The sequence below is a fragment of the Lytechinus variegatus genome, chromosome 3, assembly GCF_018143015.1.
Source record: "Lytechinus variegatus isolate NC3 chromosome 3, Lvar_3.0, whole genome shotgun sequence".
In the NCBI taxonomy this organism is placed as follows: domain Eukaryota; kingdom Metazoa; phylum Echinodermata; class Echinoidea; order Temnopleuroida; family Toxopneustidae; genus Lytechinus; species Lytechinus variegatus.
Genome location: NC_054742.1, coordinates 26,709,392 through 26,853,570, shown reverse-complemented (window position 1 = coordinate 26,853,570; position 144,179 = coordinate 26,709,392). Strand labels below are relative to the sequence as shown.

General features: G+C 35.1%; 5 protein-coding genes across 12 annotated transcripts in view; 2 read left to right on the top strand and 3 right to left on the bottom strand.

Moving 5' to 3' along the window:
- Window positions 1-5,800, top strand: part of LOC121410651 (NAD(P)H-hydrate epimerase-like) — a 15,586-nt gene extending 9,786 nt beyond the window's left edge. The window contains exons 2-3 of the mRNA XM_041602880.1: window positions 2,408-2,666; window positions 4,260-5,800. Of these exons, the coding sequence (XP_041458814.1) occupies window positions 2,408-2,666; window positions 4,260-4,462 (462 nt within the window). The 3' untranslated portion in view covers window positions 4,463-5,800. The remainder of the gene's footprint in view (window positions 1-2,407; window positions 2,667-4,259) is intronic.
- A 5,779-nt stretch (window positions 5,801-11,579) lies between these two features.
- LOC121410650 (kelch-like protein 2) lies at window positions 11,580-23,938 on the bottom strand. 3 transcript variants are annotated; one of them, XM_041602877.1, is made up of 3 exons: window positions 23,871-23,938; window positions 15,971-16,066; window positions 11,580-14,712 (listed from the first exon to the last, which is right to left on the bottom strand). In XM_041602877.1, the coding sequence occupies exon 3, from the start codon at window positions 14,682-14,684 to the stop codon at window positions 12,756-12,758; it is 1,929 nt and encodes a 642-aa protein (XP_041458811.1). In that variant the 5' UTR covers window positions 14,685-14,712; window positions 15,971-16,066; window positions 23,871-23,938; the 3' UTR covers window positions 11,580-12,755. The 3 variants fall into 3 exon arrangements, with proteins under 3 accessions (XP_041458811.1, XP_041458812.1, XP_041458813.1); XM_041602878.1 differs by lacking the exon at window positions 23,871-23,938 and adding an exon at window positions 16,617-16,783; XM_041602879.1 differs by lacking the exon at window positions 15,971-16,066 and having other exon boundaries at window positions 23,871-23,932.
- A 5,116-nt stretch (window positions 23,939-29,054) lies between these two features.
- On the bottom strand, window positions 29,055-93,264 carry LOC121410649. Its single transcript, XM_041602876.1, has 12 exons — window positions 92,433-93,264; window positions 87,652-89,276; window positions 85,897-86,964; window positions 76,095-76,431; window positions 75,429-75,553; window positions 70,371-70,453; window positions 47,191-47,365; window positions 41,713-41,818; window positions 40,801-40,847; window positions 32,457-33,213; window positions 31,862-32,032; window positions 29,055-31,019 (listed from the first exon to the last, which is right to left on the bottom strand). Exons 2-12 carry the CDS (start codon window positions 89,189-89,191, stop codon window positions 30,848-30,850), a joined length of 4,581 nt encoding a protein of 1,526 aa, XP_041458810.1. The 5' UTR covers window positions 89,192-89,276; window positions 92,433-93,264; the 3' UTR covers window positions 29,055-30,847.
- A 25,157-nt stretch (window positions 93,265-118,421) lies between these two features.
- Window positions 118,422-126,968, bottom strand: LOC121410647 (flavin-containing monooxygenase FMO GS-OX-like 2). Of its 4 annotated transcripts, none has more exons than XM_041602870.1 (5): window positions 126,812-126,968; window positions 123,703-123,965; window positions 122,387-122,525; window positions 120,165-120,310; window positions 118,422-119,548 (listed from the first exon to the last, which is right to left on the bottom strand). In XM_041602870.1, the coding sequence occupies exons 2-5, from the start codon at window positions 123,906-123,908 to the stop codon at window positions 118,735-118,737; spliced, it is 1,305 nt and encodes a 434-aa protein (XP_041458804.1). In that variant the 5' UTR covers window positions 123,909-123,965; window positions 126,812-126,968; the 3' UTR covers window positions 118,422-118,734. The 4 variants fall into 4 exon arrangements, with proteins under 4 accessions (XP_041458804.1, XP_041458803.1, XP_041458806.1 ...); XM_041602869.1 differs by having other exon boundaries at window positions 123,703-123,962; XM_041602872.1 differs by having other exon boundaries at window positions 126,833-126,968.
- Window positions 126,427-138,524, top strand: LOC121410648 (GATOR complex protein NPRL2-like). Of its 3 annotated transcripts, none has more exons than XM_041602873.1 (12): window positions 126,434-126,776; window positions 128,453-128,546; window positions 129,570-129,661; window positions 130,445-130,613; window positions 131,087-131,195; window positions 134,549-134,685; window positions 135,156-135,253; window positions 135,844-135,880; window positions 136,244-136,337; window positions 136,935-137,052; window positions 137,297-137,407; window positions 138,183-138,524. In XM_041602873.1, exons 2-12 carry the CDS (start codon window positions 128,463-128,465, stop codon window positions 138,295-138,297), a joined length of 1,164 nt encoding a protein of 387 aa, XP_041458807.1. In that variant the 5' UTR covers window positions 126,434-126,776; window positions 128,453-128,462; the 3' UTR covers window positions 138,298-138,524. The 3 variants fall into 3 exon arrangements, with proteins under 3 accessions (XP_041458809.1, XP_041458807.1, XP_041458808.1); XM_041602874.1 differs by lacking the exon at window positions 126,434-126,776 and adding an exon at window positions 127,032-127,120; XM_041602875.1 differs by lacking the exon at window positions 137,297-137,407 and having other exon boundaries at window positions 126,427-126,776.
- Window positions 138,525-144,179: the final 5,655 nt, after the last annotated feature.

Here is a 144,179-nt window from a genome sequence, read left to right as displayed (position 1 = left end):
CAGAAATCTGTTTGCGCAGAAATGCTCGTTTTCATGCTGTGTCAAGGGGAAAAGGCGAAAACAAACTTACACTACGAAAGATTTATCATACATTTCCCTTGCACTTTTAGTTAATTCGAATAAAACGGATAAATTCAAGCATTTTGTGACAATTTTGCCACCCAAATTGAAATTTCAACACTTAATAAGCACAACATTTTCCCTATTTCTGCCAGCTGGATCTGAGGACATAACTGAATCTGAACAAAAGTTTATATCAGACATCTCCAGCATTTTTTTACTCAGTTTTTATCATTGAAAGTTGGTTTACATTTCATTCTTCATTTAATACTTGTTTCTCCACACTTTTCCCAAGCTTAGCAGTGATTAACAAAATGAAAATCAAGCTTAAGCCATTCCATGCAAATCACACCTCAATGTAAAGCAAATATCGTCACGATGGCCTCTGTGTGTGGGGGAGTGGGGTGGGGCGAAATGCACTCTTCGAAGTGTTTTTGGGCAAGGAAACAAGTCAAACAATGTAGAAAAATTCTTCAAATCAATTTTACTAGCTAAATTCCATGTGTTCTTCATGATTAAGGTCTACTTTTATTCGCATAACTATTTCAAAGTTCTGCGCAAATCATTTTTCACTAACTTTTCAAAAGTAAGTGGTGCTCACTCAAGCGGAAATATTTTTCGACATTTATATCGTCATTTGCTTTAATGGACCTGTACCAATGTTAAAATGTGAAACAATCTTCAGGATATTACAAATGTATAATTTTACAGGATTTTTTCAAAGTGTAAACTTTTTTTTGATACGCACTGTAGATTCTATTAGATGTATGTTTGTACATGACTTGAGTAGAATTAGGTTTGTCTATAACTCCAGGGAAACTGTATTAGGCATGATTGTGGAGTGATTATGCCTGTTTTAGTGATTGGTGCATCTCCGTTCATGCTGTTTGCTTTAGAACCTGAATAAATCAAATTAAATGTATTCTACAAATACACTCATGATGATCATCATCATTAGATAATGTACACGAGTATGATGGCATTGGGCTCTTTTCCAGGGTTATCAAATTAAGGCTGAGCACTAGGATAGTGATTAAGTCTCATTTTTCATCCAAATATATTCCTTGTATGGCACTGGTTTGATGTACATATATTTGGGATGAGTAGACATGCTAATATAAAACACAACACATTCCCATCATTAAAACAGTAGGGCATCATTTTTTTTTTACAAATTACAAGCAAATTAGTTTTTGCTACACACTTTTCTGTGGAATTTGCCTAAGCACAATACCCCCATTGACCTCAATTTGAAATAGTTCATAAGCAGAATGAACGATGGAATGTCTTGGATATATTTCCCAACTTGCATGATCTCTCCCTCTAATTAATTTTTTAAATATATATCTGACTCTTCTCTTTCTGTCTTTCTCTCTATCTTTGCTTTATATTTCTCTTTCATTTTTTATGTCTTTTTTTCTTTTGTTCTTGATCTTCCTCTCTATCTTATATCTCTCTCGCTATCTTCTCCATGCCTTTAATGTTAGATGTTGGAGAGATATTGTAGACATCATCACAGGTCTGTTGGTATATGGTTTGGTTTAGTGAAGCAAAGATGACTAGGGGCAGCAAACACAGATATTATTAGGCTCATTTCTCAACAATCACACAGGTTGGATGTCTGTTGCCTATAATGATACACATTAACACGCCTCAATATCCAAGACATATTGTTCTCAGGATTCAGCAATTGGTATTGAAAAGGCAGAGGCAAGCCATAGTGTGCTTGCTGATTTATAATCATACATTAAAATTAAAACCCATTTGTTATTGTTTTTTTAAGCAAACAGCATTTGTTATTAGTTAAATATAGTCAACATATTTCATCAGAAAATGCTGGAATTTCTGTGAATACAAACGTAATGTCAAAGTGATCCTGTTGCCATGTCTTTGTTATTATCCAGCTCTGAAAGAACTTTATATTGTTGGCAAAAATAGTCTTTAACTTCTGATGGTAAAATAGTAATGATTCATCCATGTATCTTGTGGGAGGTTTGACAAAAACTGTATTGATCAGTTGTAAATTTATTTTTTTAGCAGTATAAAGATGTCTTTCCATTTAGGTCTTGTGGGATTGTTAAACATATGCATACAATATTAGATGCAATATTGGCTAGTTCCAAGAACATGAACCAATCAAGTGAATGTAATACAAACATTGTCAGCAGGCACAGACCTTGATTTAACTTAAATCAACAGGAAGGTCTTAGTCTTGCACAACCTGTTTCCAGAGAAACTTTCAATACCCAAATGCCAACCATTCATATACTTGGATTCAAATAGATGTACTACCTTGAAAAGCAAGTGGAATAATTGTCTCTTTATGATTCTTTTTATTTCTTTACAGGGCTATTTTCCAACCATATTCTACCCCAAACAACCTGACAAGAAGCTCTTCAACAATCTCAAGGCACAGTGTGATACTCTCGATATTCCTTTCCTCTCCTACCTCCCGTCATCCCAGCTCATCAATACTTCCTATAATTTTGTTGTCGATGCTCTCTTTGGCTTTAGCTTCAAAGGAGCAGTGAGGGCGCCATTTATTGAAGTTCTTGAGAACCTGAAACACATCAGCATACCGATATGTAGTATTGATGTACCTTCAGGTGAGTTTATTATTTCACCAGGATATTGTGTCACAAAGCCTGAAATCATTCACAATTTCACTTGGTTGAATCCTCAGTTTGGATTGGCTGAGAAGCTTTGTTTATAAATTGATTACCCATGTAACCTACAGTAAAAAACATTAAGCAACAGGAGCATAATGCAATATTTATTTCAGCTTTAAAAAAAAGGGGGATCATTTCTTTTCCTAGGAATAAAGGACAGATAATATTGAATTAACTGTAGGCCTATTTGCTACCTGAAACAATCGCAGGAAGTGTGACATTGTGAGAACTTTCCTCAAATTCGCAAATGGCTTATGCTGATTTCATACATTAATTGTGTTTAAAAGAACATTTCTATTAAGAAAAACTCCATAATTGATGCATGCAATAATCACAGGGTGTTTAATTAACATTTTACCAAAGACTACTGCACTAGCCAAATGTGTACTTAACTTAATCCACATAGGTAATCTGTGGGCTCATTAATTCAAAACAGCTGGCTCACGAATGTTGTTACCATAGTGACAAGTGTGAATTTAGTATCCTGTGGCAATAAAATTATGCATATTTTGGCCATTGTGTTTACTGACTTGAACATAAAAGCTAGACCTGAGCCCTGTTACATAAAGGCTTGTAATGAATTGCATGTATGAGAGAAACACTCTGGTTGATCCCTGGGGGGCGTTTCATGAACATTTTTGTCTGACAAGTTGTCAGATCTGACATCTGTCCTCGATTCTGATTGGCTGAGAGGCACTGTTACTATAGTAACTGTCAGATAAAATGGGACTTGTCGGATAAAACGTCCGACAAGTTCTTTCATGAAATGCTCCCCAGATCATTGTTATGAACAAAGTGTGCAGGAAACAAGGATCTTGATTGGTCATTGGCATTTAGAAATTGATCGCAGACCCCAGTATAAATGTATGATACTGGGTACTTATGTGCTGCTGTTGAGACCCCCATTTCAGCATAAATTTCCGTTCCAGAGCATCACCAATTCAGAGAGCCATAGAAATCCCCATTTTTTCCCCATTCCGGAGATCTTCAATTTGTGATTTCTCGCTCAAGTGAGCACCCATCATGATCTCCTCAGTCAGTCAGAGCAGCGAGCTCAATCAGCGTGGAGTCATTATGCTGGCCCACTGAAGTTCCCCACGCCCGCAGCTAGTGCTGGCTCAATATGAATCTAGCAAGACACGCGTGCATTTTTTTACGTAGCCGCTGCTGATTACGCCTGCAATCTAACCAGTCCCAGAGACCCTAATTTTTGATGTAGTCCGTTCCAGAGCATTGCATTTTTAGCAATCGTTGGTCAAAGAGCCATTCTGGAGACCCTTATTTTAAGACCAATATTTATTTCCATTTTTGAGTTGGCATGGCACATAGGAATCATGTTATAATTCGGGTACCACCCCCCCCCCCTTCCGGTGCAGACCATTATGTTACTGTGCCCTGATTGGTCCTTGTGTTAAAAAAAATAGCCCAGGTTTCACGATGACTCACTAAATTCAAAGGAGGCACCTATTTTTTTATTCATGAGACAACCATAGGATTATAAATTGTCATTTATATCCTTTGTTTGTTTAGGTTGGGATGTAGAGGAGGGAAACCCAGACGGTCTGAAACCAGAGCTTCTGATCTCACTGACAGCACCCAAGAAGTGCGCTAAACTCTTCCAAGGAAAACATCACTTTCTGGGTGGTCGCTTCATTCCACCAGAGATGGCAAGCCGTTATGAACTCTCACTACCAGACTATCCCGGTACTGATTGTATCGTTCAGTTAAAATGAAAGATCCAGGAGACTGGGAGGGAAAAATATGCATACTGGAATTGAGGTATAGCTAGTCTATATAGAGTTTATTTATAGGAATGGTGTTCCTATGTATTGAACAGATAAAGAGAGAAATACTGGAAATAGCTAATGAAGAACAAATTGCAAACAGTATGGTGTAAGAATTCAGCTGCCTAGTATGGGGCATTTTTTTTTAGCCTGATTTTCTAAAAAACATTCTTTTGCATCTATGTTGTAAGATTTTTTTTTATTTGTGTATGTCCTGTAGAATGCTCTGACACCTGTTTAGCATTTGTTTCTACTTGCTATTTTTGTAGTTATTTCCCTTCATCTCAAATTGAAATAGACATTGTGAATAATTATATATAGCCAGGAGGAAAAGGTGTGAACCATGAACATTGTAATTAGATTATATAAAGACAAGATCATTTTTTAACTGGTTACCAGGAAATTTATTTAGCAGATTAATGGCAAAAGTATTTATAGACAAATGTATAAGTGTTTAACATGTTTTGTTTTAAAAATATATGTAATACTTTTGTAGGTGTAATGTAAAACTTTTTTAATGGAGGTAATCTTTCTCATTCGCAAGTAGTCTTCAGTATAGGCCTTTTTATCAAATTGATTTGTATTGATTTTTCCATGTAGGAAATGTATTTCATTATTTATTGTTTTTAAGCAAGAATGACAAAAGTCAAAGGACAATGAAATGTTATTATCCTGATCATCAATTTGTGGAGCCTGTTTAAATGAACTGTAGATGGCGCTATAACATTTTGCAGTGAGAGTTCAATTCACTTTTTACTGTTCAGCTGTACAGTTTGCAACTTTTCCTTCAAGCTGATTAAAGCCTCTCATCTTTTGTCACAAGTTAACATATGGTTATCACATTGATAATAATTTTTTTTTCTTAATGTTTATATTTTAGATGTACAATGTGTATATTGGGGTGTGAATTGCATACCATTTAATTCCAGTAATAAAATGTCTCCATTTAATCTACTTGTTTTTATGCATCAACACAAATATATCATTTGGTTGCTACATTAAGATATTAATTGCATCTTGTAGAAATTCCCATAACACATTCATAAGAGTGTACTCCCGTCTCAGGCCATGCATTATACTTCATGAGGCCGTCTCACAAAGTCTTGGGATCAATGCAGATCACTCACCCTTTTAATGATGATCTTAATTGTGTGCATTAAGTTTAGATCAATTACAAATTTGTAATTGATCTGCATCAGTCACATCCCTTTTTTAAGACAGGCACTAGGGTGTTACATGCACCTTGTCATCAGAACCTAGGTCACACCATTGTATATTGAGCCCCTGCATTATATTTCTTTGTGGAAACAGAAAAAACAATTTGAAAAATATGACTTTGACATGATGTTGACTGGAACTTTGTGATCTCTGTACAAAGCAATAGCCAAATACCAAATTCAGTAGTCAACAGGTTCACGGGAGTTGGAATTTTCTTTGACAGGTATCCAAATTTCTTGCTAGGTTTCCACTTTGTTTCTTGATTATCAATGTGACTTTGTTGGAGTTGCATTAATCTACACAGACTGTCATGAATACAAAGAAATTTTAAGTGACTTGGCCAAGTAGATTCTTGTGCATACATGTACAGTACTTGATACAAGTTGCCAGTCAGATGTTAATATAATTATACATATATTTTTTGTTTTGCCAAAATGGATGCTGTGATTGCGGCTTTGGTTCAAATAAATATTCATGGAATATTCAGTAAATTATTAAGAAATAATCTTAATAATTTGGGTTATTCTTTAAATTCATAAGGCAAACCATTTAAAATTTTGCCTTGTTTTTGTGAAAGATTCCACAGCATTTTATTGAAGAAAAGGTTCCTTCCAAGATTCAACAAACACATTTTTGTGAATTCTAAGTAAAGTAACAAACCTTGTTTCATTTTACTCCTTCATATCGTGATCAATGTTTGTTGTTCTGGATGGCTCAAACATATTTTGTGTATTCAAGCCATCTTGAGTATGAATCTGCCTATTTGCCCAAGGCTGCACACTTGACATTTATAAGATGTACATGTAGTTTGTAGAAAATATTATTTTGGTCTTTCATGATGATACATGTATGTAGCTTGATTCTGTTTCTGAACTTTTGAAGAAAAAAAAGAATTATATGTGTTGATTGATTCAGAATTTTCATTGTAGCGAATATATGTAAACTCATGTACAAATAAGTAAAGAAGGTAATGTATATAATTAAAAGTACAAACATTCAAAGGTGTTTATTTTCTTTCATTTCTTTAATATTGGTGAACAGTGTATCATATATACTTGACAAACTGACAGCTTGAGCTATTGATACATGTATTTCAAGGATCAAATGTAAATTTGTATTGTATGCTTAGAAAGAAAAAGTTATTTGATGGTATACTCATTCAGTATGAACTCAGTCGAGACTGAACAACAAGTTTAGTCCATACTTTTGTGAATTTTGAGTTTCATCTTCCTCATACAATGTGTTTTTACAAAAATAATGTGCAAAAGGTTTACAGAAAATTGAATTCACATCTTATCATTTCACTACGAAATTAGTTTGGACATTTATACGAGAAGTATTAAAATCAACCTACCCGATGTGAGTAGGCAGAGGACTCCATAAAAGTGTTGAATGAATGTTTCTCTCGCTTTCTGTATCCCCCCCTCCCTCAAACTGCCCTTTTCCCTCCCTGCCCCTCTGGTTCCATGATATCTGCTCCAGTGACAATTGCTCTGATGGAAAATCTGCACATTACGCGAAACATAAAACCTAACCTCCAATACTAAATAAACCATTATCATGATCTTTACATTATTCTGAACCAAAAATCCTTACAATCCTATCTCTAATCCTATGCCTTCCGAGACCGAAGCAATTGCCCCAGGCCAGGAGCAAATGTCTTGTCCCCGCCCCTCATCGTGCATTTTTCTCTCTCACCATCTCTCTTGCTCTATGTATCTTGCTGTCTGACCCCCTCTCTTTCATTGTCTTTTACCTTCTATCTCGCCATATTTCTCTTGCTCTTCTCATCCTTCCACTCTGGATGCCTCTCACTCTCTTTCTATACACAACAAAAAAAGTAAGTCCCCCCTACATCAAATTGATGTTACTTTTGAATGGAATTATTTTGAGATATGATTTTTAGTAGGTGATTTTCTACACTCATTAAGCAACTCCTGGTGAAAATGAGATTGATCGGTTGTGTCATGCATGAGTGATTAATGATTGGTGATTGATGATTTTTTTACCCGATTGCTAAGAAAGCATGAATGCTTGTAAGCAAGCAACCAGAGGACCGACGGCTTAAGGTCCCCTCCCAAGGACCTGGTACTGAGGATTATTGCCTTACCAAAGGGCACTAGCGCACCAAGTGGGAATCGAACCCGGGTCACCGGAATACGAATCCCCCGCTCTACCAACTGAGCTTTCGCGCCTCAAATTAATTAACAAGTGGAATGCCTCTGGCCGTCTCACCTGCATCACGCGGTTCAATATAGCAGCAGTGCTGACTTTGAATACTACTCTAACTCGCACAAGATGTTCAGTGATACATGGTTACTCTTATGTCCACTTTTTATGAACTAGACCAATAAAATTACAGAGATATGATGGTTATTCAACAAAAAACCCCAACATGGCCAAAGTTCATTGACCTTACATGACCTTTGACCTTGATCATGTGACCTGAAACTCGAACAGGATGTTCAGTGATACTTGATTACTCTTATGTACAAGTTTCATGAATCAGATCCATAAACTTTCAAAGTTATGATGGTAATTCAACAGATACACCCAATTCGGCCAAAGTTCATTTACCTTTGACCTTGGTCATGTGACCTGAAACGCGCACAGGATGTTCAGTGATACTTGATTACTCTAATGTCCAAGTTTAATGAACTAGACCAATAAACATTCAAAGTTATGATGGTAATTCAACAGATATCCCCGATTCGACCAAAGTTCATTGACCCTAAATGACCTTTGACCTTAATCATGAGACCTGAAACTTGCACAAAATTTTCAGTGATGCTTGATTACTATTATGTCCAAGTTTCATGAATCAGATCCATAAACTTTCAAAGTTAAGATGGGAATTCAACAGATGTCCCCAATTCGGCCAAAGTTCATTGACCCTAAATGACCTTTGACCTTGGTCATGTGATGTGAAACTCATGCAGGATGTTCAGTGATACTTGATTTACCTTATGTCCCAGTTTCATGAACTAGGTCCATATATTTTCTAAGTTATGATGACATTTCAAAAACTTAACCTCAGGTTAAGATTTCGATGTTGAATCCTCCAACATGGTCTAAGTTCATTGACCCTAAATGACCTTTGACCTTGGTCATGTGACATGAAACTCTAATAGGATGTTCAGTAATACTTGATTAACCTTATGGCCAAGTTTTATTAACTAGGTCCATATACTTTCTAATTTATGACATCATTTCAAAAACTTAACCTCAGGTTAAGATTTGATGTTGACGCCGTCGCCGTCGGAAAAGCGGCGCCTATAGTCTCACTTTGCTTCGCAGGTGAGACAAAAATGACCATTTTTGAAAGTCACAAGAGTCGTTTTCCAGATTGTGCAAATACAAAGCTGGGCAAAAGTAGTTTTTAGGTGAATTTTATGGTGTTATGCTGTTTTACTATCCATCATTTAGCCACTCCACACACAATTTTGATATTGTAGGTTCATGGTTGAGTGAGCACAGTGTATTGCAGGGGGGGGGGGGCTTCAGCCCCTCACTTTTTTCCAAAAGCATGTACATAAATGTAAGAATGATCATACGATTGTGATTTGTTGCATGGTCAGCCCCCCCCCCCCTCCCCTTGAAAACCGTTCCCCGGGCCCTGTATTGTGACGTATCATCAGGGGTTTATGGTAGTATCCTCTAAAACTTGTTAGATCATGTTAAAATTTGAAAATGTTGTCTCCCCCGATTATAGGCCCCTCCCCCATTTCAAAATTCTGGATCCACCACAGATTTGCCCATGAATTAAACTGATTATGAGAAATTGTTAGGGAAAGAATGCATTTATGCAGTATAAAGAGTATTCATTCTAGTGACTAATTCATTCCTCAGTTTTCGAATGTGCTCGCTCAACCATGAAAATGTTTAAAGTTCGAAAAGTGTGCAGTGATAGAAATGATGGATGATAAAAACAACAGCAATTAAAGTCACATTTGAAACCGAATTAGCCCCTAATGTTCACTTTATTACCCTTTTAAAATGAGTGTGACATTGAAAATACAAATTTTCCCACTTTGATGCGTTCTCACTCATCCATAAATAAACAAATCGATTTCATTTTTGCACAGAAAGACTGCCCATAGGTTGATAAACATTACTGCCAAAGACATTGCTAAAGACAGCCGTGAAAAAAAGTTCCACCACATTGAATAAGGGGTTACTTATTCTTAATTAAGCATATGCACCTTTAATGTACACAAGTCTATGAGAGAGGAAGTCAAAATTTTAACAAATATGAAATAAGGGTTTGTTTCATGGATGGTTTTTGTTACTTCTGCCAACAGTTATTTCATGAAACTTCGCACGTCTTCAGAGTAACACTATCCAAAAAGCTCGCACACCTAAATAACCATTCGATACGGCACAGAGAGGGGCCAAGGCCTTGAACTTTCTTCTCATTTGCATAATTTTCAATTATTGTGTGATCACTGATGCATTAAACATCAGGATTTTCATAAAAATCAAATCAAATGAACTATGCAAGGTTTGTGACGGATATCCATAGTTACAAATTTCAATTTTTCCAATAACTTAAAAAAGAGCTTATCACATTCCACATGTTCATTCAAGCGTGAATGTTTAATTAAACGCCTTTGAATCATTGAAGCATGTTAATTGGTCATGAACATAACGAAAAAGTTGAGAAAAGATCATTTTCAGTTACCAAAATGAAATACATGCCTATGATATTTGAAAATCGAATTTTTTGTTTTCAATAGATGTTCATTGAACCGTGAAATGATGAATATTGTTGAAGATGCTCTTCCAAAAAATAACTGTCATCATATTCTATCATTTTTATTGATAGAAATGTTTAAAAAATTCAATTATAGCAAATTTGGACTTGTGTTTATTCAACCGTGAAATTTAGCCAAAAAAGTTGAATCATCTTTTAGAAAGTACCTTTTACAAGCCTTCTGACTATTTTTCATGATGAGAATGTGGAATTAGCTCCAATAAAATGGAATCAAAGTAATGATATTTGGCTTGTGACTTTTGAAAAGTGACATTTTTGCCTTCTGACGGTGCTCACTGAAGCATGACGTAAAATACGTCCATAACATTTACTCAGAGGATAGCTTATAAAATTACCTACACGCTCATGTAAAAATATATTAAAATCTCGCATTGGTTCGGAAATTATTGATGTTTGTTTAAGGGGGAACTTACTTTTTTTGTTGTGTATATATCTCTTCCCCTCAAGGATCATTTATGCTTTGCTCTCTCAAACTCTTCCCTTTCACCCTAACTTGTAAATTATGTGCCGTCACTAAACAACACTGAATTTGCAATGAAGAACATAATTGGCAACCCAAAAAAAAAATCAATTTTGATTTTTGATTTGATTTGATTTGAACTTATTTCTGCACTCAGCATAAATATTCAACATATCATTTTGGTGATACAATTAAGTTTTACAAAACAAGTTAAGAAATAGTCATAACAAAGCAATGAAAAATTAATATAAAAAAGCAGCAATATTCAGTGAAAATAAAATAACAGTTTAAACGAATGCAGGAGACCGCCATCGTGAGCGGTTTTTATTAACTCTGGGAGATTAATAACAAACCTGTTTTCTTGTTGGGCAAGAAATTTCAGGGATCAGCCTATCAGTAGGGCAATTTTGCACTACAATGTACAGAGTATTCAAGAGGTCTTTGTCCAATATTGGTGGATCAAAACAGCAGGTTAGTCCATGACTCTATCTGGACAAACAACACATTTACATTTTTTCATCAGATCCCAAAACTTCGGACAAAACTGCTATTCAGGTTAACCAATTTCTGACAAAAACCATTTGGCTGTTTTTTGTCATTTGGTGGGCATTTTCAATACTTTCATTATGTTCTTGAAGCCTCCTTAAGGAGCAAAAACTCCTTCTTTTGTATCAAATTTATTACTTACAAAAAAATTTGTCCAGAATGTTGTGTAACTAAACAATAAAGACCCTGAATGAAGCAAATAGTGAAGCTAGAAAACATACAGTAACTCAATATTTTTACAAATTTTCACTGCTTGTCAGCTAAGAATTTTGCTTGAGAAAAGTATTACATGTAGCTTCAAATGCAGCTTAATTGTGCTTTTCTCCATTTTGAAGTTGGTGACGTCATTTTATGTAAGAATGGTTGTGGTTACATAGTTATGTAAGAAGAACTGGATTTCTATTTTTCCAATAGATTTTTCTTCACTTTTATCACTTGGAGATATTAGGAAATAATTTCCTGCTTAAACATGTACTGTAGTTTGTTTAAACCAACAGCTCTGGGTTTTACTAGATTTTATTACCTGCTTTGTTTGGCCCAGCATTCCTTTTCTACATTATATGCATTCTGATAGTTATCTTGACATACCAGTCTTGGTCAAATAAAAGCAAAGAAATGACCCCAAAACATGGTGGTTAAGAGCTACATTCTTCATCCATTAAGCACAAAATAATGCCAGTGTCATTTTCCTCTGCAAATCTAAATCTTCTTTGCACAAGAATAGATTCATGACATGATTGATGCAAGAGATTTTTCTAATAATTGGACTGTGCTGTTTTTCCCCCCATCATTTGCATCCTTCGCAAATTCTTTGTTGGGTTTTGGATTTTTGCTGACCAAGATCTGAACATCTTTCACTAAACACCTGTATTTCATTACCAAATTGAATCACAGAGAGTTGCAGAGTGAGGAACACTCAAGATTGCTCCAAATGTTTTGAAGGTATCAAGTGTTTGACCCCAACTCCTACAAAAACTTAATAAAATGATGCATTTCAAAACAAAATTGCTAAAGATATTGTACCCCTCAAAATCATAATTTCTGCCAAAACAGATATAATTTTACTCTCTGCAAATAAATGTTAATGAAACAATCTCAGAGGAAAGAGTTATCCTGATTTGACACTTTTCACCTGTATACACATCTACCTTTCAGTTTACCATATCATCTGTGCAAAGAGTACAGGCAATCTTTAGCAATTTTTTTACCAGGCTACCAGGCACTCAGCCAGAATATTGAGAACATCATGGATAATATGGTGGACCTAGATACCTCTTGATCATAGCACATCCATGAAAGCAAACGGCATGTGGCATGGGTTCTAGAGTGTCCCAAAGATCCAGGTCAGGATCATAAGCCTCCACTTTAGCAACATGCTGCCTCAACTCACCACCAGTCACATAGATCTTCCCTCCAACTACTGTGGCACTAGGCGTATTCCTTTTGAATTTCATTGACTCTGCCTTTGTGGATATGAAAGTCTCTGGATCATAGATGGCCACTTCTTTCATGCGATTACCACCCAGGATGAAGATAGAGTCATTGAGGGCAACGGCAGGGAAGAGTTGACGGTTGAGCCCAGAGCTGGGGATGGTGGAGCATTCAGCTGTCTCTAGATCAAAACACTGTACAACACACATCAATCTCACATTCGTCAACCATCCAATGATGTAGAGCTTTTGGCCAATGGCTACAACAGCCATACCACTTCCAGTTGGACTGATGGAGCCTATGATGTCCCATTTGTCCAATGCCGGTGAGTATCTCTCAATCTCAGTTAGTGAGCTATCGGCATCTTCTCCACCTAGCACATAAATATGGTGATCATGTCCAATTGATGTGTGATTGAAACGAGGCAGTATCAGGTCTTGAACCCTCGACCATCTATCATGTACCTCATCATAACGCCATACCTCTGAGATATTTCCTTTGGTGCGATGAAATCCACCAGATACATAGATAGCATCATCAATGCTTGCAGCTGCATAGTCAGAGTGGTCGAATGGAAGGTTAGCCATGGGTGACCATTGGTTAGCCTTTGGGTTGAAGCAAGATACATCGGTAATCCATTCTCTATTGTCTACCATCCCACCAACTACTACCAGTACCTCAGTCCTCATGGAATTTCTTGGTTTCAGGAGGGGATGATCGCGACGACTCCCATTTCTAGCAAGTTCTTTCAGGTTCTGGGCATCTCTGATCAGCGACAGACACTTTCCATTGCCATGCAGGAATTGGTATGAATTCATAGTCTGAGTTAAATATTCATTGCTCACTAGAGGAAGTCTCACTTTTGCAAGAACTGATGGCAAAGACTCGATATGCATTTGATCATTTAAAGCCCACTGTAGTACAGCTGCTAGCACCTCATCCTCTTTCAAAACATTCAATTCATTGCTACTAACGAGGCGTTCTAAGACCAATGCATTTGACTGTAGAAACTCCTTGCAGGATGAAACATTTCTAAAGTTAGTTAGAGCATAATTCCAAGCCTGGGTCCAAAGATCATCACAAAGGTAAGTTTCAGCTAGCTGAATGATTCCTAGGCAATTCTGCGGTGTAAGAGAATCTTCCAAGAACTGACAGCAAGATTGTATGATATGGGGATAGTTCAAGAAGTGTGCTGAAGCGAGAAGGTCTTGTACTAAATCACTGCTGATATTGACTTCACATCTATAAACCGCATGGATGATAGAGTCCAAAGCAGTACCTTTGATGTTGGTCAGTTCAATACGATCACTGCGACTCTCCTGGAGATCATCAGTGAACATTGCACCAAAGTAAGGGCTGCTGGCAGCAAGGACTGCTCTGTGACAAGGGAACGCTCTTTCATCAGAAGACACCAGTGTTACATCCACAAGCTTTCCTGCAAGACGGAAGTCATTCAGTTCTCGTAAGAGTTCACTTGATTTATGTGGATACTGGTACTTCTTTATCTGGATGTCTTCCTCCTTGCATGTTAACTCTTCAGTTCTCAATCCACCTATGTCTTTGGAGCTATTGCATCCATTTTGTTGATGCAAAGTAATGGTATTCTGATGAGTCTCTTCAAGGTCAATAACCTGGATGTCGTTCAAATTACTTTGCTCATTATCAGGCACACTACCATCTCCCATAGCCTCAACATCTGGATCACACTCAAGATTCTTGAATGGTGTTTTTCCTTCTGCCATGGTAGATCACTCAAATGATATCCAAAATCTGAAGAAAATTGAAATGATAAATCATAAGGTGTTCATTACACAGTAAACAATTGCATGGAATTTCAATCCTTTAAGAGGAAGTTCATCCAAAAGATAAAGGAACTTTGATAAATGAAGAAGAATTAGAGAAAGATAGTGGTGGAAGTTTGAAAAAAATCCATCAAAAAAATAGAGAATCATGAATTGTCAAAGTTTTGAATTAGTGACCTATGTGAGCAGCTGGGCCCTGGCCAATATGAATTCTATAATTGCCTTTTAAAAAATATTTTGTGATGACTGAAATGTTTCTAAAGAAGCTTGCATAAAATGACTTGTCTTGCAAATGTAAAGATAATTTCCAAACTTCTGAGAAAATGGCATTAAATAGGAGTTCACCACATTACACATAGAGCTGCTGCTCACATGATCAGGGTCCCATACACAAAGGTTAGCAATTCATTGTACACTTGATTTTTAAGATTAATTGTATATTGTAGCTAATGCAATCAATCGTAGAAAAGTGTTCTACGATCATTGCTAAGCTTTGTGTTACAGGCCCCAGATGTTTCTTATAAAAACCTAAAGAAATCTATAATTTGGTTTATCTTTGTTGGATATTTAGCATATCTTCATAATAATGTTACTTTTCTGACTTCAATAAAATCAACTGTATGTCTGGTTGAACCTCCCCTTCAAAGTACGATATTGACAAACAAAATCAAGTCCTACTCTCTAAAATCAATGTAAATCATACAGACCTTCTGGTGATATAGAGGATGTGCAACATTTGAAAGCTGAATGATACATATCCAATACCACTCAGGGCTGCTGTTTATGTTTTAATGATTACACATCATGCAATTTGGATGTTTTGACATTACACTGAAGAGTGATTATAAGTGAGTTGAGAAATGCACTCTCAACAAGTTTTAAGTAAAAAAGAGATTGAAATGTAAAGATACAGTGGAAAGATTTATTCAATGAGAAAAGTGACTGATGTTTGTCAAAATAAATTACCCTGAGCCAATATTTTTTTAAGGGAGTGAAAAGCAATTACATAACAAAAGTACTTTTTCCTTATTATTAGTGGCTAAGGTGGCTTGAACGCAGTGAGATATTCATAAAATACAGAGGTATAAATCAGCAAAATAATAACCAAATTTGTCACAATGTTTGAATTCTCAATAGATCTACTTTGTCCAACCCTCGCCCTTTCATTAAAAATAATATAATATACTTGGCCTCATACATTAGACTCCGCATTCTTTATTACTTACCTTAATTATCTCCAACAGTCTAATCCATTTTCTTCTACTCTCCTTCTGCCTTTGAGGACAGTCCTCTTTGTAGACTACAGTCGTATTTTACTGAGGCTGCAATCACAAAAACACATGACATATTATATGGCACGATTTCCATACGTACCACCGCTTAAAGTGGGAAAAAAATATGGAGGTTTAAAATACATATCTAGACCTATGGCGCCTGGTAAAGACGTCTGTAAGGATGATGATGTCATCCAAGATGCCAACTCACCATGAGCAACGAAAGGATTGAGGATGACTAGGGTATGTTTTGATCATCATTTGAAAGAAATTAGCAGTAACTGTGGTCTAGGGTACAATATTTCTGAATTCTATATATTTTTTTGTAAAGTTGGATGTAATATCTTTTTTATAATGTGAAATTTCATTTAAAAAAAAGGATCCGAAAATCGGTTTTCCGCCGTATATTAGACCTAACGTTGCTAATGCATTTTCATTACAATAGGCCAACAACTTGAGTCTATGTATTGGGTAACCCAGGGAGACCAGGACTTGTCCGTGTAATACTAGGCAGACATATGCTCTCCAAAATGGGGTAGAATGGGGTCGCAATAGCACTCCAAATAAAAGGGGAAAAAAAAGTAAAGTATGCACTTACCTTATATGGATGAAGGTCTATTGTGAAACAGAATCCTGACATCGAGGCACAAACTGGACCCTCAAAAAGGGAAAAGTACTGTCTCGTTCGTTCTCCTTCTGTCAAAATTGAAAACAAAATGGCCGATCAATACCGAGATCGAAGGAACGCGACAGAGGTCTATCTTTTCCTTTTTTTGAGGGTCCAGTTTGTGCCTCGATGTCAGGATTGTGTCTCGATAGACCTTCATCCATTAGACCAAAAGCTTCAGTCTCTGTATTTTGTAAAATGTCAGAAATTGTTAAATAAATCCCCAGAAATGAGTTATTCCTGTCTATTCATCTATATCAATTGAGTGCATAATTTATTTTCCCCCCTTTTTTGGAGCACTATTGCAACCCTATTCTATCCCATATTGGAGAGTCCGGCTTGCTTCGTGGGCCGGAGCTCCCTGGGTTATGTATTACTTTTGAATAACTATTGGTGAGTTGACTGAGCCGACGTTGGTCGTAGTTCAGCGGAACAATACAGTCACTCAGACTGAAGCTTTTGGTCTACCCGTCCCTGGCTCCATGGAGATTAAGCACGTCTGTGATATGACATTAATCTCCAGGCACTAACACGTATTGCGAGGTTAGTATTAGTATACTCTCCAGGGGCCCGTTGCAGAAAGAGTTGCAATCGATCGCAACTCTAAAAATCATGCGCAACTTGATTTTCAACCAATCAACAGCGCGCATTTTAGACGCAACTCTTTCTGCAAAGGGCCCCAGGGCTAGGCTTTAACTTAAGTATACACCAGGGTGATCAGATTTCACAAAATGAAATACGGGACAATCGACAAACAAAGATCAACAAAGAAGCCCACACACAGTGTTAGACTTGTCAAAAAAAATATGAAGAATTGGAAGGGAGGGTGAACGAAAGAATGAAAGAGAGAAAGAAAAGAGATGAATTGAGAAGGGAGCGAAATGAAGGAAAAAAATAACAGAAAGTTAGAATAAAAGATGGATGAAAGAAAAAATAAAAGAGATAAAAAAGTTTCCATCATTCTTTGAAATGAATATAGAAAGAAAGAAAAAGAAAGGAAGGGAAGATGAATAGATGTGTGAAAGACAAAATAAAGGAGAGAATTAAATGAAAAAAGGGTAAGAAAAAGGAGGAGGAAAGAAAGAATGAAGGAAAGAAATATGTTTCCTTCATTCTTTGAAAGAAAGACAGGAAAGGAAGGAAGGAAGAATAAGGGAAAGAAAGAATAAGGGAAAAAATCAAATAAAGAAAGGAAGAAAGAGAGGGAGGGGAGAATGAAAAAAGGGAAAATAATGGAAGGAGAGAATTAAAGAACGAAAAGAAGCCAAGCAAATTTTTAAGGAGAGAAATAAAAAAAGGAAATTTGATATAGAAGAAAAGTCAGAGAAAGAAGGAAAGAAAGAAAAAGGAACAGAGAGAGAGATACAAAAGATGTTCAGGAAAGAAAGATAGGAAATAAAGATAGATGGAACAAAAAATGGCAAGCAGGAAGGATAAGGGAGAAAAGAAAAAGGAAAACAGTTTCAAACTTCAAGCAAACCAAAAAAAATCAAATCATCTAATAAACAAAAATCATATTATTTTGTGTTTTTAAAAATGTATTTAAACAATTTTAAAAAGTAAAATGTTTTAGAAATGAACAAAATTTCAAAGTGAAACATAACATTGTCAAACTTAAAAAATAGATGAAACATCTCGGCATCGTTTACACCAAGACTCAAAACGAAAGCTGAAACAACTAGATCTATGAAAAGTCAAAACTTGTTCCTCCGATTACATCTCCAAATCATTAATCTGAGAATAAATAATATAAATATAAGAATTTCCAGCCAATTTTGTGATTATTTTGGTGGAAACAGTTTATCATGTGAGATTGTTTGCACCATTGAGAATTTGCTCCGATCCTACATGCCTAGCTAGTAGCCTGCCACACACAGGCAGGAGGCCAGTTCGTTAGCACCGCAGAACTTGCAAAAGTTTACAGTTATCGATTTAATTGTCTCTGCTTCGTCAACTGTTGGTTATTTAAAAAAAATTTGTCACTTTTAAATTTATTAACTACATTTTGTTCAATGTTCTGAAATACGGGACAAATGGGCGTCCCGGGAAGGGTTTGTCGGGATGCCGGGACAAAGGAGCAAAATACGGGACAATCCCGGGAAATATGGGACGTCTGGTCACCCTGGTATACACAGTTGTTGTGTGTCCGGACGATCAATTTTAGAAAGTCATTTGGAAAAAATTACAAGCGAAGTTTTATCAATTTTTAGTACAAAATGTTACGAAATATTATAAACAACATAATAGAAGATGATTACAAGTATTGAATTCATATTTTTAGTGTAATCCAAAGACAAAAAGATAAACTCTCCGGACACCCGACCCCTAATCCTACCAACTTCAGCTGGGCCGGGCGTTAGCACTTGTTCACTGCTACCATCCTGCCTGTCGAGAATCTGTAGATATGGTAAGCCTAAGCAATGCTGTATTGAGCACACACTTTAAAAAATCATTAAAATATCACTTTTGTGACCAAAAATTATCAATTTCCATACAGTTGCAATTCAATTTTCATTAGTAGCTTGGAATAATTTTTGTATTGACCAGAGTGCTCAAAAACTTGAATTTGGGGCATATTTTTGTGTATGCCCTCTATTGGTGGAAAGTAATATGGCAAGAAAATTTTCATTTTTCAAGCTCTATTTTTAATAAAGAAAAAATAATTTAAAAAATAAAATTTAAAGAGCCAAGTTATATAATAAAAAAGCTGGGCATTATCGTGATATAGGGAACCACCGTTCACTTCATACAGCAGCGCTTTATTCAGTCACACGCACGGTTCCCTATTTCCACCTCCATTCACTTTGTACACAAGTGCGCGTACACAAATTTACGAGTGGTTCCCAAAACCACTCCTAGTACCAATGAGGTCCAAACATTAACATGTATGGACCTCATAGGCGACATTACCCAAAAATATGGGTTAGACAATGCTGTTCTGATTTCCAACCCAAGACTTTGGTAAATGTACGCCTTAATACAAATTGGAGTTACGTGATATGACTTTCATTTGTTGGGGAGACATTAAAAGTATTAATTAAGTAGTTCAAATTAAAATATATTATCATTAAACTTACATTTCAGGCCCTTTTTGTTGATTTTCGGTGAGCGTTCCACACAGCTGCGACGAGTGATCAACTCCGAAGTGATACGCGAACTGGTCAGCTGATCGGTCAGGTGATCGGTAGATTATCTTTTTGTCAGACGTTCATAATTTATGTAAAGCGTATCAATCTTCAGTATCTTGATTCCAAAGTATCAGTATTGCAGATAAATGTCATTATTGATTGGAATCAGTGGCGGATCGGGGGGGGGGGGTGGGGGTGGGGGTGAGCATTTCTGCCCGATCCCCCTATTGAGATTTGTAGTAAATATTTTGGAATTAAATACGTTGTTCATACTAGTTATGCGACCCCTCCCTTATGATGATCACAGCATTATTTGTAATGGGGATATTTCGTTCATAATTATTCTTGTCTCTTCTTTCTCCTTTTTAGCCTTTTTTTGCTTTTTAAAACCTTTTTTCCTTTTTTTTTTGGGGGGGGCTCGCCAAATTTTACGTGGGTCAAAATTACCTTCATTTTTTTAGTGACAATCTTTTTTTCATTTGTCCAGTTCTACGCGAGACAAAATTACCTTCGATCATTATTATAGTTAAAAACTTTTTTTTATTTTTTATTTATTTATTTTTTTTTTGGGGGGGAGGTTGCCAAATATCACGCGAACGTTTGTCAGCTTTTACTGTTTTATTCGACTTATAATCAAATATTAAATGGGGCTTACCACAGTTTTTTTTTAAGTCAATTCATAAGAATATTCCTCCTCGGGATTTGAGCTTTCTTTCATGAAATATCAATTTTTTTCATGATTACCAAAAATACTTAAAATTTTTTATCGGTGTATGCCTATAAAGCTTTAGCTCATGCGTTGCGCCTGCCATATTTTAATGCTGATCAACTTTATGCTTTTAATGAATTCCTAAAAACAATAAATTCTCAGATCATCAATTTTGTCGCAATCGAATAATTCGATTGCGTCTCTCTATCAGTTTTGAATATTCATAAAAAATATCAGCTCGTGCTTTTTGCTCATAATATTTTGATTAGTAAATTCTTCTCTTATATAATCGAGTCGGATAGATAGATAGATAGATAACTAGAGAGAGAGAGTTGGGGGGGGGTCCCTCAGCTACTTGTCCTCGCTTATTTGTTATTATTTGTTATTATTTGTTATTATGCTCATGTTGTGAGAGCTTTGTGTTTTCACATTTTTTTCTTTTTCAACCTTTTTATTGTCTCGGAGCTTCCCTCTATTTCTTTACACTATATTATAATGTAGTCCTGTTTCAATCATTGGCGGCGGAAGCCCCAAATTTTAGGAGGGGACAACCTAAAAAATTTTGACAAGCAAAAAAAAAGGCTCTCAACCCAAACATTTTAGGGGGGACGTAGGAAAATAAATTGACAAGCAAAAAAAAAAGGTCAACAACAAATTTAGGGGGGAACGTCCCCGCTTCCGCCGCCTATGGTTTCAATTCTTTTTTTGTTCTCATTTCAATGAAAACATCATTATTAAACTGACGTACATGTAGAAGACTTTATTACGAAATTTTGACATTGTTTTGTTTCATTTGTTTGGCTTTCTTTTTTTCTTCTCCTCATCTTCTTTTTCTTCTTACTTTTTCCCTTTCCTTATTTTCTCTTCAGTATTTCATTCAGGTATCCGCCAATTTATACAACACCAAGCATATAGAGGCGGATAATCAGTGAGGGAGCATGACGGTGTGCCGCTCTAAAAAAAAGGAGGAATATTGGAAGAAAAAAAAGAAGAAGGGATGGGGAAAAAATAAAGAAAAAAAAGATGATGATGGCAATGACGATGATGAAAATTATCTTGGTGATGATGATGGTTGTGGTGACGGTTGTGGTGATGATGATGGTGATGCTAATGATAGTGGTGATGATGATGATGACGAGATGTAATTTTGTTATTTTGTCTGAAAAAATTAAGTAGTGCAAAGTTGAATTCATTTAAAGTTTATTATGAAAATAGCAGAAAAAAAATTGGTATGCGTTCGAGGAAAATCCATCCCCCACCAATCTTTTTCAAAGGTAAGATTTTTTTTTTTTGCCCGGGGGGGGCCACTTCCATTCACGAGTGGATACCATGCGCGACCATGGGGTCTCGAAAAGCACCCTAAACACGTAATTTCCATATTCTGAAAATGCACCCCTTAACAAGTATTGGCGTGTGAAACCCTACCCTTAACAAGTATTGGAAACAAAACGATACTCTTGGCAAATATTCCCTGAAATGAACCCCTAAACAAGTACAGGAATGTTTTATTGTTACGGGTCCTTCGGTCGTCGGCTTTACCTTATTTGGTTTAGTACGACCCCACCTTCTACACCTCGCGCAAATCGGACTCTAAACACGAAGTGTTGGAGCAAAAAGGACATCCTTTATAAAACATTTTGATTTTGTTTTATCATCCCCGCAAATTAGACCCTAAACACGACGGTTTTCCTAGCGAATTAATAGATACCCTTTTTTCGTTATTTTTGTGTTTTTGACACCCTTATCACGTTACGTAGGTAACGTGCCCTATCGTGAAAAGGACATCCTTTTTACGTTTTTTTTTGGTCGCGCATGGTATCCACTCGTCAATGTAAGTGCCCCCCCCCCCGGCCCCCCGGGTTTTTTTGTGACGGCGTAGGCCTTTGCAAGCAGCTATTATTATGGTAAAAAAGTAAATGAAATGTCAAGAAATACATGATAATGATTTTTATGGTACATTTTAGTAGGCCTATATCAATTCATACTTGTTATCAAAAAGAAAAAAGTGGGTCGTTACGGACCATTAAAAATGGGAAATTTGGGCATTTTATATTTAGGATAGAGCAACTGCTCGTTATAGACGTCACAATAAATCAAGCTTCTAAATTCTATCAACTCCATTTTTTGTCAAATAACACCTTCATCGATATTTTGAAATGATTTTTCTCATATTTTCATCATCTTTTTATCAGGGTGAAATTCCCTTTAATTTACAAAACAGATTCGCAAACAATATCAAGAGTAGTGGGAGGCAAGGGTGGAAATCTAAGGTAGGGGACCAGGGGCTGGAAAACAGGCAAAAAAAAAAAAAAAAAAAAAACTAACAAAAAAAAAAGGAAGGTTTATCACCCCCAAAAGAAGGTCGTCTCGTCCAAAATACATGTTTTACTTCGATTTAAATGATGTAGGCCTATTTCTTTCCATCATATATAAAAGAACAAAAATAGTAGGGGGACATTTGATAATGTGCCCCTACTATTTTGGGTTAGGGGGAAGTGTCCCCCTGGGATTTGCGCCCATGTGGGTGGGGGGTGCTGCACCTCCTTTCGGAATCATTATGGAACAGTGTGAATAGTCGCTGTGATTTCGATCTCATACCTATAAAAAAAAATAGAACAAAAGAACGCCTTGACCTCAGGCCAAAATGCCTAACAATTTTTCCGCGGCATTAACAACTCTCGTAAGGGGCGCTCCATTTATAAATAGAGTTGCATGTGTAGCTGTCTATGGCAACAGAATCCATCGCAGAATTGAAGCCAGAAGCGTGGGAATTTGGCAGAAAATTCAAGAAAAGAACCGGTGAGTACCGATTTAAGAGTAATTATATATTCATTAACATTTATTGAATCATAAGAATAAAGATTTTTTACGGAAAGAAAGCTTAGTTCTAAGCTAGGGCTGCCCAAATGCGCGTGAGTGGAGTCTCAGTTTCTTAACACGGGTAAGTATTGCGGTGTCGCCTAGAGTGCCCAAAACCACGATTTGGCCAAAAGCTGTAATGGAAACTGACGGTGTAAAAAAATTAAGCATTTGTCCAAAAGAAAAAGAGAAAACAATCCAAACATTGTCAACCTTATTTTGCCACACATAGAGATGTAACTGAGAACAAGGTTATATCATAACCTTGTTCATTGAATGAGTGGGCGTTAGGTAAGATAGAGTCTGACGCCGATTTCAGTGAGTCGGACTGTAATCAGACTCTACAATTGTTAACCCTCACCAGATCCAAGACTACTGCAATAAATTTCAATTCAAATCGAACAAGGTTGAAAGAGGAAATTCATGCAAATCCATAGACCATCTAAAAACAAACATGACCAACATTTATTTTTTTAGAATTTCATTTACCTTCGAAACCTCCATTATTCCACAGCCTAACCAACTTCAGATCCCTAGCCAGAGAGAAAAAATATGATGAAGAGCGCCACCTGTTTACAGTATCTTGGTAACAATTGGCCTGTGTGACACGCGGTGGGAAGCTCATGCAGTCACTCCCTACATACTAGTAGGCCTAATACATCTCCGGGGGGTGGGGGGGGGGGGCACTCAGTATATAATGCATAGTGGGTATGTGCCGGTACATCTCTATGCTCCCTACTTATATTAGATCAATACATTATAAATAAATCAAGTCAAAATCAAATTATTCCATTAGATTAGATATCAATTTAATCATTTTCAGACTAAATGCCATAAAATTGTTTCCAGATGATAAATGGACCAAATATTCTGGTTCCACTATCAAGAAGGCCTCGGCCCACCGCCCCTCTTTGATTAGGATTATATTGCCCCCTCTCAATTTCTTTCCTCCCATTTAATCTTTCTTTATCCACTTGTTTCGACCTCTCATGCAAATTTTGTTGAACATTCCATTTTTCTTAGCAATCTCATTGTCAATTTTTAACATTCCCTCTCCCTGAAATTACAGACAGACATTAAGAACCATACTGCTTTACTATTATATGTTTCTTGCTGTAGAGATAGATACATGAATGCCTTGGATTCTTAGATAACTATTTTGATGGGTGGATGAACAGATTTATGGGTGTATGGATGTATAGATCGATCTATACTGGAGATAGAAAAAAAAAATGAGGGTTGTATAGAAACAGACAGACGGATGGATAGATAGACAGAAAGACAGACTCACAAATAGATAGATAGATAGATAGAGATGGATAAAAAAATGATTTACTCAAAGCCATGATACGTCCTATACACTTTGGTAATTTTTTTTCTAAAGTTTATAAAAATGAAGGTAATCTCATTTTAATCCACTTAAAAAACTGTCACCTCAAACCGTTCAATAAATGTTTTGTATTCACTCCAAGGTTTACTTTAAATATATACACAAATAAATTGTTTGCTTGACATCATTACTTTCTAAAAAGAAAATATCAATAATAAATATTGAGATACATAAAGAGGATAATTTCATAGAACTAAACTACAATTTTCTTTGAATTGAACTGTATATGATTATGTTTGTGTATTAATGCACATCCCCATCCCTCTCTTTCCCTCCCCCTCACTCTCTCTCTCCCTCTTTCTTTTATTTCGCTCTGAATTTTAATTTTTTTGTCCTTCCTATCCTCATTTTTGTTTTCTTTCTTCCTGGATATTGTTTAATTGAAGTATTGTCTTTGATACCAGTGTTGCCAAAAGTATCTCAACATTGTGAAATTTTATTCATTTTTGTGTTAATCAAAAGAATCATTAAGATTTTTGTTTTGGGTTTGCTATTTTCTTATGGCTGGCATATCATTTAATTCTATTTATTTTGTCAATGTTGTTTTCTTCTCTACCATTGCAATTATATTTTTGAGTTATCTGTCTGGAGCCAAGGGACTTCAGGTAATCAGATTACTCAGAGTATTAGTAACAAATATCAACAGACATTTTTCTGACTCTCAACAGATTTATTTGTTCATGATGATGCTACTTAGCATTATATTTCATGTGTGTTGCTAGATGATTTTCATGACATGTTTTTGTGCGAGGTAATAAATCAATTCAATCTAATATTATAAAAATATGCATGCATCCTATAAAATTGTGCACTCACAATGATTTCATGATTTAAAAAAACAAACAATTATCCCCCTTTTCTCTTGTATCTTGTCCATGTCTCTTCCCCTATTACACCCTTTGTCATCAAACACTTTGTGCGGTTTTACCAAGCTGTTTAAAAAGTTATGCATGAATTTGTAAATGACTGGAATATGAGGACACTGTAACAAAGATGCTTATGCATGAAAAGTGCTATGCTATGCAGTCAACACTGAATTATTTAATATAAATACAACTTAACCTAAAGTAATAATCAGTAATTTGAGAAGACTATTTAGCGTGCTGTAACCCAGTCATTCATAAATTCATGAATAAGTTGATATGAACATTTATATGAAACACCCCCTGATATTAAATAATGAGTCAGTACAAATGCAATGATTCTACTTCACAAGGACAACGTTTTATTACAAACAAACATCTGAAACATAGGTTGAACATAGAATATGCTTGGAAAGCTTTTGGTAAGAAGGATTTGGCATAGATTATTCAAATATGCTAAGTAATTGGGATGGAATGACAGAAAAAAAGAAATAAAAAACAATAAGGATTGAATGATATCATTATAAGGGGCGATTTCCATGGAAAGAATGATTGACTACAATATATCAGTAGTTAAGGAAATGATAAAACACAATTACACAAACTGATAAGTAATTGTAATAAGGTATCCTTTTTTACCCCTCTCTTTTTCTCTCAACATCAAATCTCATTTGAATTTTCCTTTCCTGAGTACAAAAAACACCTTTTTACATGCAAAACATTTACATTCCTCAGACTACCTCACGTATCTACAGGCTTTAGATTCATCTGACTTTTGCATACTCTGCACAGGAATGCCACATATACAGTCTAAAAAGATGCAAACATCGCTCACAAAGGAGTCATTTACAGAACATCACATATACATCATACAAATAACAATTGAGAGAGACCTAGTATTTGCTCCTGCTGCTGCTGATTTATACTCCATATACAGCACCTCAGATCAAATGCAAGGTTTAATACAAGAAATCAGATTTCTCCCCCTAAATACATTTATTATATTTTTAGTACCTCTTTTTTATCTCACAAATTGCAACATCAAATACTGATATTGATACTGACATCAAATTCAATATTGACCTCTCAATCAAAATCTCAAAAGATACTTTGTTTTTTTTCAAAATATCTTTCCAGGTTTAGGGTGAATCTGATATTGCTATCTAACCTATTAAAATAGAGATGGGTGTATATGTTAATTCATGAATTTGATTGGTAAATAATTCTTCTAAACTGCTGCCGAGATAAACTATTTACTCATGATAAACGAATTATAATTTTTAAAGCTAGTATATTGAGCACTGTCACACACTTTTATATCATCATTTGATGTATAACATACAATATATTTCTGTTTGTTTTTCCTTTCTGACACCAAATCCTCATTCTACAAGATTATTTCTTGTAACAAAGTGTGCTCATAAAATACTCATTTGTTTAACTTCTGATACTTAAAACCAGAGTATTAGATATTATGCGAAACCTACATACAAACTTGAACAAGCATTCTTTTACATAATAGATTCAGCATTTGGTATGCAAACCCTTTTTTCCTATTGCACTACATATTTCAGCATGAACAAAACACTTAATACCCCAAACTACACTGTTGGAGTAGCATTTCATTCTGTCAGACGATCTTGTTCCCCCCCCCAAAAAAAAAAAAAACCCACTTATTTCATAGATGACAAAAACACAACCCTGCAAAGATGAAGTGGAGTTATTCAATTTTGAAGGTTTACAAATTTTAGAACATAGTTATTTAAAGCTTAAAGAGTTTCTGTGAATGAGGGTCAAGCATCAAGATCTGGAATTTATGACATTCTTTTCAGAAAATCTATGTAAATATTTGAAGATGAAATGACTCTACGTCACTATAAAACAAGCAACATATGTGGAGACAGGACAATAATTTTTTGTAATTTTGTAATTTTTATAGGTTTTTCATTAAGAATAATGTACAAGGGCTCAGAAGTTCTATTGAGAAACACACCTGTCTGTACACTGCGTGCATATATCCTAAGCTCTAACGGATGATGATTAACTTAAATGAAAATATGGTAATTTTCGTGAAAATGGCCTAAAATATTCACTTGCACATGCATACTGAGTTGGGGAGGAAATATGTTTGTACAGAAGCATAAAAGCTAGGTTGCATAATCATAAACATATTCACTGTAACAAAAATGCAGAAATTCTTATTTTTTAAATACTAATAATGTACACATGATATGGCAGCTCACAATAATGTTTTATGAACTCGGAACAACTCCTGCTTCACACTAACATTTAAATAGACATATTATCAAAGTTGTGTCAATTGTTTTCATCCCATACATCTCTTAAAACGCAAGAATTATTACATAATTATCAAGTTTATATAATATGGTAAAACCCACATGGCATGAGTAACTCCATTATCTGAAGATTGAAAAAAACAAGATCATAATTTAAAACAAAGTGGTTTTAGGCTAAGAAAAGAAAGTCTATTCATTATTTAAATAAGTGTCTCACTAATTTCACGGTACTGGTAATTCAAGTAAACATGTGTAAACTTTAATTAAAAAAGAAAAGTTTCTTTACCATAAAAAGGTGGAATCAAAGAAAAGTTTAATCATGTGCCAAGTTACATTCTCCAGGTTATTGAACCTCGATAAAACACTTGCTGTCTCCAATAAAGGTAATATATTACCAAATTACCATTTGACTTGATTTAAAGTACCGGTATCATTCTATTGTATTGTTCCCCTGACTTCCACAGAAGTGTTTCAATTGATTTAGGAATAATTTCCAATATAAACCTATAAAATTTGATCAAAAAATACAATAAAACATTGAAAATGAATAATGATCTGAAATGCTCATATTATTGTTGTTGAGTTGTGTGATGTAACTTTCTTTATATTGAATAAATGATTAGCACAAGAGCTACTAAGCTTCTGAGCTCTACAAGTTAAGAGACCCCAAGCTACTGAGCTTCTTAGCCAACAAGCGACCGAACCACTGGGCCACAGAGCTAATAAAGCCACAAGGCCAATGAGATACTGAGCTATTATCCTTTGAAGCTACTGAACTAAAATAAACTTGTAAAGCCTCAAAGAAACTTAGCTGCATGAAACTAGTCAGTAGTCACTATGAAAAAAAATTTGATACTATTCAAAAAAAAAAATCAGAAAACATGAAATATCTCATAAAAAAATCCTTCAGTGTATCGACTCAACCCTACTTCAATTCAATGGTCGTGTGGTCCAGTGGTTAAAGCATTGGACTCATAATCGCAAGGTTGTGAGTTCGAATCCCAACTCTGCCATTTTCTCCAGTTTGATAAAAAGGCCCGAGAGTGATATCTGTCGTCTATAACGTCAGCCACTATGACTGATTAACCTAGACGTAAAGCGTTTCATAGGTAATTGGTTATATGCCAGCTTGGCGTTTACCAGCCAAAAATGCTGTCCTGCCGAGTTCCTACGGGAGTTACCACAAACAGAAACAGAAAGGCATGTCGGATGTGAAGATGTCTAGTAACTATGAATTTAAAGCCATCAGAAACTTTATTCATTACCCAATCGGATTGAATATCTTACATAAATGATTATTTCATATCTGAAAGTCATTCATCTTGTCCATGCCTACTGCCATCAGTACAGCTCAAAAAGAAATAACATCCCTTGGATTCACTTCAAAATTTCCTACCCTAACAAGATTATAAAATAAAACTGTACATTACCAATACCAATGTTTAACATTCTAGCTCCCCAAGAGTTTTGAGCAGGAAGTACACCAAGCAAGATAGAAGCAAAACAATCTATTGTGAGCTGCCACTCATTTTTTTTTTTCAAATAAATATTCTGAAACCAATGATAAATGAATATGTACATTAGTGTACAAAACAAAGAAGCATAATTTACAGGTGGGCTAAATCTAAGACCAAAGCAACAATCCCTTTACAGAGAGGTAAATATTTTCATATTTTACAATTTATATATTTTTATTAAATAAATACAGGATTTTTAGATTTTCTAAGACAAATTTGTTTAATGGATAATTCCGCTGAGATGATCATAGTAGGCAAGACTGTAAGAAATAAGGTAGCCATGTGGCAGTAGAAAGCAAATTATGTATTCTTGATTCATTCTTTTGATACATAACATTAAATAGAATATAATTTTTTCAGTAATTTTTGTAGGAATTGGAAGTAGAATTGTTTCATTGAAGCAATCAGTCATTCTTTTTTTTTTAGTCCATTGTAAATACAAAAGATATAAATTCAAAGTTAACTGTCTTAATGGAAAGAAAACATTGAAAGTCTATTAGAATGAATAATCGAAAAAAAAATTACTCAAATATATACTTTCACTCAATATCAATTTGCCAATAAATAGATATTATCTTAGCCAATCAGGCATTTATTCAATTTGGTCACATAATAAAGGTAAATTATATCTAGAACGCTTTGCTTGGTTGTTTGTCAAATATGTTTGATGCTTCAATGAGTATAACTCTGAATTACTTTTTTTGCATAAAAAAAGTCCTTCAGAAACCGTACACCTTGTGTTTTGAGCTTCCTCATATAATTGTACTGCTTAAAAGCAAGTAAGGTATAAGTGTAAATAATTTGACAAAAGCAGCACTTACTTTTTCTTCAGTAAAATTGCACCGAAACGAAGTATTCATGACAAAATGTGCAAATATACATCTGCTTGCATAAGTTGGTATAGTATCTGTCCATATTGTAACTTTATAGTAGGAACTGATATTCATGTGGTATTTGAAAAAAAGTTTTATAAGTATCATTTTGCAATTTTCAGCAATTTCAATAATATTTCTATTTTTCATAAAGCTTGTTTATAGCTATTTTCATATAACATTTACTGCTTTAAAATCAATGCATTTTCAGCATGTCAAATGGCAGATAAATTGATTGCACTAATGTATAATTGTGCATTAAGTACAAATGCAATGTCTCATTTTCAGTATTCTCATTATAACAGAGACAATCAGGCAATATCTGCTGGTCCAGAAGAGCATCGTATAACCTCATTCTGAACTGAAGATGAAGGTGAGTGTATATACACAGCAACTTGTACATCAGTTTCATTCATTATCACATCAAAGGCCTTCAAGGCCTCGGGTATGGATCTTTGTTGTCATGGCTTCAATGCCATGGACATGACTGGTCAGAAGCTTCGGCATGCTGGTCAGGGGCAGGACCTTCATTCCAGACCCTGGACGTACTCGATGTGGACCAAACCTGATTCGTTACCATGGGAACAGAGTAACCAATCTGGATCCACCTGTCTGTCAACGGTGAGGACATCGCCCTTGGAGAAGCACAGTTCACCTTCTGTCATGCTGACATGGTGGCAGAGAGCCTTTACAGGACTCCTGTAAACAGGGGGTGGGGAAACAAAAATTATAATATCTGTAAAAGTGCTTTAGAGATGTAGTTTTGATGTGATAAGTTATATATGAAATATCATATTTTCATTCGTATTACAGAAATGCTGCAAAAATGAAACAATACAAATTGACTCCTTAGAGAAATAGTATGATTTCAATCTTCAAGTCACTTTTAATAACTTATTAACTACATGTACTGAATGTTTAATTGCCAATATGCTCAATTAAAGGGACAATAAGAATCCTGACCAAATACAAGTCTATTTTGGTGATTTGTGTCTTCAAACACCATGTCTTATTTTGCTATATTACAGTTTGATCAAAGTAAATGTAATGATCGATTTCATAATCATGTTTGTATAAATTATAAGCTAATGATGAGAGCCTACCTCAGGAATGTGAATTCTGTTGTTGCTTTGAAAATAGCTTATTATTTCATTTTTTCTCATTACTCTTTAATTTTTTTTTGTATTCATAAGCTTGAGATGAAAAGAAATCAAACAACATGAATTCTTGACAGCATACCATCATCACATCATTTTCCATTCTAATATACCGACATGATGTCCTTTTTAAGTATGCCGAGAATGACAAACACCTTTTATAACTTCCATAATACAATCAATAATCATTTATGCACAGTCCATATATGAAATTTCTAGTTTTTGTTTTCTTCTTTGAAATATAACATGGTCCAACTTCTGGGGGTGTTTTACCAATCTTAAGAGCAATTTTAAAATTAATTTAAGTGTAGAAAAACACCCACTGAACTTGAAATCATTGCCTCTTCCACCCCTTTTAAAAATTATAATAACAAAAGAACTTACCCTGGGCTTGGTTTGGATGATGTAGGTGAATGGTGTTGGCATGGGCTCTGACCATCACCGACCTGTCTTATTTCATCTTCCATTGATGGGGTAGGTGGGGGAGTGGATGGGACTGGTTTGGGCTCAACAGGGGCCTGTGGGGGCATCACTTGATTCCACATCTTGGAGAAGCTGCATCAAGGGCAGAAAATATTCAGTCAAAATTATTACTTGGTATCAACCTTAAATAAGTATCTATTATTTTTTCATTTTAAAAAATGTTAACCACTACAACTGAGGCAACTCGGACTGCTTTACTCTAAAAGGCGAATCAAACAATCACTGCTTCTTGGTTTGAAGAGCATACATGAATTGTTTGCTTGAACGTGCATAACCTTGGGGTGCCTTATCAAACTGAATCCATATTTCTTAACAATAAAGCCAATATGTTCATTTCAATCTGAAAAAAAAAATGCTAAAAATAATAATTACCTATGCTTGCTTTTGTTGCATTCGGTACAAAAAATTCTATTAAACCTTTTTTAACAGGCACTTAAGAGGAAATGATTTGAATTATTGTGATATTCACAGCAACTTATTGAATTGTTTTATTCACCTTGCTCCAATCTTGCCCCATCCAGATGAGACTGAGAAGCCCTGTGATACCATAGATCCTTGTAGGTCCACACTCTTACTCCTCCTCCCTACATCATACTTAGAACTGCTCTGTACAGTTCTTGAAGGTGTTCTCTCTGGTTGTTGTGCAGCCACAGACGATGCAAACTCCTTGATCCATCCAAGTGACCATCTATTTGACTGAGGATTTACAGGGTTTGGTCTCATCAGACCACTCCCTGTCTCCAGTTCATGACCCGATACATTCTCCACAGGGGTGCTATTCACTGTCCTCAACAGCCCTCCTTGCATAGTAGGCTGTTCTGAAGACTCCTGCCGCCCTACTGGAGTTACTCTGCGCATATTGCGCTTGACAGTCATTGAGCTATACATGCCTGTGTTGTTTGGCCTCTGCGAGGGCACTACGTCCCGTCTCGGCGCCCGTCCAAAGAGGTGTACGGTGGGGAATCCACTTGTTGTATTACCTCCCTCCGTGTGTTGTCTTGCGTCCACTAGACTATTAGTATTGAGTCCACCATGTTGTGCACCTTCCATGTGCTGTTCCATAAGCTGCTGTTTCTCCCTCTGCCTCATATTCTCTGCCTGAATGTAACCATACTCAAAACCATGGTCAAGATTGAAGGGGAGCTGAGCAAGAGGCTGAACAGCCACAAGAAGATCACTGAAGAGTTGCTGGAAAGGGGCAGTGTTGATCAGAGAAAGAAATGCGGTGGGCTCATAAAGACGTTTGATGGATTCTGAAAAGAATTAAATGAAATAAAGATTGTATGACTCATTCTGCCATCATGGGAAATAATCACTTTCTCTAAGTACACTGGAAAAAATCCATACAATCATTGATCTCGTCTTTCCATATAATATCTTAATTAAGAACATAAAATTACTTTTGAATAAAATTTAGATATCAATGGTAAATTGCTTGTTTGGATCTGTGCTAAAACATTTAGAATTCCTCTGAAGGCTTGTTAATACAAATGCTTCAAACAAAGAGGAAATTCAGCGATAACATTCATAATATAATAAATATAAACTGAAACAGCACCATCTGTAGGTGGAATTCTGAACAGTCATACAAGATTGGATGACGCATTCTTCTTGCTACCCTTTGATGAGATTCCTGTGCTACTTTGCTGGTTTACCACATCAACACTTATATGGCCACAGAGTGACATTCACTAGGCAACCTCATCTAGAGTATACCAGAACATTCTTGAATATTTATTTTCCATTCCATCAAGTAACAAGAGCAGAGCATTCTGAAGTCTCCATGATCACATGAGTCACCAGCATTTGAATGTTATAAAGTCATGTAATTACTCAGTCTGATCCAAGGCAAAGGCGACAGCAAATGTTAAAAAACTTCAAACACGATGATGATCGAGGCTCCAAGAAATGTTAATAATTTACCAGATGGTAAAGAAAACTGGGCAAAAGTGTGACATTTTAATCACTGCAAATAAGCTCTGCAACCATTTCAAAGTAAAATATGAAAGCCCTTGTAAGATCTATGAATTTTACCTCCTTGCACAGTATTCACTAAAATCTTATGACGTAAAACTCTCCCTTCTTTCCCTTGATGGGATTACAAAATGTTTGCCTCATCAGTTCTTACATATTCTCTATCTTTGATAGCCTCATTAGCCATAAAATAACCTTCACGGTTTATTCAGACAGTCTACTGGTTTTCATTTAAAGGCTATCAAAATTCAGCCATCATGATTATTAAAGGAAACCAAAACCCAAAAAGAGAAGCAATCTTATTGGAAAGAGTAAAATGAGAGGAACAATTTTTAAAAAGTTTCATCAAAATCAGTAATGAGATAAGCTAGTTATGGACGTTAAAATGTCTTCTTGTACTTTCTATGGGGATCCTCAAATTAGCAAACATGCTTCATAATGGCTGATTTTGTGGACAACTCTCCATTTGTTTTGTACACAAATTTTCAGATTTTCCTCATTACCTTTCAAATTGCATCTTGCCTCCTCCTGAGCACAACATACGTCATTGGAAAATATAATTCACACCACATATATATCAAGGTCAGGAGGAGATAATGTGAAATATGTAAAATAAAGGGGAAAATCTGAAAATTTGTGTACAAAACAAATGGAGAGTTGTCCACAAAATCAGCAATTTTGAAGCATGTTTGCCAATTTGAGGATCCCCATAGAAAGTACAACAAGACTTTTTAAACGTCCATAACTTGCTTATTTTATAACCAATTTTGATGAATCTTGTTTTAAATTGTTCCTCTCATTTTTCTCTTTCCAATAAGATTGCTTCTCTTCTTGGGTTTTGGTTTCCTTTAATACAAGTTTGTAGATCATAGTCCTGTTTACAATGAAAACAATGATAAGCATTGATGAAAAATTAACTCTTAGCAAATCAGAAACCATCATTTCAGCATCTCATAAGAGTTGTATTGTATCTTTTACTGATGTTTTTTTTTTCTTTTTAGAAATGATGGGTGGACATGTAAACATGTTCATAAGAAACAAGTTGTGTATATCAGAAGTCTTTTTTATATATATCCCTAAAAACAGATGAATGCTGTTCTTTTAATTATTGATCTTATTGTACCATGCACCCCTCTATCATAATCAATCAACCAATTTATCTATGGTAGGTCAAATTAGTATCAAAAAAATTAGAGAAGAAAACTTGTATCTTTTTCATAATTCAGCCTATACTCATTTCAATATATATTAAAAAACCAGACTCATGATGACTTTGCCTCCACTTTAATGAGAAAGAAAGTTAGATCATCATCATAATGACATGCCTGTGTTATGCTATCAAGTTGAATTTTGAGGCACATGATATTGTCTGCGACCCTGTGCAATGGGCTGGTGATCATGAAGGATGATTAAGGATAATTACATACAGGGAATGATCTAGAAGATGATCCCATAGAAAAGAACAAGGGTCCTGCTTCCTAATCTATTACATTGTCTATCATATTCAAATGAAAAAGCTTGGCATATAGTTGACAAATTCTATTTTATTATAGAAATGTTTATTTTAACAAGTTTCATGAAAAGGGATCCTTCACCTATATTTGTACAAATGGTTGTATAAAACCAATAATAACAATTAAGTAGAAGACCCATCAACAAATATATTCTACAGGATATTTGCACAATATATACTTATACCATAAGAAGGAACTTTTCATTTTGTGAGTATGTTGGTGTTATTCATTTGATTTGGTATTTGAAATATCATTCTGCATACTGTGCTTTCAATAACCTGGCATTTACAGCATACTGCTGTAGGCTTGGTACAAGGATCATCTTGCCCTCAGAGCAAAAGGGTTAAAAGGATATGTGGTTTACCTATGAAACTTAAAATTTGAGGTTTATAGATTTGACCAAGTCTGCTATCAAATTATTTTACTAGTGGAAATAGCAGTCCACTTCAACTAAATGCATTTGTTTTCTCATTTCACTGGCTGAATTCTGTTTGATATCATATTCAAGGTTGCTTCTAAGATTGATGCGTTAGAATTATAGCCTGGGGGAAGAGCATATATTGATGGGGTTGACTGGTGTGGTATAGTGTAGTTGTGAAAATTGACACAGTGAATGAACCAGGGACTCTAAACCCTCCAGGTGTTTCCATCAACACTATATCTCTAATCCTTTGCATGGTTGGATATATCTAATCAAATGATAGACCATCAGAAACGATTGATACAAGTATTGATTTGGATTGGGAATCTTTATTAGATTGCATAGGTGAAGGGGCAATATACCACATGGTCAAGGTTACTTGCTTTTTTAAAAATCAAATCAATACTGGGCTTAATGAGATTTTATCACTTGCACAGGAAACTGCATCATTACAGTAAAATGTAACACAATAATAAGAGAACAAATAAAGTGAATTTGAATTGAACTTTAAAAATAGGTAGAACTTTGGGAGAAAAAAATGATATTGGTCAAAATGATAAGATCTCAAAACTTTTCTCTACTATGATAAACATTTAAAAACAAGATGTTTTATGGGTTCCCAAACCTTACATGATGGATGCCATGAAGAAAGTTTAGCAACCTCAAATGAAAAACCGGGAAATGAAAACCTGAAGAAATTTGTAACCTGATCAAGTCTGAAGGGAGAACCTTTTACCTCCTTCTCCAAAAGAGGGTAAGTGGGAGGGGGGTGTCCACTGCGAAAAGAGGTCATCTTAGAGAAGGGTACAAACTTCAACCTTCTACAGGAAGACTACTCTGGAAAAAGGAGACTGGAACTCCCAACAGTAGAATCAATTACAATGTGGTAGACTTATACACCTCATACTAGGAAGTCACTCTGGGATATGAGACAGACTTTAACAACCTTTACGAGAAGAAAGGGGGGCAGATTTGTACCCTTTACTGAAACAAGTAACTCTGGGAAAAGGAGGGGGCAGACTTGTACCCCTTGCTGAAAAGTTACTCTAAGAAAGCAAACTAAGACTTGCATCCCGCTTTAAGAAGGTTACTCAGGGAGAGGGTGGGTCCAGGGTAAGGTGAGAAGTGAGATGACTTGACAGCCTTGGTTTACCTTTCAAACCAACCAGAAACTCCCCTTGGGTATTACATCACCCTTCTCTAATGGAAAGATGATTGAGTTCTAAAGGTATGGAGACTTGGAGAAAAAAGGTTACTGCTACAAAGAAGAAATTGATTTATTCAATAACTTTAATTTTCAAGCATGTGAATAAATATTGCTGATAAAAATGGTACCAAATTTTGTGCATCATTTTAATTTAGGGGAGAAGATCTCATTATCTAACAACTTCAATCATTTTTCTATTGGAAATCTTGAGACACTCCATTGTATGTAAGTTAAAAAGAACAGTACCATCAAACAGTATTTAGAGTGGTGATATGGTAGAAAATGGTAAGAACTGCCTGTCTCCTAACCTAGTCACAGGAGTTTTCTTCTTCAAAATTAATTTACTCATTCTAAGGATGGGAAAACAACTCAAGTAAGATTAATTGCCTGTAAAGCTTGACAAGGGAGACCCTTGGTGCATTTCTTAGTCCTAAGTCGAGGCCAAAACATCTGATCACCATCAATCAACTCAGCTTCAATTAATCAAACAGCCTCATGAACACAATGCGCAAATCATGAGAACAGAGACACACCAGATCCATTACATAGTAAAAAAGAGGAAAACAAAGGACATTGCAAGGAGTCATGTTATCTAGATTACTAATCTGCATTAAGGAAAGCATTCTCTTCTAGAAGAGTCTTAATTTGTTATTTTAAATTATGAAACTAATTATAAAATTCTATTAAAATGAATATTTTCTCAAATTTTATTTAAACTTTCTTGTGTTAATTCCAAATGAATATTATTTTTTAAAACAAATCAAATTTTGCTAGTGAATAACAAAAAGTTAAATCCATAATATGTTAAGTCAATATTTATGAAAAGGTTCAATCATTAGAACATAGCTTCCTTCATAATTCAGAGACCAAGAGTAACACAACAGCTGTCACATTGCCAAAAAAAATAAAACAATTTACTTGTAAATGAACACAAGCAGTTAATTACTTTAAATAAAAATTTAATGGAGCAGGATGGCAAAATCCTGGGAATAATTAAGAACAGGATGAAAAGGCAACATACGCTAAACTCATGCCTGTTGGGGCAGCTACCAAATAAGGTAAACCTACGTCAGCTAGTGTTTCTGTGATTCCTATCTTTCTGTTTCAATTAGCTCCCTGGATCAGAAGCTATCAAATAAAAATATACTTGCCACCCATAGAGGGCCCAAGGATACAGGGCTGCGAAAGAAAATATGTCAATGGCTTCTGAAGATCAAAGAACAATTTTTGCACTGGTAAGATGAGCATGAAGATACCACCTGCTTTCTACCAGTTCAGACTTTGGAAAGAAATTTTAAAAGGGCCTGGTAATTTACTTTCTACCATACAGTGTCAGAACAAGTGAATTTGCTATTCTTCATGGAGGCCTATAATGCCTTTGCTATATTTTTAACACAGATGATTCTCATCTGTGTTAAGATCCTTGCATTGGTTGCCTGTCAGGTCACGTATTAAGTTCAAGATCTTACTACTCTCTTTTCTGTGTTTTCAACAAATGGCTCCATCTTATTTGTCAGAGTTACTTGTAAAATATGAACCTGTTCGAAATATTAGATCACTTCATAAGGATTTATATAACATACCGATTGTTACGACAAAGTTTTATGGTGAACGGGGGTTTGCGCATGCTGCGCCGGAACTCTGGAATAGCATCCCACACAAGTTAAGGCAAGTTGACACAATTGGGCAATTTAAAACTGCATTGAAAACATATTTATTTAACTGAAAAGAATATTAACAAAGCATTACCAGCAGCTTTCCCCTCAACTTTCTTTTTCTTCTAAAGCGCATTGAGACCTTTGTAAGGTGTAATGCGCTATACAAAAGCTGTTCTATTATTATTATTATTATTTTAGAAAGTAAAGTCACTATAAATATTGCCAAAATCTTCAAACTGGTGAGTAATCAAACTTCAAAAACAAATACCTTGTTCTCTGTTTTAGTTTTTTTCATTAAAGCAATTTAAAAAAATTCAAAAAGGCTATCTATATTTAGATAGTGTATACTCATGTGACTTTGTAAGTAAGAAAATGATTCTTATACAATATAAATCATAGCCAAGTAAATTTCAATGTCGAAAACAAACATCTCAAACAACAGATGCTCCTCTCAATAACAATTGTCATCAAGCACAAAATAACCTAATAATGACAGGCCATTTCAAAGGAGCTGCGAGCAAGACGGGCAAACAATCCTTGGTCATGTCTGGATTTTCTTCCTAATCATCAAAACATGTCAGATTATTCAAACTACATTAAATCTTATATCCCACATCCTCAATTTCATTTCAAACTACAGTATCTATATACCTCATTAGGCGCTGATTTGTAAAGGTGGAAGTTGGACATTATCGTTGAAATCTAGTCTTGTTAAATGTCAAGGAATTCTTTCGTGAATTCTACCAATCATCCATGAAAACATGTGACTACCTCGACTGTAAAACCTGATCAACAGAGCATTGCTATATGAGTTTCACAAGAAATTCATGACAAATCAAAAATATATATAATCTGACGATCAAATTCTTCTTAATAACTAGATGTCCTGTGATGTCTCATGAAACAGTGTCTTTTTAAAGAAAATTCATGCTGTAAAGAAGAAAATCAATACCCCAGTGTACTCAAATACTAATTGTGTAATAATGAATGTAGGTTGTTGTTGCCAAGTAAGCGATAGTTATAAACAGCCGTTTCCAAAAATTAAAACCGATTTGGCCAAGATGAAAGAAATGTCATATGAATAGCTTTTTGTCAACTTTATTCTTCAATCTCTCCAAAATGCATGATATTGTTATTCCTATCATGGCTTCGATATGGTTTGGAAATGTTGCTTCTTTATGAAAAATGATCATGCAACACTAAGCAATCGTGTAAGATTTCATAGTTTCTGTGAGTACACAATTACTTCAAATATCTATTTTCCAAAGCAATTAAAACAGTCAAAGCAACATTAGACTGTTCAAGACCTCCATGAATATACAATATACTGTAATCACCCAAGCAAGTGAAGTGAGAAAAGGAAAATTACAACTGGACTATTTTTATTCACCATGAGTAATCCGTGACTACACATGAAAAATTAGATTTTAACATGAGAATAAATGCACATCACAATCAACAGCTGCTAAAACAGTGGCTACATTTCATCATCTCACCCAAGGCCATGAAAATATTTTTCTTGACATACTGAAAATCTCCGAGTTGATTGAATTTAGCCATTTTGATATCTTAAAATATACTCTAATCCCTAAATATCAGTCACAAACTGTTAGTCAGATGTACAGTGAGACAATATAATGCTTTGGAAATATCATGTGAAATACAGAAATTTGGCAAGAATCTCATGATAAATGCCAATAAATCATTATGCGCATCAAGAACTCTCTTGGGCTTAACACTATTTACCTATGGAGGAAGGGGAGGGGGTCTTATCTTAGAAATGATTTAGCAAAAATATTTTTGAAAAATTGAATATTTTGCTAAAAACAAATAGGAACAGAAAAATAATTGCCATTGAAACTGGGAACCATAATTTTAAGCAAGGATTAACTATAGAAAAGGTGAGGATCAGCTTATAAAGACATTGAAAGTTGGGTAGGGAGAAGATGTAAAAGAGAGGAGAATAAGAAAAAGAAACAGGGCAAAGACTACATACAAAACAACAGAGAAATGAGGGGTGGAGAAAGAAGTAATATTTTGAACAGGGGAAAACTGTATATACCAACCTGGATATGTCCTGATGTGTTCAAGCCAAGTCTCCATACAACGGATGCTGAAATATAATATAAAATAACTCATGAGAAACTAATAAGGATGTTTGATTTCTTGGATACAAATATCCTTACCATTCTAGCAATTCAAACAACACTCATTTTTCCCACCATCCATCTGAAAATACTGTATTGTACATGTAAGTATGAATATGTTCAAGCATTAAGTATGCATGGGGAGTAGATTAATTCAGTATTGACAATTACAGTGTACTTTTAGGAATATCTGCAATACAAAAGAATTTTTTTCATAGAGTGAAGTTTGAATAGAGAGAATGAAAAACATTACACAATATATCATAAACATGCAATAATACTTCTCAAAAGAGTAAAATAAAGCAACAAACAAACACATTGCAAAATCCTACTACTCTGCATCATACTACCATTCCCCAAAACTACACCTATACTATCTGAATTCAACTACATCTTTCAACAATGAAAATATGTATGATTGATATTATCAATCATTAAGCTTTGTGTTATATGGAATGGACCAATTACACAAAGCCATTGATCATTTGATGTCTGTGAATGATTGTTAGCCTCGCATTACTGGGCCTAGATCTATAGAAGATGTTAACCTATTAAATTCTTACAGCTTTCTGGCAGCATTTCACAAAGTTTGATAAATCATTCCTGAACTCCAATAAAAAAATCATGGATATGCACCTCTCATATAGTACTATAATTCTTATCTTATCAGGGAATATCTTCAAAGTTTATGAAACAGATATAGAAGAGAAAGGAAGAAAGAGAGAGGGACACAGAGAATGAGATCAAGATATACAAAGGCAGATAAATGGGGGGGGGGGTAGAGAGGGAGAGTGAAAGGGGGGAGAGAAAGGAAAGGGGGGAATAACTTACTTGAGGAGGCCAAGGAAGAAAGCATGGGTTCTTAACTTGCTGTCTTTGAGACGGATGTCTTTAGACACGGTGGATGCGAGTTCATGAAGTAATCGAGTTCCTGGACCTGCAAAAAGATAAAAACAATAAAAATAAAAGACAATGAGATTTTCACAACATAAAATAGAGAATGTAAATAGATGGGCATCATAAGTTACAATCACAAATAGAATAGAATAAGAGCATAAAACAAATCACATGGTAGCATAAAATCATTCTGTTCATACAAGGCAGAACTATATTTGGTAGTTGGAGTTTATACGCAATAGATGAGGATGTGCTACATTGACAAAGATATTATTTCAGAATGCATTTCACAAGGAAATATAACCTGTATGAATCTACATGTAAATCAAACCTGTAAGTCTGATATATGATAATAGTTCTCCCCTGAGGGATGGGTATAAAATGATGTTTCTATTGTCAAAGAAGAATGGTATCATACACAAGAGACTGTGAAAGCAAACATATGGTAAAAAGAAATGCCATCCTCCAAGCATTGGCCACAAGCTAAGTACATAGGATCGTCCACAAAGACTGTAGACTCGGTGTGATGCATTATGCAGCCTCATGAATTTATTAAAATACGCTTCCATTGCGTCAGCGAAAGACATGACTGAGAGGGAGAGGGAGAGAAAGGGAGGAGATCTAGTCAATAGAGCGTGGATGGGAGAGAAAGAGAGAGGAAGAGGCAAGGAATTAAGTGGGAAGAGAGAGAGGAGAGAAAGGAAATTATACAATAGGAAGGAGAAAGACTTGAAAATGAGAATTCCACAAAGAGATGAAGCAAGAGAATGAAGATGGAAACTGCACAAATGAGAAAGGGATAAAATGAACAAAAACATTGAGTAATCAGAATCACCAAAAAGTAAGTTTGATATGAATGGAATTTCTAAAAAGTTTTTAGATGAAAATAATTCCATAGTGATTAATATACTAAATGAGAAAAAGAACAAGAAACCTGCTATACTTTGATATAAAAATTGTTACCGAACTAGAAAAGTGAATTAAAAAAATAGTTGTTACTTAGAAATCGTATTTCAAACTATTACCAGCATCCTGCATTTACTATCATTTTTTTCATCTTGTCCCTGGTTAAAATTTAATATACAGCAGTGGCATATAAATTATCTTACTTCGTTCATTTAAACAGGTCCCTAAACCCTGCGACTGCCATTTTGAAGGATTTTCAGGTGATCGGGGTCACTGCGCACAAAGCAATAACATCACCAGCTTATTACTCAAGTAATATATGAGGCACCCATACGAAAGAAACATGTGTTTATCAACATGCTTGTGGTTCACTGCTACGTGTAGAGGCATGGTTAAAATGTCATATGGCGCTAAAAATAACTGTGATTAGGTAGAGCAAAGATGGATGCTGAATTGAATGGTATATGCAGATGTGATATTACAGGAATGTTCATTAATATCTCAATTCATCATCTGCATCTTCAATTCACCCTCATTTGCGACATGCTTTCTTCTCATAATTAAATGATTACTTTGCCATGATAATGATATCATCATTTCCCTTGCTGTAGATCTACTTGTAATAAGCCTGCCTTTCCTTTTTATCAATACTCATTGGTGATATTGCTTTGAAATTTATGTCTAGAAAATTCAAAGAGATGGATATTTATATCATTGAGCGTAGTTGTGCTCTATGCTGCCCATCACATTAATTTCATTGTTGTACGTGTTGTATATTTCATGTATTTGTGCGTCTAATATTCAACAACAAAGTTTGTACAGGAGCCTATGGGATATTCGTCGGATTTCGGTCCTTTTTAGGGATACGCTCTGATACTGCACAGGCAATTGATGCAGACAAAGATATGTGTTTTTTTTAATGTATCGCTTAAAACACTCTATATGGATGATAATGAAGTATACAGGCACTCACAAGAAAAAAAAAGATAAATGGACAAATTAAAAGTTTTACTCACTGTAAGAGTATATATGGATGAAACATGAAGTTCGCACCGTTAATGAGAATCTAATATCACATTTATTCAATAAAATAAATATCTACAGTGTATACTACAATTCTGTTCTGGAGGCAAGTTATTCATAAAGGCCACTTTTTCATCATGGATCGGACAGTGACATCAGATGCCTTGCTCTTCATCATATATCACACTCACGCTCAAGGATTTTCTCATTAATCTAAGCAAATTAGTTGTAGCGAAATCTAATTTCAATAAGTACCCATACTTCACGCACGGCATCTCTGTGATATAAAAACAAGCTGTATATCTGTGCCATTGGGTTTAGTGTACTTAGGCTTATTTACCAGGGCATTCACTGTATAAATTGGATACTTCATAATTACAAGGACAACTAAATGGCAGAATTTTGATATCTTGTTTCCATTCTACCTGTTGGCAACTGCAATGTTGTATTCTTGACTGGCTTACAAGGAAGATATAATAGGAGTTGTTGCTTAAGAAATAAAAACAAATGAACATACTGGTAATGAGACCTAAAAATACAGGATTTATAGTTTTAAAATACCTATTTGAGAGTTTCATATGTGAAATATTTTGAATAAAAAATCATGACTAGTATTCACAAACAATATCAGTCTTTCAACACTTGGTTCTTGAAAAGCATGCTCCACTTATGTTAAAGGCCTACTTTGCTTCTTGTCCATTTTATTTATCTTCATAGGGATTAAACTTTACAAATTTGTTTTGCTCTACTAAAATCGTAATTGAGCCTTAAGATGTGGCTCTTGCACAGAAAGCAATTTGGACAGCAGCAAAACCTTGAATGATTTCCTCTAAGTTTCATCCCCAAAGTGCAGAGATAAATAGATACTCTATGGGTTTAAAAGGGGACAATTCACAGAGGAGACCTCCTGAATTCACACAACCCCCTTAAGACAATTAAAACTGGCGGAGAGATCTGATGGCGCAAGCCATGTCGCCAGACAAACACGCGCGCGTCCAGCTGCAAACACGGTCAAGATGAAATCTAAGACGATTAATCTATACCTCCCTCCAAACTACCCAATAAAAAGAAAAAAACGGTTTGTATCTGGGACAGAATTTCAGTAACCCAGGAGACGCTAGGGCAGAGTCGAGAGAGCATCAGGCTTTTTTCCCCCCTTTCATCTTGTCACACCAAAAAGAGTTGATGTCAAGCTAATGTTACAGGTTATGCGACAGGGCGGCGGCGGTCGAATCTAGGGGCTATTTGGACAGGGATGTCGCCATCCTGTCTGTAATGTCCAAGCCAATGGATCAAAATACAACCACTTGAGGGAGACGTGGGAATGGGGAACGCAAAAGCAAAGAGAGAGTGTATTGGAGAAGGCATTTTCATGAGAGAGAGAGAGGGGCCCTATCTCTGGCTCTCCGGAGTATGCTTTTGGTTGAGATGAAGCTCTCAGCTTGGAGCCAGACTGGTTGACCATGGATACATACATAATGGATGAAGAGAATTACCTGCCATGCATTTCATGCTAAAAGTCAGGCATTCGCAAGTACAGGAAAAAAAATAAAAATCACCCAACACATGAACTCTATGATATAAGGTTACAAGAAAAATGAACAGTAGGAAGTGAAGGGCAGAGAATAACAATGATAATGAATGGTGATTAGAATGACATATTTATGTCAATGAAAACTAGATGTTGGGTACCATTCATTGAATTAATAACAATCCTAATGAAACTATCTGCACAGTGGCAGACATGTGTCTCAGGCATTTGTCTCATCTTCTTAAATTTTCATCAAAGATTTATTCCTTTGCTTGGTTCTTAAGTTACTTCGGGCACTGACCTGCCTCCATTGTGTTACGCGGCCTGACTCCTGCATTCGTTCTATATGGAGAGTTATATCCTTGAATGGTATTTACAGTGGGTAGCTTAGGACAAGATAAAATGCTGAGAGGCACTCCATATTGTGAAGAAACAGGCAAAACAACTGTTACCCTGTTCATATACGCCAAACCACAAATCCCGCAGCTTTTTGAAAGATTGTTGGAATTTGGTTTATTTCAAATGAAAATAAAGTTCATTGTCTAGATTATATTCCAATGTGCAGTCAGTCATTGTGTAATTGATGTTGTCATGTACATGACTACTGAAAATAAACTTTTGGTATATATTTTTAGGTTATATGTTTTTCCTTCTTTATTCACAATCAATCGAAAGCATAATCACCAAGGCATTAAATGGTAACATCTTAAATGATCACATTGAAATTAAGAACATTCTTGTGTGTCTTTTGTATGTTAATAAAATATAAGAAGTGCCCTTAACTTCACTTACATCAGGACTATAACACATTTTGATCACAAAAAAGTCAGTTACTGAAATTTGAATATCTGAAGCAATCATTTAATAGCATGGTTGGATTTTGAGCCATGGTAAAGGAAAAGAAGCAATAATCCATCACGTAGACAGGTCCCCATGAATAATATATCACTTGATACGCAGAACTACCACAACTTTAAATTAGAAAAGAGGAAATACAAAAATTCAGTGGATTTGCCTTTTTCGCTACTTTTGTTCTGCAACGCAATGACACAAAGCTCCATGCCGTAATTAGTTTATTCCTGTGTAACGATAACATGATATCATAGTGTCTATTCTTAGCTTACAGTGACCTTTTTCGTAATATGTTTACTTGTGTTTCTGTTGTTGTTATACGATGAGAGACAATTTTCATACTTGAGCCTGTGTTGGCATCCTTTCATCATCGTTAGCCATCAGAGATATCAGCCCCGTTGCCCTTACTCATTTCCCAATTGTATCACTTGGCAAAGTGATGACTTGGTAGAATGTCAAGACATAGGCTCTTTTTCAATACTTTTTGGTATTTCTAACACTTTCAGGATCTAAATAAGGAAACACATCACACAGTAGATGTCTTGATAAGATTTCTTTGATGGAATGTGCGCTTATTAGTCAACACCTAGAAACAAGTCATCATCACTCTCTGCATGAACTGTATCTTCTGCACGTAGGACAACAGGTCCCAATGTAGTGAAAAGTATTAAATCTGCAAATGATAGATGCTATTTTTGAAAGTAAATAGCAAGGAATTACACATACAAGATTTGTTTGATTATGTCGGTAGTATTTCACCAGGTTTATTAATGAAAATGATCTGTGTTAAAGTCACATAAAGATAAAGGGTTCATCTTTAAACTCAGTGGCTTGTACCACATCCATTCTTCAGCTTTCAAAATTGAAAAAAAAGGATTAAAGGAAAGGAAGTTTCTAAAGATTATTTAATATAAATTTACAAAATTACCTTTATAATTTTATGCTTTAAAAACAAAACTAAAAATGTTGTTGTATATTTGATGTTTAATGTTTTTTTTTATTAAATGAACAATATTCATTACACCAAAAGAAGTTGACTTCATCCAAGAGTAAAATACAAATGCAAAGTTGGGAGGATAAGGACCAATGATATCACATACCAAGTTGTGTAGTAGCCTCAACGATGGTCCAAGTTGTGTTCTTGATACGTCCCACCAAGAAACTGGTACTATGGGGGCGGAGTCCATCCTGAAGTATCCTCATCAGGGCAGGGCATAGGTAGTGAAGGGCCAAGTGACCAATGTCAGGGGTCTTCCATGTGTTGCCAAGTTGGGCCTACAAAGATTAAAAAGATTGGAAAGATTAAATATTCAGTCTTGCTTTAAAAAATAGAGAAATTTGTGGTATTCAATAATGTATGAGATTTCATACACTATTAAAAAGAATTAATAATTCATTTAAAAAACGATTGTGGATCAGATTCAATTGAAACTATCGGGGTATACAAACATGCATCAGTATCTCCTGGATCAAGACTACAGAATACAAGAAGGGTGCTGATGTAAAATATAATCGTAATTCCCTCATCTTATGGGTGGCAAATATTTTACAGGTTGCATACAGATTTTTTTTTCTGAATGTAAAAACTCCAGCGAGTCCAGCCCCAATTATAATAACCCAAATTACATAGCATTATCAGTCTCTACATTCTCTAGCTATTAATATAACATGAATGAAAGAGGAACACCTTAATTTCAGAGAAATATAAGAAAATTTCATTATTGGTATTGGTTGTTATTGAATAAGAACGCATCCCAATATCTTTCAGCAATGTGGTTTCAATTATAATATAAACACACTAATCTTGTTTGTGAAAAATTGCATTTCCCACATCCGAAATTGATCATAATCTTTCATCAAAACCTCATTAGAACACCCAAGTTCAGGCCCAGGACAGATGAACAAAGCAACCCCATAATAATAACCTCATTACACAGCAATATTGAGGGTAACTTTCATTTTCAGTGAAGTCAGATTTCATTGTGGTATGAAAGAGATGAAGCTATTGGGATTGTGTAGGGATGATAAATCAATCAAAACAAATGAATGAATTTGATTTCATTCAATTACAATGTAAAGAAAAATGTTGATATAATTCACATATATTTCTGTAAAAGAAATATAAAATGTGGTGTAAGGTAGTGATTAAATGCCCAACATCTTTAGTGAATTAAAGTCTTTAATTAATCAAAAATTGAATTGTCTAGATAGCAAATTTACCCCGCAAAAAAATTTCTTCAATTTTCAATAAACATCAATAATAGCTGATGAGTCTGCTACATAGATAATTTATTCTAAGAAGAAATTGACAATGACTTGATTTGTGATTTCCTGACCTTTGTTCATACTAACTTTATAGAAATTGAAATTTTGCCAGGACTGTTTAAATCTGTAACAAAATATCCAGTGTGAAAAATAAACCATACAAACACAAAGCTGCAGTTTATTTCAAATACATATTCTCACCATGACTACAACAAGGGGAGGGAAGAGGTACAAATTGAATAAAAACAGATGCTGGATATTTCACTTCAAGCCGATATATATATATATATATAGATGAACAGCTTTTGTGTTATAAATTTATTTCTAAATCTAATATAAAATTCCATAACCTAGATACAGAGGATTCATTAACCATTATTGAATTGGAGAGTGACTCTGTATCATTCTGCAGAAGAATTGGTTATGGGTGCAAAATAAGAAAATACAGAAATCCTGTTCTTCTAAAAGCATAAACCCTCACGCCTACTAAAAGCAGGAAGACCTTGTGCAAAAGCACATGGGAATGACAACATTTGAAATAAGTATTCAATGGATTAGAATATCAATGGAAATATGAAATTAATAAACATATAATGGAAATATGAAATTAATAAACATAAAAAATGTGATACTGAGTATTCATCTACATATATTTGATATTGAATGAGGTTTTTTTTCTTTATCACAAGTCTCAACTGCTACTCCATTGGGAAATAAAACCTCATATTTTGCGAAAAAGTTAAACAAATGGTCTAAAATGCAAATGAATTTATTTTTTTTCATTTATCATATAGCAGCATGCAAGAAGAATGGATCAAATCTAAATGAAATATGTTTATCAAAGCTTCAAACCACACACTGTCAGTGTGTATTAAGCTGACCTACATAGCAAGCGGTTCCAAGTTACATCGCAATAATACAGCAACCCAAAATAATTGATATAGAATGGATTTCTATCTCATCTTATTACAGCATTTCCAGCTCAGCAAAAATGGTATGACAGGATACTGGCTTGTAAAAGCAAATAGATTGGGGCAAGGCCATTTTTCAGTGGAAAGATAGGAAATGTGAAATTGTTCATAAATCAATCGAAATGGATGTGCACTTTGCGAGAGGAGATTGCCGAGGGTTCTTTGACGTAAGAGCTCTGTATCTCACTACGATCCTCACAGGGTAATTTGTCCAAATCATAAACTAATAAGAATAACCATAGGAATTTACTGGAAATGGAAAACAATTGCTGGGCAATGGTTGTTGAACTCGTCGTGGATTAACCCTCTCTCTTTCTCCCCAGACCACTAGAATTCACATAAACCACCAAATGAAAAGATGATCTCACCACAGATTTAGTTACATATCTTTGGATTGCATATTCCTGGCTCCAGATTGATTTTTGTTTTAAAATAAAGTATAGTCTAAATAAAGCAATCTAAATGACAGTGTAGGGAGAAAGCATCATTATGCAAATATATTTTATTAATGTCAAGAAAAATTAAAAAGGGAATTTGATCTGATTTCTTTTAACTTAATGGATACCTGCCATCCAAATGGTTTGAAAGATGACATTTACCTATTCATCTTGTGCAGCATTTATTGTAAAGTTCAAATGATTCCTGATGAAACCAAATCTATATATAAACATTTCGATATTGAAACTGAGATTATGAAAAAAGATCAGGAAAAAAGAAGATATTTGTGAGTGGATTTGTCTTGATGATGTAATCACTTGTGATGTCTGAAGAGGAAAGGAAAGATCAAAATAAACACCCCATGGCAAAAAGCAACAGACAATCTGTTCAAAGAGAAAATGAAGTAAGAAATATATAATTATTTCCAATGGAAAGTGGAGCATGAGATCAATAAATGTGGAACTAATTCAAACATCTTTTAAAAAAATCAATTAGAACAAAATCAATGCATCTAGTCTGAGCGGTACATTGCACCAGGAACGGGCGGTTGCAATCATCACATTCAAATCCTATTGCACATTATACATGTAGGGAGGTTCTCATCAAAACCCCAAGTTAAAGATTTTTATTCAAATTTATTTCAACTGGCTGTAAACTACGTATACCTTGGTCACATTTGCTCTACGGCGGCTGTGCGACGAGTCGAAAACAGCCGTTTTAACATTTTTTGTGCCAACTACATATAGATGGTTTGAATTGTAATTAATAAAACGTAAATGTGACCAAGGTATAATAATCAATGTCAAGATTTCAGCAAACTTATGATAGTAATCATAGTACTTTGTATTACTCTTTGGAAACTGGGTCTAATTTAACAAAAGTTATAAAGGCAATGCATAGCATGTAGAGGCTACTCATTGTAGATCAGGGAATTGTTGGTTTAGTTGTACATCCATGGTAGAACATTATTCATACGGCGTCATGTATAATGATAGGTGCAACACAGTCTAGCATCATTGATTGGAAATGCATCATTTCAATTATTAACTCAATTATTCATGGTTGTAAATTAGCAGTTCATTGTTCAAGTTAATTAGTACATTGTTAAGAATACAAATCCTGTAACAAGTCATTAATTTTGAATTTCTTTGAACCCTAAATGACCCAAATACTTCTGAATAAAGTCAATCACATTGGCTAAATCGTGTGACTTATCAGTCCCCTATGTGAAAAAAAAAGTTAACAACATGTGCAGAGTATGTCTACACAAAAAAATATGCATCCTTTTATTTTTTCTAAAATGGGGGAGGGGGTGACAATGAATATTCTCAACATGATCTAGCAGGTACAAATTAACATATTTTCAAGGTGGTATTTCTAAATACAAATTGGCTAATAATTCTCAATGATTTTCATTTTGCCAAGTCAAATTTTTGCATAAAAATATCATGCTCCTTTTTCTCAAGTAAGAGATATGCCATTCTATTTATTTCCATGGCTCTGGATAAAATCATCCTTAATTATCACCATGACAAGATCCTAAGGGCCATGTCCTTCTAGTAATGGTTTCTTCCTGCTATTATTGGGTGTAATACAGCAACATTACTTCATTGGCAAAAATAGCAGGAAGAGAGTTTGGCTGAAAAGACATCATAACACCCGGTAAAGCATTTTTTTCTACATGACCAGTTTGAATAGTACATGGAGTTTGTGAGCTAATTCCCATTATAGAGGAAATTAGTTCCACAAGCACGGCCATATTAAGCAATAAAGAGCACTTTTCAACTTGTCCCTTAATTCTATCAATTGTTATGCAGTAGATTCTAAATGGATCGTTTCTGTTTAATGTCAAATTTTGCAGAAATGACCCAGTTGTGTTCATGAATTTTCTGACTTTGCAATATGAAGGAATCTTAAACTGAAATAAATATGCCTGCAATTTATGACAATAATAAATCATTTTAACAAATAAGAAATAAAAATAAAATCATAGACAACTACTATGCAAAAGAAATTCATGATATGAAGAAAAAAAATAATAAAAAAATCAATGTATCTCCACCAACGCGAGATACAAGGTTTACTAATTCTGCCCCTGTTGGCCCTCAATGATGGCAAATCTCTTCTGCAACATTAAATTGAAATCGTGTTCAAGAGCACGCTCCTGATCAGCCCTGGGGTCCCAGGGCTAGCACATGTTAAGAACATGTTCTTCATCATATCAAGATAGAGAGAGAGCCAAGAGTTTACACAGAGGTGAAGAGGGTAACGTCACATGACTCAAACCTCCCGTTTCGAACATTAATGTCATCACGTCCCTGGGAGCAAAGAGCTTACAGAATGATCTGAAGAGGGGGAAGGGTTTATTTCCCCCAGCTTATAGCTCTTAACAATATGAGAAAATACATTATGATTACCACTCGACATGCAATTGAAAATATAATAGCGCTAATGACCTATTGGCTCTTAAAAATACAGTAAAACATCACCTAGTGCCTAGCATTAATAACAAACAAATAAATGAGCTGTATAGGTAAATGCATATTCTTAATTTCTGATAAAAAAAATAAAAATCAGTCCAGGCAGGATATGGTCTTAAATGCTTGGTATGGCAAATCACATGAAATAAATAACTGGACCATTTTTTTTTTCATTTCTTTCCATTAATACATAGATAGGATTAAAATGATTTCATATCTAGGAGAGATTGCTCACTTGAAAAAGATTTAAATAAAAATGGATAGCGCTTCACTAAATCTCATAGGTCGTACAGAACACATTCTAAAAAGTAGCGATTAAATGACTGCAAAGAATTAAATAGGATTTGAGAGAATTTCACTATGTGATGCCCTACTACCTGCCTAAGCCCTTGTAATTCTGCCAAGCCCTTTCTTTGCTACTGCACAAGACATGGGTGTATGCTCTGCATGAAACATTAGAAGACATGACTTGATGTGATGCTGAAATGTGATGATGTCAAGTCTAATGAGATTTTCCGTTAGCAAACAAACCGCTATGTTGATATGTGTACGGTTCAATGACAGATGTGTATCTGGGGCCCCTGGGGTAGTGACCATACCTTTTTTTTGTACAACAGCAGAGTAATTTTTTTTCTGCAGTACTATACACAGAATAAGAAATATAAAATTTCATAGTGCTAGGAGCATGAAAGAAACGATCACTCATTTCAATTAATCATCACAAACTCGCTGCCCCCCCAAAAAAAAAAAATTCTATACAATTTTTATCAATGTTTTCATATCTTATCCTGATAAAGACTCATGACCCTTTCTAAAAAGATAAAAAGATAAATATAGAACACCCAAAATCAAATTGATCATCTATCCCATGAAGGAATGGCTGGCTACAAGGAAATATATTACTTCAATCAAATAAATCATTTCTATCTAAAACCGTTTGTCTGTAATTGCTGCTGAAAAACAGATTAGAGAAAAAAAAACCTTGGCAAAGGTACAAAGCCCTGCCAACTGACGCATGCTGGAGAATCACTATGGGGATTTACTGCTTAGAGAATAAATTCCTAAACAATGCTGAATGTTTGGCCAAGTATAACAAGCTTTCCTGAAATGTTGTGACTGCCTGTCAACATGAATCAAAGAACATTGATAGTAAATTTACCCATTATGCATTGTAATGTGACTCTCTGATCAGAGAGATTATTCTATGAATAGTGTAATAAACATAAAAATTCAAAAAAGAAAGGAAAAGTGACTAACCTAACAGACAATTTCAAAGAGACAGCTGCCAATTCTCCTGTACAAGACCATATCAGAACTTAACATTTACGATATTGTATAGTTTTTTCTAAAGTACAAGTCTAAAATGAGCACAAAATAATATTTCATAATTATTTGGGTCACATGGTTATTTTATGGCTACTAAACTATACTACAATCATACATGTATATCACTACTTAAAAATGTACATCTATTCACCTCCTTTGAGTTTATCATCAAAGAGCTCAGTGTTTACCATTGGCAAAAAGCAAGAAGATAAGAATTAAATTGAACGAAGGTCACTTCAATGGGAAGAAATTTATATACAACCAAAGCAAGAATAATCATCAATATCACATTTAGTACTGCAATCGGCAAAAAGCAGGAATATCCTAATTAATCTATCCTGCGCTCACGTTCCATTTAACATTAATGCATGAATTGTCAGATGCGACATACTGGCGACATGAAATCCATAAGCATACTTCTCCAATTAACACCTGCCCTGACAATTTCACCTGCTATGTTGAGTATTTCCCCCCTGAAATCCATAATCGGTAAACAGACCCCAACATGGTCCGTCGAGCAATGTCAATTTCAGGGGAATTAAATTTAGGTGATGATGTTATTCAGAGCCCTTTTAATCACAGCAAGACGTCATTTTAAATTCAAAACATGCAGATTGCTGCTTAAACGGTGGGTAAAGCAGATCAGATATTGGGTATGAAGGGCTAAATTTGATTCATTAGATGAAAATCATGGATTGTAGAGACGTTACCTGAGTCATGAATTTATCCTAATAGGTACGTTAGTCCCTGCATGCCAAGCCAGATTAGAATGATTCTGACAAAGCGGGGGAATTTATTACTCAGCATTTGGAAAATATATTGGTTTCAGATTTGTGCTCAAGTTGGGGGATTGAGGTTTTGGCTTCTGGGTGCTGCCAAACATAAGAAGGTATATTTTCTATTAATAAAAATGGATTACAACTAAATCTTCTTGAGAATCAGAAAAAAAGAGTAATGAAAGCAGAGTACAGAAGAAAAAAAATCCAAAGAATCCAAATAACAATCTGCCAATTCATTTTCTGAATTTTTTGAAATATGATATCCAAAAAATTATAACATCTAATAAGTAGTTTGAAACATAGCTAAGCAATGAAACAGGTTATAAAGTTATTGTTAGTTCAATGTATGCTTGGCAGCAAGGGATTAAACATTTATTTTTTTATATCGACTACTCTATTTGATTGGAATAACCCTTCCTTTGTGGTGGTTCAGAGACAGCATCTCTTTTATTTTCAATAAGAAACAACAAAGACTTGACAGGATTTTTAAATTGCTATATGCCTATTTACAACAATATTTTCAAACAAAACACAGTTCTGTTGAATAATTTGTACTTTTTCCCATCCCTTTATATGTTTAACAAAATTTAAGTGAAGCTGCAGATGCATTACTCTATCCCTAGTTAATCATTTTATTTTGAGATGAAAACAAAAACAGAGGCAGATAGTAATCAGATGAAACTTCCTCTTTTTTCCATAAAAGCTTGATTACTTATCCATTTTTCAATTTGATAGTAGTAGCATTGTGCCTTCTACATCAACTGAAAGGTCTCTTTTAAATTTAGCTCTAACTATCCTTCAGATTTTCTCTGTATCAGATCAAGAGAGGAAGTTAGGATAACGTTGAATTCCTGTACTATATGATCATGTCATCTTCCCTCTTATGTCTGGGACATCATTCTTAATAAACTTCAGTAAGTTGAAGAAAGGTTTAGAGTTCAAAGACATTATTGTTATGACTTGAGAGTCAATCCAATACATGGTTCATAAAAGGAGAAATGACAGATATTAAAAAAGGAAATATTTTCAGGATTCTCACTCCACTATAATCTCATCGCATCACTACTGATAAGTCTTTATATAGCCAATGAATGTTTTTAATGAAGAAATAATATAAGATGAAAAAGTGGAAGGACAAACTGACACTGTTTCCCAAATTCTAAAATAAACAAGCCCTTTTTATCTCTGCAAGGATAACAGGCCAATAACAGTTTAGTGTTGTAGTTTCCTGTCTCTGTGTGCAACATATTTTTTGATTGGATGATGATGGCATACACTTTCAATCCTTCTTTATTCCAATAATTTTTTTCACTGAAAATACTATTCCTGTGACAAAGTATTCAATCCCTAATCCATGAGTTCTATTTCCATGACTTTCAATGGTCACATTTCAGATTTCCAAGGATTCAAATTTTTAACTAAACATGTTAAACCAAAAATATAGTTAATTCACACTTTATTACTTAACAAATATAAAAATAAGAACAGTCTAGGGCTCTGTTTATATTTCATCATTACACAGCAGATAAAGTCCACCCAGGGTACCAATGTATTGTATTGATTTAGCAGTGATCTAAGATCTTATCGTTTCATTGTGCTTTCCATTTATGGTTAAGATCCGCCCATCCTCGCTTCCGTAGCATCTCTTGACTTCCTCTTATAGCAAGGATGCCCTGTCTGAAGGCCACATAGGACATTTACCTGGGACACAATCACTTCCTTGGTTTAGAAATGACAAAACATTTCTACTTCATAATATATATTTTAAAGATTTTTCTCTTTCTTCTTTCTTTATTGAGGGAAGTTAAATTCATGTTGAATTATAGAACAAACAGGCACCGACAGCATTTCATCTCTGAAAGCTCAGCGCTCCATGAAAGAAATTTAAAGGAAACTAATTTCCCTGCTAAAGCACAAAATGAAAATGAATATAATTCACCCTGAATAAAGGCAAACAGATTTTCCAAATTAGTATTTCAATCCTCAAAATCCTATTTCCTGTTTTTTGCTATAGAACAATTACATCAAATTTGTCAAAATATTTGTGTTCTCTATCTAATTAAGCATCAATCAAACTTGACTTTCTGTTCTGTGTTTATGGTCTCTTTCCTCCCACTCATTTAAAATTGAATTGATCCAAACTTGGCCATCTCTCCCCACAAACTTTATCCTTCTCTCAATTTCCACCACTCATTCTTGTCAGTCTCCCTTTCTCTCTTACACACATACTTGCTCTCTAACCACTCTCCCCTGCTCTCCTTTTCTTTCTTCTATCATTCTCTCCCTCCCCTTTTCCCTTCTCTCTCCCCAATTCCCCTTCTCTTTTAATACTTTCTCTCCATCCTCATTATTCTCTTCCTTACCTCAATGCTCTTTTTATTTCCCTCACCCTCTGACTTGAAACATCTCTGTACAAGTCTATCTATATATCTCGGCCCCCTTCCTTAAACCTCCTTTTCTCTTTCAATTCATTATTTAACCCTCTTAAGCAAGTTAGCATCTGTTCTGACTCACACAACTATCGCCCTGTCCCATTTCGATGCTCAAATATGGCAACAGAGTCTGGTAGCTAAACACCACCTTTCTCACACAAAATAGCCAACTTTGTCATCAAGGCTCGCTGAGACAGTTTCCTTTCAATAAGTTGAATACAGGGTCACTACCTCACTTGCCTTTTGTTTTAAATGGCAAGATTGATCAATTTGAGGAATAAAACTCAGAACACCCTCCCCCCCCCACATTGTCTCTATAGAGGTCTAGTGTTTAAAACTGATGTGGTGGTGATCTTCTTTGGCTGTCATTTGTCTTTGTCTTGAGAGTGATGATGACATATATCTGGTCAAACTGATAATGATCAAACCACTGACAATGAAAATGATGATGATTAAGATCAAGTGATTATGGTAAAGCAAGAAGTACTACTGATTAGGACAATGTCAATGGGACAATGATTGATGCTAAATATAGTAATATGAAAATAAGGAATATATTGATAATGCCAATGAAGAAGAAGATGATGATGATGAAGAAGAAAAAATTCACAATTTACATAAATCTTCAGTAACTCTTCCATACATCATAAAGCTAATGACAGTAAATAATGATATTTCTTTAACACCAACATTCTCCTAAGTTAGAGAAGCATTAATATGGAATCACTTTGAAGGGACCCTTTTCATAGCCTGGCAACAAACTGTCATCCCTGACAGATACAGTACCATAAGGTGCACTCCTTCATGAAGTATAACCACTAAACATTGTGACATTGAAAAACAGCCCTCCTCACTGGCACAGTTCGAATCATCACCGGCCAAATTGGATTTAAACTGGAGGGGCACCCCCTCCACCACTGCTGTCACTATGTTCAATAAAAATGATTGAATAATAATTATCTACTGTTTATCAGTGTTTGAGGCCCTGGTAAACAACTGTTGTACAGTTTGTATGTCATCTGCTACCGATTGGTTGTCAAGTCACCCGTGGCCTCTGATTTTTATAGTATGGTAATGCTTTGATGTTTTTTTTCCAGTCGAAGTAACTACAAAATGAAACCTGGGGATTTATAGGTTCAGTTTTAATCTGTACTACTTTATTTTCTAGTTTAATTACACATTTCGATATGATGTAAGGATATTTGGTGATTTTTTTATTAAATGTAACCAATTTTCTTATGGGAATCGATAATTATTGATTGCCCTTTGGAATTGGAATAATGACATTTATTTGCCCCTGTATTATGCTTGTAGACATAAATTAGAAAATTCAGAAGTATGGGTTAAGAGTACTTTAATTGCTAAATATACTCATTTTATCACTCCACTCTGAAGAGTATTGGATAATACTCATATAATTTCCACTGGGAAATCTGGTATACATGTATATCAGGTTAATAAAAAAAAAAAACCCTCTGAAAGTGATATGAACAAACAAAAGAGAAATCATCTTTCATGCCTGCTGTGATTTCCATATGTTTTTTAACAAGAAAACTTCTATCCCAGTATTTAACTTGATATGTGAGTTGGTCAAATATCATAATAAATTAGATTTACTGGAGTTTTCCAAATAACTTGGAATATCTCATTTTAAATTTATTAGATTTGTTTTACAGTGGTCAATTGGGATGAATTAAGATGTTGACTGGCTAATTAAAGGAAAAAATCAAATCATGCAAAATCACCAATGAGAGAGAGAGAGAGGGAGAGGAGGGAGAGAAATGGAGTGGGGGAATGCACAAAACTGGTCAAGGCAACAGACTCAGTCTTGACTTTTCTCTTCTTCTGTGGGTATCAAGAAGTCTTCCGTTCTCAGAGACTTCCTCTCCTAATCAACTCTGATGAACTCAGGTTTCGTTGACCCTAATCAATGGCAACATGGTCCGCTTTGGACTTCTTGGATCAGATCAGGAAATTGTGGGAAATATGGAGGAGCAGGCAGCTGCCAAGGATAAAAGGTTTATCAATCAACACTTTCAAAAGAACTTATTTTTTTCATTTCATCTTCTCTCGAGAAATGGAAATAAATCTATCACTATACAATTACTCATATTTTTACAATACTATTAAATGACCAGAGTAGACACAACATTAAAGTGACATCTCGAGGGAATTTTTGTAGAAATCAAATAAGAATGTAAAAAGAACTATACTCTTGATTTTCATGAGGTGGCATCCTATTCCAAAATGGCTATCGTCTTTTGAAACTGGAATAGATGGAATGCATATTCTTTCAAAAAATATCTGACATGATTTCAGTCCCTTGTTTTATGAAATGTAGTTTAATGGAATTATATTCAATACATTCATTTTGATGTTTTAAATGGATTTTTATTATTTTCTAACAGAATTTCCACGACTATTTGACTTACTTTCAAAATGAGTCAGCATTACATGCAAGATATACCTTGACCTTAGAATCCTACTACACCTGACAAAAACACCAAAACAAAACAAGACAATGATGCCGTGACTTACTCATCTTGCCATTTTAAAAGCAAACTATGCCTGTTCAGCAAAAATACCTTCTTTGGAACCAGACGTCAACTTGCCTGGATCCCAAAACAACAGGTTGTTATCTGTCAAGCTTGTCAAAGGAAGCTAGCACTGATCAATATGACCTGTTTTGAGGTAAAACCACACTGTATAAAGATATATTTTCCCTTAGCATTCATAGTAGTCAACATAATAAAAAATAGATGCTGTATGAGGGAAAATATGACAGGTTGAAAGCAGTGATAAGGATTGTGTTTCCGTCTGTGATGATAATCAGTCAATTTTTAGCCCCCTTTTTTGCATGGCATGCAAAAGTACACTCATTCAGATATCCTGCTTAGCTTGGGTCCAACCACATGTATTTTGAACTTCATTACAGCATTAAAAAATGAAATAAATCTCTTCCTCTCTGGAATTATTAAGTTTTGGCTTTGAAAATAACTAAAAAGCATTTTTCACATTTCATATCACACTGCATACTAATATAGCCTTCACATAACTTTATTAATCATTTTCAACAAAATAATGCAGTAAACAAACATCTTACACTCTTGTATTATGCAGTCATTTACTTAAAAAAACATATATATATATTTTGCTATATATTTGGCATCAATATTATACTGTAAAAAACAAATCATTTTAGAGAATTTTAAATTCAGTATCATTTTTAAGTTAAACATTGTATTGCTTGAATACACTATCACTAAATACATCTTCTATGTACCAGGCTCCAATTTTGATTCCAGAAGACAAAGTATGTTAAAGGAGAAATATATTGATTATGAATGTGGTCTTATTATATATCAATGGAAAGGTAATGATGTGGGGATCATCAGTGGGTCATTCAAAAATACCGAAAATAATACAAAACGGTGAAAATCGCCGATTAAAAAACGCTAAAATGCCCCTCCGAAATATGCCTCGCATCGGTCTCTGAATTGACTGGAATTTGATGACGTCACTGTCTGTACGAGAGGCGTGATTGGCTCTCCCACGTAGCTCCACTTGCATGCAAAACCTGTTGCGTGGGTACGTTTTCTCCACACTGTCACTGAATACTTCTATCACGAAATGAAAGAAAACCCAGAATTTTATCTAGATTTGGATTTTCAAATTGATGATTTTAAAGATGAAGAGAATGATGATGAAGTGAACAACACAGTGAGGTAGTTGGAGGTAAATAATGGGGGAACAATGCCGAATAGATGATTATGATGAAAATTCAACTTGCCTGACGATCACAAGTCATGTACATGCCGATTCGCTACCAACTCATGCAGCTGCTGCTACAAGTGGTACTATACGTACACCGCGCGGGCCAAATTAAATAAAATAATGATATAACTGTACTTACAAACAAGTGAATAATCCGAATTAACCTGAAAGCAAATCAACTCAACGAATAGCAGCAGACGATATGCACCGACGATAAACTTCATGTGGCTGGGATAGATTGTCACTCGTTCTGTTGGATGTTTTTTGTAACTCATTAATTTGACAAAATTACGAAACTCGGGGAATTATTTATATATATAAAAATATAGTAACATCTCTTATTATTTTTTGTATTACGATAAAACCTCTTTTGAAGGAAAACGTTGAGATAAACTAAAATTACTTTTAAATCCCCCCCCCCCAACATGCGTAGCTTGTATGTCATTGCAAACAAACCATCGCAAACATGCACGTATTCTTTCCTTGCTGATTGAGAGCTGTGCAACACGTGCATAGATCTATTCTCTCAGTCTCAGCCAAGGCGAGCAAACAATACGGCATGTGTTGTTGTGATGGTTTGTTTACGATCACATAATGCTACGCATGATGGGATGATCTTTTACATCTAATTTTAATTTACCTCAACGTTTTCCTTCAAAACAGGTTTTATCGTAATTCAAAAAATGATAAGAGATGTTACTATATTTTTATATAGAATAATAATTCCCCGAGTTTCGTAATTTTGTCAAATTAATGAGATAAAAGTTACATCTAACAGAACGAGTGACAATCTATCCAGCCACATGAAGTTTATCGTCAGTGCATATGCCATATCGTCTGGTACTATTCGTTGAGTTGATTTGCCTTCAGGTTCGGATTATTCACTTGTTTGTAAGTACAGTTATATCATTTTCCTTCTTATGATAGACTGTCTGAATGTGGTTATTCATGTTCAGCATGAATTCAATTTGGCCCGCGCGGTGTAGCTAGCACTTCCAGCAGCTAAAAATTGGTAATGGTAGCGAATCGGTATGTACATGACTTTACTTGTGATTGTGTTGCAAGTTGAATTTTCATCATCATCATCATCGGCGTAATTCCCCCAATTTACCTCCAACTACGGCACTGTGTTGTTTCACTTCATCATCATTCTCTTCATCTCAAAATCATCAATTTGAAAATCCAAATCTAGATAAAATTCTGGGTTTTCTTTCGATCATTTCGGGATCGAAGTATTCAGTGACAATGTGGAGAAAATGTACCCTTGCAACAGGTTTTGCATGCAAGTGGAGCTTCACGTGGGAGAGCCAATCACGCCTCTCGTACAGACAGTGACGTCATAAAAAATCCCCAATTTCGCGGACGTAATTCTGCGTGTTTGAAGCATTCAGAGAGAGAACTTTAAACTATCAATTAACTGAGTTTCATCCGTCTCCATGATAAATGATGTACACCATCGTGTTCTCCTTATTTTCTCCTTTATTGTGATATATGATTCTCCAGTTTTACGATTTTCAATATATTTCTACTTTAACAGTTCAGTGTCCACATCACTCACATTTGTGTTTTGAACTAATTAGACATAAACTTCTTTCATATAAACAGAGATGTAACACTTTAGGTCAGACGATTTTAATTACTTAGCTAATTGCATGGTATCTACAAACTGGTTTAGTGAAATGAGGTCAGGACTAACAATTTCACAGAAAGCACTCTTTCACGGTTGGCAACCCCCCCCCCCCCCCCACCTGCCATCGCTATGGCTCCAATTCTATCATCAAAAGCTTCCCAATCTTTATTTTGCTGGCACAGATAACTACCAATAGCAGACCTGAAAGATTTATGGTGTTTAGGAAAGGAGAGGAGGATAGCATGTCAGTTTGCCTGGTTCATTATTGCCCTAGAACTGCCATCATCCATCTACCAAACTCAAGCAGCCATTTTGAGCAATTTCTAATTAACCCCTGTGTGACACAGATACATCATCCCAAGATCAATTAATTACCCACCCTGCTCAAGTTGATAGCACTCCTAAAATAACCACACACACACTCATAAATCTCCCTATTGGACATCTTGCAATTAGTACTTTTTGACCCAATACCTGATCCAAGTAATTAGCATCAAGTTTGTCTTCTCAACATATCGATCGGAAATACAGTACGACTTGAGGTGGTATTTGCGGCAAACACCTCTCTTTCCTTACGGCTTTGGGGAAGGGAGACTTAACAAAAGCAATTATCTGTTTTACGTAAATGGCCAAATGGTCAGTGGATGGGATCAGAGGATCGTTGATGGATCGATCTTCTGAACTGGTGGTCTGCTTTTTGTTGACGGAAGGGTTTCATTGATTGCATTGATATTTTCACTCCACACTTGAGCTCTAATGTGTAGGAATAGATTTTTAGAAGTGCAAACTCCAACAGAGCTGATTGCCCTTTTGAAATTAAAAGCAATTAAAACCATTGCAAATTAAAATACAAGTCCTGTTCAGTGTAGTGAATGATTGCGAGCTTATTCTTCCATGATCACAGCAAGATCATTAACTATTGTTCTTTTTAACTGCCAATATTTAATGTCTTAAAACCTGGCAATAATTCTTGAAAGTATATGGTTAAGTTAACATTATACAAAAAATATACATTCATATTGGAAATTCATTATTTCACTTGGAAATGCAGAATTACTGTCATTTGATAGCCTATGAGTACCACAAGTATAACTATACCAGATATTACAACTGCATTCATTGATAAGAACATGTCACCTTGTATTCCAATTAGAATCATTTATTATGGATAATCATCCCCATGGAATTCATTTAAATCTCACAATCACCTTGGTTTTCAATGAATAACAACAGTTCCAATGGTGATACTGCATACATCCAAGCAAATCTAGAAGAGAGATACCAGCTCTTGTAATTATTTCATGCCTTCTATGGCCCCAGACCTTGATTGTGTTCATTTGTTCACCAGTTTTGCAATAACAGGGGCCTACAGAAAAGGGGTAAAGGTCTTCCAAAACATGTGCTCAATACATATGCCTATCCAATGAGATGACATACGTTTCCACTTACTTTCCCTTGAAATATGCATTTCAATTAAGCAGGACATGATAAATAGGGTTGGGCACGAAGATGCAAGTACACATGCACTCAGGGTACTCAGTGGTAACGCACCCATGCATGGTTCATCCTCGGGGTATGCGGGGAAATGTAATTTGTAAGCTGATAATTGCTATCTTGTTGTACGAACAAATGGAGGTATAGTGCCCGGACCAAAGGTCTCCCTGCGCAGTCATCATGGAAATCATCAGTAGATATTGAATAATTGATCTTATTTGAGAATGGTTAACACTTGCAGTGCAACACAACTATCTATGTAATAACAGCTAAATTCCCAGGCACTGCATAATACAGTGTGGTACATGGGGTGTGGCATTCACAGGTTTATGTTGCCAATGGAGGGAACAGGTATTATTACTCGTTTTGCTTCAAGCTTTTCTCATTCTGCTAACCTATGAGTAATTAGATAATGTATCTATTTTGGGTTACTTATTACTATAACCATTAACAGGTGTAATAAACCTTGGTATCTTACACTGCTATGAGTACATCTAAGATTAAAGTGAGAAATTTAACCTATAAAGGGTAACTCATGCTGTTGTCAAGTTTTCTTCATTATTGTTATTTATGAATAATCTAAAGGTCCGTCGCAATGGAGTGCTTTTTAGGAAGAGCTTTGAAAATATGCCCCCCCCCCATGGCTAAGAGACTTGGCCTGACTCTATTATGTGTCTAAAATTATTTTCGTATTCAGTTCATATGAAACAGTGCATAGCAGACTTATCTTGTAAGAACATTTTGGTGATTCCAAAATCTCATATTAATATACACAAACTATTTATCGATGTATTATAATCAATATTCCCATTTTACTTTTAAACAATTTCACACACAATAGGGTGTCAATAACTTGGGTTTATTATTATATTTTTATTTAAGTATTACATCCATTACTAACCATGTAGATAATTTTGTTAGCATCTTACTTTTGTATACAAACACTTCAATTAAATCAACCTCAATTTCCCTAACATTTTGGTTTTCTCTTAACATGACAGTGAAATATAAAATGAACAAAAATAATGCATAAATAGAAAGAAAAAGAAAAAGTCACCTTAAACTAACCTTTCAACATTCGCTTGAGCTGGGGGGGGGAATGCGCATTTTCATTTGTGAGATAGTGAAATTGGCCCCTAATCCTGTTAAAACTGTAGCTGCTACTGGATTTTATTCTTTAAGACCTTGCCATCAAGAATTCAAGTACTGTAGAAAGCAACTTTTCACTACTTCTAAATTACATCAGCTTATGATTCATTAATATAATCATAATAATATAACATCTGAGGTCGCAAGCTTATCTCCAAGGCAATATTCGATTAAATTAAGACCTCGAACGAATACAAACTTCAGCTATTGGATATATTTAGTGCAAGGAGGATATTATAAGTAACCACCTACACTCCAAGCTGTGCCAGAGTAATTAAGTACAATAACTAATCAGACAAGTACAGAATTTCACTTACTCTTAGACAGAAACAGATGACTGAAATTATAAAAAGAATGATCAAAGTAACAAACTACCTTCATGTGAATTACACTTTTAGAGTCTTTTTAGTGTGCATGTGAAATGGATACATGTATGTACCTTATCAAAGACTAATCATCTCAAAGTCTCTATAGCACAACAGGCACCATGGTGGCACCTTTGAAAAAAAATTATATTCAAATCAACAATTTACAAGACTGTGTTTTACAAACATTTAATCAATGCAGAATACTAAATTTGTTCTTTATTTAGGTGTTTTGTATACCATGTGTCTTTGGAGCATGGTGAAAAGTGTCCACAACCCGAATATGGCGGGAATCGCTTCATAAAAGCCCAAGTTATTCTCTGGACCACCATGAACTCATTAATATCAAAATTAATTAATGCATGAAGGTCTTTAATCATGCGCTATGGTAAAATGGTCTTGGAAATGCTGAAACCAAATATTTTCTAGATGATGTGACACTTAACTAGTCTATACAAGCTTCTACTTATAAGCTTTTAAAAATGATACCATTTTACTGACAGAAAGCAAATTCATCAAAGAATTCTTCTCGTTGATTACTGCTGTTGTTAATCATAGCCCTGGTTCTGCTGAGAACATACATTTTCAATGTTCATTAAAAGATCAAACATGTGTAGAGATCAATCTACACATTGACTACTGAATTCTGCCATTTCCATCGATTTTGTGCAAAATACATCGATTCCTAGTGCATCGGGATTAATTTGATTTTTCTTTGGTCATTAAGGCCTGCACAATTTATTGCAGTTGAGTACCTAGTGCCTATTACATTAAAATATTTAAACCTCCTATCCCACAAAACAAACCTACAGTGCAGTTCAGAAGAGGTTGTAAACTTCAAACTTTCAAATTCCATGCTGACATTTTTTTTACAAAATTACAAAATTTGTTTTCTAGATGGGAAGAAATTATTGAGGAGGCATAATAGAGAGAAAGCACTTTTCCAAAACCATCTCAAAATTCAAGCTCTATTAAAGCAAATTCAATCTCTAAATGGAAAACTTGATCTTTAAATTTCTAAATATTTTTCTTATATGGTTTCTCCATATTTTCCTTATAAATTCATTTTCAAGAAATTATTTTAAATGCTTCCCCAAACAAGGTTCATTAAAGGTCAATGAAAATTGTGCATTGGATATTTCAGGCCGATTGCTATCAAACATAATATATATTCAAAATATTAGAAAGTTTAAAAAAAGATATTAAAACATTCATTTGTGGTAAAAGAGAAGTAAATGAATAATTAATTTCATTACGGTACTGAAAAATTTTCTAAATTGGGCATTTGACCCTAATAAATTGGCAATTTTAAAATGCATTATGGAAAAAAGAGCTAAAAGACTGTGAAACCTGTCATCGACCAATCAAAAACCTTCCCGCATCTATCGGTCTAAATTAGCTCCAGAAATCAAGGCATGCAAGGGTCAGGTTCAGCTCCTAAATTTAGTCCTCTTAATACAGTTAGGAAGTGCTTGAGACTGAGAGTATTAAGACTAAGTCTACTTGCACTTAGAACTTAAAATCTTTAAATGAGGAAGTAGCGAAAAGTGTTGAGACTTCTTAAAACTCTCCTTCCGAAAGGAGACTTAGCATGTGGTCAAAGCTGTTTGATGAAAGGAGCTAGGAAGCAGAGACTTAAGAAGGAATGGATAATTCTTTCACTTAGAAGGGGAAAGTGGATCAATTATAAGCTAAGCTACAGGATTATAAAATGCTGCAAAACAAGTGCAACTATTCATGGTCAACATTATAAACCCTCTCTGCGCATGTGAATTTATGAATAAAGTGGTAAAAAAATGTTCAAGTAGGGATAGAAAACGTGGCTATTTACAAACTCAGTAACAAATTTGGGCAGGGGAGGGGGGGTGTTGGTTGTATCAGGTAAAATGCCATACAGAATCACACCAATTTCTACAACCAATTGTGTGTGGTGCTGGGGTAAATGAATTCACTACAATGAGGAAAGAGATTAATTAGAAAAGACTATGTTTGTCTCCTTGTCAACATGAAGAGGAAGAATGTTGTCAGCAACATTGGACTTTGGGGGACAGGTGTGTACAAATGATGTAAAATATCAGTCTTTGGTTGATTGGAAAGTGATCTGCCATGCAGTCATCTATAGAAGACTTTTTTTTTTTGGGGGGGGTTCCGGTTTTATAGTTGATTGTATTTTTTCTATATGCTTTCTATAGGTTGTAATGTTTTATTCTCATTTTTTATATTGTATCATGTTTGTATTTTAAATGTGCAGGGGCCGATTGCACGAAAGGGTCTTTGCAAGGACCGTCTTTCGTGTCGCCCATCTTTTATGATGCGCCATGTGAAGCGCATTTTAAATAAATCATCTGCAAACATATTTCATTCGTCCGTTAAAATAAACAAGATATTTGTTTATAAAATGATGTTATATATCATGAAATTGTATAAAAAATTTGATTTAAAAGCAAGCTAACGAATCTCATTCTTTATCATAAATTTCAGAAACACCCTGCTTATAGCGTATCATAAAAGATGGGCGACACGAAAGACAGTTTTTGTAAAGACCCTTTCGTGCAATCGGAACCTGGGCTCTCTTGTAAAGCAATTTTGTACTTTGGTCTATGGAGATTCTTGTCGGTAGGGCTGGGGTACAAGTTAAATTATTTTTTAGTCCAGAAAAATTTATTTACAATTATATTATGTAACACACTCACAATATCAATGCTCTGATTAACTGAAATGCAACGCATGTTTGATATATTTTGATTATTTTTGTGACATATAAAAAATGTAGAGATAAAATAAGGGGCATGTATGCTTCCCCAATACTGAACATATTTCTTAAAATAGAACATCACTGAAATGAAATATGTATCAATATAAGAAAATAATTAATTGATAGATATGTGGAATGGTTTTAAATACATGTATATCAAATAGTTTGATCTTAGTCTGTTAAACCCAAAGCCATGAGCCCACATATTGATTCCCATGTGTAGTAGGGGGAAAATGAGAAGGGACATAAATAAGGGTATCATCATAAGGATTAAATGTTGATTGCATTCAATGTAATTTTGCTCTCGGCTGATATTGCTAATTGAAAGAGATCCATTATAATCTTTGTTGATCTCATTTCTGAGAAAGAACACTTTTCGCCCATATAAAGATACTTTAAAATATTCTCTATAATTCCAAAAAAATAATTGTATGATTACCATTTTAAGTCAATTTACTAGTATTACCTGTAACTGCCTTTAAAAACATTTTTTACTAAACTATTTCTGAAAGTTTATTTTGTGTCAAGAAACTTAATTTCTTACATTCACAATTTGACACAATTAAAAATATGTTGAGCTCTTTACAAGATAACTAATAGGACATTTGAAATCACACATGAGATGATGGATAAAGCAATTTCTGACTATGAAGTATTATAAAATCTACAGACATTTTTTTAAATCTTTCATTCACCATTCTTCATTAAATCAATATACTTTCTCAGTATTTCACGTGTTTGTCTCTAACATCCACAACATACAGCGCCAAATTCTACAGTGAATAGTTATTTCCTCCAATCTATATATTGGTTTCATTATATGATAATTTTTTTTCCACTTTATCAAAGGTTTGTCTCCACCACCCTTTTTCACAAACATCTTCAAACTTTTAAACTGTGCAAATAATCATCAGCTGGCAAGTTGTCAAACTGCTGAGCAGCAGAAGAATACAGGAAGAACTGATTAAGGCTTCCTCTCTGTCAAGTTCTCCTTGGTCTAGAGTGAGAACAGGTGAACTAAACTGCTTATTTTTCTCTTTTAAATCTCTCTCCAGGGGAAGATGGCCAAAGCAGACGAAAGAAATTTTTATATTTATCCCAACCGCAAAACAGATAAGGAGATCGTCAGAATTTGAGTCTTCAAATACCCTCTGACAATAAATTGATTTTACATCCATTTTTTGTATCAATTTCACAAGCAGCGTCAAATTTATCATTGCAAGCACGTTTAAACACAAACACTGTATGTAATGGGTCTATACTGCAATGCAAAATAATGTTAAAGTAAAAAAGTTAATGGAATTTCTCTTTTTTATTACTGGAAGGGAATGTGCGTATCAATCAATATAGATTATCAAATTCTGCCAACTTTCTTCACGTTTATCCTATTTTTTTATTAAAGTTAACTGTATAAAAAAGCAGTTTTCCCATTATTTCCATATTTTTAACAGTCAGAGGCTCCCATGAGCAAAACAGATGTACTACAGGAAGGCTGGGTGAATAGAATGATCATGTAGATGTATGCCAAGACCTCATGAAATAAATCTGAGAGCACTAAATTGCTTGCAGTTCAATTCCATGTCTTACAGGAAAGAGTTTATTTGACAGACCATGGGAGCAAGGAGAAGCTGAGAGCTCTGCCGAATGATTCAGATTAGAGTTGCTATGCCGACAATATCAATAAGACTTTCTTCGTTCTAAACTTAGATTTCAAAGCTTGATTCGAACACAGTCGCTGAAAACAGGCCGGGTTCAGTCTTCAAACTATAAGGATATGGGAGAATTACGAACTGATTTCTCACGCATATAAACATTCCTTACTGAAGCAAAGAAGTTTTTTTTTCTTTATTCCCAGTTCTATAACATCTCTTCCACAATGTGAAATTATTACTCTTTCAGCATTAGAAAAGTAAAATGATATCTAATGATCCCCTAAAACATTGCATCCATTATAAAAAAAAAATTGCTAAGGTAAATTTGGAAGTTGATTAAAAATTTTTGGCAATGATGTAAACTTAATGTGTAATTTGAAAACTGCATCAATTTCTTGAAACTTTTATTTAATACGAGAAATCATAAATATTGTTGGAGATACCCCTGCCACAAAGAAAAATAAATATTTTTAAATAAGTGTAAATTGACAATTAACCTGAATAATATTGTACAAAATGAAATGAGAATATATTGAATACAAAGTAAATAATTCATAAATAGAACAATGACTTCCTCTATTAAACAACCCATCAAGGAACAGCTTGTCGTTCTCTCTCCATTTTCAATCTGAACGGAAATTAGATAAGGAATACCCAGCTTTCCTTTTAACATGGATGTTTTCCCCTTTCACATGATGTACCCCTATTTGCCCCCATGGGTAGGGGAGCAAGAGAGAGAGGGAGAAATAGGGAGAAAGAGGAAGACCCACCTTTTCCTCTGGGTGTCCTGTCTTGGCCTGAGAAAAGTGAGCCAAAAGCTGGGCAACTGCTGCGTTCACTTCAGCTACAAGGGCTGTTGGAAATAAAATATATATACATCCTAAAATATCATGTGCACATAACTGAATGCATAGAGTGAGTTAAAAATAGTTGTTTATTAATTCTTTAACATAATCAAAATCTTACAAAGTAGATGAATAAACTTCAGAGTGAAGCAGATAACACATTGAAGAATACTACTGACTTCTTTTAAAAGAATCTTTCATGAATTCATAAAGTACATAATTTTGTTTTATTTGAAATGATGATTTGATTCAAAATCAAATGTTTAGAATTTTCATTACATTGAACACATGCAATACTATTGAATTTATCTAAGGACACATGATAAAAATCCAATATTATACATGTATTTGGCAAAAAAAGTTCTATAGAACTTTAAAGTCTGAAATGAAAGAAACAAAGCATAAGATATAAAGCTAGTAACAAAATAAATTATAGTTGTAAGGAATTATATTGCTAATTAAAACTTTAAAGCATTATATAGCATTTTACCAATAATTAAGTTTGTGTAATATTGTATGTTATGACAGACGATATGGACATGAAAAATGACAATAAATTAATAGTATTGACAAATTGTATTATTTTCATTTCAACCCATGAATTTTTCATTTGGTAAACTATAATGAAAGCATGTTCATTATAATGTAATACAAAAAATTCATGGCTATGTCTCATGTTGCTTTATAAATGAATTTATATATGTGTTAATTGTTGAATATCTTTAAATAAATACAAATTTATGATACATCAGCATGCCGAAAGTGATATTTCAATTCATGATGGACAATCTAATGAGCTTTACCCAGCAAACCACACCCAAAACATAGGGCAAATACCGTAAAATAAATCATGAAAATCAAAGAGAAATCTCAGTATGGAGGATTAAAGACACATTTTCATTTCCACATACATAAACAAGTGACCTAATCATGTCTCTTAACCCTAAGAATATGAAGTTGGTATGTTCCATGCGTAGTTCAGTGAGAATAGAGGGACATAGCATGGTAAGGGGTAAGTTTAAGTGAACTTTGAACATCCTCCTAACATTGACACACCTCCTTATGAGATCTCAATTTTAGATCAAGATATTTTGATCCCTGATGATCCGTCAATCTTCAAGACACATCTTCACGGGGCAACACTTCCAACGTCATTGACTTAGAGGAACGCTTAGCCGGAGGGGAGACTTTTGGGTGTGATGTGATTAAAAAAGGGGTGCCGAACCCACAATAGCTCTGCTTGGGTTCATACGATATGCTTAACAGCTGCCATTACTGGTATACTATATAATATTCATAATTTTTACATGCTACAAAACATAAATATGAATATTTTATAGAATATTTACTGTGATTTCTATTCCTAAAATATAAACATATAAAGCTATCAGTGATAGAAAATGTAAGGACCCCTGTATTTTTCTTAAATATATATATCAAACTTCATCTGGACAACCTTTGAATAATAAAATCATACATGTACAACTTCAATTATTGAACCCTAAACCCGGGATCAATATAGATTTGTTTGTCAATATTCCTTACACGTCACTTATCATTGCACATGGAGATCTTATTCAATTATATTTTTTCCAACCCGTTTCAAGGCTAACTTTTAGCATCAAAACTGATACATCAGATGTGTGAGTTAAAAAAACATCGCTAGAGGATGTTCAATTCCGTTACACTGTATATATTGAAGAGAAATGCTGAGATAAATTACTTGGCCTTGACAAAAATTGAATTATAGATTCACGGCATGGCAATTGATTATCAGTCAAACATGAAAAGTATATAAATGAACAGACCACTAATCTTGTAATCGTATTAAATTTTGGTTCTTGTAAAATAACAGTAAATTTAGACATGAACAACAAGCATAATAAATGCAAAAAAAAAAGAATGGAAGTAATAGGAGGATGCATTCATTAAATCAAATATCAAGCTACACTTGGTTATAAGTACCAAGTTTTACAATGTCCAATAAAAATTAAATGTTTTTTGGTGTGGTTTTAAGCTTTACCAACCAAATAATTTGTATATCTCAATTCAGATGAGTTTTATGTTTCATTTCTATCTAAGGAGTTTTTAAACAGGAATTTTGAGTATATTTCAAATTTCTCAACAATTTATTACTTGTAAACAAGGCAATTTTTTTTAATGGACAATAAACTACAATATTTCACAGACAGGTTATAAAAAAAGAACAATTACAGCTAGCATTATTTCATGAAACAGTAATAACTGTTTGAAGCACATCCTAATCACATCATCCTCCCAGACAATGATAATATTGTTACCATAGAAACCAAGTGAGTGGTGAATGTATTTCCTATATTCCATGTTATAATTGGATAATCTAACATCTCAAAGTTTAACAGGTGATGTATATGATGATGGAGGACTAACAGATGACTCTTCATCATATATATATATTTTTTTGCATTCATTTGATAGAGCTAAAATTCTGACGTACACAGAATCTATTATTATATGACCACCTAAATTTAATTCAACAGTTCATGACGCTGAAATAGAAAATTTTCACATGAATTTAATTTGACAAAAACACATTTCTTGGCTTTACAATTGAGGAAATTGAAAAAGGGAAAACACCTTCAAAACAGAGGGAAATATTTTTATGTTAAAAAAAATCAGAAACAAGGAAATTCCTATTTCAGTAAAAAGTGCAGTTAGGTACTTCATGAACGCTTTATGCTTTCATCTTATCTTTCAGAATTTTTTTTAGGTTGAATTATGTGGGGGGTGGGAGAGTAAGGAAACGGATCAGAAGCAAACTGAATTAACCATTTGAATGAGGTATTAGTCGCAAAACAATATAATGAAATTACAATGAACCATACTGCATGGTTAATATTAATAATCTAATGACATTACACTGTTGTGTGGATGTTATTTTCCCACTCATTATCCTATCTCATTTAATGTCTCATCGGTGATCTACCATAGAACAAAAATAAGGAAAACCAGATAATCCATGAAACATATTTGTTACAATTTCTACAAAAACAGGAGATTTTTTTTCATCTTGGAACATGTCAAGTTTGCTCTAAAACTATTTCACATTACTGGATGCATAGCTTCCACAAAATAAAGTGTCAGGGCGCTATTACATTAAAAAAAAGATGTATGAATATATTAAACCTGATAGTAATTTATGGTACATGGAGTACCATAGACTTTGTTACACTTAATTGTAAAATTGATTGTATAATAAACAGAAATAAAAGCAGGTGAATGTTCCTGATATCAACTTAAATTGATGATACTGAGTGGAGCAATAACAGCACTAACAAGAAAGAAACTTCATGTCGCAATTTAAAATCGCTTTAAGCCAGAATAAAAAGCACTTGTGGACAAACATACTTGTGGGCTGGAAATCAAATTTGTGTTGGCGCCAGCATGCGTGCCCTCTAGATCTAAGCAGTCTACCAACCTCATTTCATTGGCATGATGGCAGGTGTCGACATTTAAGGAGGAGAATTACCAGCGTGCTAAATGAGGCAAACCCCTCATGGGTATACTCTCCCATCACAAGATACCGATATATCTAGTCTAGATGTGTAAACCGTAGTAGAGAGAGTCTTGGGCAATGTGTATGAAGCCCTTTCCGTTTATTTTTCTGAGCTAATGATGAGGGCCAAGAGGGGAGAATCTATGAAGCAATAAGGAACATCATGCCCTATTTCTCAAGGAAACTGGGTGAAATTATCTTCTCATGACACTTGGTTTAAGATTCGCGAAAGAAAAAAAAATTATGCTTTTCTTTTTAAAAATTTAATTCTTACACTATCTCCAAGTAAACACGTTCACTGATTTTTCTGTCTCTTTTGATTGCTTATACATTTTAATGTCTTTTGGGAGTCTTGCAAATAATTCTCAAATAATTTATCTGAATTCATCTGACTTTGTCCAGTTCACAAAGTTCCAAAAGATCCTTCTACATGCAAGTTAAAAAAGAAATATATGTGTCTCTACTAGGCTGTGAAGATCTATCAATTAAGAAATAATACATTCACGGTACTCTCTATTGTTTTAATTAGCAGCATGTGTTTGTCTACGGGTGTGGTGCAATTGTATGATCAAGGGGCTTAATCCTGTCTTCTTTTGATTCTACACCTGCTCTGCTCTACTAAACAAAGGTTGCATCATTATGAACGCTGGGTGGTTCTAAGTGTCAACACCATCTATTCCTCTCCTTAATTAGCATTTCTGATCACTAATTAAACATTCATTCACACATGGTACAGAGCTCCATTAACCTATCCTCCATACTGCTTTCAGGGGAAGTGAATATGTCTTGCATGCATGAGGCTATTGCCCTTAGATCATATGATGTTAACAAGATTAGCGAGAAAAGGGATGGATTAAATTCATATATTTTCAATTATTTTCCTCAATCAAAAGAATATCCATAATCCAATATTACTCAATTCAAAGACTAAGGGAGTTAATGAATTAATGCTACACCCAAGCTTAAGTTGTGTCATCATTGGATTAGTACTAGACCAAAAGAGGGACTATTTGGTGAGTGATAGATCCTCCAAAACACAGATAAGGAAGTTTCTTATGTGTTCTTAAGAATATGAATCATGTGATGAACTCGAATGACTTGTCTTTCAATTGAATATCAGCTATGACATCGCTATCTGAACAGGCATGGAGGCCCTTGTATCCACCCAATGACCACTCGCTGCTGATCGAGATTATGATTACTAAGCAAAATTACACGTACAAAAAAATCATATTACTTGGCCTACATGTATGTGTCACATTACATATTCATTTTTAAAAATCCTATTGCTATTCAAAACCTTAATTGATAATCTCAATATTTAGAAGAAAAAAAAATTGAAACAAGATAGCTCATAGAGAGAAAAAAAAATAGAGTGTGAGGGAGCTGATCATAAAATCTATTTTTTCTTAATCTTTTTGGATATTAATGTCTACTATATCTCTCACCTCTCTTCTGGATGATGTCAATTGTGGAGTTATGCCCTTCTTCTCTTGGTGAAACCTTCATAACCTGAGGAGGCATGGACTCTAAGGTATCCCAGTCATCATGGGCCACAGAGAGAGAAAGAGGTCTGAAGACAGAACAATCCAAAACAAGAGAATAATCATTCAGCCAAAAGGAAAAAAAAATCCTGTGACACAAAATAGTCATTACAAGATAAACAAAAGACTACTTGAAAAACACAAGAAAAGCTCATATTGTAAGGAATGCCAATTCAATTAACTTGAAGACTGAAAAATCATTTTCTTTTAACTCATATGTTGTATAATTTATACTATCTTTAATAATGCAAATGAGATGAAATTAAGTATATGTCCTAATAGTCAGGTTTTATAGCACTGACTGGTTTTCCAGTGACAAAGGACTTTGTGAATAATGCACCTGCATCTCTTGAGGCAGTGAGTATGGATCTATTCTTCTACGCAGGTAACTGATGGTGAAAAGATTGAATGCATTTGCAATTGCTAGCAGAATGACTCAAGAATTTCTCTTCTGCTATATTATCCTTTGGTATCTACGTCAATAAACAATGAATATATTATTACACAGGAGCCTTGCATATGCTCCTATCATATAAAAAGAGCACATCCAACAGATCATTAAACATTCACCTTATTTGATTCCTCAAGCCTCTAGAGGCACCACCCTGGTGGGTGGATGCTGTCCCTGAACTTTCCATGCTGCTCATTATCTTTGCCCTGACAGGTTGCCTGCCAGTCGCCCATGCCCAAAAGCCTTCCCTTCTAATCAAAGACTGGCTTCTACTGGAAGTGGTAGAGATGGTAGAGGTGGTATTGGCAGTGGCATCAGATCTCTGTCTGCGATGTCCTCTAGTTGATGGGTTTTTGGTGGCAGCGGTGGGATGTGTAAAGGACTGCCAATCCTGTGGTAGGACTCCCGTTGCAGGGGCACTTGATGGAGGCTGCAAGACCGATAGTCTCTCAAGAACTAAAGAGAAATGAAAAATTGAAAACAGTAAGGTTAGATTTTAAATCAGAGAAAATATTGTCTTTTTGGCTGTAAATGCACCTCTTACATATCTTATATAAAGATATTAGATGGACAACTTTGATTAATTTCTGCTCATTTAGGATGGTTCCATGCAACAACAGCTACAAACACTGGAAAATATTGAATGAAACATTCAAATAGGAAGAAAATAATCAAGCAAAACAGAAACAAAACAAAAATTGAACAAGCTAATATGATTAAATGCAAAGAAATATTAATAAGAAATAATCTTTACAATGTTCCATGTACATTACCAGTCTTGAGAACAAAACATAAATTTGAATACCTTGCTGAAAGATCTTTTGTTAATTGTAAAATTTGCATGTAATGGGTGAACTGGAGTGCCCCACACAGCCAACTTTCCCTCAAAATAACTATTATTCATCGTTCATATTGACCACACCCAGCCAATTACTGTATCAATTACGCAAAATGGCTAGCCCCTGGATTAGGGTTTCCACACAAGAGAAAAGAGCATGCTTAAGGGAGAGTTGTCTCATTATCTTATTCAAAAGATTTTTTGTTAAGAAAAAATTACTGCCTTGTATTTACCATATGATAAAAAATATGCTTTTTATTAGCAAAAAAACAAACAATAAAACCACCAGGATGTCTCCTTTTCATTCAAATTAGTTTAAACCTGTATATTTTCACCCCACCCTCTTCTCTCTTCTCTGTCTCTCACAAGTACACAATTTTTGCTGACTATTTTTTCTGTTAACTGTCTGATTCTTTATACACATATGAATTTTAATATGCTTTCATACTTGTATTCAAAACAAATGAGCAACTGAAACAAATGATTTTCAATGAACTGTCTATGTGACTCATAAAATTCAAGAGTCAAAATGAGCTCATTTTTCTAGCTCTAAACAAAAATTACATAAGTTTGAGACTGAATTGTGCCACCTCATTGAAAATTAGAACAATGACCCCCTGGCTATTGGTTTATATTGCAATTTCCAATCTGATATATCTCTTTGTAAATATGATCTCAACAAGTGCATTTGTAGGAAACAAATCACCAAGAGTAGACTTTTGCCCACGGCGGAGGCCCCCAGAGTATTCCTTTGATGGCAGATGCTAGGAGACTTCATCTGGCCAAACACAAAGTAGTGATCAAGTGAGTCACAATACATCATCCCACACTCTGCTTTGCAAACATTTTCACTTTATTAGATAGCAAATAGTCTGAATATTCATAAACTGCTATGTTATATTGTTATTGGGGGGCACAGGGAGGGAAACTTTGCAGCCAATTCATTGATGTTGTTGGACTGCATATATACATCCGTAAAGAGTTAAATCGCCAGGAAAATTCTGTAGTACTTGGCTAATAGACCCAAGATAGCAATAAAATGATTTCCAAGAAGCAATATGGCATCTCTTCATTTCCTAAATGACATTGTATAAATATTTCCTGCTGCATCAGAAATTGCACTAAATAGAACAACAAGTACATTTGAAAAAAAATTCTTGTAAATGACTGATGATTTCAACTGGGCAAACAAGGTGCAAACATAGAGAGATTAAAAGGTCTTTTTTAGCTGTTTTTGTCATTTATGTATTCTCATCACGTTTATTCACCAATCTAATATCAATAATTCTTGTGTATTTAGATTATTTACTTACTTTATTTATGCATTCATATCTTAATTTCTTTCCTTAATTGTTTATTCATTGATCTACATGATTATTCATCTATTCATCTATGTATATGCAATTATCAATTATTTCCTCAAACTATTCATACATATGTATATGTAAGTTTCATTTAAATCTGTTTTATATATTTAAACCTTTTGGGAAGGGGTGAGGAACCAATATTTACGCATGTCTGTAATATTTTGTACCCACTCCTAAGTAAAACAAAAATGCCATCCATAAATGCGCATGATAGTGACTCATGAATGAGAAACTACATTCACGTTATCCTTAGGTCTTTGTTTCCAAACTTGTTTTTTTACTGCTGTGCTATTTGTGGGAATCACAAGCCAGTGACCCTTTCTATCAGCGGCAAATCTTGCCCTTAAAATAGACGCCATTTCCTATCTGAAAATGGATAGAGGCTGCAGCATGATGGGAAGGAATTTAAATTATCCCATTACAACTGAATCCTTATCAAGGATACCATGACGGAAAATATGAGCTCAGAAAATGTAAGTCTATCAAAAAATGTTGCAGTCCAAAAGAGACTATGTTCATTGTAATGAATTAGTGCAAAACGTTTTTTTTAATTCTACATACCTAACAATGTATCATTGTCTTTGAACTTCATGTTTCATTTATCTTTATCTTACTCTTATCTCTGAAGTATAAAATCACGTTTCAGCTTGATCATGAACTGAATTACCAATATTGATCTGAATGTTTTCTCCAATATTTTTCTAACTATCAAGGAAAAATAAATGGGAAGACGTACAGATAGTGCTTCCAAAGCATATTGGTCTGTACTAGTTCACCAAAGCCCGAGTTGGATTCTCGGGATTCCTTTAACAAGGAAATTGCTGTTTGATGGAGAAATGATGCTCCTCACTTCCCCAGAAATGTGGCACTGCTGAACAAACAGTGGCAGAAAACTCCATGAAATTGGAGGCCAGTTTACTATGCAATGTAAAGATGAGTCATTCTCAACATACAAAGCTTTTATTTACTACCTGTCAAGCTGAGTACCAAAATGTCTGAAATCAGAGTACACCGTACATCTTTAGGAATAATGACAATGAAAAATACGGAAAGCGGAGATGTTATTAGTAACTTGATAAGACGATTTGTTCCCAGTATGCAAGCATATTGCTGGAGATGACGAGGGGGAAAATGTGATAAACCATGCTCCATTCATGCTGCATCAAATTTTGTAACAGATCAATAATCTTATAATAATGAAAAGAGCTTGAAACGAAGAATAATGGATTGCGGTATTATCTCAATATCTAATTACATAGCAACCATGTTCACACTTGAAGGCGTGTTCCTGAACTTTCTTCACAGCCATGATTGAATATGACATTACCTGGAGAAATATGAATTATTTATACATTAAGTAGCGAGTCATGCCTAAAGAGCAGCACTGCTCCAAATTAGATACCTAATGTTACTCCAACCCTGTTTGGACGTCCATGTAACATCCAAACACTACTGTACATATGAGGAAAATTTGTGATGAATAAAAAATGCTATTTTTAAGAATCAACAATGCTTAATATAAACAAAATTTAAATTGAAAATATATTAAGTAATACAGAAAGGAGAAAAATTTACAAAATATAAGAAAAATGAAATAATAGTAATCAGATTTGTTTCTTTCTGCTTCTCATCACCCTTCCTTGATTATGTTTGTGACAGTAGCATTTAAAACTGAGCAGGTAGCCTGCAATATAAAATAAATAAATAGTAATGAACAAAATGCAGAAAACTTCTTTACCTACGTACTTCTAATAAATTAATATTTTATGTAAACATACTCAGACATCACTAATTTATCATCTAATGAAGATAACAAATTCCACAAATCTCCATGTATTCACCCACACACACTATTTTTTTTAATTGGCAGCTTCTTCATCATCAAATATGCATCTTTCTTTTATACGATCATTTGCGTATGAAATAAATCTACGTTTTACATCTTAATATTCTATATTTCATATGTAGAAATTTTTTTTAATCTCCACCTGTTTTTCCCTTTAGTCTCTCTTTATCTATTTTCCTGTTTCACTGTAATAATTAATTTAGAATATAGGGCACTTTACAATTAAAAATAAAATGAATCTCCAAACCACCCCTTGTCTTCTGTTACCTACTTTTTTATTTCCCGCAGTCATTATCAATCGATAAACTAAAATCAAAGCCTATACACGGAACAGGGCCAGCTTGCCGCCAACTCCCAAAATAAGGCACCCAGCTTGAGTCATATCCTTTGACAAAGGGGGTCAAATTGGCAACATCAATTAAGTTTTCCTGTTGGAAGACTGCAGTCTGTTCAGAGGGAATGAAGAAGGGAATGAAGTAGCGACAGGAACATCCTAATATAGCCCTTACATCCTGCAAGTAAACTTGGAATAGACCCCAGACAAGTCTGCATGAAGGGGTATACTGTTCCTCCACCTTTCCTGCGTCACAAAAATTCACCTCCCTTCTAACCCACCCCATGACCTTTCATTAATATTCTTCAATCACCAAAGGTTAATGTTTACAAAAACACACACAGAATTAGAATGTCTATCCACATATTTAGATTTCAAATTTTCAAATTTTAAAATTTAAAAAGCAGATTGTCCTAATATTCTTCCACTGTATTAATCTGTTGCTTATATACTGAATTCTGAGATTCCCATAAAATTACTTGTACAGCGATAACCTGGCAATTCAAAGTGATCATACATGATATGGACAGGAATAATACACAACTGATAGAAGTAATCATATAAATTTATGAATGCCCAAATAACGAAACCTTGAAACAAATACGTCAGTTATTAAAATAACTAGGACTGATTTTTCTATCAAACCTCAACACACATCAGCTTTATATAGCTAGATGCTTTGACAGTGCCATTCTTGAACTTTATGAGTAATTTTGATACTGTCAAAATCACAAGAGGGGGATCCCTTTAATCTTTATGACAAGGTGACTCTATATAACCATACCCAAATATGAGCCATCATTTCCTCACATCAATGACAATACTACCAACTTCTTCCTTCCTTCCTCATCAGACTTCATGTTTCTTCCTCCATTTCTGGGCAATGGTTACCATTGAACATGTTGAATCTGTGCAGGTTTGATACCTTCTCAGAATTAAGGATACTGACAAATAGCGACTCTCATGGGTTCCCGGACAATTTTCTTCCCCTTCCTTACCACAGATTGAAATGATGCCAATTATGACAAAATGCAACCACATTCAACACATGTACCTGTATTTCACAAGACTGTGGTGAATGCTAAGAGACACGTGTGGTATTTTCAAATTCCTTTGTCTTTGAAGGATTATAGTTACAAGGACAAGAATAATGAAGACCAGATTTTATTCTAATTTTGAAATTCCCACTATAATAGATAGAAAGTTCTGCAAATTTACTGAATGATACTACAGATTTAAAATAAAAAAAATGTTCAATGGACATACTGTATGGAGTATGGTCTCAAATAACAATACAACTTATAAGGCATCTGGAGATTATACCCATACATATAAATGTATATATGCTCATGTATTATGCTGGATGTTTATATCAACACAGAGCGGAAACAGATCTATAAAAAGAATTGCAATATATTCTGGATTAAAATATAACTTTCTGAGAAAGAACCAAGTTAAACCAGGGAAGATGAAGGAAATAATTGAAATTCATGACAGGAAAATACTCCGTTCCTACATGGGATTTTTTTGAGTGACAGGATTATGAAGAGTAAAGGGTGATAAGATGGAGGAGTACACCTACGCTATGTCCACCATACGGAGGACTGACGTCAAAGATACGCACAATCTACCTCTCTATGCATTGGAATGGGACATATGTGTGAAACAGAATGCATTAGGGATCATGTAAATGTGCATATTGTATTTGGAGATAGTTATCTTGATACACCGAGTGCCTTCAGTCCATGCCAATTATCAGTGAGGCATTCCATATGTATGCTATCTCACATTTGTCAGACATCTATACCTGAATAAAAAATATATTAAAAACTGAATTCAATAAAAATAAAATAATAAAAAATTTGCTGGGTAGCAACATACAGAAGAAAAATGTCTACAATGAGTCAATGGTAGGCAAAAATACAACTTTCATTTGATCTTTTCTCTCATTTAGTTGCACAATTTTGTCTATCAAACTATGGATAACATTTTATAATGCATATAACAACCTCATTTCTTAGCCAAAAGCACTTCTAAAACTAGAGTTTCTTCTAATTGGATATAATAGAAGAGACTGATGTAAAGAGGATATCTTAGCCGATATACAGATATAACTGTACAAAACAAGTGTCAAATAATACATCTGTTATATTTATAATAAGGTAACAGTGACATTCCCAGCTCTTAGCAGATGATAACTGGTGACTAATTTTGTTTTTAAACTGAGAGCCTGTATTCACAAAGATTTCCAGTTGGTCAACCTTGGTATGATGTGAATATGGAAAAAAGGGATACTACTTCCCCATTTTGAAACACATACAAATCAATTAAAAATTGTATTATAACTTAACTAGATCTAAGAACCAAAGCATAATTTCCAGCATATTCATACTTTAAAGTGATTGGTTAACATTGGTTTGACTTTGAAAAAATCTGAGCTAGAAGATCACACTTGTCACCTGTGTCTGTGATATGTTACAAAAATGAAGCCCAGAAAAAATTGTGTTCGAAAATATTTAGTGCTTCAAAAATTGAAATATAAAGTGACTGGAAACACCATCTTAATTTCATCCCATACACTTATGTGTAGTATTTAGGCGTCTATAAGACACCTATTTACAAACTCGGGGTTTGCCTTGTAGTTTTAGCTTTTCATTCTCAATAATGGTTGTTTTCAGGGTTTATTAGTTCTAATACATGCACTTGAACACATGTCTCATCTTGGTTTGAGAATTTTTTAAATCGGCTGCTCACAAAGTTAAACAATACCTTTAAGTAACTGAATTTATGAAAAAAAAAATCTTTTGGCTTATGAGTATTTGCTGCACTTTATGTTTATTTTTATCAGCTTGACCTCCTATCTTTGTTTTCCAATTACTATATCTATAGTATTGTGAGGTAGTCTAAAGAAGAATGGCCTTGTTTGTCATTCTCAATGATAATCTGATAATTAGCTGACGTAAAGGTCAAAGCCTGATAATCGAAAATCAAAACTCGCTTTCACTACTAAGATAATCTGTGAGTAATATCTACTTTTTGTTTACACTGAATTACTTTATCCATTTAGTATATAAATTATCATAACCTACATGTATCATGTCTCTTCTTATTAAGTTACCACAAGTCAAATCAATATTGGTCACTTTAAATGTGTTATTAGTATAGCAAACTATGATGCTACAATAGGTATCACACACAATGAAATCTTTATTTTTTTGCCCCTTGTGTAGGCCTCACTCACTATCGTATGAGTAAGCAGCCGAATGTCCCACTCTTTCCTGCCACAAAGCCATAGGAAGAACAGAGTAGTGTAGCTTCTTCTTCCTCCCCTCTTACTTTTGACTGATCACAACAGAGACATACCCTAATGTTCAGAATTACAAGCGAACCAATCAGGCACAAGCCTCTCCCGCTGAGCTAACTTTCCTTTTTTAGATCAGCTTCTGGCTTCAAGTCAAGCATTTTGCAATGGTATTTTAGTGCAGCAAGTGGAATCCTTAAGAAAAATAAGGCCCATCCTTTGCTTATGCACAGAGTTAAATGATGAGGTCATTCTATATGCAATTAGCCTTAGAATAAGTTATCTGACATAGCAATCAGCTTGGACAAAGGGTTCAAATGACCTGACAGAGAACTGGTAAATCTCTACTTCCTTTGTCCAAACTGCAGTATTTCATTTGGTGAATTACTTCTTCAGTTCTCCCATTACACTGCGGTTGCATTTTCAGCAACAATTTTAACAAAAATGTATCTGTTTTCATAGATGTTATCTAAAATACCCTGACTCATGCTCTCTGTCTGCATATAAAGATATTTTCTGTAGAAAGTGATCAACTAAAAATTCATTAACAAAGGAAACAAGTATTCTCTTTTTCACAAGTCCCTCTACTTTTTTTCTATGCTTTCTACAACCTATCTGTTTCTGCAAAAAATTAGCCAATGAAATACATAACACATATCTTATCACAAAGAATGGCAAGTTAGAATAGATAATACAGTGCGTCCCTATAAAAAAGAAACCGAGATTAACAATAACTTAATCACAAATACAATAGACAAATGGCCTACCATTTTAAAGGTTAGAATCTCTTCTTTCATCTGAAATTACTTAGGTTATTTCTCATTCACGCATGAGTGAGCCAAAACGATTTGACGAGGGGATACCAAAACGCCACTTAGCGGGCTGTATCTGGGTTTCAAAAAGAAAACCACATTTTTAAACAGTTCAATATCTGCTCTTTGATTTGATACCTCAATTACAGAAATAATCAAGAAATAAGAAAGCTCTGGTTATTTGAAATAAGGCTTAAATTTTAATAATTTCATTAAATGAAGAGGTTTTACAGGCTAGTATTCAGACTCACTCGACACTCCGTTTTGTTGACGATCAGCCATGCATTCAGGCTTTTGTTAACCCTGCAATAGCTTTTTGGGAAACCGGTGAAAAAACGTTTATTCAATGAAATTATGGAAATACAAGCATTGTTTTGAGGGAACATAACTTTTGTACTTCTTGACAATTTTCTGTGATTAAGGTATCAAATAAAAGAGCAGATGTTGAACTTTTTAGGCATGTGATTTTCTTTTTTAAATTCAGACCCCCCCCCACCAAATGAGTTTTAGGTATCCTTTCTTCAAATTGTCTTTGCACAGTCAAGTGTGACTGAGGAATAATCTAACTAATTTCAGATGAAAGAGGAGATTCTAAGCTTTACATTGGTAGGTCATTTGTCTATTTTATTTATGATTAAGTTATGCTAAATCATCGTTAAATCTCAGTTTTGTTTTTTATGGGATGCACTGTTTTGTTGTAAGAATCTCAACTTAAGATGTCGCTGGCATGTACATAGAAGTAAAGACATTGAATTATACAGGAAAGTGATTACGATATTGCATACAAAATTGCTGTATCATGTGATGTATTCCGAAAATAATTCTAAACATCAAAACTACATATAGATGATGTAACCTTGCCCGTGTCATCAGCACAGGTAAAAAGGGAAGCCAATTAATTTTCAAAGATGGTGTGTGTTAAAGCGTTTCCTTGATGTGTACAACTATTCATACAAAATGAATGACATTGTTGTTATAATTTAATAGCACTAATACACAGCAAATAAAGACACTAATGTCATACATGTACATGCTATATAAATGATGTGACCAACACTACTTACTTCTCTGTAATGATGGGAACTTTATTTTCATGCACTGACTAAAATCATACAAATCATACACTAAATGACTAAAAATACAATTTACACATGAAAATGAAGTTACATCAACATAAGATGACTCATCACAATGTTCTACTTTGATATTAAATTGACATTCAAAATGGAAATTTATAAATATAGGAATAAAAAAAAAGAATACACGAAATGACTACACACTCGGGGAATGCATGAACTCAACATACAGTATATTTTTTTTTATTATTTTATGATATAGAAAAGAATAAAACACAAATTTGAATTAAGCAAGCAAAATAGATGCACAAGAAAAGCATGCCAAATAGACAAAGCATGACTCCAACCTTTCTTTCGATGATGCTCTGCATCTACCACATGGATGGGCTTGAGAGGGCGGTGTTTGATGTACTTCACTTCTGCATCCTTAGCAACATTATCAATCCTGATGATGCGTCTCGAGGATGAGAAGGTCTCACTTTCATCCTTGCTGGTTTGAACTTCTTCACATGTCACCTTGGTCTGCTGGTCTGGAGCTTTGTCCAGAAGGGAAGATTTCAGAGAAGCATAGTCTGCTTCATCTGATTCATTCCATTCTTGCTGCACTGCAGATACTCCAGGAGCAGCAGGTTTGTCCAATTCAGCTTGAGGATTAATCCAGCTGTTGCTCAACTTTTCTTCCTGGGACTTGGATTTGTTGAGTGTTGCGAATTCCTGCGTCCAAGAAGCAAGCTTCTCATCATCCAGACCCAGAGAGAATGATGGAAGTCCTTCCATGCTCTTGGGACGGCTTTTACCGGCATTGTTGCCACCAGAGCGTCTCCTGGTGACCCCAAGATTCCTGGGCAGACTGCGTGTCTTAGAGGCAGCTGAAGCTGCTCCAGTTTTGCTACTAGAGTCAATCTCTTGAAGCAAGAATGGTTTGTTTTCAGTTCCACTGATGAACACACCACCATGCTGTAACATACGCTCTGCATAGGTATCTTTACAATAGTGTCTCTTACGCGAGCGTTGCACATTATCACGATTTGATAAGAAGTTTTTCCTGCACAGAGATGTATTCAGGGGCATGCTCCTTGCATTATATAGCGCGGAAACACCATCATTGCTTTGTTCACTGGGGGATCGTCCATTGGAAGCAACATTAGCATTGATATCAGTAGACTGGGGAGGCTGCCACGAGTCTAGGCTATCTGTATCTGATAAATGCTCCCTGCTGCTAAGTAAAGGTCTCCTAATGGCCCCAATGGATCCACACCATGTGGCAGTTCTTTGTCTTCTTTGTGGGACTAAACCTCCAAACTCTATTCGCTCAGGGTGTAGGAGATGTTGAGTTGGTGGGTCAGCTGAGGTGGGCTCATTCACTGGATCAGGGGAGAGATCTTCAACCTCAGACTCCGAGAGTTCCCCAATCCCTAAGACATGAAAGGAGGATAAATAAATAATAAAATGTAAATATCTGTCTACATTAAATTATTAAAATTCAAAGGCCTACAGATATTGCCCTAGCTATTCAATCATAGGAAAATCTAAGATAATCTGCAAGTCAAAAATATAAGACCAGGAAAAATATTTCATTATGACTTTAATCCATATCTTCGTCAAATAAAATATGTCATGACATAACAAGCCATGGTTGCTTTTTAAACAGGATTTTCATGATTTATATTGGCCAGGTCAATTCACCGAGGAAGTAAACAAAGGACACACTGAAAGGAAGAACAACAGCAGATGTCACTCACTAATTTCCTGTTAACCTCCAAAATAAAAATATTACCTTCCCTGGTTCTGACATGTCATTGTGTTGGGAACAGCCAAAACAAACATATCTATCCACACAAAATTAACAGGGGATAGAATTCAGAGTACAGTACACATGAGCTCAGAAAATAGTGGGCAAGTACCAGTAGTAAATAAACAAAAGCCTTTCAGGTCTCTAATCACAATTTCTTTCATCTTCCATCAGTAATTCTGTATTCTTTAATTTCTTATTACTTCAACGATTCTATTTGGGGTTAATATTGAAAATGTGTTAGATAACATCAATAAACATTTCAATAAGATAATAAATTGTGTACTCAATAATTCTAGAGGAAACATACCCTCATCATGGTCTCCCCAAGACCTACATGTCCTTTGTGTTGTGTTGATACCCTCAGGTGCACTCAGAGTCCTCATCACTCCATTGGGTAGATGCGGAGGTGTGGCATGAGGGCGTATGGTGGGTTTCTGTAGATGCCTCAGCTGGATGGGCAGTGATTGTGGTCTCCTGGGGGCATCAGAGAGTTGTTCATGGCTGTCACATGGAGCTCCTGCCCCAGGAATATCCTGAGCACAGGAAGATGCTCCCTTGATGGAAAGTAACTCAGTCCAGTGCAACAAGCTTTCTTGAGCATTGTTCTTTTCTTTTCTGATTTCCTTGGGTTCTGGCTTCCTTCTCTGTTGAGCAATTTGAGCAAAGGTAATTACACCTGAGGAACTGAGGTTTTCTGCTGAATGAGCTTTATTATTTGTAAAATCCAGGGTAAGTGACAGAAGGTCATGATCACTTCTCTCACTTTGATGTACACAAATATTTGGGTCTCCAGGTGATCCTGAAGTTATGGAAGAAGGACTTGACTCTTCAGAATTGCTATTTTCACTGCCACCCTTTTCTGCTCTATGATAGTTCATCCTTTGTAGTTTAGGCGAGGCCTTATTAAGAATATCCAGCAGAGATTCCTCTGGTGGGTCGCTTATATCCACACCATTCTTTTTTCGTTCTTTGTCGAGCATTGAGGCCACCTCAAAGCTTCGATACAGCATCTCATAACTCTCTGGACTGGATGACAAGGCAGGTGTCTGCAAGGAATAAGCAGATCTGAGACTTTCTGATGAGGCAGAGCTTGTTGCTTCATGGGATGAACAGCTCTTCACTCCATCATCAAATTCTTCTCCCAGTTCATTGTTGAATTCATAATCATCTGTTACAACGCCAATATTTCTTATTTCCTTTTCAATGTCCTGATCACATGGTTGGATGTAGGTGTTAAGATTTGTAGGTGTCTCTAATACTGAGCCAGTGATGGTGGATACCTGATGGTAGTTATTTCCTTCAGCATCTGCATAGTAGAAGGAATCCTCACCTTCCACCACTGGACTGTCATCATCAGACTCTGACCAAAAGCTCTTATCCACAGTGGGTGTTTTGTCACTGTCATAGTCAATCCTACATCTATCCTGAGAGATCCTGCAGGACATGTCCACATTGTTCTCATTAAGGCTGTCTAGGCTGATAGAATACGCATTCTTGAGTTGCTCGATGGAAGCATGGCTCGTATACTCTTCAGATGGGGATTCTTCATCCTCGCTGAGTTGCCTCTTCCTCTCCAACAGCCTTGCTGGCGATGGAATAAGACTCCCCTCATCCTCCACCTCTTTCAAAACCTGTGACAGGTCCATAAAGTGGTGAGAATCCAGAGAGAATCCATTGCTACTCTGCTGTTGTTTCTGCTGCTGCTGCTGTTGCTGCTGCAGATGGAGGTTTTCTTGATGGGTTGCCTTGACAACAGGCTGGTAGAGGGACTGATAGGCATATCCCGCATCAGTGAAGTCAGAGCTTTGGATGCTGACACCCTTGTTGTTCCATGATCCAGATGGCATCTCGCTGGATGAGGGAGCCCCTTGTGAAGGTGGCTCAGCTACCGACCACAGCACAAAGACACAGATGAGGATGACAATAAAAAAGCTGCATTGAAAACAAAGAGAAAGCAAACAATCTTTAAGAGTAAAATGCTTTTATATATTAGCAAATTCAATGTGTTTATTTTATCTAGGTCACAACACATCTAGTAATGATACCTCCTAAATAGCACTATTTTGTTCTAAATATCATTACCCTCTTTCTAAAAAAATTAAGAAAGCAAATAGAGACACCAATTTTTAGTAAATGTTATGACATGAAATGAGTTAAAATCTCTTCAATAATCATTTTGTTACTGTTATCAAAAAGAATAATATTAATTCATTAAGACACATCACACATTTAATTTTGTTATCAAAAGCTATACTTGGAACAGGTACATGTAAATACAAACATTGTGACACTGATACATCATACGAATCACATTTTCTAGAATTTATCATGAAATAGCATGAAGAGTTCAATTCTGTAAATGTCATTTGGACTGATGACATCATACATGTATAACATATTACTCGGGCTCCCCTTCCCTTTGACATCCATCTTATAACAGATGCATCATACTTGAAGTCTTCAAGCTTTAAAATGAAGACATGTTTAAAGGCGGTAAGACAGGATGTTCAAATTAAGTTGAGCTAGAAGTAGGGTGCTCTTCCTTCTACGTGGCAACATCACATAGGGATTCTACATGTATGCAGGGTAATGGTGCCCTATATATTCACAGGAAGAGGACAGAATAAGGCCAATATGACATTCCATTTACATTCTTGTATTGAGCATATGACAATTTCTGCATCATTTATGTCAGTAATGCTTTCCTTTCCTATTCAAGAGTAGCAATCAATTATTCTGATTTTACAACTTACTCTGAGCATTATTTTTCTTTATTTTTTTTTCAAATCTAATTGAGCTATTTCATTCATTCAGGATGTTTTCTCAATGCACATGTATTCAAGTTCTAACTTTGCAATGCACATGTATTCATACTTCTTATTTTTGGTAAAATAAATGGTCTTTTAAAAGTGAATTAAACCTAAAGTAAATCAAAAGATTTTTAACTAATTTTTGTCATAATTGCTATTACCATGGCAACACAATTTCACACACGGAAAAAATGTGTCTTGCACATCTTTACCCCAAGACCAATGTGCATTCAGAATTTCATGAGAATTTGTTAAACAATGAGGAAGTATTTTGACCTGCTTAAAGGACAAGTCCACCCCAACAAAAACTTGATTTGAATAAAAAGAGAAATATTGAACAAGCACAACACTGAAAATTTCATCAAAATCGGATGTAAAATAAGAAAGTTATGGCATTTTAAAGTTTCGCTTATTTTCAACAAAATAGTTATATGAACGAGCCAGTTACATCCAAATGAGAGAGTTGATGACATCACTCACTCACTATTTCTTTTGTATTTTATTATATGAAATATTTTTATTTTCTCATCATTGTCATGTAAAATGAAGTTTCATTCCTCCCTAAACACGTGGAATTCAATTTTTTTAACATTTTGTGCTTCAGGCAAGGAGGTCCTAATTGTCAAATTCGTAAAAATTGAAATATTGTTTAATTCAAACAATAAAAAACAAAAGAAGTAGTGAGTGAGTGACATCATCGACTCTCTCATTTGGATGTAACTGGCTCGTTCATATAACTATTTTGTTGAAAATAAGCGAAACTTTGAAATGTCATAACTTTCTTATTTTACATCCGATTTTGATGAAAGTTTCAGCATTGTACTTGTCTGATTTTTCTCTATAGATTCAAATCAACATTTTTCTGAGGTGGACTTGACCTTTAATCTCCAACAGACAAACCAACCGCCCACCCACCCACCTGACAACTTTGGCCTTACACTGCTTCCTATATACCCCCTTTAAACTTTGTTTGGCGGGGTATAATGAGGCGCAGCTTCAACAAAAAAGTGAATTAAAGAAAAGGTTTTTAGATTTTAGGGGGCAACTGGCTGCACTTAGGAGGATAAAAAGAGATGAATAATGACAAGGAGGGAGAATAACTAAGGAGAACATGGAAAATAAAAGGGAGATGAAAAGGAAGAATGAGACTGAGAAAGAAAAAATGGAAAGACAAACAAGAAACGGATGAAGAGGTAGTAGCAGTAACAGGGGTAGAAGCAGTGGTAGCAGGGATATAGTTGTCTAGAAGAAGTGATATTCAGGGGTCGCGGAATGGTTTTCAAAGTGGGGGGGGGGCTGACCATGCAAAAAATCACTATCACATGGTAATTTTTACGTTTTTATACACGGTTTTGGAAAAATATGGGGGGTGAAGCCCCCAGCCAACCCCCCCTAGTTGGTAGTAGGGAGCAATAATGCTGATAGACAACAGTAATTCTACATGTTACTGATGTTTTGTATTATGATATCTATCTCTACAGTATTTTACCATCTAATCAAGATAAAATATACGTCAATTCAAAATGAAATCAATATATTCAGAAACAGATTGAATAAAAATGCAGAAATTATGATTCAGTATCACAATATACATCACATATAATTGTCTGAAAACCAATATGATAAAAGTACATGTACATAGATTTTAAATACCGAATACCCTCTCTGGAGCCCCAATTATGACGCTTACAGTCTGTCTCGAGCATTGTGAGTATACAGTTGTGATATTGACATACTTCACATACCAAACATGTCTGCCCCATCAAATTACCTTCATGTAGTGTGCTTCTGTGCATGTCACTTCAAACAGAAGCCTTATGTACATGTATGATACTACTCTAATATCCATAGTAGATATAAAACAACTCTAACATGTTCAATGCAGTTGTCAAATCCATAGTTATCAAGAATCACAAGAAAGTTCATAATTCACAGTAAAGTTCTATTTAGAATCATATAGTCCATGCAGTTTCCATGTACAGTATTTTAATTGTTCAAAAAGGGTTACCAAGACTTCTTTATTTAATGAATCCCCATGCATCCAAAATACATATACACAGATGATATTAACGTGTAAGAAATAACAGTTTATTTTATCATATATACTCTATTAAGTGTATTTTTAAACATTAAAGCAAATTGAGTAAAGAAGCAATAATATTATATTTGTTTACATACATTTCCATTTCAAGAATAAATTTCTCACTTGTAATTCTACAAAATGACGACACTACAAGTAAGAATAATAGCATATTAATTTGTAAAATTGTATACTTACACAGATATAAACACAATGACGATGAAAGGACTCGACCAAACAAAACACGGCTCTCCCACTCCGGCGACATCTGTACTTCACTCTAAAAAGTGATCATTTCACTAAAATAATGATTATTAATCCACATCATCTTCTGAGCCCTGTCTCCAACACTGCTTAGAGAATCCAAATTAAACAAATTAAGTGATTACAGTGTTCTAAAAACGCAAAACAACAGCAAACGATGATGATTATGTATAGTTAATATACATTTATATACAAACCATCATTCGCTTTGTGTGTGCCTACATAGGTTCGGCACGCACACAATATGGCGGCGAATGAGGATTTAGAAGACAAAATTGGCTTGCGATCAAGACAGCGAAATCGCAAGCTCCTCTGTCTGTGTATCAGAGAGAGTAAAAGGGATGAAGGGTAGTGTGCTATGTACACACAGCGTTGACAAGGCTATTTCCCTTGCATTGCTAATGCAGTTACCCAGAATGCACTGTTGCACCTCTTCCCGAGCCCGGTAATTGATTGCTCATGGGGTAGCTGGGTTTGTGCGCAGCGCAGTGAGCTCAGCTCATTAGCATAATTGTCACTCGGTAGCAGGAGCCCTGAGGAGGCACAGGAAGTAGGGATCGTCTAAACAAATTTCCTTTCAGAGGAAATGCGTAGCTGGTGCAGCCCATTTACACAATGCAGTGTGAGGACTTCCATCTCCATGGTGTAAATTAATGCAGTGTAAGGGCACCTTATCTTGTCATCAGTAATTTCAAAATTTTTAATCTTAAATTTTCACATTGAAAATAACATGATTTTAACAGATAAACTAAAATCAGACAATCAAAACACTGAAAATTTTTTCAAAATCAAACAAGCAATAATAAAGTTAAGACATTTTACAGTTTGGGATCATTTTGTAAGAGTTCTATGCATGTATTCATAGAAAAAGCAGGGACAAAGCTGATGTCGTATCGCATATCCCCACTTATTCTTTTGTATTTTATTATATTAAATCAAATTTATTCAAATTTTGTCCAACCAGAATGAAAAGATTAGAATGCCAACTAATTTAATGTGTAAGATAATCATTGCTGCAACTTATTTTGTAACATATATATAGACACAGATGGCCATGAGAATATATGAAATAATTAAGAATTCATGTAGTAACATGTAAGAAAAAGTGGAAAAGGGGTGGGGAACATGACACCATCAGTCTATCTATTACATATTCATAATGGTCTGTCTATAACTGTTTTTTAACAAAACATTGCTACATGTAAACTTTATATTCAGTAACTTTGTTATTTAATCAGATCGACCTCGCCGTATGACGACGTATACCAGCGTGTTTTAGCGTACACTTAACGTATGCAAAACTTGCCCGTAGCGTATTCGACGTACGCCAGCGTATTCGACGTACGCCAGCGTATTCGCCAAATTCCTCATACGTTGGGCATACGCTGTCTAAAACGCCAAGGTGTGACAGCGCCATTACATCAAATGTACTTTTACAATGCAAACATTTGTATTCATTATTATATATCTTTTATACTGTTACTCATTATTTTTAATATGTTCATTTTATACGGATATTCATTATTGCAAATTATATGTTCATTTTTATACGCAAATCCATTATTGTAAATATGTTCATTTTTATACGCAAATCCATTATTGTAAATATGTTCACCTTTATACGCAAATCCATTATTGTAAATATGTTCATTTTTATACGCAAATCCATTATTGTAAATATGTTCACCTTTATACGCAAATCCATTATTGTAAATATGTTCTTGTTGAGACTGCCATAATCCTGATTTGGGGTCTATAGAATTTAATAAAATCTTATCTTATCAATTTGCACATTTAAACTATTCTTCTTAGCCCACTAAAGCTGTTTTTTTTTTGAAAAAGTGACTGGCCCCTAGCTGGCCCTGTAATAGTAGGGCCAAGAGAGCTTAAAAGTACAGATAAAAGTACAGTTGTCAGTGGTTAAGTGAACAAGACCAAAACAAAAGAAAAAGAATTATTTCCCCCTCCCCCCAAAAAAAGAGAAAAAAACTTTAATGTCTTCTTTTTTTTTATGAACTTTTGTGGAAAATAGAAGAGTAACCAAAGAAATAACTGGCTTGCTGATTCTTGGGTTAATTTTGTGATGGGTTTCACCATATAGATCTATATTCATGAAGATCTAGGATGTGTTTCTGTTTTTCAGAGGCGAAATCACGATCTGCAGCTGGCTCTCCATTGTAATCTAAGCAGGAAAGCAAGGTCAAATTAGACACGCTCTTTTTCAAAAGTTTTTTTCTGAGTGGTGTATGGTCGACTATTATTTAAACTTTGTATTTCAACTACTTGACATACATGTAGCCATATAATTTCCACAATGGTAAGGAGAGCAGTAAGGTAAGACAAAATAAAGAATAATCATCAAAATAAATAAGAAAACTACAACATCTTTAATGCTACTCGGGCTTCTGGCTGAGTGATTTCTTATTCATAACTCATGTTCTGGGCTTTTTGTAAATCCCACAACATTCATCATGATGACAAATTAGAGGAGTCATGCAAATGTACATTGGTCATTATTAGAACCAGGAAGATGAGAGGTAATTCCATGAAGGTCCTGTTAGAACCATACGACTGTATTTGCCCGCGGTTTCTCATCTCACCAGAAGCATGTCCCAAATGATGTCATTTAAACATGTTTACGATTGTGGTTCTGTTTATACTTCCCCAGAAACCCTGATTCTGGTCAAACGACATTTTGAAATGCAACTTTTTGTAAGTTAATGATTGGCATTCTGAAATGTCGTTTAAATAAAAGTAAGCATGGATGCAACCGTGTTTTAGACTAATCACGTATGAAAACGCAGATTTTGGCCAAAAAAGTGGACATATAAACACAACCTTAGAGACTTCTGATAAAGCTAAATCATATCAAGCCCTTTATAAGAAAGCGTAATTATTATTATTTATCAACGTATCCACAAATTCATACAGCCTTGTTGAAGTTATGAAACTTTTACAGTATTCTTTCTCAGCACTTTGATACATGCATACTTATTAAGAATAATGGGAAGAAATAAGTTTCAATAGACTAGTAGGCCATCAATAGGCCTACAATGAAGTAAATATTTTTTTTCACAAATTTTTATGTACACAATCAAACTACATGTACAAAGAGATAAAAATTGGAATAAAGAACAACTATAGGCCTATTAAAGCTAAAAAGCATCAAATCTACAAGTATTATTCAAGTGAATAAAGGACAGTGCAAAATGTCAATTCTATAATTTCTTCCAGTTTCATACTGTCATCACTCAGAACAGATATTGTTCAATATTCACATCACAATGCAATAAATAGAATACAGCTCATTATGTTTCAATAGTTACCAGAAAATTACAGCATGTTTGTTGACTGTGGATACCATACTGGTACACACTACACAGGAACTTCAAAAATGGATTGATCATCCCTCAATCTCAAAAATGATTGTAACAAATATTCAAACTGTTGAAGATTACACCCTTTTCTGAATTTTGCAAGTTTAATACAAGTATATCGTGCATCCATGAAAAGAAGTAACCCTTTTTACACATTTTTGTGTAAAAGCATGATGTCCACCTTGTAACAGCAGTGGTCCCCTAGGCAATTTTGTTTGTACAGAACTTTTTAGATGAAATGTTTGATTTGTGTGCATCAAATCAATGCAGACTGAAAAATTGTGCAAAATAAAAAATGTATGCTACATCGTACATGTAGATAAATTTTATCAAAATATTGTACAATCAACTATTCCCAAGCTTGCTTATACCATTTGGTTATTAAAAACTTTAAGAAGGCAACTTTAAATAGTGGACAAAGAAATTTTATAGAATAAATTACAGAGTTTTTCTTACTTTCATTTCAAAACAAATGACAAATTAGAAAGTGTTTTCAATTTCATATCTGGCATGAACTACACGTAAACAAGCAGTCATCCCTACCCTGAGATGCATTAATATGATTCTATTGATCATTGACACAGCATTAAAGGCAAGAGAATCTGAGGGTATCCCTTTCCATGACGTCCGAGCAAGATTGCCAAATTGCATCTGTACATGGCCCTCTACGCTTCAGGTCACTCAGTGAATCATGAATATTTAATATTGCATAGTGAAGCTATCAAATGGCACAAAGGAACTGTCCCATACATTTGCAAATATCAATGTAAATAATAAAGGTAGTATCATAGATCCTTGGGGCATTACAAAAACTTATAATCTTTGAATAAAAGTATAATAATTACAAAAAAAGACAGTCAGTTACCAAGGGTTGTTGCAGGAAGGTTTTTTGTATTCTCAACACATAAGAGAGAAGAGCATGGTTTCTCTCATAATTATTCAAACCACATCCCACAAGTTTCGATAAGAATCTGATATTTGACCACAATAATCAATTTACATTCTCAAGACAAGGAGATTTTTAAAGGCAGATTTTAACTGAGGACTGAAAAAAAATTAGTTGTGAGCTTTTTTCTTAAACATGACAAAAAAATGTTAATCAAATTTGGTAATCAAAATTATTCCCCAGAATAGGTTAAGTTTTACAGGTATGATTTTAATTATCATTTGATCCTAGAACTCTAAAATATGGCAAGACTATAGTCAATCCTATACATATGAGCTATGTTTGCAGCTTATTCCTTTTTGAATAAAAATTATCTTGAGGATGTTCCATTCTTTTAATTTATTGACTGCTAGAACCTGTGATCTTTCGATCCTATAAAAGCTAAAAATGAGATAAACATCACAAATACTTAAGTTTGAAGTGAATCAATTAAACACAAAATCTAATCAGTTGTCACCCCAATCCAAAATGATCCAAAAATAGTTAAGTTATTGCAAGGTCATCTTCTTTCACACCTTTGACCATTTTATTCCCAAATCATCATCATAGATCTGTCCTTCATATGAGCCAAGCTTGAAGTTGATGCCTCAAGATGTTTTTGAAGGTACAGTCACAGTTCTTTGACTCACTATTACCTGTTAAAACCAGAGAACAATAGATTAGGTCCACTGAATCTATTGTTCTCTGGTTTTAACAGGTAATAATGAGTCAAATAATTGTGACTGGTAGTGGGGCAAGAACAAAACATGGGAAAGACCAACCTACTGACTGACAGACAACCCACATACTGCCTGCAGTGCTTACTTTTTTTAATCTTAAAGGTCAAGTCCACCTCAGAAAAATGTTGATTTGAATCAATAGAGAAAAATCAGACGAGCACAATGCTGAAAATTTCATCATAATTGGTCGTAAAATAAGAAAGTTATGACATTTCAAATTTTCGCTTTTTAACAAAATAGTAAATATGAACGAGCCAGTTTCATCCAAATGAGAGAGTCGATGATGTCACTCACTCACTTATTCTTTTGTTTTTTATTGTTTGTACTATACAATATTTCAATTTTTTCGAATTTGACAATTAGGACCTCCTTGCCTGAACCACAAAATATTAAAACAATGGAGTTCCACGTGTTCAGGGATATATGAAACTTCATTTCACATGACAATGACGAGAAAATCAAAATATTTCATATTTCATATAATAAAATACAAAAGAAAAAGTGAGTGAGTGATGTCATCAGTTCCCTCATTTGCATACTGACCGAGATGTGCATGTAATTGTTTTGTGAAATGAAGCGAAACTTCAAAATGTCATAAATTTCTTATTTTATTATTTTACATCCGATTTTGATGAATTTTTCAGTGTTATGCTTGTTGAATTAATCTCTTTTTATTCAAATCAAGTTTTTGTTGGGGTGGACTTGTCCTTTAAGGACATTTATAATCATATTTGAACACTCAGCCTTTTGCTCTGAGCAGATATAGGCCTAATCATTTCAAAAGTAAAAAAAAATGTTATATCATTCAATAAACATTTTAGCTACATGCTTGCCGATTTTGATACTAAAAAAATCAAATGCAAATTTGTATATTTTATATTTATTTGAAAAAAGACCTTACATGTACCCTGTTTGTTCTTTGGAGCTTTACAAGACCTTCACTTCATTTTAATGACAATGCACCAGACTTTATTAGAGCATACATAACCTGTCGTGTGCAGGATTCATTATAAAAATCAAATACCTAGTTACTGAAAAATGAAAAAGATGATCAATTCAATATCTAGTCAGCCTTAAGTATAGGCCTACACCATACCCCCCCCCCCACAAAAAAAGGTTTTAAAGCCTTGGTTTATGGTTCATTTTATTGTCATAGATTTAATTGAACATTTTTAACACAAATGTTGTACATACACAAGTCTATCACTTTTCATTTTAAATCATCATTTCCAAGAGCATTCGTTGTGGCAATGTTGCTCGCATCTCCAGGGAAATAGTACTTTTACATGTTAATTACAGTACAAAAAATTGCTGTGCTGTTATGCTCAAAAGCGACCAAAAATGTCAATATATATGTTTATTGTTGCAAAATAAATGGTGAAATATCCTTTGTGAGTAAACAAATCATTGAGGGGGAGTCAGATGTGGGCTTAAAATATGAGAGAACAACTGACCAATACTACTATTTTATGCTTTTTACACTTGTAAAAATTTCCTTAACCCCACATTATATTGCCATTTTAGCCCAACCAATTCGGCAAAGTGGGCTGAACCCACCTACATGTATATAGGCCTACAGGATTATTTGAATCTGAAAAATAGCAGGGGTAGCCGAGCAATTGTGGCTTGTGCTTAGAGTATACAGTTAATTGTTTAGAGTTGCTGGTGTAAAAACTAAAAAGAAACCTGGCCAAGCCAAGGATGTTGCTCAATGTATGCATTTCCTTGCATGGGGTTTAGTGCCTTAACGCTAATAAGGGGTTAAGAAAACAATATAAAAAGCCTAATAGTAAGAGAAGGAGCACTTCTAGAATTAGATCAAAAGAATCTAGGAATACTTTTAAAGTGTTTACAATTTAAAAAATCCTTAAGTATGCAAGCATTTCATTTTAAAGGGAAATTCACCCTGACATTGTAAAGTGTTTACAATTTAAAAAATCCTAAAGTATGCAAGCATTTCATTTTAAAGGGAAATTCACCCTGACAGAAAGTTTATTGTAAAAATAGCAGAAAAAAATGATAAAAAATATTGGCATAGTAGATTTGAGGAAAATCCTTCAAAGAATAAAAGTTATCAGAATTTCAATTCTTTGATCAGTGACATCATATGCAAGCAGTTTTCCTACATTTCGTACCATAAAAAATCAATGAAATTCTTTTATTTGAACTTTTGTTTAAGAAAATTGAAAATGTTTTTTACTATACCATACTTTCAGTATAAATGTATCAATACACACATGATTTCACACAACAGTTATCTAACTTAGATCACCATTCTAAGACTAATAGTAACAGTTAGATATAATTGTTACCGTACGGTATGGTGAGACTACCACATATCGACCACCTCTTTTGAAAACGACCACCTTGCGTGCATTAAAATTATTGCGTATTACAAACGATACACGCGGGAGAGTAGGCGCAGTGTCCATAGAAACGGCAAGAATCGATTTTACGAGAAAAAAAGAAGCAACAAAAAGTAGAAATTTAGTAAAATTAATCAAAATTGTATTGACCAAACCCCGCTGAAAAACCAAGAAATCCGATAGGAAACGGCTTTAGAACAAATATCCGTCGTCAACCGTCGAATCATGCGCCAGAGCTCGCAGTGGAAGTAGTGAGGCCATCATTTAGCATGTTGACGTCATAGAACTGATTTGAAAGAGTAAAAATATTTCGCCACCAAGACAAGAATCCGCCGTAAACTTAGTGTACCGCAGGTGGTCGGTTTCAAAAGACGGGTGCAAATGAGCAAATGGAAAATCGTTGCATTCGTTGTTCGTCGATACATACGCGGATTAAATCGGAGTCGCCTAGCGAAACATGGGAATCTGATCTGCTCAATTTTCTGCACAAATGAGACGAAAACTGGGTAAAATTGATATTTTCGCAGATGCTTAGAAGATTAGGTGGTCGATAAGGGGTAGTTCCAACCATACTTGTTAGATCTAGCCTCAGCCATCACGAAATATCAAAAAATGAAATCTAGCTCGTAACATTAGTTCTTCATGTAGATGATGTCATGATCACAAAGTGAAATTAAATTGCTGTCTTGTCCAAAGTTCAGACACACAACCCATCTGGACATAGAACAAATTGTGGCATTGATAATTCATGAGAAATGAGATACAAATTTTGGTCCATGGCATGCCTTAGGCCTGGGGTTAACATTAAAAAATATCAATGCAAAATCCCCCCGACGGAGCTCATTGATTTTTGTCTTTATTTTATAAAAATATATAAAACGAACTGTAGTGTACCAAAACGGGGAAAAATAAACTTATGAGGAAAAACAGTGATTTACTTAGACTGTCGTGCAACTTCACTTCCCTGTTTAGTGTTTTATTCAAATACATAAACATACCGTACGGCCATTGAGTCCCCTGTACAGATCGAGCTAAAACTTTGGTCTCTGTATTTTGGTGAGTGGAGCCAACAGAGTTCAGCAGAACAACCAACTTAACAGAGACCGAAACTTTTGGTCTAACACGTTAGACTAGCCCGCACACGACTCTACGACCGGACGCCACGCGAGTCTGCCAGTGTCCCCAGTAGAGCCTAGAGGCGCACGGCCAATATTGGAGACTGTCTCCAATGTGGAAAATTATCTCCAGAGTCCAGTCCAATATCAGAGACTTTTGTAAAGAATTTGGGTATCCAATTTCAGAGACAGTCTCCAGTTTAGGAGACTAATTTCCTTTGTTTACATTTGCGGCAAAAGGATTACCTTGCGCCATTATGATTTATAGTTTAATTGTGCCACCACAAGTGGCTTCCCATATATGTATGCGGCGACTCTGCCACGATCAATAAATGTCTCACAACCTATTCAAATCGTCTGTAGTTTCCTTTTATCTTATTGCGTGGTGGCTTACGGTGTGATCAGAATTCCGCGGCTAACTTTCGCTACCAGGATCAAAGAATCCGGATTGGGGGAAATCTCGCTCAGAAACTTGGGGACAGGCGCTCACCAGGTCTAAATGTGGTGTGATAGTTTGGGTAGGCATACAGAGTTGAGTATTTATAAAGCGTACGTAGTCCCATATATATTATGTACTGTACTGCAATGCGCGCCGCATCGACGAAGCGATGCACGGTCGTGGCGGAGCCCACCCGCGTCGGGCTCGCATCTATACAGAGATGTGTAGCCGTCGCTGAGGCACCTCAGCGTAGGTGTCCTCCTGCTGTAGAGCATAAGTCTATCGTGACTAAATCTAAGAATGACACCCCATTTTTCCCTGCCAGTGTTAGGGGAACCCCCGAACAGTTGACAGTGGAATTGCATAGTGGTTCTCCTTTGAATTTGATAAGTGAGTCTACTGCTGATTTCTTTGGCCTTGAAGTTGTAATCGATATGTTTGGTTACAGTGACTATGTTGACCCTGAAGTGTCGTTTGCCTTACCATCTGGTATTGTTGGCATTACATCTTTTTCTCTTTTCTATGATGGATGTGAGTTGTATTATGATGGTTTCGTGGTTGAAGACAGTGTGGTGAACTTTGATGTGATGGCTGGGGCTCCCTTTATGGAGAAGAATGATGTTTCGATTCGACCTTCTAAATGCCAAATCATGTTTGGGGACTACCATACTTTTTCTTACATGTCATCATCTAATCAATTCCAATCTAATCCCACTAGTATGAATGAGTTAGATGAGCTGGATCGTGCAGTGGGTATGATAATGCAAGGATCTGAGAGTGAGTGCAAACACACTAATCCTGGATTTGACAGTGAGTGTAAACACACTCTTCCACTAAATGACTGTTCTCAAGTGCACAGAGAGATCATGGATGTTGGGTGTAATATAGAGGTGAATGAGACTGAAGCTGAGCGTCCACACATTCACCAGTCCAATGACAATGATAACATACACAATGAGGTCGAGTGTAGTGTTGGAGAGAATGAGACTGAAGCTGACCGTTTACATACTCGCAAGTCCAATGACATTAATAACATACACAATGAGGTCATGGATGTTGAGTGTAATGTAGAGGTGAATGAGACTGAAGCTGAGCATTCACACATTCACCAGTCCAATGACAATGATAACATACACAATGAGGTCGAGTGTAGTGTTGGAGAGAATGAGACTGAAGCTGACCATTTACACAATCGCAAATCCAATGACATTAATAACATACACAATGAGGTCATGGATGTTGAGTGTAATGTAGAGGTGAATGAGACTGAAGCTGACCATCCGCACATTCACAAGTCCTATGACAATAACATGCACAGTGAGTTCGGACTGATGACCAGTGTGGAGACTGAAAGTGTTATGACTGAGTATGATGTTGGAAACCCAGACTTGGGATTTACGTCACCACTACGTGAGTCGAAGATGGATGGTGAGATTGGTGAGACGTTGAGTGAAAGCGTTGAGATAGTGACAGTCACAGAATCCAAAAGCTCTAAGCCTGCTGTGAGTACTGAGGATAATTGCTGTGATCGTGCTAAGCTATGCGTAAAGACAGTAGGTGCAGTTGGGTCACATTACAATTGTCAGGTACAACATCAACATGAACATATTAGTTGCAGCGGTGACCTATCGTGTGTAAAGGTCGTAGGTGAATTTAGGCCACAAAACAACAATCAGGAAAATTACCAACAATTTTACAGTGTTCCTGATACTGAGCCTAGCTCTGCATCTGGTGTTCCTGGTACTGAGCCTAGCTCTGGCATTCCTGATACTGAGCCTAGCTCTGGTGTTCCTGATACTAAGCTTAGCTCTGTTCCCGACACTGAGCCTACATGTAGCTATGGCGTTCTTGATACTGAGCCTAGCTCTGGTGTTCCCGGTACTGAGCATAGCTCTGGCATTCCCGGTAACGAGCCAAGCTTTGACATTCCTGATACTGAGCTTAGCTCTAATACTAAGCCTTCCTGTAGTGTCATGGTAATGAGCCTTACATTAGCTCTTTTGTGTCTTTTCTTGAACATAGCTCTAGTGGTAGTATGCTCTTGTTTCATCGTTACTCATGTTTCGGAAGCGGAGCCTAGCCTTGCTGTTGCAGGTTATGTACACAGTGCTGACATCACTTCAATAGAGAATTGTGCCATCATTCGATCGCTTTCGCATGACCTTTATTCTCCTTTCACTACAGTAGAGAACCGTATTCGCGAAATCCATGATCGGCTTGAAAACCGAACCGCTGACTACCCGTCAGACATAGAGTACGTCAATGAGAGTATCCGCAGTACAAATCGTTATTTCGGTTTCGTTCGTTGTACACGTGATCATGATATGCCCAGACATGTTTGTGGTGTCTGCAACGCAGATCGTTTTCGGCATTTCGTCTTCGTTCATTGTACACGCGATCATGATATGCCCCGGCATGTCTGTGGTGAGCCGTGTCACCGCACAGACGCTTACCTTGATATTGCGCTGTGTTCCTCTCTCATCAATAGTAACCATCACTATACGAGTCTCTTACCTTATGAGGTGTTCTATGGATGCACAGCTTACATGCATTCTGTAGCTAGTATCATCTGGTCGCCCTACATGGACTGTATAGCTTATAGTACAATAGACAAGGATTTGGCACCTTGCCTTAGTCCCAAGACGCCTACTCTCCTACAGAATCCTGCTGATCGATTGATATTGCCTGTTGTCCATCACGCTACTGATCCTGAGGTGATTTTGCTGCTATCTTACCTGTGTGACTACATCTGTTCTGGTAACCAGTCCTCTGCATATGATGTCATGACTAGTCGTCCCACCTCACCGCTCTTTGAGGACGGAAAAGCGGCCCACAGTAGCACACCCTTACTCCATGTTCATGGAAGTTTGTCACGCACCGTATTACCGGTTTCCGACCCAGTCCGTACCCCTGCTGTTGTTGATCAGCCCTTGAGGATCCAACCCCCCGTTGGATCTTGGCCTAGATGCGTCGCGACCATTGGACACCAGGATTGGCTTCTATGGACTTGTGGACCTCGCCCACCGTCGCCCTTTTCTGATGGAACTCGCATGATCCCCATATCCATGATGTACCTCGCATGATTCCCTACCCCTGATGGAACTCACTTATCTGGTCGGAGTGTGGTTGTAATGCGACCTTGGCTTTCTGGACTCTTTCAGGCTCATATGATGACTTCGCACACAATGATTTTCGCCGTGTTTGGTGACTGCCCCGTGGGCTTTCAGTTTTTTTTCCCACTTCAGCATGCACGGTGGCCCAAAGCCCCCCCCCCCCCCCCGCCGTGTCCCTTGGTAATATCTGCAGGAGTGACAATAATGTTTAAAGTGTCTACATTTTACCAGTGGTGTATTATGTTTTTTATTATTCATTCCCTGTATTGTTACTCATGTTTTGCTTGGGGATACGGGTATGGTTTCGCTATTTTTGTGCTTATTTTTTATTTATAGATATATACAAGTATAGAGTTGCAGTTGGTTTTAAGTTTGTCATGGTTTTACCACACAACGAATATCATTGTGTTACTACACTGATTGGATGCAGGAAGTTGGTTAAATTTGTATTACGGCATACTATAGTCTTTGTTTCGTTTTTGAGTATTTTTTTTTATGCCGTGTGTGCATACTTTCGGCCGTTTAAGATTATTAGTAGTGTACTGACCATATTTGGAAACAAGCCTTATTTTTTTTTGTTTTTTATATTCAGTAGTGAATCCACATGACTTGTTTCATTTGGTCACATTTTTTTTGTGTTTTCGTATATGGTCGTGATTAAAGAGTGCTTTTGTGGTATTATTTATGCCTTTGATTTGTTAGAAGTAGCATGTATGCGTGCTGTTGTACATTATGTACGCAATTTGACCAGGCAGTCAATTTCTTTTTTATTGTTTAAAACAAAGCGAAGGTAGTTGGGATTAGTGTATTGTTTTAATATATTTTGAGGTTTTATATTAATGACCTGTATAGTGGAATTGTTATATGTCCTTTATCCATACTATACGTATATGGCTATTATTTGAGGTTTGTTATATTACTCGTATAGGGGAATGGATTTGATCCTTATCATTTGCACAGATCATATTTAGACTGAAACAGTTATGGCCATTTTTGATATACCTACTGTTTAAGTGTAACCCTACTTATGTTATTCTGTTACTTGAATATTGAATATTTTTATTGGTGTTCATACGTTTTGAATATGATTTCATACAGTCAAATTGAAGCTTGATTTTGGATCTGTTTAAAGGAAAAAAAAGAGAGAAAAGAATGAAACGTAATCACGCCATTATGATTTATAGTTTAATTGTGCCACCACAAGTGGCTTCCCATACATGTATGCGGCGACTCTGCCACGATCAATAAATGTCTCACAACCTATTCAAATCGTCTGTAGTTTCCTTTTATCTTATTGCGTTGGCGGCAAATAAAAATGTGATAAGCAGATTCCTGATGACAAATTACCCCTTTTCACCGTCTACTTTAATTAAAAGTTCACCGTCTACTTTTGTTTTGATATTTTGTTGTCAATCACACACAAAACAAATGGGCTTCTGACCTCAGTGAGACAAAATTTTGGGTGGACAAAATCATGCTTTTGTTGGTGTTGTTTCTTTTTTCCTTTGCAAAGCAAGTCTCCAATGTGGGAGATTGTCTCCCCTATTGGAGAGAGTTTCCCATATTGGCCGTGCGCCTCTCCCGGGGAGCCTCTACTGGTCCCCTTGGCTTTGAAATCCCTTCCCCGTCTTGCCCGTGTCCGTGGGTGTGTCGTACCGTACGGTACCGGTGTCGATGGACCAGATCCGACGTTTTGATTTCTAGAAAATAGAATCTATTTCATTTTGATTTTTCTAACCACAAACCACTGCAACAAAAATCATTACAGGCATGCCATCATTACATTTCATTTAAAATGAATAGGAAATTGTTAAACATACATTTGATCAGGTCGTTTTCATGGTTTTATATCCTCGGACTTGTCTGTCAGGGCCAGGGTCATGTTCCCCACGTCCACAGAATTCAGCAGACGGCAAAATAAAATAAAACAACACAATTAATTCCGTTCAATATTTTCAATTTGCTCGACAGAGGGCGGATGTCAAATAAAGATTGGAAGGCATTGATCACAATTATCTTCGAAAGTTCTCAAGATAAAGGCTGGCGTATAAATCCCGGGGGGATGGGGGGATATAATATCCCACCACTTTTCGAGGAGGGGGGATGTCCTGTACAAACATCCCCCCACTTTTTACGGAAGACATGAAAAAAAAATCACAAGAGATAATTGTTTTATTGGTGAAAATTCTTCCTAAAATACCGCTTAACAAATAAAACAATATATCATTGAATCATAAAATGCAAATAAAGAGCCAGTTCACCATTTCCAAACGGTATTGATTGATTGATTGATTTTATTTGGCAAGTCACCATAACATATATACAGTAGCATTAAAACAACAGGCTTGCACAGGATGACCCACGAAAGCTCGAAAGCTTATTTCCAGTGGGGTCCTGAATTAAGATAATAAAATGGTTCAATTATACTATTTACATATTAAAAATGAAGGAAAAAAAATCAGAATTCAGTATTACCAATAAATAAGATATATAGACAATAAATTAGATATATACAAGAATATAACGAAGAAGAAGAAGAAAAGAAGGAGAAGGAAGAGGAGCAACAGAAGAATAGTGGGGACGAGGAGTAGAAGGAGACGGAAGAAACTGATAACGAAGGAAAATAAATAAGGAGAAGAACAACAGCAAAAACGGTGACGACAATAACAACACGAAGAGGAGAATAGGAAGAGATAAAAGAAATAGAAAGAATAGAAGAAAGAACATATCGAAGCTTCAATCACACTATGTAAAATACATAATAATACCTGGTAGAGAAGAGAAAAGACCTAGGTCAGTATTCAGGCTAAATCAACCGTATAACATATCATTTGCATCTTCTTTTTGACTCTCAAGTGAAAGATATTCTTTCAATTTCCTCTTAAAATGCAAAAAGTTTCCTATTTCCTTTATATAATTGGGAAGGGAATTCCAATGTTTTATAGCATTGTAATAAAAGGAGTTACCAATACTCCCTATCCTTTCTGGTAAGCAAAAGTTGTAATGGCTGTTTTTTGTATTATAGTTATGTATTTCGGTAACGAGATTAAAGTTTGATCCAATGTAATGGTTCGATCTATTGTGATAGATTTTATGCACGTGGTGCAAAATAAGCTGCTTTGATCTTTTGTTGACTTCAAGAAAACATATGGAAAACTAGCGGACAGAAGGTCCTCGCTGCACGCGCGCACCCTTATAACACGCAGAATTCCCTTGCATCATACCCCTTTTTCACAAACAAATGTGTATCAAGGACAAGCGTTGATTCAGATAGAATTTCCGCCCTCCTGAAATGAATGTTAATAACTTTTTCTATTAGATGACTATATTTTTTTTTACATTCAATTGGTGGGAAATATGGCACTTTATTACATTAAAATCACTAAAAACCATCCATAGTCAGGAATATGTATTGGGATAATGGGTTAGTGGGACATTTTTATAGTACCCGGGTGGATTACATCCGTCGTCACATCGTTGGGTGATGGTATCAAGAATTTCCGCCCAGATTATAATAAAGGGCACATTATAAGGCAAATACTCATGAAAGAACCATGGAGATTGGTTGATAAGGAAATAGTGCACTTTTATTATCAAATCAGAGGAGATTTTCTTTGTGATACTGATGTCCGAAGAGCAAACCTACACTCGACGTGCATTCAACACATAGGGCTGGACAGAGCTTTTGTGTACGTCGGTGTGTTGTTCGAGCCACAGCGGTTTTCTAGCTCTTTCCATTGCAGTGCTGAACGTTTTATTAGGAATATTTAAATATATATACCTTGTCAGTTCGAACTATGGATATAAATATATCAGATACCATTATTTTTGCCAACAAAAATCAATTTTATTCTCTGAATTGGATATGTCTCTGAATGTTGTGACGGGTCCATTATGTATACGGGGGGTGCATCCTAGCTGATCACTGCATTGGTAAGTCTGAAATTTAAGTTTGCTTATTCATTTCACTTTAAATTATGTTAAATGTAAGGATAATTTATGAAATTGACATAAGATATTGCGAATCAACGCTGAAACATTATTTGTGAAGACGTTTTATCCCTCTCTAATGCTATCTCCCCCATAAAGCCGCAATGGAACATTCTGCACCACTAGTCATACGATGATCGCGAGGTCTGCAAACGTCGTCTGCTATGTTTTTATATGTCCGGTACACTGTATGCAAGTTTTCGATATGCTGCTCCAGTGAGTTCGGTATAGCCAACATGGGTTCTGGGACCTGAACAGTTAATGAATCTAACCATTTTATTCTGTATAATTTTCAACTTCTTTTTATCGAGTTCGCTTATGCCACTAAACCAAGCAGGGTTAGCATAGTCAAATAAACTCTGAATAAGTGCAAAACAGAGAATACGCCTTGCTTTTTGATCCATACAACTTTGATACCTGTACAAAAATTTCAAACGGGCATTCGCCTTTTTTACGATTGATTCTACTAAAGATGAAAATGAAAGGGAGCTAGTCAACTCAATGCCTAAATACTTTACAGATTCTTTCCTCTGAATTATCTTATTATTGTATGATACTTCAAATTCAAATGAAGTTTTATGATTACTTTTAGAACAAAACAGAATGCTTTCGGTTTTGCCTAAGTGTAACGATAATCTATTATCAGTCATCCAATCGACACATGCAGACAGCTGTTCGCTAAGTTTTTCCTCAACAAATTTTGGGTTGGAATTTGAACAAAGTAGTACGCTATCATCTGCATACAATAATAATTTACAGCCAGCTTTTATACAAATAGACATGTCATTGATATAAGTTGAAAATAGGATTGGGCCTAAAATACTTCCCTGTGGAACTCCACACGTTATAGGCATAATTTTGGAACGAATATCGCGAATAGCCACTACTTGATGTCGATTCGACAAGTAGGATTTGAACCATGCTACAGTAGCCTGGTTAAAACCCAATATTTGTAATTTTTTCAATAAGATGCCGTGATTAACTGTATCAAATGCTTTTTGAAGATCTAGAAGTACCATCCCAACGAATTGTCCCTTAGAAATATTTGTTCTCAGAGAATCAGTCAAGTGAATAAGGCATGTCTCGGTCGAATAGTCATGTCGAAAACCTGACTGATATTCGTAAATCATATCAGTTTCTTTAAAATATTTTTCGATCTGAACACATACCGCCTTTTCAAGAATTTTGGATACTATGCTTAAAACACTGATAGGTCTATAGTTTTCAACAGCAGTTTTATCTTTCTTCTTATAAATAGGAGTTACTTTTGCAATTTTCATATCCTCTGGGAAAGTGCTAGTAAAGATAGATAGATTTATCAAGAAATTTAATGGTTTGTACAAACTCTTTGCTCCTTCTTTTAGAAATTTAGAAATTTAGCAGGTATCAAATCTAAACCAGTGCTTTTTGATACATTTAATTTACGCAACTCATTAAAAATGAATTGATCACTAACAGGTAATAATTCAAATTTATCTTGGCTTATATTTTTTTTTCATAAAATTCACGAATCTTTTCACTGTCTGCACTGAAAATGTCTTTGCAAGATGGAAGTTTATCTACCAACGTAGCTGCGACATTTGTAAAATAGGAATTGAATTCATTGGAAATAGTTATCTTATCATGACATAATTCTCCATCAATTGAAACGACTAATTCTTGGTCCTTTCCATTTTTCTTTTTTAATCCCAAACTTTTTAGATTCTGCCAAAGTCTTTTAGAATCATTTTTATTTTCTTCTATTTTATTTTGTAGGTATTCTAATTTGGCCTTTTTCACCTCTCTTTGAACCATATTTCTTAATTTCTTGTATCTTTTGGAAAGCGTGTCATAATCCTGATCGCTTAGATTTTTCTTCATTTTTCTATACGCCACATTTCTTTCTCGAATAAGAGAAATAATATCTTTAGTCATCCAGTTTTCTGATCTCTGTTTAATTCTAAATCCGTTTTTGAGGCGCTATCATATTCAACGTTGAAATAAAAGTATTTTGAAAAATTGACCAAGCCTTATTTACGTCAGTGCATTGGGTTAAATCTGACCAATCAACGGCAGACAATTTAAGATTGAAAGATTCTTCGCTATATTTTTTCAACGATCTAATATCAGTGGTTCTGTGAACACCTATACCCAGCCTAATTTTCTTTCGTGTAAAGAAAGTAAAAGAATGGTCACTTATACCAAGATCAATAACACCACTTTGACTTATTTTTTGTTCGTTATTACAAATCACATTGTCCAATAAAGAAGAACATGTGTGTGTGACACGGGTTGCATCTTTGATGAGTTGGCTAAATCCATGAAGACTCAATAAGTCAGTATACTTTTTTGCCAGTGGAGATTTCTGAAATAGACAAACATTCATATCGCCTAAAAGGATAATTTCATCATCTTTCTTTAATGTATCGAGAATATTTGACATCTTCTCAATAAATTGATTGCTTTTCGGAGGCCTATAAATGACGCCAGCAATAATTGGTTTTGATCTTGGTAGAAGCAAATTAATCCACAGTGATTCAGAATCACTTGTACTTAAAATATCTACGATATTGAATGCAATATCATTTCTGACATAAAAACATACACCACCTCCAGAGCCTGCATGATAATCTATCATTGCGTATTACTTTGTATCCATCTATATTGATTTCTTCATCGTTCACCGAGTCATTTAGCCATGTTTCTGTGAAAGCAATGACTGCAAGATTCTTTCTCTTGAAAATAATTTGAAGTTCTGAAATTTTTGGTAGAATAGATCTAACATTTAGATGTACAAAGTGAAGACCTTGTACAGCAAATATGTTTTCAAAATCTTGATAAAGTAAACTTGAATCCTTCGAGTTTTTTTGTTGTAAATTTGGCTCTGGAATGTTTTCGGGTACCCGAATTTCTTTCTCACAGTTTACAATAGTATTATTGTAGTCATCAAATAAAGATTCACAGAAAGATGGTAAAAAACAGGTTGAACAAAACCATTCTTCATCTGGGCTCAAATATAGATTTGAATATATTTCCAAGCTTATTTCTTGACAGTGAATATGATACCATCTTTTACAAGTGGAACAAAGAAGGCCGCACTGATTTGATTTTACTGGTTTTTCACAGTTTCCACATGGAAACTTAAATTTTGGGCCTGGGTTTGATTCAATATCACCAGACAATAATAAGAGAAGGAAAACAAAGATTTTGGTCACTTCCATATTCATTAATTCTATGGAAGGGATCCATTTGTTTTGAAAATAATAAAAGTACAATTTGGGACATATCATTCTGAAGTTTATTTTTTCATAACAAGTCGTTTTGCAGGTAAAGTCGTGCATAAACACAGAACTCACCAGGTCAATCAATGTGTTATATAAATCATATACTTATGTCCTTATTATAACATTGAAGAGAAACCTCCGTTTCTTCCAATTCATCAATGTCAGGGTTTTTGGGGGAAGGGATTAAGATGGAATGTCAAAAAAATTTGAATGTAATCTCTAATAAAACCATTAAACCATCATGGGGTAAAAAAGATAATAATATCGGAGGGGTATTTGCCATATGGGCATACTCTTTTGACCCCAAAAACGGGGAAAAGGAGAAATGAGGGAGAATGAAAAGAAACGTAGAGGGAAAGAAGAAAATGTTATTCATTATAATGTTATATTATAATTATGTTATGTTACATTACATAAGAAACATTATTATCATAACTTTATGAAACATAATTTGCCCAGGGCCTATGTATTCATTGTTCCTGATGCTCGCATTGTCTGTTTAACGGGATATATAATCCTGTTGTACTAAAACATCCAGTTTTCAAGTAAATATAAACCAAATATATTTCCTAGCACTTGAGTTACAATTTTTTTTTTATGTAGTGACATATTCTTCTTTTAGAAAAAGTGATTGCCCCATGTTAAGGTCTTCCTATATAAACATTTCCTGTCCGTGATTACGTTCGCATTAGTGGATTGGTGAGATATGTCTACTCTTCATGAATTCCTAAAATTATTCCTTAATATCTCTTCTGATCTGAATATCAAAAATTTTCAGCTCGCGCTTCGCGCTAGCATCATTTGGTTAATGAAATACGTATATGGTCCTTGTTAATTCCTACAAAAAAACCTTAGAATGCCCCACTATAGGTCTGAATCATCTAAATTTTCAGCTCGCGCTCGCAATATTTGATTAGTGAGATGCGTATGATAATCATGATTGCAATGACTACAAAAAGTGTTTTATGTGTTTAGATGTAATTCTAATAAAATCAGTAAGCGCTTGGCACGCTCATTAAATGACTATAGTGAGATATGCATACTCTTAATGGATTCCTAAAATATGTTCCTTAAAATCTCGCTGTTTGGGGTCAAAATATACGAAAATTTCAGCTCGCGCTTCGCGCTCGCATTGTTTAGCAAGACAGGTACCTATCATGATTACACAAATTTGATAATAATGTCCCTTTTTAGGTTAATATAAAAAAAATCAGCTCGCGCTTCTTGCGCTCGCTCGGTGATTCAAAATTTTTGCTGGTGCCCCAACAATGCCGTGACCCACGGTACGCCACTGTAGACACATCGGTGACAATTCCTTGCATATCTAAAAACATGATTGCAAAAAAAAAATGCCAAAATATTTCAGTCACCCCCCACCCATCAACACGGATTTACGCCAGTGTAATATTAATTAAACTGCCTCAAAAGCCTCCTACTTCGGCTCCTACTGTAGAATCAATTTGAATCATAACAATTAACATCTATATATTCACTTACACTCAAGCCAAAATTGCCAAACATAATGGAAAACTAAAATATTTCAGTAATAATTTAGGCCTAATTTGTGGTTAGGTTTTATTTCTGTTATTTTAGTTTTATTTCAATTTTTACAAATTTTATTTTACATATGCATGCAGTTTATTAATCATTTGGAGGGGCGGATTGGTAGTATTGTAAATCATTACATTTGAATTACACATGTAGATCAAACTCATAATTAGTGACTAAATCAAGCTTAAGATCATGTAGCCGATTTAAAATCTTCAAAAGATTTCCTCTATTATTATCTCTTTTAAGTTGATTAAATCACAAGAGAGATTATCATGATTTTACATATGACCATGTTTTGAGAGCTATCAAAACCAAGTCTTCCATTTATTTGAATAAAAAATATTATGTATGATAATGAGTGCATGACATTGTTGGCTCTATCATTTACATACTGCCCAAAATGTGAATTCACCATGTTGTGAAAAAAAATCCTTTACTAGATTTTTTATTTTACACTCGTATGCAGTGATAGCCCCTCCCCCCTCCCCCCCCCCTCTTACTCTCTCTCCTTCCTTCTCTAGATTATTACAAAGGACTGGGAAGTGAAAATATTATAATGATCAAGGTGACTTGGGAAAAAAATTACTTTTTAGCATACCAACCTGGGCTGGGCTCCGGCTTTATAGTGTTTCCAATCAACCACTACAGCGCGTCCCCCCAAAAAATGTCCCTCTGATATGCAGCTAAATTACTTCCAAAAATAGAAATTATTCTCAATGAAAATGTATCAAACTAGGAAGCTCATCTCATGTTCTAACTTCAATGAAAATTTCATTGGTCTCACTTCAGTGGTTTTGAATCCAGTCTATTATAACAATAGTGCTTTTCAGCCCATTCCAAGTTTGCATACTGTACATACAGCACTGCTGTGTGTTCTGCACTTTGTAGCAAATCAACCCCCTTTGACCATTCTGACCAAGGAATTCCCTGATCTAATGACCAGGAAAATCTCCATATCTAACCATGCTTATCAAATCACAACCTTGAGCATGTTCAGAAGGGCAAAAACAGTATATGACAGTTCATTTCATGTTTGATAACGGGAGATGCACAATGATTGAGACAACAGGTCACGTCTGTTTGATGCCTTACAATACTGCATTTTTGTTTTTTTTTAGTTTCTAAGCTACTAATGTTAATTCAATATAACTTCATAAAAGAAAAAAAATCAAATTTTCTCTGGTATAATTCATTTTCGCAAACAATGATTAACTTGTGGATCCCCCTATTATATGTAGCTAATTTTACTCATCCATCCTTCACACTTTCAAGTTGGTGCACCGATTCCCCTTATCAATCATCAAACAAACTTACATTTTTTTCATGTTTCTTGTCCTGAACATGCAAAAGTTTATGATTTAATGAGCCTGAATATGATTAGGAAAAAGTCCCTGCTCATGCAGATCCTGGATGTAAAAATGGGGGTTAACCCCGGGGTTAACATGCCATAGACAATGCCGGAATGCATCAATGCTGCTAATTTTAAATGGGCTAAAATGCTCCACTGTTACAAAACAGAGTGTGTATTCCAAATGGCTGAAGCACGACCTATGAAATTTCATAGAAGTTAGATCATGAAATGAGTTTTCTACTCATGAACATTTATTTGAGAATACTACCACATTTTAGTATTAATCCAGCCCTATGTCAGAGGGACATTTTGTGTGATGCACTAAAATGCACATTTATTCAAAAATGTTTTCTAGATATAATTGTCTTGACAAATTCAGTGTACTTCCTCTTTGTTTACAAAGAAAATAATGCAAACTTGCCGCAAGAAGAGTTATGACAATGATGGAATCCCATATAGTTTAGGATGAATGGATCACTATTGTAACTCTATGTAAGACGGGTCCAAGATTTCAACAGGGTGCTTCCTATGGTGGATATTACATACCCAGCACCTCAATAACAAATCTTTCAGGTGGTTCATTACCCCAACTTCTAGGGCCATGATGGCCCTCCATTAGTCAACCCCCCCCCACACACACACACACTACATACACACATGCTCATGCAAACATCTGAAGTGAAAGTTCATCCAGATATGAAACAAAACATGATAAGAGAAACATCAATGAATAAGAGAGAATAAAAGAGTTACAGATTTTTATAAATTTCTATTTTTTTTTATCTTACATTCAAACAAATCCCCTATTGTCATATGATTTGAATTCAATAACATTTCATTTTCTCAGAAATTTGAAATGATTTGATTCTAGCATTTGATGTGTATCATCAGACTGATAAGACATACTTACTTGATGCACTTTTCCATAAGAATCTGTAGTCACATTTGACTAGTAGAAAATGGGAATTTAGATCACATGACAAATGGGACATCATGCATTTGACATCATAAAAAATAAAAGTTCACAACTTTGTTATTCTTTGATGGAATTTCACCAAATATTCTATATTATGTCTCTCTCATTTTTGACATAGACTAAATTAACTTAATGTCAGGGTATTCAAATCTCAGAGTCAAAATAACAAGAAATGTGAAGACTGAAAAGTCATATGAGTTATCTTTTATATTTTTTAATATATCATATCTTTCAAAAGGGTTTTATTACCATTTTAATAATGCTTTACAATTAAAGCTGCAATGTAATGTCCAATATAATTAACCATCATACATATATCTTACACTCATATTATGTAATAGCTTTTAATAGTATTTGAATAAAAATATTTATTAAAGAACAATGAAATTAATAGATTTTATATCGCTCAGACTTAAAAATTAGTATGTGATATTTGATTAACATATATAGATAAACATGTCCATTTACCTTATAAAAGTTGAAATATACCAGTAATACATATGGAAAAGACAAAGGAATTCTGAACCAAAATAATCACCCATTGAATGTAAACTATGAAAGGATGAGGTCTCATGATAGTAATACGATCAGCTTACCTTGTCAAAGAAATAGGTCCTCAAACTCATTTCAATCTGTATGTTGAATGAGGAAGGGAAATTACATCATTGCACTTCTATTTCGATGCACTATTGTTGAGGATGATGCTGAAAACAGGTAAATCGTATTCATGGAGTAATGGAAAATTACATACAATAAAAAATAAAGTAGAATTTTTTGAACAATTAACAGCTTGATAGTGTAAAATAAAGGCGTAGATTATTTTTGCTCCATGAGTATTCATTCATAACTTCATACAATGACCTCTGTGACATAAATTCTGTGAACCCAAATCTAGTCAGACTATCATTACTCCGATAAGCACATACATGCCATGCACAAAGGGGGTCCTACTTCATGTACATTTTTCTTAACCCAATACCTTTTGAACTGGGTCACTGTTGTGGAGAGTGCCTGCATTCCAGCTACATGGTACTTATAGAGGTCTAGCCTAGTATGATTATGTTAAACACTTATGGGGGAAAAAATATATAATTTTTGCAAGATATCATTTTTTTAAACATTTTTTTCAAAGGATTACATGTACATGTAATTCTTTACATGTTACCTTTACAATCCTTTACAATCCATTACATGTAAGGAAGAAAAAAAATCACTGCAAAGGACACACTCCAAACGTATTCATCATACTAATATTACAACAAACAGCTTTGAGAAGATCCTACATGCTTCCATGTGTGTAGTATTGACTCGGCAGCATTGAGTCAATTTCTTAACATTTGTTCAATTCCTGGGAGCACACATCAGCTAATGGGTGCATTGTGAACAACTTCTAACATCTCTCTTATACAGTTTCTTCGACTTTCAAAATCATGATCAGAAATAAGTACAAAAATTGTAATCCAAGTTTTACAAGAAATTTAAACCCCGATAATTTATCCTATTCAGTGCATCCTCCTCTTTCAATCCTTACTTGAAGGAGAAAAACAGCATTTGCCGGTAGGGTGTTCAACTGTTCCATTCCATGAATGGTAAATGAATAAAAAAATAAATAAAAACTTAACTTAACTTTCAAAGGTAAGTCATCACATGTAAATTATCATATCAGGGGCCATTTATAAATCTGTCTGTTAGTTATCCATGGTTTTCCACATGACTGGTGGCCTATTCTTGTGCTAAAAGATATATCCCTATGTAACTGACTTATCACCTTAAATATATTTCAGTTGTGTATTTGAGCAATTTTATAAATAAGACAGAAAATCAGTCTATTTTGGTCAGGATATGCTCCGCTGAGACTTCATCTGGCTTTGCAGCATCCTTTCCCTCCATAGATCAAAGTATCCCATATGCACCACAGTGGTGGTGGTAAACATCTTGCACAAATGTGACCGGCTATTGTGTGTGTATCAGTATGTTCTACCTGCATTAGAAACATGACAAAGAATTATCGACGAACCTGACACCAGCTCTTTGAAATCAAAATTTTGGATTTTACATCACATAATTTGAGAAACTGGTAGGCTGATTGTATTCTTACAAAGTCAGTCTTCATTCTGGTGCTTAGTTTCACACATTAAAAATGGCATTCAAAGAGAAAATGAAGAGGGTGAGGTAGCACACCCTTTTCCCCATAGATACTGTAGTTAAGGGTTGAGCAAACCACCATTACGAGTCACATGAGGTCTGAGGACTGAAAAAAAAATCTGAAAATGTTTTTAAACTCCTCCGAAACAGAAGATTTTTCAGCCTACTTTACAAACAGCTTTATGAGACACCACCCTGATTCGTAGAAATACAAATCTCTTGAGTACAATAACACAACAGAGGATCAAGTATTCGTCCAAGATTTAGAGATATCAGTAATAGTCACCTTATTATTTGTATTAAAATTATAAAACGAAACACACAGAGGATATCTATAGCTAAATGAGTAACGGTTTTGGTAAGTTTGTAACTGTATTGCGCTAAACCATTGAAACATGTACTTCAGTACAAATTTCTTAAGTTAACCTCCAGTTAGTCTAATTATCACCTCAGGGGAGTAAAAGAATTCTTGGATCAAATTATCGAAAACAAAAATAATTTTAGTTTTATTTAAGCTTTATTTTTCTCAGTCATAACAGATCTTTTTTGCTGTCAAGGATTGACTAAGGCAATGTTATGTTACCTGGTGGGTGTTTCATAAAATTTTGTTACTAGCGAATTTACAAATGACTGGTGACTTTATTAGGAACTAATCTGACACAAATGAAAATCTGATGTTTATCATTTTTACCACAAGAAAAGATCACAAGTAATTGGTCAAGTTCATTGTAAGTAACTTACAAGCTGCTTTATGAAACACCTACATGTACTTTGGAAAATTCTTATTATATATATTTCATAATTCAAATGACTTTTTATCATAAATATAAAGTCTGTGCATAGCATAAACACCTTTATACACAAAAATATTATATAAGCTGTCTTTTACTGTTCAAGTGACTGCAATTGTACAAAATTTTCATTATCCATTATATCAAAATTCATCTTCTTGTAGTTCGATACATCAGTCCCTCTGTAAACAGATACATGTTTATAAAGTTTCTCTACTACTGGCTGGTGCTGTTTGGCCCCAGCTAAACTGAGGATGTCTGAGTGATAGCCCCACTGCCTCTCTCCCATTAGGTGTGCATACCGATGAGGAAGCCCTTCATCCAACTTCTTTTGGTAATCCCTTGCTTCATCTTCTTGCATCTCTTTCTGTGTTGGAAGCTTCATAGAGCCATCCAGCGCTGCTAGGAAAAACTGTGTTTGAGCACTGAAGTGCGGGAATGGACAAATGCGTATGGCAATACCAATAAAACATAAACTGGGAAATATCTGGTGGATGACATGTTTATAGAGTGGGGTAATTCTGCCATCTGTCACGTCCACTGAACAATCAGGATGCAAGAAACTGAAGTCATAGTAATATCCAGAACAGAACAGAATGCAGTCGAATGAATCCTTGTGGCCATCCAGAAACTCGACTTCAGTCTTGCATATTGATTTAACAGCTTGGACCTCCTTGATGTTGCTTGGTATTGGTGTCTTAAGTCTTGGTTTCCAGTGGCTGAGGTATACCTGCCTGGCATGGGGTGACAAGTCCAATGCTATGTCAATCCCTGAGGCACCAGCACCTATTATCAAGACTGACTGATCTTTGTAGGATTCTGGATGCCGATAGTTGTGGCTGTGAAGGATCTGACCTGAAAAGGTGTCCAAACCGTCCATTTGTGGAATCTTAGGTTGTGCATAATGCCTGGAGAATAAGAGATAGGGAGACATAAAAAAGGAATAAAGACATTTATAGACATCTCACACAGGGATATTAAATAGTATCAGCTCGATGTTCTATCTTATTGCAAATTTTAAACGATTGTACAATCTAATATCACAACAGATTACTTCCAAAGCTACCCTGGAGGAGCTGCTACAGGGATTATTTTGCTGCTTTTGGCTTCCTCCTTCAGGTACATGTAGTCCTTCTATATGTGGTCCCTCAAGCAAGTTTGACTGTAATTGGATTGACTGTAAAAGTTATCACAAGGACAGAAGGGGACAAATCCACACACATGCAGTTTCAAACGAGAACTCTAATAGCAATCTCAGACCCAAGACCTCCCAATATCTCTGGCTCGAAACCGAATTAATTTGCTAAAAACATGAAAATAAGCACTGCATATAACTATGAATGTGTAAATAATTCACATGAAAAAAAATAATAAAAGACTTTCAAACTAATTACAATTCACTTTTCTCTCTAATTTCTGAGCAGTAAAAGTAACTATTGTCCCATCTTCTATGTCAGGTACGATTCAAAATATACATATTTGTAACACTACTCCAATTAATCAATAAGATAGATATCTACATACCCATTGCAAACCATGACAGCATCATAGTGAGAAGTGGTAGACCCAGACTCCTGATTCTCTAAATTGCGAACTCTGACCTCCCAAGTGATAGACTTGGTGTCACCAGAAGGTTTCACTGGTCTTACTGATTCAACTAGTGTGTTGAACTTTTAAAAAAAAAAGAGAAAATGGGAAAATGCATTTATAACATCTCACTCATAGACAGTAACAGAAATTTTGTGTCTCCTAAAGGATTAGAGTAGCAAGAGGGTATCAAGCCCAATTGAATGAAGTGAAGATTTGTATGTAATTACATTTAATTTCATGGGAAGTTCAACCTGACTATAAGTTGATTTTCATAAAAGCCAAATAATAGAGAGAGAGGTAGAGAAGGAGATAAGAAGAAAATCAATCAAAGAATAAGAGAGTTAGGAATTTTAGTATTATTCCAGACCTGCCAATATTTGAAAATGAAAAAAAAGGAGTCTTAATCGTGCAGCGCGAATATTCATGCTCAATGTCACGTGTCGTGTACCTCCCTCACTTTTTATATTACGTTATGTTTTAGCATTCTTATATTCAAATATAAATAACAAGGGTTGGAAAACTATATTACTCTTACACCCATACACATACCCATACCTCACCACACAAATACAGAAATGGGCTAGTTCATTTTTTATCTTAAATAAATGGAACAAGTGGAATGCCAGTTCAATATAGCAGCAGTGCTGACTTTGAAAACTACTCTAACTCGCACAAGATGTTCAGTGATACATGGTTACTCTTATGTCCACTTTTTATGAACTAGACCAATAAACTTAGAGATATGATGGTTATTCAACAAATACCCCCAATGTGGCCAAATTCATTGACCTTACATGACCTTTGACCTTGATCATGTGACCTGAAACTCGCACAGGATGTTCAGTGATACTTGATTACTCTTATGTCCAAGGTCCAAGTTTCATGAATCAGATCCATAAACTTTCAAAGTTATGATGGTAATTCAACAGATACACCCAATTTGGCCAAAGCTCATTGACCTTTGACCTTGGTACTGACCTGTGAGATTTTATAAGTTGGAAGCTATTTTATTGTTGGAATAAGAATTTGGAAAAATTTGAGCATGACTACCAGTAATAATATATATATTATATAGAATATATTATATATAATATATATATTACCAAGTTTCATGAATCAGATCCATAAACTTTCAAAGTTATGATGAGAATTCAACAGATACCCCCAATTTGGCCAAAGTTCATTGACCCTAAATGACCTTTGACCTTGGTCATGTGACATAAAACTCATGCAGGATGTTCAGTGATACTTGATTATCCTTATGTCCAAGTTTCATGAACTAGGTCCATATATTTTCTAAGTTATGATGTCATATCAAAAACTTAACCTCAGGTTAAGATTTGATGTTGACGCCACCGCAGTCGGAAAAGCGGCGCCTATAGTCTCACTCTGCTATGCAGATGAGACAAAAACGGAGTGCTCCCTTTCTGGTTGATAAAATGTCTTATAAATAGGGTAACTCCTGGAAAAAAGGAGCAGTTGGAAGGCCTGCTATTCTTCGAAAGTAACAGATTTTTGTGTCTCCTTAAGGAAAGAGTAGCAAGAGGTTATCGACAGAGTATCCACCCGTAGTATCGAGGGGAAGTTCACCATGAACATAAGTTGATTTTCATAAAAGCCCCCAAAATAAGAGAAGATATTGCCTTGGTGGAGATAAGAAGAAAATCTATCATAGGATGAGAATGTTAATTGTTAATATCATAAATTCAAAAACTTCTTAATTTGTGGAACCATATGAAAGGATGTGTCTGATAACAAATCAACAGGCACAAAATGAAAACATTTTCAGTATTTTTAAAAAAATATTATTTTAGGGCATTATATCACACGACATATGGACGAGCTAATTGTCAGCGACGTCAGAAAATTCAAAATTTAAAATAATTTATGACACTATTATTCTTTAAAGTGCTTTCATCAATTCTTTATCAATATTTTTTTTTATTAAAACCAATTTTTGTTCATAGCAAATTTTCCCTATAAATCTGTGTTTAACATCTGAGTAGCAAAAATTGAAATATTTTTGGTCCTATCTATTTTAAAAAATAATCTTAATTTTACAAAACAATTTGCTACAACAGTGTGGTAATATTATAGAATTGTTATTATCATTATCATTATTGTTATCATCAACATCAACATCATCATCAAATTACCTGTATATATTTAAGGAGATCAAAATGGCTGGCATACTGCTCAAGATATCTCAACATATCAGTATGCTTCACAAAAGATGGAAGTGAACTGTCAAAGGGAAAGTCTGGAAAAGCCATCACTTCTTTGGGAAGGTTAGTTCTGGGGGTCAAAAAAGTATAAGAAAACAGGAAAATGTAACGGATTACAGGCCATAGCAGAAGTGAAAATGAAATTGATGAATCACACACTAATGGAAAGTGAATGTTGACCCAAAAAATACCAGTAGCCATGCAAGAATCATCCATTTGCACAGCTTACCAGCAGAATACTTGCCTAAGTTTAATAACATCAATTGAATTTGCAAAAATATCATCATCTTCAATTCGACAGGAATGCCCATTTTTCATGGGGATTTATTAACGATTTCTGATTTTACTATTACCCCCAGACCAATGTAATTCAATGGAACAACCAATTGCACATAGACTGAAGCTTCTGGTGAACAGAGTTGTGTAATGTTCATCTACAAAAGTTCAACTATTTTTATTTTCCTGAAATAAAAATTATACACTGTAACTTCTAAAAATAAATTGCACAAAAAAAATAGAAATTGTTTTCACATGAATGGAAACGTACAGTTACAGACCTTATTTTTGTTATCTTTATCCTTGCCTTACATTTGGCCATTTCTGCTACATAAAAATCTATGCAAGACAAGCTGCACATGAAAATTGCCAAAAACTATTTTCATAGACCTGTAGGTCTTGTAAATTTCAATAAGCAGAAAATATTTCAAATATCATTATTTTGTCCAAATTGTAATGAGTAATCTTGTTACAACCAAAACAAAATTGATTTTTGTACAGTTGTTCACTCATATGACTCATTCAGGAAATGATTACTATCTAACCTCAAAATCCAATCCTCTGTAATGAGTTTACTTTGAAAAAAAATGATTGAACTAACAAATTCATGGAAAATAAATAGAGGAGCACTATGAAGAGCTCACATTGTAAATTAATTCTTTGATTTATTGTTGCTGCTCTTTGTTTTATTTTTAACTATTATACAGTGCTCACTAATTTTTGGAGATATTTTATACTGTACATACAGAGAGTAATATGCCTACTCTAGATTGATCATTTAAAGTCATGAAGAAATGATAAATTCAATTTGTGTATTCTGATTGACTAGGAGTCTTTAGATTCAGTGATTACAACAGGAATTTTCTTTGTTTTGTATGCCTCTAACAGATTTCATTACTGGTATTCACTTTTTGAAAGTCAAGTAGGCTATGTTCCATACTTTACATAAGAGAATGAAACATTATTCTTACTTGAGAGATGAGTACATGCTTGAATGGATAGGCAGTCCATGTCTGTCTTTCCCAGTCTCCTCTGTATAAACCCATGTGCCTCCAACACAATCAGCTTTTTCAAAGACAACTGGTTCAAATCTGTCAGGCCTTGCTCCCATGTATCTAGCAGCACACAGACCAGCTCCTCCACCACCAATTACTGCAACTCTCAGTTTGTTCATCATTCAATGTGTGAACCACCTATTTTCTACAATCTTCTTTACTTCACGTGTCTGCAACTGCTTCAAATACAATTTAAAAAAAAAGAGCAAAAATAAGATATCAGTAATTTCTAATTTTTCTAAGATCTGTTCCAAAAAGAATAAATCAGGGTGAACATATTGTGAATTATGAGTGAACCTAGGAGTGATTGACATGATGATGATAACTTATATAATGTTCTTTTCTGAGTTTTGGACCTAGATGTCAGTTTTCATATGTCAGTTGATTATTTCTGTAGTTGAATATCTATTCATTTTGATATACAGTTTAATAAAGCAAATAAATACCGGTACCTTTTTGTTTTCAGGCAATGAGATATAGGCCTACTATCATTTCATTTCCCCAATGCAGCTCTAGACCTTCTTTTCTCTGCTTGAATTCAGAATGATAGCTGCATTCAGATTCAATTGCCTCAGAAATGATAGTTTGCCCTATTACCTTCAACTTTAATAATACAGGTACTGAACACCATATGAGACCTTGACCTCATACTCAATTGAAGTGGAACAACTTTCTAGAGTATGAATTTCACAAATTCTATGCCATTTCTTAGTATATTACTGGTAGTCGTGCTCAAATTTTTCCAAATTCTTATTTCAACAATAAAATAGCTTCCAACTTATACAATCTAACAAGCTAACAATTGTTACCAAAATCACCTTACTAGTTTTTACTGGCAGTATTTCCACTCCTTTATTTACCACTCCTCATATTTCCCACAAAACCCTGTCAGTACAGGAAATCTAGTATATGAAGGGGGGCCCCAAGTCTGCGCACCTAACATTTAAATTAATATTAATTATTTTCCTTTGATTTCAAGAAAATTTTTAGTTGATAATGTTCCTTATATTCTTATAAGTGTGCCAAAAATAACATAAAAATTTAAGAGAAATACATGATTTTCTTGGAAAAAACCTCAGCCGGTCATTTACAGATTGAACAAAACAATATTGCCCCATGCCTGCGCACCCATTCACTTTACACTAGATTCAGGAATTTAGACGAAAAAGGCTGCATTTGGAGGCCGTCACATGAAATACTTGAAACTCATTTTTTTTATACCATTTTGAGTCAGATTTTTTAATGAATATCTTTCTATGTATTGCACGAGTAATAGTCTGTTGTCGTCAATTATCTTTTTTTGCTAGAAATGCGTAGATACTCATATGCACAGACTTAGGGTGGCAGTTTTCCTGACATCTGGGCACAGACTGGAACCTCAAAAAACGAAAAGTTCTCTCCTTCTACCCGTTTCGATCGGCCATTTTGTTACAATTCATAACAAAAATGGCCGATCGAGACGGGGGCAGGAGAGAACTTTTCGTTTTTTTGAGGTTCCAGTCTGTGCCCAGATGTCAGGAAAACTGCCACTTGTTAGACCTTCATCCATACAATCATGGTAAGTGCATAGTTTCTTTTTTCACAATTCATTTGGAGAAATATTTAGACCATAAATCACGCTGGTCAAATACAAGGTAAGCCCCTGGGCTCCCGCCCGCGCAGCGGCTGGGTTAGTGAGACTCAAGCATTTTGGACTCTTGTTCATCCCTCAAATCTCTGTCTCACGCAACTATCACAACCTATCCCCATATACATTGTAGGATGGGGGGTCGGGTGTCCGGACACTTTATATTTTTGAAGCCTTCTTTTTCGTCTCTGACTCTGGATTACACTAAAAATACGAATTGAATGGAAGTAATCATCTTCTATTTTGTTCTCTATAATATTTCCTAACATTTTGCACTAAAAATTGATGAAACTTCGCTTGTTAATTCTTCCAAATGACTTTCTAAAATTGATCGTCCGGACACATAACCTGTCCGGACACACAACAACTGGGTTTATGGTAGGGGGTCCTAAAGCTGCGCGGGTCCTAAAGCTACGCACCACTCATCGCGCATGCAGTTTTCAATGGCAAATGCGCACTCTGTGTGTGGAACTGTGACTGCAGAGTGATGAACAATTCCTATTAATTTTTTTCTACAGAGGCTGCAGTAAATCTCTAAATGCAGAGAAAACCAACAACTGTTAGGAAGTTTGGAGTTATATTCGCTTTAATTTTATTTTATACTATAATAATTTGAATATATTTTAGAAATTGAGGCACAGGAAATACTATTTTTTTGCATGATAAATCGAGTGCGTAGCTTTAGGACCCCTTCTACATCGGGCGGCGAAATCAAGAGGTGTTCAAACACGACGGGATTTTCGTATTAGTGAGTTTTGTGATATTTTCTACTTGGCTAATGATCTTTAGAATGTTTGCCACAAATTAGTGAAATATAATTTGTTGAGATATTAAAATTGGGACAGTTTTTATTGTTTGAAAACAAAGTGCGTAGCTTTAGGTCCCCCCATCATACACAATGTCTGTGATCTCACTCAGATTCACAGAAAATCTCATGCATAGCTGGTCTTTGAACTTGGCATCTCTGTGTGTGTCCGAGCAAAAATGTTTTTAAAAATTAAAATGTTAAAAACTCCTCGAAACAGACAGCTGCCAGCTGTCTAACATACAAGAATATTTTTCTAAAGGCAGTTTTAAGAATACTGGTACTGCGCCAGTGCTCTTCAGCTCGCAGAAGGGTGATAATATTCAACTCTGTAACATTCAAGAGACCATTTGTTATCACCAATGCGTGCGATTTCTATTGCACTAAAAGGAGCACGAAATAACACATTTCTGTGATGCTTCTATACAAAGCACACGTTAGCTAAATCGCAGACCGCCTGCATGCAGCGCAGAGGTTCATATTCGTGCAGCACATCGATCTTCAGGAGCAGGAGAGAGACCTTCCTTGAGTAGCCAAGTTGCTCATTCAGAATTTAAGGTAAATAAGAACTTTTCATAACACTTTAGCCTTACCCTTAGAATCAACTGTCTTACCTTAAACAGCTGGGTTATCCTAGTACCATCAGCCGAGCACGATGGACATGACATGTAGTTTGAAAGTTGAAAACTGTCCTTACATCATCCTTTCTTGCGCAATGTTCCGGCTTGACCTCAGCTCGGTACGGTACCGGTACACTGTACGGGCACGTCACGCCCCCTGCATACCGGCCGGCTGGCTTGCATTGCTGAACACCTTGCTAAACACTAGGATGGGGGGTCGGGTGTCCGGACACTTTATATTTTTGAAGCCTTCTTTCCACCAGGCCAGGCTCTGGAGCTTGGGTAGGAGATGGAATCGTAATTTATGACATAGAAAATTGCATGCCACATTGAATAGGAAGGGTTTCCTGGCTGGAATAGATATCTATTGTGGGTTCTTCTCATTACATGAGAACAAATCGGCAAAGTTCAGTGCCTGGGGTAATTCAGCTGCAATAAATACCGATACAGAGACTGAAATCACTGAAGCCAAACCATCAAGGATATTTTATATCTAGATATATTATTATAATAAGTAATATTTCAACCAAATTGATGGCCAGATCAAATGTATGGAAGATTTCAAAATTTACTGAGGAAAATGTGGAATACGATTACTAGGTCAAGGCATTTTGCTGTCTATCGCAATCTCAATATTCTAAAGTTATGCCAGTCGAAGAATGTGAGCAGTACTGGAAATGGTTGTTAAAAAAGTATGACATTGATTTTGTTGCTTTGGAGATAGAAACAAAAGACAAGCACAGGGCAACAAATTTTGGTTAGTGATAAATTTTACTCCTACTTTTTCTAGGCCTAGATCAGGGTGACCAGATTTCACAAAATCAAAATGACAATCAAAAAAGCATGCTAGCTGCATGAGCGTATCTACTGAGCAAACAAAGAAGGCTAATGTTGGACTTGTAAAAAACATACATAAAGAAAAGGAAGGTAAGGAGAATGAAAGAATGAAGGAGAGAAAGAAGAGATGAGAGAAGAGATGGATTGAGAGGAAAGAAAAAAATGAAGGAAAAAAGAAAAAAGTTAGAATAAAAGAAGGATAAAAGAAAGAATGAAAGAAGGGAAAAAGGTGTCCGTCATTGTTTGGAAAAGAATCCAATATGGAGAAGGATGAATGAAAACTGAATATAATTAAACTCAAACTAAGTTCAGACTGCAATAAAAAAAACTGAATATGATTAAACTGAAACTAAGTTCAGACTGCAAGGCTGTGCCAAAAAGAAATGCAAATGAACTCAAGTCTAGATGGAACAGAAATGTAAAACAGCTGAAGAAAGCACAAGTTAAAGATAATGAACCATAGGAAAATGACTAAATAACCATCCCACATTTTTATGAATACTTCATCCAAAAGAATTTATGTTTCAAGGTATAATTTTAGGTTAGGGAGTTTATTTTTTGTGTTAGTGTATGGTAGTGTCAGATTCACAAGCCTTAAATGTTTTTTTAGAAGTAGATCACAGACGAGATATCACATACTACACCAGACAATACACCAGACGGTGGACTGTACTGTTTCCAGAAGAAGAAGAAGAAGACACACTTTCATTCTAATTTAGAATAGATGTGTATATGGTAATGTAATAATTCCTTTTTATTTATTTTTTTCATTTACAGACTCAAAAGTATGGCAGCATTACCTGCTGGTAATCTGAAATGTATCTTCTTCAGTGAATTTCACCCACAAGCTGGACCTAAAATCACTTATCAGGTAGATCTACTAAAAATTTTGATAAGATGTTCAAACTTTCAAGAAATTAGTAGAACTGGTGGGTGTTTCATAAAGCTGTTCGTAAGTTAAGAGCAACTTTAAGAACGACTGATGATCCTTTCTTACGCGCTAAATAATCACCAACATGTAATGGTGAACATCATTTACCACAAGAAAGGATCACCAGTCGTTCTTAAACTCGCTCTTGACTTACGAACAGCTTTTTGAAACACCCACCTGGGCTATTTTTAAAACTGTACTGCATTTTACACTCACCAAATGACAGGCACAGTCAGGGAGTCCAGGGAGAAACATGACACTTTTCATCTTTCGGATATTATTACCTTGTAACTCTTAATATTTGGACTGAACAAAATATCTTTGTTAACAGACTATAGATCATACTAAGATACTGTACTTGTAAATATTGCAGTAAATGTTGATTTCCCAAGATTTGACTCTCATAGATTTTGCAAACTACTAAGTTTTGGGGCAAAAAGTGAGACCATAGGGAGAAATGCAACACCCACAGGGATGCATACTATCACATAATATTCTTATATTATTGATTGCATATTAGTTAAGTCCCATTTCAGATACAAAACATCTGAGATTGATGGCTGTAGTTTTTTATTAAGCTTTTCATCATGAAAAATAATATCAACCATAGTCATTTATTCACCAATTTGTTAGCCACTTTAGAAAACAAAATCTAAGATGTAAAAAAAGTAAATTAGGGATTGTTTATCCTGCTTCCATGCCAACATTTTACAGCAGTTATATCTATAGTTTTATATTAACAAAAAAAAACAAGACAGGCCAAATAAGAGAATGGTCTACAGATTTATTCCAACTAGGCAAATCCAACCTTGATGATAATGATGATGATTTTGTTGGTGTGTGTGGTTTAATATGATGATGATGATAATATGGAAGAATGATGATCGTTTTTACCTGATGATGAAGTTTCACAATCCAAATTGCATTTTGCTCTGAAATATGTACATTACCTTTCACTTACAGGTTCCAGATGATTACTTCTCAAGGGAGCTTTTTGATATAGTCTCTGTCTACATCATCCCAAAGCCTGAATTACAAGACAAGCTCATTACCGTGTAAGTTTGCAGAGCTCTTGCAAATATTCAAAACAAAATTGTAATTACCTGTATGAATTGTGTTCTTATTTGTTGGAATGTCAAATGATATATGTGATATATTTCCCCAATTATGATAGATTTCACGTTAGAAAATTATATTGTCACTTTTATTACTAATTTATTTTATGCCATTATGTCTATCCTTTCATGTATTCATGGTGATGGGCTGCTCCTTTTTTCAGATCAAATCCCCAAATCTTCTTTATTTCTCCTATTCCCTCATGCTAAACAAATATAGCTGATCTTAACAGCTTAGTATTATTTTGTAGTTCACATATTCCTGGATAGTGCATGATGGACCATGTTATTTCTTCTTGAGATCTTCATTTCATGATTCTGCAATCAATGAGCAGTTTACTAGGTCCATTTTCCAGGATAATGTTACACTCAGCATGTAGCCCTGAACACTTAACATTAAAATGCAATTAATTGTATAAGTGAGTGTACCGGTATATAAAGCTTATTTCACATTTGCATAAAAATACAAAACCAGGTACATATGATTTCAACAGTAAAATAGGTATAAATAACACTTTGCTTGGTACAGATATAGAAACATACAAATGTGCCAAATTTGACAAAGGCCACGGACCTTTCAAAGGTAAATCCCAGACGGTTACAAAGAAATATACAAGGTAAAAATAATAAAACTAACTTAGGTCTTAGGCAAAACAAAAACAAATCAATTGCATTGATAGAATTTCTTCATATAACACCTTTGTTCTATTTTTTTCCTGCTAGTAATGTCAAACAGGGTAAAGTGATCGGATGGCCCAGCTGCATCCGAGATGACAAGTATGCCAGGAATGAGTATCTCTTCAACGTCTGTTTTGTATGTGACTCTAATACGGATGTATCACCTTACGAGACACTGGTCAAAAAGTTGTCTGCCTACTTCACAACACTCGAGGTAGGTTTCACTGCTTGTGTTCAAAGGGATTAGGTCTATTAATGAGATGATTTCCTTTCTGCTTTTTTGCTTGGTTAGCCATTGTGTTGGGAGACGGGATGAAGTCTGAGGAGGTATTGATATATTTAACTCTGTATATAAATGTTAGGCCTACTTTAAAAAAAGATGCATAAAGCAGAACTTTATGATTTTTGTATTATGATCGATAAATCACACATGCTCTTCTGACCCCCCCCCAAAAAAAAAAGAAGATGAAAATGGAAATGCAATTTCTATGTGGAAAACTAGCTATCCTTTACTCAAGAAAGAAGAAAAATTCAATTAACAGTGAGTCCAACATATACCAACTGTTTTTTGGTTTTTGGTGTGTGTGTGTGTAAGTTTGCATAGAATATGTGTTGCTCTCTTATTGTATTATGTTTATTGAAATTTCCAATGGAGAATTTATTTTGTGTCTTTTGATTTGTTCACAGCTGGAATGCGCCTTTCTCTCAAACGAGGAAACCAAGTGCAGAGTGCCAGATATATTGGAGAAACTTCTTACTCATCTGAATGAGTTTGGAAAATGTTCAGTCCCAATAAGTGAGTGATAATTAGTGATGATTAGTAATATGATTCTTTACTAGTTGTTTGGTGCCTGAAACCACCATTCAGCTAATGTGACAGAGTTCTAATCCAGAAATCAAGACATAAAGGTACAGTATCTGGATTTAAATTACTGATTGTAGTATAATATCAAATGTCTCTCGCAAGTTCCAATTGATTTATTTTTTTTCTCTTTGAAATTTTCTCATGTGGGAATAATTGATATTCGAATAGCAAACTATGTTCTTCTGAAATGAATTGTCAATTTGATATAAAGAAATTTATGTATGTTTGTAGTCTGAAGACAATAGTGACTGGCCGTGGGCTTGATGTGAGGGAATAAAGGAAAGTGATGTTTAAAAGGGAATGAAATAGTGTTGTTATCTAGAAAAAAAATCCCGGTCCGAAACCGTCCCGGCAACTTCAAAATTTCCTTATCGGGATCCCGGCTCGTCCCGAATCCCGAAACATATCTCCACGCACAAATGCAATGCAAAAGTGTATACCTACATTTCCAGCCTTAAACCACTGCGCACTGGCGGTGCACCAGACAGTCAAAGCATAGAACTATTAACTGTTAGCTCCATGGTCAAAGTGGGCATGCCACCACCGCAAATTGTAAACATTCACTCAAAACGTGGGGAAAATAATGATGAGACAGTCAAATCGTGCCACCACCGCAAACTGTAAACATTAATGACCACTGACATGACCCGAATTATGTTTGAGTCAATCCAGCTGCTGATCTGACAGTCCAATAACACACGTGTCGGTGCCACTGATCTGTGGTCGGTGCGCACGTGGTTGACAGTTATAAGCAAATTGCGTAATGTCTTGTCAGTGCGCCTGTGGCCCTAGCTAGCCCGGAATATGGATTAACTTTCAGTTTCACTCTCTCTCCCTCTCTCGTAACTCTGAACAGTATGATATCACCAAGGAGATATCTCCTTGATATCACTACTACTGAGAAAAGTGAATACTATCTTATCAGAGAATCTTATTTGGAAATTTACACAAGATTAGTCCCGGCGGCCGGCACTTCGCATCAAAACAACAAACTCATTTTTTCTTTAATCATGAATTACTTTCGATCGAGAAAACATTATTTGAATAGATACTCAGACTATTCACAGTAAAAAAAAAATATTTTGAACAACTATTTAAATATTAAGAAACATTGTTTAAGCCAGTCAATATACAACTATTTTTAAACTATCAAACCAATAGATTTTTTTTAAAACTTTAAACAGTTTGTTTTTAAATATTTTTTGCAATTTCCAACGATATCATTTAAAACTGTTAATATCATTGATAATTTGTTTGATGCATTTAACAACATATTTTTACAACATATAGGGTATGATATGACTTTCAAAACAATGTTGTTTCAAAGTTTAAACAACGCCACTTTAAACATCGCCAATTCTAACAGCGTTTTGGTACAATTTTATAATTTAAGTCGAAATATATCTAGGAGAAATGATTTGACCATAGAGCTATTAACAGCTCCATGATTTGACCGACTGGTTTGCAATTGTAAACATCAAGTCAACAGATGACAGATATGGTCCCCAGTCGTGAACGACCAAGCACTTCCCGTAACCCCCCCCTTCTCTCTCTCTCTCCCGGCTCCAACCAGCTGAAACATGATGCGCATTCGTCTAGTTGTTATTTGCAAACCCTTTCGCAAAAAAATACCCCAACAAATACAATCATCACAAAATTAATGGCGACCTTTTTTTAAATGACTAAATTTGCAAATACTCATAGATCATCATCGTCAATTGTTAGTAAATTATTTCATGATAAATTCACTAGTCCATACATATCGTAGCAGATTCAACTCGAAATATGGGGTAAATGAATGACTCAGTAAAAACGAACTGAGGCGAAAGAGGTCTGCACATGAGACTATACAGTAGACGATTGTTGTCTGCGTAGATCTCTCGGAGCCGTGTGCAAAGCTAGATTGCGTGCATGCTCATGCGATCGACGAGTACAGATAGCTATGTAATTGCGTAATATTTCGAGGTGCATGTGCACACAGCCAGTTGAAACTAAATTGTTCTCTCGTATTTCGTAAGTACAATTACTAATTAGGGAAATATTACAACATGAATTTGGCCATTATTGATTTTATTTTCCTGCCGGGATACGGTCTAAGTTGATTGATCCCGGAACCGTCTCGGAACCGTCTCGGAGCCTCAGACCGCCGGGAAGTCATCCCGATCCCGGACCAACTGACAACACTAGAATGAAACCTTTGGAACAAGTGGGCTTGTGTGGAAACAGAAAAATCAAACAAAAATATCAAAGAAAGTGTGAAAACAATCAGACAAATAATAAAAAAGTTTTGAGCATTAAAATATTGCGATCACTAATGCTATTTGGAGATCTCGTATTGACAATGCGACAAAGATGTGTGATGTATGTGAACAACTTTCCCTTTGATGGAATGTAAGATTCCTTAAAATATCTCTTTATACTCTTTCTTATGGTGGTACAAACTCTTCATCTATAATGTATTCTTTGAAAATCTGTATGACATGCCCTCCTATGGAAGGAATAAATGATCTACTGATAGATGTGATAAAGGGGGCAGTGTAAGTGAAATATATATTTAAAAATTAATGGGAAATTTGTTCACATGTGACATCACACATCTTTGTTGCATTGCCAATTGGGGATCTACATTGCAATTATGATCTATATATGAAATATATATTTAAAAATTAATGGGAAATTTGTTCACATGTGACATCACACATCTTTGTTGCATTGCTAATTGGGGATCTACATTACAATTATGATCTATATATGAAATATATATTTAAAAATTAATGGGAAATTTGTTCACATGTGACATCACACATCTTTGTTGCATTGCCGATTGGGATCTACATTGCAATTATGATCTATACTTCAAATGCTCATAACTTTCTTATTATCTTTCTTGTTCCAAAGGTTTCATTTTCTTGTAACAACTCTACAGTCATGGTAATCCGTTTACTGCCAGGTAGATTATGAAAGATCAGTTTTAGGCTTGCGCAATAGTTCATCTGTAGGTGTTCAATCATTACCATCTGTCAAATCAAAATAATGTGATATTGTTCATGTGAATAATCATTGGATTGCAATCATAGGGATGTCTGGATTTTTTTAACAATTGATTTTTTGGACTTTGAAGAGACTTTATTGTTATAAATTATAAAAATGCATTTTATGTAATATCTGTAGTAGTAATGAACCCATTGGCGTCTTCATTGAATTTCCAATGTCAGGATATTCCAATATTTTTGTCATTCTGATCTGCTCTTGTCTATTTTAACGAATTTTTATTTTCTTGGCAGATGATTCTAACACCATTCATCTGAAGATTGTACCACCTACCAAAGAACCACAGTCTGTCTTAGAGCACCATGTTCCTATGTTCCTGTGTAGTAAAGAACATTATGATAACACACAGTGGGACCTTACAACACAACAGGTGACTGGGTTTTCATAATTTTGAGTGGCTTTATTTGACTAGTTACCCTTTCTTAGGACCTAAAGTCAGTATCAATGTAAATCTGATGTGTATCATTTACTGCAAGAAAGGATCACCAGTCGTTGGTAAAGTTATTTGTAACTTATGAACAGCTTTATGAAACACCCTCAGATGTCTATATAATCTAACCTGCCTTTATTGGTTACTTGCCTGTAAAGGCCACACTGAAAGTTTCTCCTATGAAGTAAAAAAAAAAAATATGAGACCTCACAATGAAATAGGTATCTGGGTAGTTAAGTAGTTTCTTTTTAAAAAAGGCCTTTGTCTCGAGAGGAAGTTTCTTTTCCCTCTACAGTGGTCTTTAACTGATTCTGATGTATAGTTTTTCTGAGTAGTTAAAGTTTGTGGGATTTTCAATGATCCGAAATTCTAACTAATAAAATCATTCACCATGTGTTGTTTCCCGTTAGATTCTTCAATATATTGATGGAGTAAATCATGTTCAAAGGATAGCTGTTGAAGCAGATGTTGATTTGAATCTAGTCAAGATCTGCCTTCAAAACTTGCTGTAAGTAATACATACATATACCTTAGATATTTTCCTCTATATTCAAATATTGCTTTGTTTTCTGAAAAGAGCAAACTGGAATGTCATATAAACCTACTGAAAAGATTTGTAAAGAAGTGCATTGCTTTACTATTAAATTTGGTCATCCATTGTATTGGTAAAAAATGCACAACAAATTAATTTACTACCCATCATTTAGACACAATAAATGTCATCAGACAGTATCTCAGGTTTTGATTTCAGATTTGTATGTGAGTCTCATAAAACCAAAATGAAATAGAAAAGTTTGAACGCCATATAGAAAAACTTGATTGCGTATTAAAAGAAATCAGAATCCAGCTTTAATCTGAATAAAAATGAAAATTTACAGCATGAAGGAATTTGCCTTGTTGGTCAGGCTTATCACAACAGTTTAAAAGATTTCACCATGCTAGAATAGATATTCTTAACATACATGTATATAGCTAATGGATCAGATATTTGTTTACCAGACAGTCTTTTGTGAATTGGAATGAGTAATTAAACACCCAAATGGAATGGAAATATGCTTTGTTAATGAATGCCATGCATGTTTTTTTTTTCATTTTCAGGTACTATGGAGTCATTACTATTGTTCCTATCTTTCAGGTAAGTAAATGGTCTATGAAAAATTGTAATTTAATGAAACATGATAATAAAGATACACAAATTGATATCATATACAAAAAATATAAAATGGAAAAAAAAACTAATGACCTCACCTTCTTACCATATTACCAGATGAAAAATTTCCTTTAATATTACAAAGAAAACTGAGTTGACATTTGGCCAAATGCACAGCCAGTGAGCTGATGGAATGCTTACGTTACGTCTCATGTTATGTCTCAACTTCATAAAGGCTTAATACAGAGACCCTCCAGTTCCTACTTTTGGTCAATATGGTTAAATAAAATTCTTGTTGCACAGATATAGTTGTACTTTAGTTTTCTCTTTGTTTGTCCTTTGTTACAGTATTCCAATGTTTACATAGTGCAACCATCTATCAACAGTCTCATGGAGAACTCCCAGCTACAAAGAGAGTGTATTGAATATGTAACTCTCCCAGGTATGATCATAATCTTTCATTCTCTTTCTTGCTCTCAGTCTTGTTATAACACTCATTCCACTCCTAACTATCTCTTTGTTCTCTGACACTTTTACCCTTCTCTCAGAGTCTATCTTTCTCTCTCTCTCTCATTAACACTTCTCTGAGTCTGGTATTCTCTCTCTCTCTTTGCTTGTCTGTATTGCTGTCACACATTCACCCCCCTAACTTCTTCATTTGATACATGATTATTGGTATTAGATAAAATAATTGTGATAGATGTCATCTATTGTGAAAAAAGAACCATTTAGTTTAATCATATCACTGCACCCACCATCCATGGCGCTAGAAATATAATTATATTTGTCTGACTATTCAAGTCAATCTTCAGAAGTCACAGTGAACTCTAATTAAATTTTGTTGTTACAATTATGATGGAGGTAAGGATGGTGATAATCATAATGATGATGAAGCATTGGATCACTTAATTCTCTTAATATGTATCCATGTATGATCAAATAAATATACAAGTCAGTGGCCATTGTTTTTTACACAGAATGCCTGTGCTGTTCACAGCAATCAGTAATGACAAGTTTCCCCTTTTCATCATTGTATCAGGTTACAATCCTCCAACCTTGAGATCTGTGATGCTTCTGTATAGTTCACTTTGCCCTGGGATGACAGTCAGAGATCTCTGTATGAGACACAATCCTAGAGCACTTAATATATGTGAAAGGTGAGTTCATTCTTTATTTGAAGAGAATCATACACATGGAATGCTTGTAGAGACCTTGAAATGTTCCAGGATATCAGTGTATTTTCTCTTTGAAGTCGCCTTGGATTCCTATTTATCTTTGTGTCATTTCTTGCCACCCCCCACCAAAAAAACCTGATCTTGTTATAGTAAATACTATGATTTTCTTAGTTAAAAATCTTGTAAACAATGGTATTATAATTCATAATTCATGTTTATATTTCAGACATCTCATTCAATTTGGGGTGGTAAAAGGGCTGATTAGAAGACTACATAAATACCCTGTCAAGCTGCCTACTGCTGATATGCAATATAATGCTGGGAGAAATCTAGACAGGTATGTTTCATATTTGATGATTCTTATAGTCAATCTTAAGAAGTTGCTGTGAGGTTTGACATCAAGGGTTTCAGGTAAAAATGATAATGATGAAAATACTAATCAATTTATTATTTAAAAGTAATTAAAAAAATTGGAAAGCACATATTTGATAGAACTCATGATCGTCACTTACTCTTGGGGTTGCCAAAGTTCTCAGCAATCCCAAGTCCTAGACTTCAAAAAGGTCTCTTGATTGTTAAACCCAAACAAATATGTAATATGCTTTTAAATTATGTTCAAAGTGAGAATGTAGTTACTTCTGTCTGGCGAGTCTAATTATTTGATCATTCAGACATATCCAGCGCTGATTACAAGACATCCCTTCATGCTTCATTTGGGAGACTACTTGTTATTGCTTTCCAGAATTATTTGATTGACTTTACACAGTGCGAATTTGAAACTTAGGGGAACATATAATGTCCCTTGGCATAAAATATTCTAGTACCGCACCTAATCTGGGCAAAGGGCAGCTTCTCCATTGTTTTGGGGAATGCCTGCCACTTACGGTGGTTGGATTTTGTTCCAACATTTGTCATCTCCATAAAAAAATGGTCTGATACACGATTTAGAACTTTTTGCTTTGACTTCTCCGAGCTTTTCTCTCCACAGTCATGATTACAAACATATACTGTATATTTTAAGTTACCAAGTCATCAAATTTATTAAATCTCTGCTGCGTATGTGACTTCCTATAGAATTTTACTAACATAGTCTAGTATATTTTTTTTTACAGGTGGATGCAAGGAAAGCTAAATTTTGATGAGATTTGTTGTGGGACAGGAATGAGCCACAAGGAATTAGATGAGCAAGTGGAGAAAGATGTTGATGTTTCAGTCTGCTGGAAATGATAGTCTCCTATGACAGCTGTTGATGAACTGATCTTTCATACAGGGTCCTGTGATTTAGAGAGGCTGAATAATAGGAGCTGATGTGTATACTATGGGATGGGTTGTGGAGTTATGTGGCCAAGTGGATTAGTGTCCAGACTTTGAAACAGAGGGTCTTTGGTTTGTATCCCAGCCACGTTGTAATTTCCTTCAGCACAAAATTCATCCACATGTGCTCTACACTTAACCCAGTCAGACCGCAGGTCCCTATGCTAATGAGCAAAAAGGCCAGATTCATCCAAATCATCTCGTGGCTGAATCCTCCTTGCAAAATCTCGTGATTCGTGAGATTTTTTTTCTCTAAGAATTTACCTGTTTTAACCTCAAGTTAAATGAAATATTATTGCACCATCAGATAGAGTAAAAGTTACTCTTTCATATTGGTCATTTATTTTGTATACAATATTTTGTTTAATAAGTAAATTTCTGGCCTGAAAGTGTGCCTCAAAACTGAATTTTCTTCTTCTGTTTTCTTTTGCAAATTGTGCAAAACTTTTTATTTTGAGCCTCAATGATATCTATATCACCATAAAGCTGAACTTCTGTACTTTCTCACGATGCCACTCTTGATATGCGGCACCTTTTAATCGGGTCAAGATCACACTTTTCCCACCAAGGTACAAGACGAGATTTCTGAAATTTTGTACTTGCATGAAATCCAGAGTTCTGATTGGCTGGATAAGGTTCACAGAACAACAGGCGCGGGGTATTTGAGATTACCACATGGGAAGTGTGACCTTCCCAAGAACCCAGGCAGTGGGACCGTTGGAATTTGCCAGTGGGTGGTCTCTTTGCCCAATCAGAGTGCAGTATTCCTGTTCTCAAACTGCTTTATGTACTTGGCAAATGAAAAGTGTGATCTTGACCCGATTAAACCAATTCTTATTTTGAAACCTATATCATTTCAAAGCATACATATTCAGCTTTATCATGATATAAAAATCATTTGGGCTCAAACAAAAAAAAAGTGTGAAAATAACAGCTTTTGTCAGGTGAAAATATTCATTTTGTAGCATATTTTACATCAAAATTTTAACCTATATTACAAAATCTTTGAATAAATCCAAACACATGATCTAAAAGAATGATTCTTCTTCTTTACAATGGTACCAAATTCATGAAATTCGATGCACAATTAGAGCAGCAATGATCGAATGAAAAGAGGTGTTTTGGTCCGCATCAAGCTCATTAAATATGCAAAACATCTCAAGTCATGAATATCACTTGGATGAAAGAAGCCACTTTCTTGGGACCTGCAGTCTGACTGTAACCCAGGTGAGGTAAATGGATACCCAACAAGATTAATTCCTTGAAAGCACCAAGCTCTGTTTAGCAGCTGGAGCCAAAGCCTGGGTACACCACTGAATAGCAAACTTGATATTCAGCATCTCATAAATGCTATTTATCATGGGTCTATGCCGTTAGGATATAGATACAATTGTGAGTGGTGTAATCAACTGGAAATGAAAGTTGCAACTTTGTCAGCCGTTGATTGAGTGACATTCGTTATAAGGACCTATGTGACCAGCCACTCCAAAACCAACAATAACTCACCCAAAAAAGGCCAAAATGAATTTGAACTTGGTTGAACTTTCATTTAACTTGGTTATGTACATCCAAATCTTTACAATGATTCCTAACTTGTCAAACTTGATCAGCAAGTACCCACTCAAGTCCTTGCTTTACTGAAGAAGAAATTCAGTAACCCTATCACTAACCCTGTAGAGGGACCTTTTTTCTGATAAGCAAATTTTCAAACTTTTATCATTTTGAAGACCAAATTACTAATTTTGCTATTTACAGAGAACCTTAGCTAAAGAGTTATTATGGTTTTGAGGTGGCTGGTCAACAGTATAAATCTGTTCTTCCCAAACCATAGTCTGAAATGTGGTGCAGCATACTACTGTGCCAGCTAATGAAAGCATTAATGATGTATGTTACACTCTGGTAAATTATAAGGATATTATTTTGACAGAGCTCTGTGTTGTAAGGGCCTCTGTGAACTGATGGAAACAGTGTAGTCACCATCCACTTTCTAGTCGTGGGAATCCAGTGGCCAGAAACCTTTCTTTAGAGCACTTTGTAAAACACTTTGTAACTGCAAGGCAGGCACCTAGCCGGGGGAAAGGAAAGAAAGGTGTAGCTCCATTGTTTTTCCCTCTTACTTGTTTTGTCAAAAGAATAAAAACCTAAGCGAGTCGTTTTTCTATCTCTTCATACAAAATTTTGCTTCCGCGCTCTGCACGGGTTCGGGGGGTTACTCGGTATGTAATGCATGTTGGGTATGTACCGCGGAGGGGACCCGCATTTTTACACTCAAATTTCTGTTCCAAGGCATAGCAGTTTTATCTTATTGAGAAAAAGAACAAAGAATAGCATTTTCTTCTTATTGAGAAAAAAGAAGAAGAAGCTTTGCATATTTTGGGTTAAGCCGTTCTGGCCGCATTGATCCGCTACAATGAGCTGCAATTTTGGTGAAAAGCGGCTGCAGAGTGCTTTCCGACCGTCGCGTCTGCGTGAGAGCACCCGGCGCCAGTGCCGCCGTGCCAACTGCAGGCACGTATGCCCGTTCCAGAGGGATACATACGCACTCGCACGCAGGCATTTCAATACCAAATCCTCAATGGATATAATGCACATTTTTTTCACCCTTTGTTACGGATTCAATGAACCACAATTGAAATGTTTGTATTAATATCACGGCTTTTTCATCATCATTCGAAACATTGGTGCTGGTATTGGTTTAATATTGAATTAATTGCCAGTAAGTATTTTCAACTGGTTGAAGGCTCTGACTCCAGCCCACTACCTTGGGAAAATTACTGTGAGATGTCTGTATGGCACAGGAGGGATGAGAAACTAGAACTATCACTGAAGGCTATTAATACCTAGTTTCCAACACATGGAAAAAAATGTCTTGTCCATCTTTACCCTAAGTGTGGGCAAAATATCTTGAGAATTGGTTAAAAATTGATGGAGTAGTTTGAGCTGCAAGATTTGTACCCGATTTGGGGCATGTAATATGTTGTTACCATGGCAACATGATTTCCGACATGCAAAATATGCATCTTGCACATTTTTACCTCGATGAAGTAATTGAAGTAGTTAAAACTGCAAGTTTTGTACCCAATTTTTTGCAATATTACCATGGCAACACAATTTCTGACACACACAAAAATGTGTCTTGCACATCTTTACCTCAATACCAATGTGTGTGCCAAATTTCATGAGAATTGGATAAAAACCAAGTAGTTTGAGCTGAAAGATTGTTACCACATTTTTGCCAAAGTATACCGTTACCATGGCAATGCTATTTCTGACACATGCGAAAAATGTGTCTTGTGCATCTTCACCCAACACCAATATGTGTTCCAAGTTTCATGAGATTTGGTTAAAAACTGAGGAAGTAGTTTGATGCGCTAGATTTGTAATGTAAGCTGATTCCTATAGGCTACACCCCCTTCAAACTTTGTTTGGCGGGGGTATAAAAATTGAGTCAGAGCTGATAAATTTGATGTAAAGAAGTCATGGCCCTGTCTCACAAAGAGTTACAATTTATTTGATCAACCACAACTATGGATGGCCAGCAACATCAAGATCTGCAGGCACAGACCCTCATTGGAACTTTGATCAACAAGTGTGCCTCCACGCAAAGACTAGCACATACAAAACTTGCTGAGCGAGAGCCTTCAGTACACAAGGCATGAGTAGGCTGCACATTCAGACCCCCTATTTCGAGTGAAGGGTTTGCCCAGCAGACTAAGCAACATTAACATCTGAAATGCAAATTTGTTCAAAGTATTTTCTCGATATGCTGTATATTCAAACATTCGTTCTCTTGAAGATTCAATGCGATTCTGTTTAAGGAGCATATTTCTTGTAGAAAAAAATATGGTATGGATGGATTTCCATACAGTTGATATTGATTAGATAGTATATGTAACTCTTTGTAAGATGGAGTCCTTTTCTTAATGTTGTACATCCCTACACTCGATCAGTAGCTGAATACATGAAATTATATAAGTCCAATCTTGAAGGAAAAACAAAGAATGTGAGGAAAGAAACAAACCTATGTTTATCAAAACTAGAATTTGTTCAATGTTTTTATTTATCATAATAAATTCTATATATAATAATGATCATATACATACATATGAGTTGCATTGTGTACATGGTTCTTTGTTTTGATCCACACAAAGCTTAGTATGCAGAACCTATCTGTCATTTTGATGAAAGGAGATATGTCTACTTGCTGTATAAAGTTTATAATCAACTATTTTACTCTTACTGGTAACTTTCAAAAGTATCATCACCTGGATTATATGGATTCTTTTAATTTCATATTTAAACTTTCTATCCTCTCTCTTTCTTAATCTTTTTAATTCCCTTCTTTCTATTGTCTGCAATTCCCCCAGGTTTGTAAAGCAGTATGATGGTTGTCCCCAAGTCTGTGCACTTAACTCGAGTTCGGATTTAATATGAATTTCTTTTTATTTCACAAAATCTTTCAGATAATAACGTTCCTTATAAATATTATTAAGAGTACCGTGTACCAAATATCTCATGAAAATTTGAAAGAAATATAGGATTTTCTTGGAAAATCCTTGGGTAGTCATTTTTCAGATGGTACCCCATATCTGCGCACCAATTCACTTTGCATACGATTCAGGGATTCTGATGAGAAAGGCTGCATTTTGAGGCCGTCACATAAAACGCACAAAATTCATTATTTTTCCACCATTTTGAGTTGGAATTTTTAATAAATATCTATGTATTGCATGTGTAAAGTCTGTGTTTGTTGCGTATCTTCTTTCATTAGAATAGCGCAGATACGTGCGTGCGCAGACAAGGGGGACTACGTAGACTATGGGGAACTTGCAATAAATATGATCTTACCTATTACACCAAAGCCAATACTCAAATGAAATAAAGAAATCACACCAAAATTATTTAATGCTGTGACTATTTATTACAAAAGTCATAATGAAATGCAAATAGTTAAAGCACCATTAAAACAAAAAAAAATATATAATGACCAGTGTCATGAAACACATTTTTATTTGCCTAAAATGCAAACAAGTATCTTGCAAACATAAAAAAGAGATAGGAATTATTATTTTTGTCTTGCAAGTTTGTCACTTTGTCCAAGTGAAATTTCTTGCTAAGACAGAAATCTGTTATCCTTTAGAACTAACTAAAACTTAAATAACTCATTTTGTATTACGTCTGGTCTAGACCAGGAAAATGCTTTGGCTTTCACATTTATTCTACTTGTGGAAAGTCAGCTTACATACATGTATAAATGTAACTTTTTTTATTTTTTTTAATCAGTGCTAATAAGCTAATGCTTTACAGTAAACCCAACCACACAATTTTTGTACAAACTGAATTTTAACAAATGTTCTCCTGTTCTGTTAAAACAAAACATTTTTTAATTCCATTTTCATTCCACAGATTTTTTTCTCTCACATTTTCATTTCTTAAAGCTTTATTTATATCTGTAGTTTGTATTGAATTTGACTTTGGTAGGGTTCATTTACTATTCTCGTCAACTCCCACGTAGAATCAATAGAAAATAATTACCACTACTCTCCTAAGCTGTCTGGACGGATTATTATCGATCAATGAATACGGTGCACAAAATGCCAGAGATAGAAGTATGAATCAATAATATTGGGTATAACAATGCATTAAAGGCCAAACCCATTCCAACTACAAGTTAATTTCAATGAATAAAGTAAATTCAACAAATATTTTTAAAGTTAACAGAAATGAAAATAATTAAATAAATTAGTGGTTTTTTAAAATCAAATTTTGATGAAATTTCTAGTGATAAGCTTGTT

Coding starts and splice junctions, on each gene's coding strand:
- LOC121410650 (XM_041602877.1), bottom strand. CDS start 14,684: ATGGCAGAAGGAAAAACACCATTCAAGAATCTTGAGTGTGATCCAGAT.
- LOC121410647 (XM_041602870.1), bottom strand. CDS start 123,908: ATGATGAACAAACTGAGAGTTGCAGTAATTGGTGGTGGAGGAGCTGGT. Junction 122,526..123,702: donor AGCATGTACTCATCTCTCAA/GTAAGAATAATG, acceptor TTTGACCCCCAG/AACTAACCTTCCCAAAGAAG. Junction 120,311..122,386: donor ATCTCCTTAAATATATACAG/GTAATTTGATGA, acceptor TTTTTTTAAAAG/TTCAACACACTAGTTGAATC.
- LOC121410648 (XM_041602873.1), top strand. CDS start 128,463: ATGGCAGCATTACCTGCTGGTAATCTGAAATGTATCTTCTTCAGTGAA. Junction 130,614..131,086: donor CCTACTTCACAACACTCGAG/GTAGGTTTCACT, acceptor ATTTGTTCACAG/CTGGAATGCGCCTTTCTCTC. Junction 136,338..136,934: donor TGAATATGTAACTCTCCCAG/GTATGATCATAA, acceptor TCATTGTATCAG/GTTACAATCCTCCAACCTTG.
- LOC121410649 (XM_041602876.1), bottom strand. CDS start 89,191: ATGCCATCTGGATCATGGAACAACAAGGGTGTCAGCATCCAAAGCTCT. Junction 75,554..76,094: donor GGCTTGAGGAATCAAATAAG/GTGAATGTTTAA, acceptor TTCTGTCTTCAG/ACCTCTTTCTCTCTCTGTGG. Junction 32,033..32,456: donor TGGGGCAAGATTGGAGCAAG/GTGAATAAAACA, acceptor CCCTTGATGCAG/CTTCTCCAAGATGTGGAATC.